Genomic DNA, 102,784 nt, shown 5'->3' on the forward strand with positions numbered 1-102,784 from the left:
CTGCAAGGCAGAGCTGAGGGAGCCTGGGAGCCTGCCAAGGCACTTCAGTGGTACTGGGCTAAAACCCTGAGCTGGAGCCAGGCAGGAAGGGCACATCAGAGCACTGTGGGGAAGCAGAAACCTTCCCCAGGCCCTGCATGAAGCCAGCAGAGGCAGGCTGCTGGCAGCAGCTCCTGCAGCATCGGCACAAAGCACTGCTCCACCTGACTGCCAGGCACCAAGGGGCAGCTGCTCACAGCCTGGGGGAGAATGTGTCCTCCAAAGCCAGGAGGGAAGCCTCAAAACCCAAGCAAAGCCTTCCCCCAGAGCCTGGCTTCTGAGCTCCCACACTGAGCAGCTGGAACTGCCAGCAAGGAGCTCCAAGGGGCTTGCATTTCACCACCTGATCAGGAGCAGAGCAGCAATGCCCTGGGTGCCAAGGGACAGCACCAGAAGAGATGGTTCCAAGCTGCCCCAGGGCTCAGGAGGGAGCTCAGGAAGTATTTCTGCCCTGGAGGGGATCTCAGCCATTGGAATGTGCTGCCCAGGGCAGTGCTGGAGTCCCCATCCCTGGGGGTGTGCAAGGTGGGCCTGGTGCTCAGGGACATGGTCTGGTGGTGAGCCTGCAGGGCTGGACTGGATGAGCCTGGAGGTCTCCAGCAGGCTGGGTTCTGTGAACCTCTCCATAACCACTGCCCTGTGCAGGAGGGCATGGAAATCCAAGCAGAGAACACAGCACATCTGCACCAGCAGGGTCAGCTCAGCTCTGGCAGCTCTTAGCTACCAGGAGATGCTTGGCCTAGGGTGGACACAGAGCTGCTGCCTCTTCCAGCATGCTTAGCACAGCAAGAGAAGGAGCTGGGAGGCACCAGGAGGCAGCTCTCATCCCTCTGCTGTCACAGTCAGTGTGATCACAGAATCACACAGCTGCTTGGGTTGGAAGAATCAGCAGAGATCATCAAATCCAACTGCTGACCTAACACCTCCATGGCCACTAAACCATGGCCCCCAAGTGCCATGGCCACAGGTTCTGGAGCCTCTGTGCAAGGAAGGATCTGGAGGTGCTGGAAGGTGTCCAGAGCAGGGCCAGGAGGAGGAGCAGAGGGCTGGAGCTGCTCTGCTGTGAGCACAGCCTGAGAGAGTTGGGGTTGTGCAGGCTGGAGAGGAGAAGGCTCCCAGGAGACCTCATTGTGGCCTTCCAGATCTGCAGGGGGCTGCAAGAAAGCTGGGGAGGGACTTTTGAGGGTGTGAGGGAGGGATAGGACTGGGAGGGATGGAGCAGAACTAGAAGTGGGGAGATGGAGATTGGCTGTGAGGAAGAAGTTGTTGCCCAGGAGGGTGGTGAGAGCCTGGCACAGGCTGCCCAGGGAGGTGGTGGAAGCCTCCTGCCTGGAGGTGTTTGCAGCCAGGCTGGAGGTGGCTGTGAGCAACCTGCTGTGGTGTGAGGTGTCCCTGCCCATGGCAGGGGGTTGGAGCTGGCTGGGCCTTGAGCTCCCTTCCAGCCCTGACAGCTCTGGGATTCTCATTCTTGAGCACCCCCAGGGATGGGAACTCCACCACCTCCCTGGGCAGCCTGTTCCAAGCCCTGACCACTTCTGCAGGACAGAAATTGTTCCTCTTGTCCAACCTAAACCTCCCCTGGTGCAGTTCCAGGCTGTCTCCTCTCACTCCCTCACCTGATACCAGGGAGAAGAAGCCAAGCCTCCTAGAAGCAAAAGGAGCCCTTCAGAGCTGCACTCCACGGGGAGAGGATGCACAGGAAGGGTTGAGTGCCCACTGAGTGCCCACCTCCAGCCTTCTGCTTCAGTAAAGCCCTGATCTGTTCAGTCTGCCCAGGGATGTGTGCCAGAGCCCAGCACTCCTAGCAGAACACAGGGTGAGGGAGCACTGGCTGGGAAAGAGGAGAGGACCATTTGGTCACCAGACTGCAGAGCTGTGAGCTCCATGGCATCACACTGCCCATGGCATCAGAGCTCTGCCCTCTCACTGAACTTCTGCCTCCCAGGGAGGGCAGAGAGGACATCACCACACTCACCACTGCCCTGGCTGTGTGCTGGAACTGGGTGTGGGGACAGAGCTCACCAGCACTGAGCAACCCCAACTCTCCTGAAGCCACCCAGAGCAGCAGCCCCCACACCTCTCCAGCTGGAGGGGGCAGCTCTGTCCCAGGCAGATGTTTTGCCTCTCTCTTGGCAGCCTGGTGCTGATCTCACTCCCCTGCAGACAATGCCAAAGCTGCCACTGGTCTCTTGAGGTGTGGGTGAAGTACCTGACCAGGGCAGACCTGTCATAGAGAGCCTCATGGAATGGGTTGGGTTGGAAGGGACCTTGAGGACCACCCAGATCCAAGCCCCTGCCATGGGCAGGGACACCTCCCACCAGCCCAGGCTGCTCAAGGCCTCATCCAGCCTGGCCTGGAACACCTCCAGGGAGGGGGCAGCCACAGCCTCCCTGGGCAGCCTGTGCCAGAGTCTCCCCAGCCTCACTCTCAACAATTTCTTCCTCATCTCCAGTCTCAACTTCCCCTCTTCCACCCCAAAGCCATTGCCCTGAAGGTCTCCCTGGAGCCTTCTCTTCTCCAAGCTGCACAACCCCAAAGCTCCCAGCCTGGCCTCCCAGCAGAGGCTTTCCAGCCCTGCCAGCACTGCTGTGGCCTCCTCTGGCCCTGCTCCATCAGGTCCCTGTCTGTGCTGAGGGCTCCAGAGCTGCCCCAGCCCTGCAGGGGAGGTCTCAGCAGAGCACAGCAGAGGGCAGAATCCCCTCCCTGCCCCTGCTGCCCACACTGCTGGGGCTCAGCCCAGGCCATGGCTGGGGCTTATGTCCACCTTTTCACCCCTCCTCCAGCACCCTCAAGTCCTTGTCCTCAGAACATCCAAAGCCTCAAACCTTTAACAGCACAAGTAAGGAGCAAGCAAGCTACACAGCCAGGAAGGTTTTGAAATCAGAGGTGAGATGCTTGGAAAACTCCTCCACACCCCATGACACAACCCCAGCAACAAGGAGGCAGCCAAGCCAGAGCCTGAGGTGGGGAGAGGAGGAGGAACAGGAGCAGGGTTTCCCAGCAGGCAGCTGGGGTGTGGGAGGGCTGCACCTGCTCCCCTAACCTACTGCCTTCCTCCTCCCACGAGCACAGGCTGAAAGAGAAGTCTGAGGGGCTTGGGGGCTGGAGCTAGGGAAGTGTGGGCAAGAAGCAGCTGAAGGGGAGTGATGGCCCTGAGGAAGGAGAACTGAACCCAGGGAGGGGGAAAGCAGAGGTGTGCCAGGGCTGGGCTTTCACCCTGGGCTTGGCTTCACTGGGCTGGGTCCAGCAGGCTGAAGCCTCAGACAGGATCCTACCCTGAGCTGCAGGAGAAAGCAAGAGAAACAGGGCTGCAAAGGCCCCAAATCCCTCTTCACTGCTGGGCCAAGAGAGGAGCTGGGGCAGGGCAGGGCAGAGGTGTGCTGGCAGAGCCTGGGGCAGGGCAGAGGTGTGCTGGCAGAGCTGCAGCTGAGGAGTCCTGCTGGAGCAGGGGAACAAAACCACCAGCAGGCTGGCTCCAGAGCATCTCCAAGAGGGATCCTCCAAGGACTTCCTGAAGGCAAACAAATGACATCCAACCAATCCCACCTGGGAAGTCCTAGATCCTTATACTCGTGGGGAAGCTGAGGCAGCAGTGCAGCAGTGTTGTAGCAGAGCTGGGAGCAGGTGGAACCTCTGCTGATTGCCAGGCAGATAAAAGGTAATCCTTCCTTTTCTCTCACAGACAGGTGGGAGGCCAGAGCACAGTGATCCAGGGGAGAGGAGAGGCTGGGAGAGGTTTGCACATCCATCCTACACCCCAGAGGCATTGTCAGGCCATTCCTTCCTTCACAGTGCTGGGAACTCACTTGTGATGGTCCTCACAAGGCAGGTTTCCATGGCTGAATCTGTGTCAGGGCACACTGCAGACCACAGGGAAACTTCCACTCCACAAGGCAGCAGAAATCCAACTGGGGCAAGATCAGAGTCCAGAAAGCTTCTTTCTCCCCAAAGCTCGGGGTGAAAGCTGGAAGCAGAGCCCCTGCAGCTCCTCCAGCAGCGCTGCTGTGCTCTTCCTGAAGCATGGCTGGAGCAGGACCTCCTTACAGCTCACTCCTGCAACCACCCCCAACAGGCTCCAGCATCCTGGTGCCCTTGGTGCCAGCATGCAGATGCTCCCCACCAGAGAAGCACCTCACCAGCAGCTGAAGCTGAGGGGCAAGCAGAGGGACCAGGTGAGAGATGAGCTGTGAAGCAAAGCACCTTCAGAGCCCTCGTTTTGAGGGCTCAGAGCAGGGCACAGAGGGAAGACCTCTGGAAAGAGGGTTTCACACTGGACTCCTCCAGATCCACTCATGGCACAGTCCTAGGAAAAAGAATCCACCCCAGGACCCCTCCCAGGTCCTGACCATAGGAGACAGAAACCCTTCCAAAATGAGGAAGCTCAGGGGGAACCACACTTGAGCAGCAGAGATGGAGGCTCCTGGGGGTGACCCTGGCAGCGTCCCCTCGGCAGGCTGGGGCAGAGGGTGACTCCACACACCCCCGGGGGTGCCTCTGGGGTGGCCCAAGGCACAAAGGACGTCTCAAAGAAACCAAAAAAAAAGACTAATGATGCCTCCGACCTCACAGCCCCAGCACGGGGGGGGCCCAAGGGACATCCTCACACCCACGCAGAACACCCAAAGATGTCCTCTGCCTCTGCCACACAGCATGGCAGAGTGCCCTTCACCCCTACACTCCTGGCCCAACGAGTCCCCAGTGCCCCTGGGGTGTCCCCAGTGCCCCTGGGGTGTCCCCAGCCCTCTGCCTTGCGTGTGGAGGGCTCCCTAGGGACCCTTCCCACCCTCACATCTCTGCTGATGCTGTGTGTCTGGGGGGGGTCCCCCGGCCACAGGCAGTCCCCAGGCCCACAGCCCTTGCAGAAGGGGCTGTCCCAAGAGCTGTCCCCAGGCCCACAGCCCCGGCACGGGGGTGCCCAGGGCCGTCCCAGCGCCGTGCCCAGCCCCCGGCCCCGGCCGCTCGGGGGAGGGCAGCAGCCCCGCGGCGCCGGCAGGGGCAGTCCCGCGGGGGCAGTCCCGCGGGGGCAGTCCCGCGGGGGCAGTCCCGCGGGGGCAGTCCCGCGGGGGCAGTCCCGCGGGGGCAGTCCCGCGGGGGCAGTCCCGCGGGGGCAGTCCCGCGGGGGCAGTCCCGCAGGGGCTACGCGGTGCCAGTCCCGCAGGGGCAGTCCCGCAGGGGCAGCCCCGCAGCGCAGCCCAGCCCTCGCCTCCCACCTTCTTGACGGAGAGGGAGATGTTCTCCAGGATGCGATCCTTCACCTCCGCCGGCTCCATGGCGCCGCCGCCCGCCGCCGCCGCTCTCCGCTTCGCCCGCCCGGCGCAGGCCGAGCGCCTGCCGCTCCGCCGGGCCCGCTCGCCGCCCCGCCGCCCCCCGCCGGCCGGCTCCGTCCTGCCGGCTGCCCCGGCCCGGCCCCGGCCCGGCCCCGGCCCCGGCGGCTGCGGGGGTGGCGGCTCCGGCCGCGGCTCAGCGCTCCATGGCCGCGCCGGGGACCCCGCGGCGGGCGCGGAGGGGAAGGACGCCCCGCGGGGAGACGGCAGCGGAGCGGGGACCGCACTCGTGACCGGCACCCAGCGCCGCCAGGAACTGAGGTCAGGCGGCAGGGAGGGAGGGGAACGGCGCTGCCCGCCCCCGGCACCCGCAGCCGGGACCGCCCCGCCGGGGAGCCGCCGCCTCCCGCACGAATGGCGACCGAGGGGACGGCGGCGGAGGAGCCCCCGGCGGCTCCCGGGGGCACAATGAGCGGAGAAGGCAGTGGGGACAGTGAGCGGATAGTGAGGGGAGGTGGCAATGGGGACAGTGAGCGGAGATGGCAGTGGGGACAGTGAGAGGGCAGTGAGGGGAGGTGGCACTGGGGACAGTGAGCGGAGATGGCAGTGGGGACAGTGAGCGGATAGTGAGGGGAGGTGGCACTGGGGACAGTGAGCAGAGATGGCAATGGGGACAGTGAGAGGGCAGTGAGGGGAGATGGCACTGGGGAGAGTGAGCGGAGATGGCAGGGGGGACAGTGAGCAGAGATGGCAATGGGAACAGTGAGAGGACAGTGAGGGGAGGTGGAAATGGGGACAGTGAGCGGAGATGGCAATGGGGACAGTGAGGGGAGATGGCAATGGGGACAGTGAGGGGAGATGGCACTGGGGGCAGTGAGGGGAGGTGGAAATGGGGACAGTGAGCGGAGATGACACTGGGGACAGTGAGGGGAGATGGCACTGGGGACAGTGAGCAGAGATGGCAATGGGGACAGTGAGCAGAGATGGCACTGGGGACAGTGAGCAGAGATGGCAATGGGGACAGTGAGAGGACAGTGAGGGGAGGTGGAAATGGGGACAGTGAGCGGAGATGGCAATGGGGACAGTGAGGGGAGATGGCACTGGTGACAGTGAGGGGAGATGGCACTGGGGGCAGTGAGGGGAGGTGGAAATGGGGACAGTGAGCGGAGATGACACTGGGGACAGTGAGGGGAGATGGCAATGAGGACAGTGAGCGGAGATGGCAATGGGGACAGTGAGGGGAGATGGCACTGGGGACAGTGAGGGGAGATGGCACTGGGGGCAGTGAGAGGAGGTGGCACTGGGGACAATGAAGAGAGATGGCATGAGGACAGTGAGGGAAGATTGCATCAGGTCTCTCATGAGCCAGCTGGGAGCCAAGAGGGAGATGCTTTTGGGAGCCAGGAGGGAGATGCTGTTGGGAGCCAGGAGGGAGATGCTGTTGGGAGCCAGGAGGGAGATGCTATTGGGAGCCAGGAGGGAGATGCTGTTGGGAGCCAAGAGGGAGATGCTGTTGGGAGCCAGGAGGAAGATGCTGTTGGGAGCCAGGAGGGAGATGCTGTTGGGTACTTTACAATCTTGGGCTCTGCCTGGGATGTAAGGGGAGGAGGGGAGATGGCACCGGCACAGTGTGAAGTCATAAGGAGAGATGTGACTGGGGAGAGTGGAGGGACATGAGGGAGGATGTGAGGGGAGATGGTTGGTGCTGGGTCTTCCACAGCCCTGGGTTCAGTGAGGGGATGTGGGGGAAGATGGGTGGGAGATAAAGGGAGATGGCTTTGGGTCCATCGTGGCCCTGGCCTCAGTGAGTGGCTGAGAGTTGACATTTGGGATCCTCATGACCCAGCGAGGGCATGTGAGGGGGAGAAGGCATTGAGTACAGGGAGAGGGCACAAGGGGAGATGGCAGTGGGCCCTTCACAGCCCCCTGAGGGGATGACAGTGTTGGTGCCCACGGAGCAGTCCTGTGGTGGGGCACCAGGGTTCCTAGCCAAGGGCCAGAGTGTGGCTTTGATGTGCCTGGGGGGGGCTGGCAGGAGCCAGCCTCAAAGGGATATTCATCAGTGTGAAGGAAAAAGGGGGGGAGGGGGATCCACATGGCACCCCACCACTGAGGGCTTCAGGACCCCCTGAGATGAGTCCAGCTCTCTGCTAAGCTTCATCTGCTTGGTGATGTGACAACGTGGAGCCCAAAACTGGTCCAGGGAAGTGTTGCTGAAGCCCAAACCCAAGCCCCACCTGGCAGCACAGGCCAGAGCCAGGAGCTGCTGCAGAGGCTTAGTGGAGGTGGGAAATAAGAGCTGAAATGAACAATGAAGTCTCTTCCTGAGAGTCACCAGGGGAAAGGCCCCAGTTTGGGGGCTGTCCCTCACCACTTTCTACCCTGAGAACTGAAAATGGAAGCGAAAGTCAAAAGCGATTAAACCAGGAAAAGCCAACAGCCCTCAGGAGCACTTTCCCTGCACCACTCCCACCCCTTCCTCCAGAAGCAAGCTGCTGGCAGGGCAGGGCAGGGAAGAGCTGAGCAAGGAGTGGGGTGGAGAAGACACATCAGGCCAAGCCTGCAGTGGCAGGAATGGCTCAGCCAGTTTAGCAGCTTTGGAAGCGATGGGAGAAGCTCCCAGGGAAGGGAACAGAGCACAGCTTGGGCTTGGGCTTGGGCTAAATCATGAAGCTCCTTCCAGTTTCTCAGTTCCACACCAGCCAGCTGGAGAAGCAGAACTGCTGCACTGAGAGAGATCCCAGCAGGGAGGGGAAGCTGTCTCAGCACCCAGGGCTGAACTGGGGGGGGGAGATGGGAGGGAAATGACCTCAGTGAAACACAGAGAGAGCTGCTGAGCGGCCTGAAATGTGCAAACCTGCTCCCCAACGACCTACAGCCAGCCCCTTTGAGGAAGCCCAGCAGCTCCAGTGCTGTTTCCTTCCCTCCTGGTCAGTGTCAGTCTCTGAAGCATGCTCAGGGTGCAAAGCAAAGCAGCTGCACAGCTGGGGCACATCTGCTTGCATCCTGCACTGCTCTGCAGGCACTAGCTGCAGCCTGGACAATCCCACAGCACAGCAGACTTCCTGCTCTCCTGCAGCTTCCCTGGGTGCGTTCAGTGCCCCAAGCCTCTCTTTAAGTACAGCAAGTTGGTTGTGTAATCCCTTAAAGCACCCTCCCCACGCACACAATCATGGGTTTGCATGGGGAAATTCCCTGCTCCCAGCGCTCAGCCAGCTCCCATTCTCCCTGCACAAGCTCAGGAGGAGCCATCCCACCCCCAGCACACCATCACCTGCTCCCTACCCTCTTCCTGAGAGGTTTTTAACTCCTTGCTCAGCGTCCCCAGCCCGCAGTTGGCAGGAGGAGCATTGCCCACAGAGCCATCAGGCGCTTGACGCTGATGGGAGGGCAGCAGGAGTGAGTCACTGAGGTGTGTCTCATCTCCTGCAGCTCAGTGTGCCCAGTGCAAGACCTCATCATGCAGCCCAGTCCTAGGGCACTTCAGGCATCCAGAAGGAGATTAAAGAGACACAAGAATGGAGAGTGGCACTGAGTGCACCCTCAGCAGGTTTGCTGATGGCACCAAGCTGTGTGGTGCAGCAGACAGCTGGAGGGAAGGGATCCATCCAGAGGGAGCTGGGCAGGCTGGAGAGGTGGGCACAAGCCAACCTCAGGAGGTTCAACAAGAGCAAGGGCAGGGTCCTGCAGCTGGCTGGAGGCAATCCCAGGCACAAATGCAGGCTGGGCAGGGACTGGCTGGAAAGCAGCCCTGAGGAGAGAGCCTTGGGGGTGCTGGGGGAGGAGAAGCTCACCAGGAGCTCTCAGTGTGCACTTGCAGCCCAGAAAGCCAAGCAGAGCCTGGGCTGCAGCAGGAGAAGTGTGGCCAGCAGGGCAGGGGAGGTGATTCTCCCCCTCTGCTCAGCTCTGGGGAGACCCCACCTGGAGTCCTGCCTCCAGTTCTGGAGCCCCTATGACAAGAGGGATCTGGAGGTGCTGGAAGGTGTCCAGAGCAGGGCCAGGAGGAGGAGCAGAGGGCTGGAGCTGCTCTGCTGTGAGCACAGACTGAAGGAGTTGGGGCTGTTCAGTCTGCAGAAGAGAAGGCTCTGAGGTGACCTCATTGTGGCCTTCCAGGATCTGATGGGGGCTCCAGGAAGGCTGGGGAGGGACTGCTCAGGATCTCAGGGAGTGCTAGGACTAGGGGGAATGGAATGAAGCTGGAGGTGGGGAGATTCAGGCTTGAGGTGAGGAGGAAGTTCTTCCCCATGAGAGTGGTGAAGCCCTGGACTGGGTTGTGCAGGGAGGTGGTTGGGGCCCCAGCCCTGGGGGTGTTTGCAGCCAGGCTGGCTGAGGCTGTGGCCAGGCTGCTCTAGTGTGGGGTGTCCCTGCCCATGGCAGGGGGGTTGGAACTGGCTGAGCCTTGTGGTCCCTTCCAACCCTGACTGATTCTATGCTACTATGATAAGAAACAGTTCAGGAGCCAGCAGCTTAAACACAGGCAGGACAAAGTAAAACTCCCAGAAGGAAGCAGAGGTTTATTGGGGTCAGTAAGGAGCAGGCCCTCCTCTGAGCAGCACACAGCCCTGGGAGCACAGCTCCATGGCCACAGCCAGGCACAAGGGGGTTGGGTTTGAATCACTTCCCATTTGCTAGCAAAGGGGCTCCAGAAGAGACACCTCTGTGGCAGCTGCTGCTGAGGGCTTCCAGGCACCCAGCACCACTCACATCCTGTCTGTGACTCAGTGTTTGTGCTGCCAATCACCAGCACCTTGTCATTAGAGACCAGGTCCCAGGGGGGTGATTATGCTTCCCAGGGGATCCTTCACCCCTAAGGAGAGGTTGAGCAGAGAGCTGGGGCCAGGCCAGGCTGGCCACCTGGGATTTCCCCAAGCCCATCCTGGAGCTGCCCCCAGTGTGGTTCCCTTGGCAAAGCAACCCCAGAGCCGTGCTGGAGCCACCAGACTGCAGAGACAGGAGGCTGAAGCGAGTGGCCCTGTGCAAGCCAGGAGTGACAGCTCAGTCACCTTCCTGCTGCTGACCCTTCCCTGAGCTACGCTGCTGCGGGAAGCAGGATGATGCAATGCTCACCTCTGCTCTTCCTGCAGCCTCTGCACCCAGCTGGCAGGAGACAGGAGGTGCACCTCCTCCGTGCTTTGCTGCAGCCAGCTGCTAAGCTTTGTGCTGTGCTCTCTCTGCTGTTCTTCTACCTCTGAGGCTTGCCTGAAGAATTCCATAGCCCCCCAGGAGCTCTCTTCCCATGAACTTCTCAGGCTTGTTCTCTTGGCAACTGGGATTCAGAGGTTTCATAGATTCACAGAAGGGGTTGGGTTGGAAGGGATCTTCAAGATCATCCTGTTCCAAGCCCCTGCCATGGGCAGGGACACCTCCCACCAGCCCAGGCTGCTCAGTATTCAGTATTCCTATGAGGTTGGAAGGGACCTCAAAGATCATCGAGTCCAACCTGTCACCACAGACCTCACAACTAGAGTAGGCAGGACACTACTGCCCACTGCAGGCTTGAACTCATGACCTTCCCATTAAAGGTCTTAAGTGCTACCACTCAGGGCCTCATCCAGCCTGGCCTTGAACACCTCCAGGCAGGGGACAGCCACAGCCTCCCTGGGCAGCCTGTGCCAGAGTCTCCCCACCTTCACTGGACAGAATTTCTTCCTCCTCTCCACTCTCAATCTCCCCTCTCCCAGCTCAAAACCATTGTTCCTCATCCTGTCACTCCCAGCCCTTGTCCAAAGTCCCTCTCCAGCTCTCCTGTAGCCCTCTTCAGGTACTGGATGGTTTCTCTAAGGTCTCCCTGAAGCCTTCTTGTCCATTTATTCTGTTCCAGCTGGCCACACTTAGGTTAAGGCAACTCTGTGATCTCTGGGGACAAAAGGCAGAGGCAGCTCTGGGTGCAGAGATGGTGCCCTCAGAATTGCAGACAGACCAAGCAAGCAGCGTTCTGGTAAAGTGTTTATTCTTCTTGTTGTTAAATATCAAATGTCTTGGTTTTTTTTTTACACATCAATTCTGTTGATAAACAGTCCCCCAAGAGTAAAAAAAAAAAAAGAGAGAGAGAAAAGAAAGGAAAGGAAAGGAAAGCAAAGAATTAAATCAGGAAAAGAATCAAGTGTGCATCCCTAAGGGCAGAACCACCTTCCCTCCCCTGCGGCCACAGCCACTCCTCCCTTCAGGACCAGCACAGCAGGGTCAGCCCAGGAGAGGAAAGGACACAAATGCAACCAGCTGCAGGGTTCCTGAGTAGTGATTCCCTCGAGGGGCCTCACAGGAGTCTGTAAAACTCTTTGAAGCTGCAGAGCATCAGCCGAGGAGCGAACCCAGGCGCCGAGGAGTGAGCCCGGGCCCGAGGAGTGAGCCCAGGCACCGAGCAGTGAGCCCAAGCGCCACGGGCTGAGCCTCCTCTGCGCAGTGCAGGGAGGGAGCTCTTGGCTGCTGCAGCCGCTTCCCAGGCTGACTTCTGGGAGAGGCAGGCAAAAAAAACCAACCCCAAACCCTTGCTGTCTCCCCTCTGAATTCACCTCAGAATTCTGGGGAGGTGTTTGGCAAGAAGTCCCAAGCCTGGTGAAGAAACCTCTGGGACCTGCTGTAGATGGCAGAGTGTTTAAAGAAACCTTATCTGCAAACCCACTTCAATATTGCTGCTTTAGAGGAGCCAGCAAGGGGGAGAGACAGAAGGGAAGGTCTCTAGGAGGGCCATGGTTACCAGTCCTGGAGGCCAAGGGTCTCCTCAGAAGCTGAACACAGGTAGCAGCAGCAAGGCAGCGGCTGTCAGGGTAACGCAGCACAGCTCAGCTCTGTCCCAGGTGAAGGTGCCAGGGACAGCCACCAGGTCACATTTCCCCCTCTTCTCACAACTACCTGCACCCAGAACCTTTCAGATGTTGGTATTGCACTAAGCAAACTCCCTCAGAGCCTCCTGTACAGAAACAGCCACAGTCCAAGTGAATCCCTGCAGTATCCTTAAGGCCAAGAGCCCAGCTCAGCAGCAGCAGCCAGGGAACAGGCCCACGGTGGCTGCAGGGAACACCTGGAACAAGCTCTGCAGACCAGCAGGGTCCCCTTCAGGCACTGCCATGTTTAGGAAGCACCTTCCCAGAGCTGCTTCATTCTCTCTAGGACTTTGCACACTGAAGGAGTTTTGCTAAGCTGCTGTGCCAATGCTACCTTGGAGCAGTGATGAATGGGAAGGGGGGAAGAGAGTGAAGAGCCTTGGTCTAGAGCAGGGCACACAGCTCCCTGGGAGCCTGACCAGCTTTTGGTGTTCACTGCAGCCCCTGCTCTAGCCCAGGAGCTGTCCCAGCTGCCATCCCTGCTTTAACACAACTCCTGGTGGGGCAGCTGAGTGCAGAGACCACGAAGGGATGGCTAAAGGCTGGGGGGGGGGGGAGGGGGGATGTGTGCACACGGCAGAGGACACACGGACAGCTGACAACAGAAGACAACATTCAGACAAGGTTCACTAAATGCATCTTCTACCACATTTTATTTCAACCTTGAACACTCACCACTGCCCCCAGTTGCTCCAACAGAAAGAGGAAAGAAATCATTCTCTAATTCAGCAGCAAAGGAAGGCTCTGAAATGAAGAGGTTGACAGCCCCAGGCTGGGAGTGCTGATCACAGCCAAGGGTTTCTCAGCTGGCTTGGGGGCACCAGGCTTGGTGTCCAGTGGTACAGAGATACCCAGCAGGATCCAGCACTAGTGATAAATGCTTCAGTACAGCTCTGGCAGGAGGGCAAAGGTTCCAAACTTCTGTTTGGCAAGGAATAAATCTGAGTGCTGAAGCAAACTGGCTGAGGCTCTGAAGCTTCTCTAGCATAAGTTCTGTATCTGCAGGCTAAGTAAATGTGGCCCAAGCAGAGCCTTCCCCAGCTGGAGCAAAGCAGCAGTGCTGCATCTGGCTACGAGCAACCACCCCCAAGAACAGAGAATCTATGGCCAAGAAGGGGAGGGACAGCCTGGGGTGGCTACCACCTGCTGCTTCAAGAGGCTGGCAGCAGAGGAACCCACAGGCTACAGCGGACAGATTCAGCTCTTGTGCACCCCTGAGGGCCAGCCCACAGCTGCTCCCAGCACCACCTCGCTGTGCATCCAGAGTAGATTCAGCTGTTCAGGCTGAGGATGCTCTGGACCCAAGAGCTGGGAGCCCTCTTGTTGCTGCTTTTGAGTGGACCAGACAGGGATGGGAATGGCTCTAAAGCCAGACCTGGATGGGAATGGCTCTAAAGCTAGACCTGGAGGGGATGGCTCTAAAGCCAGGCAGGGATGGGAATGGCTCTAAAGCCAGATCTGGATGGGACTGGCTCTAAAGCCAGGCAGGGATGGGAATGGCTCTGAAGCCAGACCTGGATGGGACTGGCTCTAAAGCCAGACCTGGAGGGGAATGGCTCTAAAGCCAGGCAGGGATGGGAATGGCTCTAAAGCCAGGCAGGGATGGGACTGGCTCTAAAGCCAGACCTGGAGGGGAATGGCTCTAAAGCCAGGCAGGGATGGGACTGGCTCTAAAGCCAGACAGGGATGGGACTGGCTCTAAAGCCAGACCTGGATGGGAATGGCTCTAAAGCCAGGCAGGGATGGGAATGGCTCTAAAGCCAGACCTGGATGGGACTGGCTCTAAAGCCAGACCTGGAGGGGAATGGCTCTAAAGCCAGGCAGGGATGGGACTGGCTCTAAAGCCAGGCAGGGATGGGACTGGGTCTGATATCTCCTGTTTCCTAAGGCTTCTAGAGATCTGACTCCTCCTGTACCAGCCCAAGCACCACCCTCTACAGAGGAGGCTTCTGCTGCTTTGAGGTGCTCACTGCAGGGACAATGTTAAACCCACCTTCAGCAGGGGCAGCTCTGAGCACCTGGATCATGAAGCTGTAGTCTTGCCTCAGTAGCTCCTTTTGCCTGGAGCCTCAAGTGAATCACTCACTGCTGCTGTAACAAGGCACTTCCCAAGCTGCTCCCTACTCGTGCATGGAGCAATGCCTCACATGCCAACACCTCACCAGAGTCAGAGATGACCCTGCCCATGTGTGCTGGGTTTCCTTTCTACACCCAGTGCTGATTTTTCACTACTTTTACTACTTTCTGTTCAAGATCTGTGAACAATTTTTAAAGGCATAGCCTAAAACTGCCCCCCCCCATGGCAGGTGGATTGGACCTGGAAGGTCTTTAAGGTCCTCCCAACCCAAGCTGGTCTATGATCCCATGAGCTCAGTGTGTCTGGGGGCCCCAGGCCTAGCTGGTTGTGATGGGTTTGACAGTCAGAAGGATGCCTTAAAGCTCTGTTCTTCTGAAGGATCTCCTGGCTACCCAAGGGAGTCTGACAACCTCTACTCACTGCCCTCAGCAGCTCCTGCAGGCTCTCAGACGAAACCAACTGTGTGCTGGTTTTAAAGGCTGCCCTGCCTGGGACAAAGCCCACTCCACACACACAGGCAAATCTGCTACACAGGAGGGAGGACACCAGGGACACAGGCCTGAGACAGTGACAACCACCAATGAAAGCCACAAACAAGGACATGTTTCCAGCTGCTGCTGCCCCAGCACTTCAGGTTCAGCTCAGAGCAGAGAGCCCAAGGTGAACACCTGACACAAACTCGCTTCTGAGGCTGGCAGCTGGCAGGAACTGCAAGCTCCTACTTAACATTTGCTATCATTTCAGCCACACTTCCCCTTCCCAGCCCCAACAGCCTTTGGGGGCTCTGCAGAGCATCACAGAGTAGTTCATCCCTCTACATAAAGCAGCTGGAAAAGGCTTCCTGCAGCACAGGCTGAGGCTCCTCAGCAGGGAGCTCCTGAAGGCCGCGATGGTTACAACGCAGGAGCCACCTCAGTGCATTTATTTGATGAGCCCTACTGGGGAGCCCCCTCTGTCTCAGAGCTCTTCCCTCAGCACCCCAGCAGCCAGCACAGGCTGGCAGCAGGTTGCTTTTCCCCAGCTGAGAGGCTGATCACCCCCAGACACCTGCAGACAGCGGTGCAGAGCAGATGTCCTCGCTCTGCTGCTCACTCCCTCCCTGGCTCGATGCAGAGAGTGTGGATGAGTGGAACAATTCCTTCTTCCCTGGGCAGAGGAAGGAGGGCAGGGTTGGGTTAAGAGCAGTAACACAAGGTGGGCTCTGTTAAACAATTCCATCACTAAGGCTTTGCCTTCAAGTGGTTGAGTTTGTTCTTTGTGTGGGGGAAATGCCATGTGGGCAAGACTAGAGAAAACAAAGAGCAGAATGCTGCTTCCCACCCCCACCCCCCCCAGTTAACACCAGCACAGGTTCAAATAAGTTAAAATGTTTCTTAAGGTTTGGTAGCACCAAATGCTATTCCCTTCCCTCCTCCTATCCCCACGTTGTAAACTTGCACACACTGGCCCAAGGGCACGGAAGGGTTTGGCAGAGAGAGCCTTCCCTGCGCACGCACCAAACCCACACCTTCCCGACCCCCATCCCCCGCCCCTCACACGGCTGTGGCCATCTCCACACCTGCAGAAGCTGCCCTGAGAGTCTCCTCAGCGGCCCAGCTGGATGTTGGGTGACAGGAGAGAGCTCAGACAAAGCCACAAAGTCCTTTAGGAGGAGGGAACCCGGCCTGCCCCTCCCCCGTGGTCGGTTCAGGACCTGCGTGCCGCCGGGCAGGGCGGTGACCTGCAATGGCTTCTGATTCAGTTTTAATTCAGGAGATTGGAGCTCACTCTTTCAATGTACAGCTGGACAGAAGCAGGACTCTCAGTCCAGAATGCATAAATGACATCTGCCCACACAGTGCCAGGAACTCTCTCTTTCTTTCTTTCTTTCTTTCTTTTCAAAGGGCCAAATCGAAGGGAGCGAAACAGGAGAGACAAAGTTACTTTGGCTGCAACTCATGGGAAACCACAAGGAAGTCTGTCCTGACATTCTGCTTGGAGGAGGATTCAGACAGGTCCTTCAAAAGACACCCCAGGCAGCTACCTCCTGCCCAGCTGGCTAGGAACAACGATGCCCTTGGCCAGCAGAATGAGCAGAGCCAGGTCTGCGTTTCCATCCGCTCGCTCCAGAGCCTCCAGAGCTTCTCGCGTGCCGAAACCGGCGCCCAGCAGCCGGCCGACAGCGGCCGCAGGGAAAGCAGCAGGTGGGGCAGCACCTGAGCCAGGTCCAGCAGAGCCACCCACTGGGCTCAGCAGTGGTTCCTCACACCCAGCCAACGGCTGTGGGCCTTCAGGAGCAGGATTGCTGCTTCTCCCGGGTGCTGCTGCGAAGGGGCTCGGAGCGGCTGCAGCTGCACCTTCATCCGGGGCAGGTGTAGGGGAAGCAGAGGCCTTCTGCTCACACATTGGATTAGTTGGGCTCTGAGAACCTTCTGCTGAAACCTCTGACTGCTCAGAGCTCTGCTGCTGCTCAGATGTTGCTGCAGAATTCACCAGGACCGAATCACTCTTACCTGAACACCTCAGAACCTCTGCAGCACCTCCTCCAGGAGCGGGCTGCACGTGGCTGACAGACTCACTGCTGGCGTTTCCTGTGCCGGCGTCACAAAGCTGCTTCCCCTCTGCTCTTCCACCTTCAGACCTCACCTCACAGAGGGAACAACTCTGTTCCTGGCTGGCTGGATCTGAGCCTTTCTGCTCACCCTCAGAAAGTCCCTTCTGCTGGGCTGCTGGCTGGCTGTGAACCACTTCCAGCTGAGAGACTTCCTCAGAGGCGAGGATTTTGCATTCTCCTTTCCGACTGACCACCAAGAGCTTGTGAAGCTCTTTCAGGGCTGATGCTAGAGAGGAACAGGACTCTTCTGCAGGTCTGCCTGGGTCTGGGTCCAGCTGATGGATGCTGGAGGGGCAGGAGCTGTCTGCAGCTGCCAAAGCAGACAACTCCTTGGACTTTGCAGGAGTTGCCCTCGAGGAGGACGCAGACTTCAGCGGTTCCACCTCCATGGAAATGGGATCCAAGCCCAGCTCAGCTCCGCTCCTGCTCTCCGCCTGCTCGCTGCCTGGGAGGTGCTCTTCAGCCACAGACTGCTCAGCCACATCTATTTCCATGAAGGCTTCTGCCTGCACACAGCTACAGGAGGCTGACACCTGCACACTCCCTTTTGCACCAGACAGACCTGCTTCCTCCTGCCCCTCTCCTCTGGTTTCCACAGGAGGATTTTCTGCCTGCCTGGCTTCTCCCACGCCAGGCTTCTCGACAGGGCAGCGGGGCTCCGGGTGCGTTGTCTCAGTTTGCTCCTCCAGATGTTCCTTCTTCTCTGGTTCTTTGGGAAGCTCCTTCTTTTGCTCCAAAGACAGGCATCCATCTTTATTGTGCCTGTGCTTCACAGCAGCATCAGCCAAGCTGTTTTCTGTTGTCACTTCCAAAGGATGTTCCTGCCCAGGGCCTTGTTCTTCAGCACCGTGTTCCCATTGGCTGTCAGCAATACCTGCTGCTGTGAGTGGCTTCTGTGGAGGGCGAGCTGGACTGCCACAGGTCACCTCCCCTGCCTGGGGAGAAGGATCATTATCTGCCAAGGAAGCATTAGTGGCAAGATGCTGTAATAAGAGAGGAGGATGTTGCTCGTCTGGGGTTGTCTGGCATCGAGCTGCAGAGGCAGAAGACTCTCTGGCTCTGGGATCAATGGGCTCGGCGAGGCTAGGCTGGGATGAGCAGATCGAAGCAGGGGCAGAGACAGAACGATCAAGTAACTGATTGGTGGGATTACAGATCTTGGAATTCAATCCTGGAGACTGGACTGGATTTTGAAACCCATCAGGAGCTGGCAATAAGGGCAGTTCCAGTGAGGTAGTTTCTTTGTCACTATTCTCTGCCGGGAGACAGAAAGCAAGCAGCGGTTAGGGGCCAGGGCGCCGCCTGCGGCGCAGTCGGGAGAAGCGATGAAGCAAGGGTGATAAATACCTGGTCTGTGGCCCACTCCAGCTGCAGCAAACACACACTACATGCATCAAGGCTTCTGACGCTCTGTTTGGATTAGGAAACAAACACAGCAAACTCCTGTTAGCACCCAGAGCAGGCTGCATGCATGGCTGCACTCCTGCCACCGCGCCGCTCCCCGCCCCGAGCGGCAGCTCCTCACCTGCGCTGCCTCCCGCCGGGCCGGCCCGCCAAGCTGGCACCTGGGCAGAGGCCGAGGGCAGGAGACTGAATACATCCAAGTGCCAGGTGCTGCACACTGGCCACAGCAACCCCAGGCAGTGCTACAGGCTGGGGGCAGAGTGGCAACCAGGCAGAAAGGGACCTGGGGGTAGTGGTTGATAGTAGGCTGAACATGAGGCAGGAGTGTGCCCAGGGGGCCAAGAAGGCCAAGGGCATCCTGGCCTGCAGCAGGAAGAGTGTGGCCAGCAGGAGCAGGGAAGTCCTTGTGCCCTGTGCTCAGCACTGCTCAGGCCACACCTTGAGTCCTGTGTCCAGTTCTGGGCTCCTCAGGTTAGGAAAGAGGTTGAGCTGCTGGAAGGTGTCCAGAGAAGGGCAAGAAAGCTGGGGAGGGGTCTGGAGCACAGCCCTGGGAGGAGAGGCTGAGGGAGCTGGGATTGTTTAGCCTGGAGAAGAGGAGGCTCAGGGGGGACCTCATTGACCTCTACAGCTCCCTGCAGGGAGGTTGTAGACAGGCAGAGGTTGGTCTCTTCCCCCAGGCAACCAGCCCCAGAACAAGAGTACACAGCCTCAAGCTGTGCCAGGGGAGGTTTAGACTCGAGGTGAGGAGGAAGTTCTTCACTGAGAGAGTCATTCATCATTGGGATGTGCTGCCCAGGGAGGTGGTGGAGTCCCCATCCCTGGAGGTGTTCAAAGGGGATTGGATGTGGCACTTGGTGCCATGGTTCAGTCATGAGGTCTGTGGTGACAGCTTGGACCTGATGATCCTCGAGGTCTCTTCCAGCCCTGGTGACACTGTGCTGTACTGTACAAGCAAACAGCAGCCTGCTGCAAAAGGGAACTGGGAAGCTCCCAGGGTGAAAGGCAGAAGTGCCCAGAAGGGAAGGCTGCTGGAGGCTGGGGAGGGCAAAGCAAAGCAGAGCCAGAGGAGAAACCCAGCTCCCTGCTTCCTTCTGCACACAGGGAACAGAGGAGCTGCAGATCTCTATCAGGAACACCAAACACTGGCTCCAGTTATCAGGAGAGACTAAATAAGTGACCTTATCATGCTAACAGCCTAATCTCACTGATGTATCAGCTCTCAGGCTCTTGTTCAGGCACTAACAGAACCTTTGCTGTGCTCCTCCACAAAGCCCTGCTCTGCCTGCTGGCAGCCAGCCACACCTGCTGCTCTCTCAGCTCCCTTTCCCTTCCCACTCCAAACTCACTGCTCTTAAGGCTTTACCTTAAGCCTTCTTCCTTCTACAGCTGCCCAGCTGTGCTGGGGGACACCAGCCATGTGGAGGTAGGGCTTGGAAGGGACCTCTGGAGATCATTTGAGTCCAACCCCTTTGCCAAGGCAGAGTCACCTAGAGAAGGTCACACAGGAATGTGCCAGGTGGGGTTTGAATGGGAGACTCCACAACCTCTCTGGGCAGCCTGCTCCAGTGTCCTGGCAGCCCTCAACAAGCTCCTACTCATGTTTAGGGGGAACTTACAGAGCAGGGCCATGAGGAGGAGCAGAGGGCTGGAGGAGCTCTCCCTGTGAGGACAGACTGAGAGAGCTGGGGGGGTTCAGCCTGGAAAAGAGAAGGCTCCCAGGAGCCTTCCAGTATCTCAAGTGGCCCTACAGGAAAGCTGGGGAGGGACTTTTGAGGGTGTCAGGGAGGGATAGGACTGGGGCCTTGGCACTTGGGGACATAGTTTGGTGGCATTGGTGATGTTGGGTTGATGGTTGGACTGGATGGCCTTGGAGAGCTTTTCCAACCCAAACAATTCTCTAGCTCTAAGCTAGAGTCTTAAAAGAAAGCCTGGCAGGGGGGTTGGAACTAGATGATCCTTGAGGTCCCCTCCAAGCCTAACAACTCTGTGATTCACTTTTTAGGTGCCAGCTAATGATAGGACTGGGGGGGATGGAGCAAAACTAGAAGTGGGGAGATGGAGATTGGCTGTGAGGAAGAAATTGTTGCCCAGGAGGGAGGTGAGAGCCTGGCACAGGTTGCCCAGGGAGTGGTGGAAGCCTCCTGCCTGGAGGTGTTTGCAGCCAGGCTGGAGGTGGCTGTGAGCAACCTGCTGTGGTGTGAGGTGTCCCTGCCCATGGCAGGGGGTTGGAGCTGGCTGAGCCTTGAGCTCCCTTCCAGCCCTGACAATTCTATGATTCTACTGTTCAAATCTGTGCCCAGGTTGGAAGGGAACCTCCAAGGGCATCTTGTCCAACCCCCTGCAGGCAGCTGGGACACCTCCAACCACAGCAGGCTGCCCAGGGACACATCAAGTCTGACCTTGAATGCCTCCAGGAACAGAGCCTCAACCACCTCCCTGGGCAGCCTGTGCCAGGCTCCCCCCAGCCTCCCTGTGCAGAGCTTCCTCCTCATGTCCAACCTAACTCTGCCCTGCTGCAGTTTCCAACCACTGCTCCAGGTCCTATCCCCACAGCCCCTCCCCAGCCTGTGGGAATGTTTCTCACAGTATGAATCCATTCTTGTTTGGAGGGGGTTTGGTAATCACTGAAATCATTTCAGCTCTGAGCTCTCCCTGGAGCCTTCTCCTCTGCAGGCTGAACAGCCCGCAGTGGTGGTGGGAAACTGCACACTGGCTCTTGGACAGGACAGCAGCAGATGTGGAGGATCTGGAGCACAGTGCATCACACCAGGGCTGTGCTACCAGCTCAGCTGGCAAGGGCCTTGCTGCACACCAGCAAATGCAGCTGAGGTTTGCTGCAGTGGCCTTCAGGGGATCAAAAAGAGCTCTGAACAATCCTGAGGCCTTCAGAAGGAGAACTTTAATGGTCTACAGATCCCCACAGAGACTTCTGTCCTACCCTCTCCCAGAAGGCAGCAAAAGTCCCAGCTGTTAGGAAAGAACCCAGGCCCTGTGTGGAGCTGAGCTTCCTTGGCCCTGCATTGTGTTCCCTGCCTCTCCCCCTGCCTGTTCTTTCACTTCCTTTGCCTGGTACCACCCAGCAGCACCTAAATCATTTTGGAAGGGAATAACATTGCTTGCACCTCAACTCCTGGGCTCAGTTTTGGGCCCTTCACTGCAAGAAGGACTTTGAGGGGATGGAGCAGGTCCAGAGAAGGGCTGAATGGTCTGGAGAACAGGGCTGGGGAGGAGCAGCTGAAGGAGCTGGGGGTGTTGAGCCTGCTTTGCTTTGCCCTCCCTTTACTAGGCATGTCCTAGTAATCCTTTCTCCTGGAGAAAAGGAGGCTGAAGGGAGACCTCATTGCTCTCCACAGCTCCCTGAAAGGAGGCTGGAACCAGGTGGGGGTTGGTCTCTTCTCCCAAGGACAAATGGAAGTGGCCTCAAGTTGACCCAGGGGAGGTTTAGGTTGGATATGAGGAACGATTTCTTCCCCTTGAAAACTGCCAAGGCCTGGCCCAGGGCAGTGGTGGAGTCCCCATGCCTGGAGTGGTTTTGAAGCCCTGGAGGTGTGGTGCTGGGGGTTAGTGGTGCCCTGGCAGTGCTGGGTCAAGGGTTGGATTTGATGATCTGAGAGGTCTCTTCCAAACCAAACCATTCTGAGGCTCTCATCTCCTGGCACCTCAGGCTACAGGCTGTGAGCCAGAGGCTGGCAGTTAGTCCCAGACTTGCACAGAGTCCACCTGAGCTAGAGCTGCCCCAGCTCTATGCATGAAGTGAAAGCACCACATGGATTTCCCAGGCCCAGGACTCTCCCACATCCCTCCAGGGCTCAGCACCAGGGGAGAGCAGCAGGCTGCTGCTCAGCCTCAAGAGAGCCATGTGCTCTTCACAACTCTCTCAGCACATAAGCAGCTTTGATTTTAGGCTCTTTGCATTTTGAAGCACTCAGCTAAATGCCTTCCTTTTAAAGACTCAGATGGCTGGGGCTGAAGTTTGCTCTTCATTTGAGTCTTTCAGCACAGAACTAAGTCCAACCAACCTTTGATGCCTGCAAAGACTCATCTGAAATGGGGAGAGATTGAGGCACCCTCTGCAAGCTTGCAGGTGGCACCCAGCTGGGTGGCTGTGTCCCCCCTGCCAGAGGGTAGGGAATCCATAGAATAAACCAGGTTGGAAGAGACCTTCAAGAGCATCCAGTCCAACCCATCAACCAATCCAACACCACCTAACCAACTAACCCATGGCACCAAGCACCCCAGCAAGTCTCCTCCTCAACAGCTCCAGGGATGGGGACTCCACCACCTCCCCAGGCAGCACATTCCCATGGCCAATCGCTCTCTCTGTATAGAATTTCTTCCTGACATCCAGCCTAAACCTCCCCTGGCACAGCTTGAGACTGGGTCCTCTTGTTCTGGTGCTGGCTGCCTGGGAGAAGAGCCCAACCCCCACCTGGCTACAACCTCCCTTCAGGGAGTTGCAGAGAGCAAGAAGGTCTCCCCTGAGCCTCCTCTTCTCCAGGCTAAGCAACCCCAGCTCCCTCAGCCTCTCCTCCCAGGGCTGTGCTCCAGACCCCTCCCCAGCTTTCTTGCCCTTCTCTGGACACCTTCCAGCAGCTCAACCTCCTTCCTAACCTGAGGAGCCCAGAACTGGACACAGGACTCAAGGTGTGGCCTAAGCAGTGCTGAGCACAGGGGCAGGATGACCTCCCTGCTCCTGCTGGCCACACTCTTCCTGATGCAGGCCAGGATGCCCTTGGCCTCTTGGCACACTGCAGGCTCATGTTCAGCCTACCATCAACCAGCACCCCCAGGTCCCTCTCTGCCTGGCTGCTCTCAGCCACTCTGCCCCCAGCCTGTAGCTCTGCCTGGGGTTGCTGTGGCCAATGTGCAGCACCTGGCACTTGGATGTGTTCAATCTCCTCCCTTGGCCTCTGCCCATCTGCCCAGCCTGTCCAGGTCCCTCTGCAGAGCCTCTCTACCCTCCAGCAGATCAACTCCTGCCCCCAGCTTGGTGTCATCAGCAAATTTACTGCTGATGGACTCAATGCCCTCATCCAGATCATCAATGAAGATGTTAAAGAGCACAGGGCCCAGCACTGCTCCCTGGGGCACACCACTGGTGCCTGGCTGCCAGCTGGCTGTGGCACCATTCACCACCACTCTCTGGGCTCAGCCTCCAGCCAGTTCCTAACCCAGCTCAGAGAGCTGCTGTCCCAGCCAGGGGCTGACAGCTTGGCCAGGAGTTTGCTGTGGGGGATGGTGGCAAAGGCCTTGCTGAGGTCCAGGCAGACCACATCCACAGCCTGCCCCACAGCCACCAGGCAGTCACCTGGGCATGGAAGGAGATCAGGTTGGAGAGGCAGGACCTGCCCTTCCTAAATCTATGCTGGCAAGGCCTGAGCCCTTGGCCATCCTGTAAGTGCTGTGTTATTGCACTCAGGATGACTGTTCCATGATCTTGCCTGGCACTGAGGTCAGGCTGACAGGCCTGTAATTCCCTGGCTCATCCAACCGGCCCTGCTTGTGGATGGGCACCATGCTGGCAGCTTCCAGTCCTCTGGGACCTCTCCAGTGAGCCAGGACTGCTGGAAAATGATGGAGAGTGGCTTGGAGCTCATCTGCCAGCTCTCTCAGCACCCTAGGATGGATCCTATCTGGTCCCATGGACTTGTGGGGGTCCAAGCAGCTGAGGAGAGCTCCAACCACCTGCTCATGGAAGCTTTACAGCAGGGTCTGGGCAGGAGAGACCCATGGGCCAAGGCTCATTGTGTGAAGCTCAACAAGTGCCAGGTCCTGCACCTGGGTCACAACAACCCCATGGGGAGCTCCAGCCCTGGGGAGGTGTGGTTGGAAAGCTGCAGCTGGGAGAGGGCCCTGGGGGTGTTGGTTGGCAGCCACTGAGCAGGAGCCAGCAGTGCCCAGGGGCCAAGCAGGGCAATGGCCTCCTGGCTTGGGGCAGAAGCAGGGTGGGCAGCAGGGCCAGGAGGTGACCATCCCCCTGTGCTCAGCACTGGGGAGGCCACAGCTGGAGGCTGTGCTCAGCTCTGGGCCCTCCCTGCAGGAAGGACACTGAGGGGCTGGGGGTGTCCAGAGCAGGGCAGCCAGGCTGGAGAAGGGCCTGGAGCCCCTGGGCTAGAGGAGGGCTGAGGGAGCTGGGGGGGTGAGGCTGGGGAAGAGGAGGCTGAGGGAGACCTCCCTGCTCTCTGTAGCTCCCTGCAGGGAGGTTGGGGTGAGGAGGGAGCAGCCTCTGCTCCTTGGTGCCCAGGGACAGGAGCAGAGGCAATGGTTCCAAGCTGCCCCAGGGGAGGCTCAGGCTGGAGCTCAGGAAAGATTTCTGCCCTGGAAGGGTTCTCCAGCTTTGGAATGGGCTGCCCAGGGCAGTGCTGGAGTCCCCATCCCTGGGGGTGTTCAAGGTGGGCCTGGTGCTTAGGGCCATGGTTTGGTGTTGATCCTTCAGTGCTGGGTGGAGAGTTGGGCTGGAGGAGCTTGGAGCTCTGATCTGTGATTCTGTGATATTGCAAAACCCAACCCAGGCTCCACCAGGCTCCACCTCCCACCAGGGCAAGAACCAAGATTCACATCTGCTCATTCTCTCTGCCAGCTCCTGTGAAGAGCTCAAGCTGCTGAGCCTGACCTTCAATGATGTGCAAGCCTGGCAGGGGCGAGGCCAAAGCTGTGTTTGTGTTTCTCTTGCCTGGCTGCAATTTCAGTTAATAAGCCTCCAAAGCTGGCCTTAAAAGCCAGCCAGGGAAACCACTTCTGGGTGATTCATTCCAGCCAGCCCTTCCCCTCCAGGCTCTGACATCACTGGAAAACTTGAATGGATGAAAACTGGGCCAAGGGACCAATCAGTGCAGCCCTGTGCCCCCCCTAAACAACTCTGCTGTCTGCAAGGGAAGTCACTGCTCACCCTGCAGGCTCTCCAGCAGCAGCAGGGGAGTGGCAAAGGAGAATTCATTGCCTCCCAAGTGGGCATCTTTTAGGGTTACATAAAAACCTGCCTCTCACACTTGAGCTTTACACAGGAGCAGATGACACTGACCTGGGTGGGAAGTGAATGTGCTGGAGGGTAAGGAAGGCTCTGCAAAGAGATCTGGCCAGGCTGGCTGGCTGGGCTGAGGTCAACTGTGTGAGGTTTAACAAAGCCACAGGCTGGGCCCTGCTCTTGGGTCACAGCAACCCCAGGAAGGCTCCAAGCTTGAGGCAGAGGGGCTGGAAACTGCCCAGCAGAGAAAGCCCTGGGGGTGCTGGGTGACAGCAGCTGAAGAGGAGCCCAGGCTGTGCCCAGGGGGGCAAGAAGGCCACCAGGAGCCTGGCCTGGATCAGAAAGAGTGTGGGCAGCAGGAGCAGGACAGGGATTGTCACCCAGGACTGGGCACTGCTGAGGCCACAACTTGAATCCTGGGTTCCGTTTTGGGTCCAAGAGGGACACTGAGGGCTGGAGCAGGGCCAGAGAAGGGCAGGGAGGCTGGGGAAGGGTCTGGAGAACAGGGCTGGGGAGGAGCAGCTGAGGGAGCTGGGGGTGTTCAGTCTGGGGAAGAGGAGGCTGAGGGGAGAGCTTCTGACTCTCTACATCGCCCTGAGAGGAGGCTGGAGCTAGGTGGGGGTTGGGCTCTTCTCCCTAGTATCAGCTGACAGAACAGGAGGAAGTGGCCTGAAATCCTACCAGGGGAGCTTTAGCTTGGAGAGTAGGAACAATTCCTTTGCTGCAGGAGTGGTCAGGCACAGGAAGAGGCTGCCCAGGGGGGTGGTGGAGTCCCCACCCCTGGAGGTGTTCGAGGAAAGTGTGGCCTTGGCACTTGGGGACATAGTTTGGTGGCATTGGTGGTGTTGGGTTGATGGTTGGACTGGATGGCCTTGGAGAGATTTTCCATCCCAAACAATTCTCTAGCTCTCAGCTAGGGTCTTAAAAGAAAGCCTGGCAGGGGGGTTGGAGCTAGGTGATCCTTGAGGTCCCTTCCAAGCCTAACAACTCTGTGATTCAATTTTTAGGTGCCAGCTAATGATAGGACTGGGGGGGATGGAGCAAAACTAGAAGTGGGGAGATTGAGATTGGCTGTGAGGAAGAAGTTGTTGCCCAGGAGGGTGGTGAGAGCCTGGCACAGGTTGCCCAGGGAGGTGGTGGAAGCCTCCTGCCTGGAGGTGTTTGCAGCCAGGCTGGAGGTGGCTGTGAGCAACCTGCTGTGGTGTGAGGTGTCCCTGCCCATGGCAGGGGGTTGGAGCTGGCTGAGCCTTGAGCTCCCTTCCAGCCCTGGCAGTTCTGTGGTTCTATATTGAAGCAAGCAACTTCATCAGCTCAGGCAGGGCCCAGCAAGGAGCTCTGCAGCTGTGGGGGAAGCAGAAGCTTTGGGTGCTTTCAAAGTAAAAAGCAGAGGTCTCTATAAAACACAAGGAGAGAGTTTTATAGCCACCAGGATGTGAATCCAGCTGCTTGGCATTCAGAGCAGCAGTGACCTTCAGGCAGAGAAGCAATTCCCCATCTGAGGGCACCAGCAGCACTCTGAGATGGAAATGCTGAAGCAGCACTGCTTCTAAAAACTGTCCTGGGCTTTTGTCCACAGCTTTGGACCCACTGCCACAGCTCCTCTATTTCTGCATGCTGCAGCTATTAAGAGGAGGATTTGCAGAAGCCTCCTGACCTGAGGCTGCTGAAACACCACCCAGCAGGGCCATGGCCCTCACTAGGCACCAGGGCTGCCAGACACAGCCTTTGTCTCCACACCCTCAAAAGCCAAGAAACCAGACTGAGAGGTTCATGGAATGAGTTGGGTTGGAAAGGACCTTCAAAGACCACCCAGCTCCAACCCCCTCCCACGGGCAGGGACACCTCCCACCAGCCCAGGCTGCTCAAGGCCTCATCCAGCCTGGCCTTCAACACCTCCAGGCAGGGCACAGCCACAGCCTCCCTGGGCAACCTGTGCCAGAGTCTCCCCAGCCTCACTCTCAACAATTTCTTCCTCATCTCCACTCTCAGTCTCCCCTCTCCCAGCTCAAAGCCATTGTCCTCAGCCTGGCACTCCCAGCCCTTGTCCAGAGTCCCTCCCCAGCTCTCCTGGAGCCCCCTCTGGGTACTGGAAGGCTGCTCTGAGGTCTCCCCAGAGCCTTCTCTTTTCCAGAGCACGTAGGAAGCTGCAAAGAGAGCACAAATCACACAGCAAGCACCCTGAGTGATCTCATGCAGGCAGCCCTTGCTGCACAGGAGGAGTGCAGCTAGAGGCCAGGAGCAAGAACAAAGCCTTTTGCTCTCCACCGCTCCCTCGCCCATGCTGCGTCGCTCCATCTCCTCAGAGCTGAGATGGGGGAGTGCTGGCAGACCACCACAAGAACACAACACAGGTGAATGCTTCAACAGGGCTCCTCCTGGTACCTGCTTCCTCTACAGACTTCTGTATTGCTTCTGCTAGCTCCTGGTCTGCGATCTCCTCCGGCCGCACGTCTTCCCGCCCGGCCCCGTAAGCCAGCCGGGCGCACTCCGGCAGCTCGCCCTCGGGGAGGAAGGAGGTCTGGGAGCCAGTCGTGCCAATCACTAGCACATTCTTCTTGAGATCAATTGAACACTGTGAAAGAGCAGGGAGACATCAGGGCCCTGCTAAGAGCCAGGCAATCCCCCCCCCAAGAGGAGAAAGGAGAAGCAAGGTGAAGCAATCCACAGCCAGCGGCTGCGCGTGGGCCGAGAGCGGCAGCCACACGGCTTGGGCTGTGTCAAATCACTCAGCTGGAAAGCTCTGAGCAGCTCTCAGCAGAGCCAGCCACCCTCCAGCTGTCTGTGACAGTGCTGTGCATCTCTCCTCTCCTAACTGGCTGGGAGCTAATCCACCACCAGCCCTCCTCAGAATATCCCTAGAAGTCCACGGGCGAGGTGTTTACGCTTGGCAGTTAGCTAGGAGAAGCGCTCAGCTCTCCCAAGAGTCAGCAACCAGCTCAAGATACCTGATGCCTCTTCAGCATATCCAGTCCTAGAAGCATGTCCATGGGCTGCTCTTCAAGGATGGAGAAGGAGCAGGCAAGGAAATCCCCTTCAATCTGGACCTGAGCTGAAACCCAAGGGAGAGAAGTCAGCATCTGGCAACGCATCCAATTCCTACTCTTCCATCTGCTGGGAGCGGGCTGAACAAACCTGCTGGGCAGATCTGACACCAGTGCTTTGCTCACACAAAGCACAGCCCTGTGTAAGCCCCAGGGACCACCAGGCCTGCATTGATCTCAAGCAGTTCATTATCTTCAAAGCTGACCTGCTGGGGAGCCTCAGGTCCTGCTTACCTAACCCTCCAAGCTGGAGGAGCTGTGCACAGCTCATTAGGGCACAAACCCAGGCAGCAACAACAGGGGAGAGAATTGACTCTCCAGGCTGTGAGAACAATCTCCTCTCACCCAGAAAGGCTGCACAAGAGTGGAGCCAGCCTCCTCTTCCCAGGGGAACAGGGAACACTCCACTGGCTCTGGAAACCTTCTTGAGCATCTGCCTGGCAGTCCCACCCCAAGCAGGAAGGATCCTGTCGCTGCTCATCAGCCTGTCTGCATGCAGGGGGAACAAGGCCTCTGCACCTGCAGGACCTGAGGGCTTCTCAGCTGCAAGGATTAGGGAGGAGGATTCACAAAGGGCATTTAAAATACATGAAATGAGTCAGCAGGCAGCATCCTGTGCCCACCACAGACAGGCACACGGCAGAAGTGCTTTTGCTGGACCCTGCAGGAGCTTCCAACAACCAACCTTCACCAGACACCCCCAGTGCCATGCCTGCAGGGAGTCATAGGATCAGTCAGGGTTGGAAGGGAGCTCAAGGCTCAGCCAGCTCCAACCCCCCTGCCATGGGCAGGGACACCCCACACTAGAGCAGCCTGGCCAGAGCCTCAGCCAGCCTGGCTGCAAACACCTCCGGGGCTGGGGCCTCAACCACCTCCCTGCACAACCCAGTCCAGGGCTTCACCACTCTCATGGGGAAGAACTTCCTCCTCACCTCCAGCCTAAGTCTCCCCACCTCCAGCTTCATTCCATTCCCCCTAGGCCTAGCACTCCCTGAGATCCTGAGCAGTCCCTCCCCAGCCTTCTTGGAGCCCCCTGCAGATCCTGGAAGGCCACAATGAGGTCACCTCAGAGCCTTCTCTTCTCCAGACTGAACAGCCCCAACTCCTTCAGTCTGTCCTCACAGGAGAGGTGCTCCAGCCCTCTGATCAACCTCGTGGCCCTGCTCTGGACACCTTCCAGCACCTCCACATCCCTCTTGCCATAGGGGCTCCAGAACTGGAGGCAGGACTCCAGGTGGGCTCTCCCCAGAGCTGAGCAGAGGGGGAGAATCACCTCCCTTGCCCTGCTGGCCACACTTCTCCTGCTGCAGCCCAGGCTCTGCTTGGCTTTCTGGGCTGCAAGTGCACACTGAGAGCTCCTGGGGAGCTTCTCCTCCCCCAGCACTCCCAAGGCTCTCTCCTCAGGGCTGCTTTCCAGCCTGGATTTGTGCCTGGGATTGCCTCCACCCAGCTGCAGGACCCTGCCCTTGGTCTTGTTGAACCTCCTGAGGTTGGCTTGTGCCCACCTCTCCAGCCTGTCAAGGCTGGAATGCAGAGAGATTGCTGCCAAAGCCCCCCCAGCAGCATGCCAGCCCTTACCTAAGTGCACTCTGCCAATGATTTTCTGTGTGCCAACACCCTTGGCGATGCCAGCCCACCGCCGGTCCACCAGCCTCATGATGTTGCACCTTTCAGCACAGGCCTGGCTCATGATGGTCATCTGGGCACCTGCCAGCCACAAGAGTTCAAGTTAAATGCTGACAGCTCAGCACAAGTCATAGAGTCAGAGAACTGTTTGGGGTTGGAGAAGCTCTCCAAGGTCATCCAGTCCAACCACTGACCCAACCCCACCGTGGCCACCAAACCATGTCCCAGCTGCCATGGCCACAAGCGTCTGGAGCACCTCCAGGGATGGGGCCTCCACCACCCCCTGGGCAGCCTGTGCCAATCCCTGACCACTCTTGCAGCAAAGAAATAGTTCCTAATCTCCAAGCTAAAGCTCCCCTGGTAGGATTTCAGGCCATTTCCTCTCATTCTGTCACCTGATACTAGGGAGCAGAGCCCAACCCCAACCTGGCTCCAGCCTCCTTGCAGGGAGCTGTAGAGATCAATGAAGTCTCCTCTCAGCCTCCACACTGAACACTCCCAGTTCCCTCAGCTGCTCCTCCCCAGCCCTGTTCTCCAGACCCTTCAGCAGCTTCCATGCCCTTCTCTGGACCTGCTCCAACCCTTCATTGTACTTCTTGGGAGTGAGAGGCCCAAAACTGAACCCAGGTCTCAAAGATGTGGCCTCAGCAGTGCTCAGTCCAGGTGGACAATCCCTGCCCTGCTCCTCCTATCACTTGACACTAGGAAGAAGAGACCAACCCCCACCTCATGGCAAACTCCTTTCAGGGGGCTGCAGAGGGAGCAGTGAGCCTCCTCCTCTCCACACTGAACACTCCCAGTTCCCTCAGCTGCTCCTAACCAGAACTGTTCTCCAGACCCTTCACCCAGGAAAGGCAGGGGGCAAGAGGGGAGTGAAGCAGGGGCAGCCTGAAAGGAGGTGTTAAAGAAGGGACTGGATGTGGCACTTAGAACCATGGTTTAGTTGTCAGGAGGTGTTAGGTATTAGGTCCTAGGTTGGACTTGATGATCTCTGAGGTCTTTTTCAACCTGGCTGATTCTATGGCTCAGCAGCCAGGAAACAAAGCAGCCTGCAGCAGGCAGCTGTGTCAGGGCAGGAGGGCTCCCTGTGTCTGGCTGTGCACAGGCAGAGCAGCACTGACAGCACAGGACCCAGCTCTGCAGGGCTCTGCCCCTTTAAGGCTGTGCTGGGAAGCTCTGCACTGAAGGCATGTGAGATCCCCCCAGCTGTAAAGTGAGCTGTGTGCCTGTGCCCTTTCTGGCAGCACAGCAAATTCTTGCAGGGGCCTTGACCTGGGGTGCTCAGCACCTCATGTGTGCTGCTTCTCATGGAACAGGGTCATGGATTCGTGGAACTGTTTGGGTTGGAAGAGACCTTGAAGATCCCTGAGTGACCTGCCAGGCACCTCCTGGGCACTGCTTACAGCACACAGGCAAGAAGCAGCCCTGGGCCTCCCACACTGCTGGACTTGAGCTGTCCAGCACAGCACCAGGCAGCCCTCTGCTCTTCACCCCAAGATCAACTTTCAGAGCATCATGGAATTGTTTTGGTTGGAAGAGACCTTGAAGATCACTGAGTCCAACCTTGAACCCAGCCCTGCTCAGGGCACCACCAAACCATGGCCCTCAGCACCACCTCTCTATGACTTCTAAAAGCCCTCCAGGGATGAGGACTGCACCACTGCCTTGGGCAGCCTGAGCCAGGCCTGGACAACCCTCAAGGGGAAGAAATTGCTCCTCATGGCCAACCTAAACCTTCCCTGATGCAACTAGAGGCCATTGCCATTTGTCCTGTCACTCCTTGCTTGAGAGAAGAGCCCAACCCCCACCTGGCTCCAGCCTCCTTTCAGGGAGCTGTGGAGAGCAATGAGGTCTCCCCTCAGCCTCCAGGCTCAACACCCCCAGCTCCCTCAGCTGCCCCTCCCCAGCCCTGTTTTCCAGACCCTTCAGCAGCTTCCTTGCCCTTCTCTGCACCTGCTCCAACCCTTCATTGTCCTTCTGGGAGTGAGGGGCCCAAAACTGAAGGCAGGACTCTCACCAGGGTTCGCTCTGCTCACCTGCAGCAACGCTCAGGCTCCGCTCAGGTTTCAAAGTGCTGTTTTACACAGTGCTTCATGAAGGAATTTTGGGGGCAAGAACCTCTGGAGCTTTAGGTCCTCCTCAGAGAGGGAAGGGAGGGAGCAGAGGAAAAGCTGAGATGGGAGGCAGCTCACCTGAGTCCACGAAGGCTTTGACTGGATGTCCGTTGACTTTGCAGTTGATGTAGAGCATCACCACCTGCCCGAAGCTCTCGGGGGCCTCCTCCATGGCTATGGTCATGTTTTCCTCAATGTTTTGTTGCCTGAATTGGAGCAGGGAAGAGAGAAAGGGGGAAAACCTCACATCTTCCAGCAGCTGAACCTCAGAGCAACCCCTTCCAAACAAACCCAGCCCAGCAAACATCTCCCTTAAGCCTGCGAGAGTTGGGGCTGTTGAGGCAGCCTGAGGGGGAGCTCATCAGTGCTGAGCACTGCTTCAAGGGTGGGGGGCAGCAGGATGGGGCCAGGCTCTTGTCAGTGGTGCCCAGGCACCAGTGGTGTGCCCCAGGGATCAGTGCTGGGCCCTGTGCTCTTTAACATCTTCACTGATCATCTGGATGAGGGCATTGAGTCCATCAGCAGTGAATGTGCAGCTGACACCAAGCTAGGGGCAGGAGTTGATCTGCTGGAGGGTAGAGAGGCTCTGCAGAGGGACCTGGACAGGCTGGACAGAGGCCAAGGGGAGGAGATTGAACACATCCAAGGGCCAGGTGCTGCACATTGGCCACAGCAACCCCAGGCAGTGCTACAGGCTGGGGGCAGAGTGGGACCTGGGGGTGCTGGTTGATGGTAGGCTGAACATGAGCCAGCAGTGTGCCCAGGCAGCCAGGAGGGCCAAGGGCATCCTGGCCTGCATCAGGAAGAGTGTGGCCAGCAGGAGCAGGGAGGTCATTCTGCCCCTGTACACTGCACTGGTTAGGCCACACCTCAAGTCCTGTGCCCAGTTCTGGGCTCCTCAGGTTAGGAAGGAGGTTGAGCTGCTGGAAGGTGTCCAGAGAAGGGCAAGGAGGCTGGGGAGGGGTCTGGAGCACAGCCCTGGGAGGAGAGGCTGAGGGAGCTGGGGTTGCTTAGCCTGCAGAAGAGGAGGCTCAGGGGAGACCTTCTTGCTCTCTCCAGCTCCCTGCAGGGAGGTTGGAGCCAGGTGGGGGTTGGGCTCTTCTCCCAGGCAGGCACCCAGCCCCAGAACAAGAGGACACAGTCTCAAGCTGTGCCAGGGGAGGTTTAGGCTGGAGGTTAGGAGGAAGTTCTACACAGAGAGAGTGATTGCCCTTGGAATGTGCTGCCTGGGGAGGTGGTGGAGTCACCATCCCTGGAGGTGTTGAGGAGGAGACTTGACAGAGTGCTTGGTGCCATTGGTTAGTTGATTAGGTGGTGTTGGATTATAGGTTGGACACGAGGATCTTGAAGGTCTCTTCCAACCTGGCCTGGTCTGGTCTGGTCTATTCTATTCTATTCTATTCTTCTAATCCAGGGACAGGACAAGGGGTAATTGGCACAGACTTGACCATAAGAAGCTCCATCTAAACATGAGGAGGAACTTCTTGGCTTCAAGGGTGGCAGAGCCCTGGAGCAGACTGCCCAGATTGGTGGTGGAGTCTCCACCTCTGGACACATCCCAAACCCACCTGGATGTGTTCCTGTGTGACCTGCCTTGGCAGGGGGGTTGGACTGGATGCTCTCTGGAGATCCCTTCCCTCTCCTGCCATTCTGTGATCCCACCTGCTGCAGATTCCCCTGCAAGCAGCACCTTTCAACCACAACAAACACTGCTTCATCAGCTGGTCATCAGCTCCCCAGCAGGAGGACTGCTGCTCAGGGCTTAATCCACAAGACACTGAGCAGCCATGAAGCCTTCCAACACTCTGCCTACCTCACCCTACAGCTCCTGCTGACCTCCTGGTAGCAACAGGACCCTGCCACCAGAGCTAACCAGGGGAACCTGTGGCTGCACCCAGCCTGTCTATTAGTCACTCTAAAAGAAGGTGCTGAGGGCACAGGAGGAGGATGCTGCCAGCAGCGACAATGCTGGGATCCCACACAGCAACTGAGCATTCCAATCCTCTTTGGAAAAAGCAGCATGGCTGGAGGCCCCCTGTGGAAAACAAAGCATGCTGAAGGCCTCCTAAGCCTGCAGACAGCTTTGGTTTGCTACCTTATGTCTTCTTCTATCTTGGCCTGTGCCTCCAGGTCGAAGGGGTCGGCTGAGTAGAGTCGGATCCGCTCCTGCTCGCGCCGGGCCCGGTCCTGCTGCTGCTCCAGCAGCACCCTGCTGAACTTCTCTGCAGGAAGGAGGAGACAGAGAAATGCTTTTAGTGCAAATGGCTCTTGCAAGTATGTTCTGGCACAGCAAACCCCTCCTTTTATGCCAGCTTGCACTCAGGGCCAGGCTCAAAGGGCTTCCTCTGAAGGCAGTGTGGATGGACCTCAGGAGGGCCGGCGGCGACCCTGGGCACCCACCGAGAGGAAAGGCAAAGGCACAAAGCTTCCCCCCTGTGCCTGCTGCTCAGACTCTGCCCAGCTTCTGTGCACATGGGGGGGGAAAGAAACAACCCACAGAGACAGCAACATTTCAAGCAAGGATTCATTCTCCTGATTAAATAAGCAAAGCAGCTGCAAAAATCAGCAGACAAATGAGAGCTGAAGCAGCAATCAGGGCTCTGGGACTGGCACAGCCCAAAGGAGGCTCCTGAGTGCAGGTGTGGCCTCAAACAGCTCCAGAGAGAAGCAAGGCTTGGTGGCTCTCAGCCACAAGAACAGCACCTGCAGTACTGTGCACCCTGCTGGGCCCCCCCGGTTCAAGAGGGACAGGGAACTGCTGGAGAGGATTCAACAGAGAGCTCTGAGGATGATGAGGGGCCTGGAGCAGCTCTGGGAGGGGCAGAGGCTGAGAGCCCTGGGGCTGAGAGTCTGCAGAAGAGCAGCCCCAAAGGGCAGCTGAGCAATGCTCAGCAAGAGCTAAAGGAGCTGTGGGGGGCAAGAGGCTGGGGCCAGGCTCTGCTCAGTGGTGCCCAGGGCCAGGCCAAGGGGCAGAGGGCACAAACTGGAAGCCAGGAGGAGAAAGTTGTTTGGTGTGAGGGTGCTGAGCCCTGGAGCAGGCTGCCCAGAGAGGTTGTGGAGTCTCCTGGTGTGGAGGGTGGCTGTCAGGAGGATGGAGCCAGGCTCCTGGCAGTGATACTCAGTGATAGGACAAGAAGCAATGGATGGAAACTCCAACACAGGAAAATTCCACCTCAGGAGGAGTAGGATCTCTTTACTGTGAGGGTTCTGGAGCCCCAGAGCAGGCTGCCCAGAGAGGCTGTGGAGCCTCCTTCTCTGGAGACATTCAAGACCCATCTGAATGCATTCCTGTGTGACCTGCCCTAGGTGGTGCTGCTCTGCAGGGGGGGTTGGACTCAATCTCTGGAGGTCCCTTCCAACCACTGCCTTGCTGTGATTCTATGAACAGCTTCACCCTCAGCACCCCCAGGTAAAACAACCTCCCGCAGCTGCAGCACAGAGCAAACCCAAACTGCTGAGACACCAAAAGGCTAAACAGAACTCAGAAGAATAGTGAAGAGGTGATTGGGAGCAGTCAGCATGGCTTCCCCAAGGGCAAATCCTGCCTGACCAACCTGGTGGCCTTCCCTGAGCAGGTGACAACATCAACAGCTGAGGGGAGAGCAGCTGATGTCGTTTGGCTGGAGCTGAGCACAGCCTTCAGCACTGTCCCACACCACAGCCTGGGCTCCAGGCTGGTGACACATGGGTGTGAGGGGTGACCACTGGATGGGTACAGAGCTGGCTTGATGGCTGCACCCAGAGAGGCTGTCCATGGCTCCATGGCCCAGGGGAGGCCAGGGACAAGCAGAGTCCCTCAGGGATCAGTCCTGGGCCCAGGCTTGTTCAACATCCCTGGGGGGTGCCATGGACAGTGGCACTGAGTGCAGCCTCAGCAGGGTTGCTGCTGACACCAAGCTGTGTGGGGCAGCAGACAGCTGGAGGGAAGGGATCCATCCAGAGGGAGCTGGGCAGGCTGGAGAGCTGGGCACAAGCCAACCTCAGGAGGTTCAACAAGACCAAGGGCAGGGTCCTGCAGCTGGCTGGAGGCAACCCCAGGCACAAATGCAGGCTGGGCAGGGACTGGCTGGAAAGCAGCCCTGAGGAGAGAGCCTTGGGGGTGCTGGGGGAGGAGAAGCTCCCCAGGAGCTCTCAGTGTGCACTTGCAGCCCAGAAAGCCAAGCAGAGCCTGGGCTGCAGCAGGAGAAGTGTGGCCAGCAGGGCAAGGGAGGTGATTCTCCCCCTCTGCTCAGCTCTGGGGAGACCCCACCTGGAGTCCTGCCTCCAGTTCTGGAGCCCCTATGGCAAGAGGGATCTGGAGGTGCTGGAAGGTGTCCAGAGCAGGGCCAGAAGGATGAGCAGAGGGCTGGAGCTGCTCTGCTGTGAGGACAGACTGAAGGAGTTGGGGCTGTTCAGTCTGGAGAAGAGAAGGCTCTGAGGTGACCTCATTGTGGCCTTCCAGGATCTGAAGGGGGCTCCAGGAAGGCTGGGGAGGGACTGCTCAGGATCTCAGGGAGTGCTAGGACTAGGGGGAATGGAATGAAGCTGGAGGTGGGGAGATTGAGGCTGGAGGGGAGGAGGAAGTTCTTCCCCAGGAGAGTGGTGAAGCCCTGGACTGGGTTGTGCAGGGAGGTGGTTGAGGCCCCAGCCCTGGAGGTGTTTAAGGCCAGGCTGGATGAGGCTCTGGGCAGCCTGATCTAGTGTGGGCTGTCCCTGCCCATGGCAGGGGGGTTGGAACTGGCTGAGCCTTGTGGTCCCTTCCAACCCTGACTGATACTGTGATACTATGAACCCACCTTAACCCCAAGCCACACAGACACTGCAGCCCCTGCAGCTGAGTGCCTACCACTGCAGTCAAGAGGCCTGAGGTGGAACATCTGCTTGACAACATCTGGCTGCACATTTGAAGGACACAGCTTTTAGATCCCCCACTTGCTGGATGCTTTCTCATCCTTCCAGCCTGGATGTGATGCCACACATTCCCCAAAGGACTTGGCAGCAAAGGAAGCTCTGTAGGCACAGGAGGTGTTGGGGTTTGCTTCCAGAAATGCAGCTGCCATGAAGCAGCTCCCTAGCTGCAAGGCTGCACATGCTCAGGTCAGCACTGGGTGTGTTTGGCTCTTTAAGCTAGCTGTCTGCACAGCAGGTGCCCTCTGAAGAGCTTGTGGTGTATCCAGCAGTCATGTGGCACAGCTCTGTGTGTGGAGCTGGGCATCAGAGCCAGGGCTGAACTGGACCTGTGCCCAGGCAGCACAGAATGATGAGAGCATAACCAAATCTAACTTCTTCCTTCTGACAGCCCACTGCAGCCTTTGGGGACTGCAAATGTGCAGCTGGTTCCAAGCTCAGTGTGCACAAGGCAGGGCAGGGCACAGCAGCAGGGGAGCCAGTCCTGGGTGTCTTGGGTTTAACCTCTTGCTTCCTGTGCCAGGAGCAGCACATCTCCTCAGGGTGACAGAGCAAACTGCTGCACTACAGACACAGCACTGGGGAGCAGCTTGAGAGCACAAAGGACACATCTGGAGCTCTGGAGGTGAACTGAAGGCAGAACTGAAAACAAAAGAGGCTGACAAGGCCCAGCCAAGCTCCTTCCCAGCTTCCCTTGAGAGACAGAAATCACCAGGATGGGAAAATCATAGAATCACAGAATTGTTAGGGCTGGAAGGGAGCTCAAGGCTCAGCCAGCTCCAACCCCCCTGCCATGGGCAGGGACACCTCACACCACAGCAGGTTGCTCACAGCCACCTCCAGCCTGGCTGCAAACACCTCCAGGCAGGAGGCTTCCACCACCTCCCTGGGCAGCCTGTGCCAGGCTCTCACCACCCTCCTGGGGAAGTGTGAGAGACTCAATCTTGATGTGACTCAACAAAGATAAAATCACCTTTGCTGCTTGCCCAGACAGTAGCTGATGTGTACTGGGCAGCTGCCACTGGATAAGGACTCTCTGGAAGGTGCTCAGATGGGGATTGCTCAGCAGGCTGCAGCTGCCCTGGAAACAACAGGCAGAGGCCACTGCTCTCCAGACTCTCTGGAATACACAGACCTAAAAACTGTGTAAAAGATCTGAGCAACTGCTGGCTGGGGAGAAGGAAAAGCCCTGGCCAATGCTGCTGGGAAGGGAAACAGGAGAGAAGGAAAAGACCTAGGCAAGGCTGCTCTGAAGAAAACCAGAGAGAATACCAGGAGAGAAGACTGACAGAGACCCTGGAAGATGCAGAGCAGGAGGAAGCCTCTCTCTGTGTCCTAAGTTCTGCCTGCTACAACTCATGGAATCATAGAAGCAATGAGGTTGGAAAAGACCTGAGAGATCATCAAGTCCAACCTAACACCCAACACCTCCTGACAAGTAGCTGAAGAGGCTGCTCAGAGGCTGCACAGCCAACAAGGACAACATCTCCTCCACACCAGAGCTGCAGCAGCCTTCCTCCCCAGACCCAAACTCTCTTGGGGGCTGAGGGGTGTGGTAATGTAATTCCTTTCCTCTTATCTCTCCTTCTTCTCTCTCCCCCTCTCTATTTTCCCTCTCCTTCTGATCCAGCCACTTTATTCTGTTAATAAACAGTCTCAAAGGCTGTTGATATTTTGGCCTTGTTTGTGCCTCTGATTCCATAACACAGAACCGAGGCTCTCTCCCTCTCTGGACTGAGACAGGAACAACTTCTTCCTCACAGCCAATCTCAATCTCCCCACTTCTAGTTCTGCTCCATCCCCCCCAGTCCTATCACTCCCTGACACCCTCAAAAGTCCCTCCCCAGCTTTCTTGGAGCCCCCTGCAGATCCTGGAAGGCCACAATGAGGTCTCCTGGGAGCCTTCTCCTCTCCAGCCTGCACAACCCCAACTCTCTCAGGCTGTGCTCACAGCAGAGCAGCTCCAGCCCTCTGCTCCTCCTCCTGGACACCTTCCAGCACCTCCAGATCCTTCCTGGCACAGAGGCTCCAGAACTGGACCCAGAGCTCCAGGTGGGGAAAAAGCCAAAAGCCCTGCTTGAAACTCTCTCTCTCTCTTCATTCCTTTGTCCAAACTCAGAGGATTTCCACCCAAACATCTGGCAGAGCGTTAGCAGGACAGCTGCTGATGCCCAAACACCAACCTGGCTTCACACTGACAGGACACTGGAGCCCCAAAGCTTTCACCACAGGAAGAATGAGAGCCTGAGACCAGCTCCTCACCTGTGTCAGGTGAAGGGCACTGTGCCCTCAGCACATGAACACCTTCCAAACCTGACACCATTGATGACTGCTCCTAGGAGAAAGCTCCCTGAGGACACTACTTGCTTGCTCCCCTTCCTCTCCCTTCCTGACAGCAACTTCCACAGCACCTAACCATCATGGGCAGAGCAGGCTTTCATGGAACCATAGAGTGCATCAGGTTGGAAGGAACCTCCAAAGGCCATCTTGTCCAACCCCCCAGCAGTGAGCAGGGATATCCCCAACCAGATGAGGTTGCTCAGAGCCTCATCAAGTTTGACCTTGAATGCCTCTAAGGATGGAGCCTCCACCATCTCCCTGGGCAACCTGTTCCAGTGTCCTACCACCTGTGAAGCTCTGTGAAGAGCTTCTTCCCAATGTCCAACCCAAATCCACCCTGCTCCAGTTTCAAACTGGATTGTCCTCATCCTGGCACTCTCAGTCTTTGTCCAAAGTCCCTCCCCAGCTCTCCTGGAGCCCCTTCAGGTACTGCAAGGCTGCTCTGAGGTCTCCCTGGAGCCTTCTCTTCTGCAGGTTGAACAGCCCCAACCACCTCAGCCCATCTTCAGAGGGGAGGTTCTCCAGCCCTCTGACCATCTTTGGGGCCTCCTCTGAATCCACTCCAGCAGCTCCAGGTCCTTCTTGTGTTGGGGGCCCTGCAGCTGGTCACAGCACTGCAGGTGAGGTCACAGCAGAGCACAGCAGAGGGGCAGAATCCCTTCTCTCCAGTTGCTGGTCACCACAGCATCACACAGTACAACTAAGGTTGGAAAGGACCTCGAGGATCATCGAGTCCAGCCTATCAACACAGAGCCCATGACCAGACCATGGCACCCAGTGCCACATCCAATCCCCTCTGGAACACCTCCAGGGATGGGGACTCCACCACCTCCCTGGGCAGCACATCCCAATGACGAACGACTCGCTCGGTGAAGAACTTTCTCCTCACCTCGAGTCTAAACCTCCCCTGGCACAGCTTGAGACTGTGTCCCCCCCAGCTGGCAGCCAACACCCCAGCCACTTCCTGACCTGTGGCTGCCTTTTACCAGAAGTGAGCTCCAGCAGACCCCAGACCCCCTCCCCCTGAGCCAAAGCCCCGGACTCACCCAGGTCCCCGCTGAGCAGGGCCTCTGCCAAGGGGGGGTTGCGCTCCTTGAGCAGGGAGAGCTCGTGGGGGTTGGCCAGCAGCATCTCCCGCAGCAGCACAGGGTTGCTCAGGCCCTGGGGCAGCCCTGGCGCCTCGGGGGGCGAGGGGCGCGGGCGCGGCGCCGCCGCCGGCTGCTGCTGCTGCTGCTGCTGCGAGGAGGTGCCCGGAACGGCGATGCTGCTGAAGTCTATCCTCGGCAGGCCTGCAGGGAGACATCAGCACAGGGTCAGCCTGCCTGCCAGGGACCTCCAAGGTCACCAAGTCCAACCCCTCACCCAGCCCTAACTGATCAACCAGACCCTGGCACCAAGGGCCTCATCCAGGCTCTGCCCAGTTCTGGGCCACTCAGTTCAAGAAGGACATTGAGAGACTTGAAGGTGTCCAGAGAAGGGCAACAGAGCTGGGGAGGGGTCTGGAGCACAGCCCTGGGAGGAGAGGCTGAGGGAGCTGGGGTTGCTTAGCCTGGAGAAGAGGAGGCTCAGGGGAGACCTCATTGCCCTCTACAACTCCCTGCAGGGAGGTTGTAGCCAGGTGGGGGTTGGTCTCTTCTCCCAGGCAACCAGCACCAGAACAAGAGGACACAGTTTCAAGCTGTGCCAGGGGAGGTTTAGACTGGAGGTGAGGAGGAAGTTCTACACAGAGAGAGTGATTGCCCATTGGGATGTGCTGCCCAGGGGGGTGGTGGAGTCCCCATCCCTGGAGGTGTTCCAGAGGGGATTGGATGTGGCACTTGGTGCCATGGTCTGGTCATGAGGTCTGTGGTGACAGCTTGGACTTGATGATCCTCAAGGTCTCTCCCAACCTTGACGATACTGTGAGACTGGGATACCTCCAGGGACACCAACCCCAGCACCTCCCTGGGCAGCACAGCCCAAAGGGAATCTCTCTGTCTGGGAAGAACTTCTTGCTGAGCTCAAGCCCAAACCTCCCCTGGCACAGCTTGAGATTGTGTCCTCTTGTTCTGATGCTGGGTGCCTGGGAGAAGAGCCCAATCCCCTGCTGGCTCCAACCTTCCTTCAGGGAGTTAGAGCAAGAAGGTCTCCCCTGAGCCTCCTCTTCTCCAGGCTAAGCAACCCCAGCTCCCTCAGCCTCTCCTCACAGGGCTGTGCTCCAGAGGAGCTGTGGTGCTGTGTGTGTGCAGCTCTGCTTGCAGGGAGCAGGCAGGGGGAGGGCAGGGGGAGGGCAGGGGCTGCTCTCCTTGCTGCAGTGCCAGGCACAGCCTGGGTCACTGGGTCAGCAGTGCCAGGGCCTGTTTATGTAACTGGCCTGGCCTCCTCCCTGGCCCAGCTCTTGATCCCCTGAAATGCACTTAATGAATCAGAGAGTATTTGCAGCTTCACAAATGCTAATACCACAGGGAGGGATGGGAAGGCTAAGCCCAGTGTGTCTGAGGCACTCCTGAACCTCTCTGATGAAAAGGAAGCAGAGGGGGGAGGCAAGGGGAGCACTGCTGCAGAGCTGCACTGCAGGTACCCAAGCTCCAGCTGAGGCAGGAGGATGCACACTGCAAGCAATGCCCCCACTCCCTCCTCAGACAGCAGCACCTCCTCTTGAAGAGCCCAACTCAAACCCTGCCTCCAGCTCTGCTGTCCCCAGCAGAAGGAAAACACAGAGCTGATGGAGAGAGTCCAGAGGAGGCCACAGAGATGATCCCAGGGCTGGAGCAGCTCTGCTGGGAGCACAGGCTGAGGGAGCTGGGGCTGTGCAGCCTGGAGAAGAGAAGACTCTGGAGGGATCTCAGAGCTGCTGCCAGGAGCTGAAGGGATCCTGCAGGAAGGCTGCAGAGAGACTTTTCCTCAGGGTGTCTGAGCCAGGCCAAGGGGCAATGGTTTGAAGCTGAGGGAGAGCAGGGTTAGAGTGGAGCTGAGGATCAAGTCTTGAGAGTGAGGGTGGTGAGACTCTGGCACAGGCTGCCCAGGGAGGCTGTGGATGTCCCCTGCCTGGAGGTGTTCAAGGCCAGGCTGGATAAGGCCTTGAGCAAACAAGTCCAGCTGAGAGGTGTCCCTGGCCATTCAGGGAGGTTGGAATAGATGATCTCTGAGGTCCCTTCCAAGCTGAGCCCCTCCAGGCTTCTGTGATTCCTGCAGTGGTATTTTATGGCAGAGAATTGCCAGGAAGAGCTGCAGAAGGCAGGACAGAGGAGCAGGGCTCTGTCCAGACACTGAAGAGCCCGCCACATGTACACATGGCTGTGCAAGTCAGCTTGCTCAGAGGCAGCTCCTCTGGGTGCTGGTCACAGGCCTGGTTGGGAGTGCACAGCCAAAGGCCTTTAAAGGTGCCTGAGCTGCACAGCTGTGGATCTATGAATGGTTCACAGAATGGATTCACAGAATGGTTTAGGTTAGAAGGGACCTCAAAGGTCATCCAGTTCCAATCCCCTGCTGTGGGCAAAGAGGCCTCCAGCCAGTGCAGGCTGCAACCAGTGCAGACCTCAGAGGTCATCTATTCCAACCTCCTGCCATGGCCAGGGACACCTCTCAGCTGGACTTGTTTGCTCAAGGCCTTATCCAGCCTGGCCTTGAACACCTCCAGGCAGGGTACAGCCACAGCAGCCTGTGCCAGAGTCTCTCCACCCTCACTCTCAAGAATTTCTTCCTCATCTCCAGCCTCAATCTCCCCTCTTCTCAACTCAAAGCCATTGTCTCCTGTCACTCCCAGCCCTTGTCAAAAGTCCCTCCCCAGCCTTCCTGTAGCCCCCTCAGGTACTGAAAGGCTGCTCTGAGGTCTCCCTGAAGTCTTCTCCAGGCTGAACAGCCCCAGCTCTCTCTGCCTGTCCTCACAGGGGAGGTTCTCCAGCCCTCTGAACAGCTTTGTGGCCCTCCTTTGGACTTGTCCCAACAGCTCCATGTCCCTCCTATGCTGGCAGCACCAGCAGCAGACTCAGTGCTTCAGGTGGGGTCTCAGAAGAGCAGAGCAGAGATGCAGAATCCCCTCCCTCATCACTTGTTCAGCGAGCAGGAGGGGAGGCGGAGTGTGAAAACCCACCCAGAGCAGCCCTGCTCTCCACCCATTGCCTTCCTCACTGTCTCTGCTTGGCCCCCAAACCCAGATTAAACCACTATTTGCTTCCTGAGGATCAAACCCCCACCTTCAACATGCAGCCAATTCTGCCAGGCCTCCCCCTCCCTTCCCAAGCCTTTTGCCTGGCGAGGCAGCGAAGGCCGCGGCAGGAGGCGCAGCTGGCGCCTGAGCCACGCAGAGACCTTTGCCCTGGCAGAGCAGAAGGCAGCACAGAGCCTCTCTCACCTGGGAATCGGATGGCAGGCCGTGGCTCCACAGCCTCCTTCTGCCTCAGGATCACCACATCCCCATCCTTCAGGCCATAGGAGGCCAGGGATCTGTTGTTGTCGGTCAGGGGCCGCTCGGCATAGACGATCTGCGGGCGGAGAGAGCGCGGTGAGGACACCTCCAGCAGGGCACATCCTCTGGGAAACGCTCCAGGAGATGCTCTGCATCCATCCCAAGTGTCAGGGGAGAAGCTGTGCAACGGCCCACAGGCACCTCTGCCTGAGGCACAGACAGACCTCAGCACAGCAGGGGCTGGGCAGTGCCACAGAGCTGCTCCTGCTGACGCCCAGCACTGGTTTCTCGTCACCCGGCGTCTCAGAGGAGGGTTGGCCTCTCTGGATTAGAGGTCAGGGTGATTAAAGGGAAGCAGGCTTTGCCACACACTGCTCTTTGCCACACACGGCCCAGACCCAGGCTCTGTGATTGCACAAGTCATGGATACCTTCTCCAGCATCATCTGCCTGCAGGCAGCACCCACTGGCCATGGGCTGACTGCACACACGTGGGCAGCGCTGAGCAGGGCAGGGCCACAGACTGAGAGATCCATGGAATGGGTTGGGCTGGAAGGGACCTTCAAGATCACCCAGCTCCAACCCCCAGCCATGGGCAGGGACACCTCCCACCAGCCCAGCTTGCTCAAGGACTCACCCAACATGGCCTTGAACACCTCCAGGGAGGGGGCAGCCACAGCCTCCCTGGGCAGCCTCTGAGCAAACCGAGTTACACAACCTTGTGTGCGTGTGGCAGGCTCCTCTCACAGTGTCTGGGCAGAGCCCTGCTCCTCTCTCCTCCCTTCTGCTGCCATTCCTGGCAAATCCCTGCCACAAAATGCCACTGGAAGAGTCACAGAATCCTAGAATGGCTCAGCTTGGAAGGGACCTCAGAGATCATCTACTGCAACCTCCTTGCCACGGGCAGGGATGCTTCTCAACTGGACTTGGTTGCTCAAGGCCTCATCCAGCCTGGCCTTGAACACCTCCAGGCAGGGGACAGCCACAGCCTCCCTGGGCAGCCTGTGCCAGTGTCCCCAGCCACACTGTACAGAATGATCCAGGGCAGCACCTCTGCCTTCTCCCACAGCATGGTGCTCCAGACTAATCAGCTTGACAGGGGCCTCAGCGACTCCTGCTGCACTTCAGTGAGGTAACTCTGCCCAGACTGGAAGGCCTAACACCCCTGAGGCTGCCATCAGCCCATGCTGGGGACTGCCCTTCTGTTGACTATAAAACACAAGGCCAGGTCATCCTCCATGATGATAACCTGACTTGATAACCTAACCAGAGACTCAACACAAAACCACCCTGGGATGAAGACTGCTAATGACCAGGGGCTCAGGTCCATCACCATCAGACCTCTGACCTCCAGGTGTCCTAACTCACAGGAAAAATGAGATCAGGATTGAGCTTTCCAGGAGCAACAGTTCCCAGGAGCAACAGTTCCCAGGAGTGGTGTCTGCTGAACACCAAGGTCCCTGTGCCTTCATCAGGGCATGATGAGACAGGGCAGATCAGTTCCCCAGCCTCCTGCCCCTGGCAGGAGCCCAAACCAAGAGAACTTGGCCTAAGCTCCTCAGCCCTGTGATTGAATTTCACACCTACCACCTGGCTGAGCAGGACCTGAGCCTCTCTGGTGCTGGTTCAGCCACAACAGGTTTGCTGCAGGTTGGGACTGGCAGAGCTGCGTGGGAGAAGCTCTTGCAGCCCTTGTGTGGATGGGCTACAGCTCTGCCTGATGCTATCACAGGTTGGCAGGCCTGGGAAGGAGATCCAAAACCCACCCCAAGCACTACACACCTGAATCACAGAACCCTTGCAGTTGGAGCAGACCTAGAAGATCATGGAGGCCAACCCACCTCTAACTCTACCAAGTCTGGTGCTAAAGCACATCCCTCAACACCACAGCTTTTAAACCCCTTCAGGGATGAGGATTCAACCACCTCCCAAGGCAACCTGTTCCAGCCTTTGAAAACCCTTTCAGTGAAGAACTTTCTCCTCATGTCCAACCTAAACCTCCCCTGGTGCAACCTGAGGCCAGTTAAGGTGGGGAAGACCCTACAGAACTTCCACTGCCTTGCTCCAGCAGCTCAGAAATGCTCCACAGCCTCTCACTCACACATTTTAACAGCAGAGATCCAGCAGCAGCAAAGTCAGAGAAATGAAACCCAGCAAGATCCACACCCAGCAGCAGCCAGAGCCATCAGAACCAGGGCAGCTCACAGGACCAGAACCAAGCAGCAGCTTCCTACCTCCTCCTTAACAACGCCCTTCCCAGCCTCGGCAGTGTTGCACCAGCCTGGGGCCCTTCCAAAGCAAACACAAGCTATATTAAGGCAGGCAGGCTCTGCTCTGAGGCTTTGCAAGACATCAGTGGAGTAATTAAGGGTAGCTTGTGATGGGAAGAGTCCCTGTGCATCCTCTCACGTTACCAGGCAGGGCCTGGCTGGGGAGCACCGCTGCCCGCAGCGGGATCACGCTGCTGCTAAACCCGAGCGGCACAGACACCTCTCACCTGGCAGTGGCCCTGCACAGCCACTCTGCAGCAGACAACTTCATCAGCTTAAGGGAGGCTTTACCTCTGTCATCTTGCTGGGATTGGATTCATGAGCCTTGGGCCTCAAGACCCAGACACCAGCTCTGTGGCCCCAGCGTCCGGCTGCGTGCTCCTGAGCCAGGCAGCTCTGCTGAGCCAGGCAGCTCAGCTGGGCAGGCAGCTCTGCTGAGCCAGGCAGCTCTGCTGAGCCAGGCAGCTCAGCTGGGCAGGCAGCTCAGCTGAGCCAGGCAGCTCTGCTGAGCCAGGCAGCTCTGCTGGGCAGGCAGCTCAGCTGGGCAGGCAGCTCAGCTGGGCAGGCAGCTCTGCTGAGCCAGGCAGCTCTGCTGGGCAGGCAGCTCAGCTGGGCCAGGCAGCTCTGCTGGGCAGGCAGCTCAGCTGGGCCAGGCAGCTCTGCTGGGCAGGCAGCTCAGCTGGGGCAGGCAGCTCTGCTGGGCCAGGCAGCTCTGCTGGGCAGGCAGCTCTGCTGGGCCAGGCAGCTCTGCTGGGCCAGGCAGCTCAGCTGGGCAGGCAGCTCAGCTGGGCAGGCAGCTCTGCTGGGCAGGCAGCTCAGCTGAGCCAGGCAGCTCTGCTGGGCAGGCAGCTCTGCTGAGCCAGGCAGCTCTGCTGGGCAGGCAGCTCAGCTGGGCAGGCAGCTCTGCTGAGCCAGGCAGCTCTGCTGGGCAGGCAGCTCTGCTGGGCCAGGCAGCTCAGCTGGGCAGGCAGCTCTGCTGAGCCAGGCAGCTCTGCTGGGCAGGCAGCTCAGCTGGGCAGGCAGCTCTGCTGAGCCAGGCAGCTCTGCTGAGCCAGGCAGCTCTGCTGGGCAGGCAGCTCAGCTGGGCCAGGCAGCTCTGCTGGGCAGGCAGCTCTGCTGGGCCAGGCAGCTCTGCTGGGCCAGGCAGCTCTGCTGGGCAGGCAGCTCAGCTGGGCAGGCAGCTCAGCTGGGCCAGGCAGCTCTGCTGGGCAGGCAGCTCAGCTGGGCCAGGCAGCTCTGCTGGGCAGGCAGCTCTGCTGGGCCAGGCAGCTCTGCTGAGCCAGGCAGCTCTGCTGGGCAGGCAGCTCAGCTGGGCCAGGCAGCTCTGCTGGGCAGGCAGCTCAGCTGGGCCAGGCAGCTCTGCTGGGCCAGGCAGCTCTGCTGGGCAGGCAGCTCTGCTGGGCCAGGCAGCTCAGCTGGGCAGGCAGCTCAGCTGGGCAGGCAGCTCTGCTGGGCAGGCAGCTCAGCTGAGCCAGGCAGCTCTGCTGGGCAGGCAGCTCTGCTGAGCCAGGCAGCTCTGCTGGGCAGGCAGCTCAGCTGGGCAGGCAGCTCTGCTGAGCCAGGCAGCTCTGCTGGGCAGGCAGCTCTGCTGGGCCAGGCAGCTCAGCTGGGCAGGCAGCTCTGCTGAGCCAGGCAGCTCTGCTGGGCAGGCAGCTCTGCTGGGCCAGGCAGCTCAGCTGGGCAGGCAGCTCTGCTGAGCCAGGCAGCTCAGCTGGGCAGGCAGCTATGCTGGGCCAGGCAGCTATGCTGGGCAGGCAGCTATGCTGGGCAGGCAGCTCTGCTGAGCCAGGCAGCTCTGCTGGGCCAGGCAGCTCTGCTGGGCCAGGCAGCTCTGCTGGGCAGGCAGCTATGCTGGACAGGCAGCTCAGCTGGGCCAGGCAGCTCTGCTGGGCAGGCAGCTCTGCTGGGCAGGCAGCTCAGCTGGGCCAGGCAGCTCTGCTGGGCAGGCAGCTCAGCTGAGCCAGGCAGCTCTGCTGGGCAGGCAGCTCTGCTGGGCAGGCAGATCAGCTGGGCAGGCAGCTCAGCTGAGCCAGGCAGCTCTGCTGGGCAGGCAGCTCAGCTGAGCCAGGCAGCTCTGCTGGGCCAGGCAGCTCTGCTGGGCAGGCAGCTCTGCTGGGCAGGCAGCTCAGCTGAGCCAGGCAGCTCTGCTGGGCAGGCAGCTCTGCTGGGCAGGCAGCTATGCTGGACAGGCAGCTCTGCTGGGCCAGGCAGCTCTGCTGGGCAGGCAGCTCTGCTGAGCCAGGCAGCTCAGCTGGGCAGGCAGCTCAGCTGGGCCAGGCAGCTCTGCTGGGCAGGCAGCTCTGCTGGGCCAGGCAGCTCTGCTGGGCCAGGCAGCTCTGCTGGGCAGGCAGCTATGCTGGGCAGGCAGCTCAGCTGGGCCAGGCAGCTCAGCTGGGCAGGCAGCTCTGCTGGGCCAGGCAGCTCTGCTGGGCCAGGCAGCTCTGCTGGGCAGGCAGCTCAGCTGGGCAGGCAGCTATGCTGGGCAGGCAGCTCTGCTGGGCCAGGCAGCTCTGCTGGGCCAGGCAGCTCAGCTGGGCAGGCAGCTCTGCTGGGCCAGGCAGCTCAGCTGGGCAGGCAGCTGGGGGCATCCTGCTGCCTCCTGCTGCTCTGCTTTGGAGCATGTTCTTTTTGGCTGGGCAGGTACTGGGCACAGACTCTCCTGGAGGTGACCTGAGGCTGAGAGTCTGCAGAAGAGCAGCCCCAGAGGGGAGCTGAGCAATGCTCAGCAAGAGCCAAAGGGCCTGTGGGGAGCAAGAGGCTGGGGCCAGGCTCTGCTCAGTGGTGCCCAGGGACAGGACAAGAGACAATGGGCACCAAGTGGAACCCAGGAGGTTCCATCTGAACAGAACGAGAAAGTTGTTTGGTGTAAGGGTGCTGGGCCCTGGAGCAGGCTGCCCAGAGAGGTTGGGGAGTCTCCTTCTCTGAAGAGATTCCAGTTCCTCCTGGCCACTGTGCTCCTGGCCAAGCTGCTGTGGGTGCCCTGCTAGAGCAGGGGGTTTGGACTGGATGACTTCCAGAGGTCCCTTCCAACCTCCATCATGCTGGGGTTATGCTGATACCGGTGCTGACAGCACACAGCAGCTGGATTGTGCACAGTGTCATAAGGCACAACCACCTTAGAGAGCAGGGAGCCTCAAGTAGGAGCCTCAAATACCACAGAGCAGTCCCAGAACCCAGAGCCTGTGAAGCCTTCCTGTGCATGGACAAGGACAGGAGACACATGACACACAGAGAAAGAGAAACAAAGGCAATAACAGCACTGCCAGAGAGTGGCTCTGCCCAGGGCCTGCCAAGGGCCTGCCCAGCCCCTCTCCAGAACAGCCACAGAGAGCCCAACGACTTCCACCCTCCTCACCCAGCTCCTCTTATCTCCACAGCCTGCCAGGCCCTCTTATCTCACACCACCCACCCCACCTCGTGACTGCAGACAACCCCTCAGCAACCTGCACTCCCCTGCTCAGCCTGACCCCAAACTGCAGCACCTGGGGAGAGCTTCACTGGACAGCAGAGAAGCCACCAGGGATGGAGCCTCCTGCACACAGAGCTGTGGCTCACTCTGCCCTGCACACACAGCTGTGGCTCACTCTCTGCCCTGCACACAAAGCTGTGCCTCACTCTCTGCCCTGCACACACAGCTGTGCCTCACTCTGCCCTGCACACACAGCTGTGCCTCACTCTGCCCTGCACACACAGCTGTGGCTCACTCTCTGCCCTGCACACACAGCTGTGGTTCACTCTGCCCTGCACACACAGCTGTGCCTCACTCTCTGCCCTGCACACACAGCTGTGCCTCACTCTGCCCTGCACACACAGCTGTGCCTCACTCTGCCCTGCACACACAGCTGTGGCTCACTCTCTGCCCTGCACACACAGCTGTGGCTCACTCTGCCCTGCACACACAGCTGTGCCTCACTCTCTGCCCTGCACACACAGCTGTGCCTCACTCTCTGCCCTGCACACACAGCTGTGCCTCACTCTGCCCTGCACACACAGCTGTGCCTCACTCTGCCCTGCACACACAGCTGTGCCTCACTCTCTGCCCTGCACACACAGCTGTGCCTCACTCTGCCCTGCACACACAGCTGTGCCTCACTCTCTGCCCTGCACACACAGCTGTGCCTCACTCTCTGCCCTGCACACACAGCTGTGCCTCACTCTCTGCCCTGCACACACAGCTGTGCCTCACTCTCTGCCCTGCACACACAGCTGTGCCTCACTCTGCCCTGCACACACAGCTGTGCCTCACTCTGCCCTGCACACACAGCTGTGCCTCACTCTGCCCTGCACACACAGCTGTGCCTCACTCTCTGCCCTGCACACACAGCTGTGCCTCACTCTCTGCCCTGCACACACAGCTGTGCCTCACTCTGCCCTGCACACACAGCTGTGCCTCACTCTGCCCTGCACACACAGCTGTGCCTCACTCTCTGCCCTGCACACACAGCTGTGCCTCACTCTGCCCTGCACACACAGCTGTGCCTCACTCTCTGCCCTGCACACACAGCTGTGCCTCACTCTCTGCCCTGCACACACAGCTGGGGCTCACTCTGCCCTGCACACACAGCTGTGCCTCACTCTGCCCTGCACACACAGCTGTGCCTCACTCTCTGCCCTGCACACACAGCTGTGCCTCACTCTCTGCCCTGCACACACAGCTGTGCCTCACTCTGCCCTGCACACACAGCTGTGCCTCACTCTCTGCCCTGCACACACAGCTGTGCCTCACTCTCTGCCCTGCACACACAGCTGTGCCTCACTCTGCCCTGCACACACAGCTGTGCCTCACTCTGCCCTGCACACACAGCTGTGCCTCACTCTCTGCCCTGCACACACAGCTGTGCCTCACTCTGCCCTGCACACACAGCTGTGCCTCACTCTCTGCCCTGCACACACAGCTGTGCCTCACTCTGCCCTGCACACACAGCTGTGCCTCACTCTCTGCCCTGCACACACAGCTGGGGCTCACTCTCTGCCCTGCACACACAGCTGGGGCTCACTCTCTGCCCTGCACACACAGCTGTGGTTCACTCTCTGCCCTGCACACACAGCTGTGGCTCACTCTCTGCCCTGCACACACAGCTGTGCCTCACTCTCTGCCCTGCACACACAGCTGTGCCTCACTCTCTGCCCTGCACACACAGCTGTGCCTCACTCTGCCCTGCACACACAGCTGTGCCTCACTCTGCCCTGCACACACAGCTGTGGCTCACTCTGCCCTGCACACACAGCTGTGCCTCACTCTGCCCTGCACACACAGCTGTGCCTCACTCTGCCCTGCACACACAGCTGTGCCTCACTCTCTGCCCTGCACACACAGCTGTGCCTCACTCTGCCCTGCACACACAGCTGTGCCTCACTCTCTGCCCTGCACACACAGCTGTGGCTCACTCTCTGCCCTGCACACACAGCTGTGCCTCACTCTCTGCCCTGCACACACAGCTGTGCCTCACTCTCTGCCCTGCACACACAGTTGTGGCTCACTCTGCCCTGCACACACAGCTGTGCCTCACTCTGCCCTGCACACACAGCTGTGGCTCTCTCTGCCCTGCACACACAGCTGTGGCTCTCTCTGCCCTGCACACACAGCTGTGCCTCACTCTGCCCTGCACACACAGCTGTGCCTCACTCTCTGCCCTGCACACACAGCTGTGCCTCACTCTGCCCTGCACACACAGCTGTGCCTCACTCTCTGCCCTGCACACAGAGCTGTGCCTCACTCTCTGCCCTGCACACACAGCTGTGCCTCACTCTGCCCTGCACACACAGCTGTGCCTCACTCTGCCCTGCACACACAGCTGTGCCTCACTCTCTGCCCTGCACACACAGCTGTGCCTCACTCTGCCCTGCACACACAGCTGTGCCTCACTCTCTGCCCTGCACACACAGCTGTGCCTCACTCTCTGCCCTGCACACACAGCTGTGCCTCACTCTCTGCCCTGCACACACAGCTGTGGTTCACTCTGCCCTGCACACACAGCTGTGGCTCACTCTCTGCCCTGCACACACAGCTGTGCCTCACTCTCTGCCCTGCACACACAGCTGTGCCTCACTCTGCCCTGCACACACAGCTGTGCCTCACTCTCTGCCCTGCACACACAGCTGTGCCTCACTCTCTGCCCTGCACACACAGCTGTGGTTCACTCTGCCCTGCACACACAGCTGTGGCTCACTCTGCCCTGCACACACAGCTGTGCCTCACTCTCTGCCCTGCACACACAGCTGTGCCTCACTCTCTGCCCTGCACACACAGCTGTGGCTCTCTCTGCCCTGCACACACAGCTGTGCCTCACTCTGCCCTGCACACACAGCTGTGCCTCACTCTCTGCCCTGCACACACAGCTGTGCCTCACTCTGCCCTGCACACACAGCTGTGCCTCACTCTCTGCCCTGCACACACAGCTGTGGCTCACTCTGCCCTGCACACACAGCTGTGCCTCACTCTGCCCTGCACACACAGCTGTGCCTCACTCTGCCCTGCACACACAGCTGTGCCTCACTCTCTGCCCTGCACACACAGCTGTGCCTCACTCTCTGCCCTGCACACACAGCTGTGGCTCTCTCTGCCCTGCACACACAGCTGTGGTTCACTCTGCCCTGCACACACAGCTGTGCCTCACTCTGCCCTGCACACACAGCTGTGCCTCACTCTCTGCCCTGCACACACAGCTGTGCCTCACTCTCTGCCCTGCACACACAGCTGTGGCTCTCTCTGCCCTGCACACACAGCTGTGCCTCACTCTCTGCCCTGCACACACAGCTGTGCCTCACTCTCTGCCCTGCACACACAGCTGTGGCTCACTCTGCCCTGCACACACAGCTGTGCCTCACTCTGCCCTGCACACACAGCTGTGCCTCACTCTGCCCTGCACACACAGCTGTGCCTCACTCTCTGCCCTGCACACACAGCTGTGCCTCACTCTGCCCTGCACACACAGCTGTGCCTCACTCTCTGCCCTGCACACACAGCTGTGCCTCACTCTCTGCCCTGCACACACAGCTGTGCCTCACTCTGCCCTGCACACACAGCTGTGGTTCACTCTGCCCTGCACACACAGCTGTGGCTCACTCTCTGCCCTGCACACACAGCTGTGCCTCACTCTGCCCTGCAAAACCCTTCCCAGGATATTCAGCTTCTTTTTTTGTGCCATTATTGACTCCTTTTATGCAGTGCACACCTTGGGTATGGAAAACTAGCTGCAAACCACCAAGCATGGGGAATGTGACACTGTCTCTTTAAGGAAGGTGGTCCAGGGAGCCAGGATTCTTCTCCACAACAAACTGCTTCCCTGAGAACTTGGAGGTTTAGGACTTTCTGCCCATTCTCCACCCCTGGAGATGTTCATTGTGAGGCTTGATAGGTCTCTGGGCAACCTGATCTAGTTGAAGATGCCCCTGCTGATTATAGAGGGGGTTGGACTGGATGAGCTTTGGAGGTCCCTTCCAACCCAAACCATTCTGTGATTGAAGGTCCTCAAAATGCTTCACAAACACTGGGTGGAAACAGCAAAAAAAAACAGTAAACATAGAGCTAGAAAACATCAAAAGAGCTTCACAGATTCATAGAATGGGTTGGGTTGGAAGGGGTCTTAAAGATCTTCCAGTTCCAAGCCCCCTGCCATGGGCATGGACACCTCCCACCAGCCCAGCTTGCTCAGGGCCTCATCCAACCTGGCCTTGAACACCTCCAAGGAGGTGACATCCACAGCCCCCCCGAGCAACCTATTCCAGTGTCTCCCCACTCTCAATCTAAAGCACTTCTTCCTCATCTCCAGTTTCACTCTCCCCTCCCCAGGCTTAAAGACGAAGCAAAATGCTGCACAAATGGCAGATGGCTGAGTAGAAGGGAAGCAGAGGCGGCGACAAGCGGCACAGCGCCGATCCCTGCTACCTGCTGCTGATGCAACCACAAAACTCTGCAGAGTTAACTGCAAAGGAAAGGAACTCCCAGAAAATGTAGAGCTGGGAAGCCTGTGACCCCTCACCATCCTAAAATAGACCCCGAGCTGGCAGGTTAGGTGACACAAAAGGGACAAGGCTGGTGAGGAGGTGGTTGTGCTCCACACGCCTGGAGGCATGGAAGCCGCCACACAGAGTCCCAAGCGTTGAGGCTGTCCCCATTACCAGCCACACACCAGGGGGGGTTGCTGGAGGGCACCAGATGGCAATCTCATCCCTGCACGGTTTTTAAGGCCAGGCTGGATGTGGCTCTGGGCAGCCACATGGCAGAGGGGCCGGAACTGGATGACCCTTGAGGTCCCTCCCGACGCTGACAATACGGCGAGGCGGTTCCTCTCTTTCTGCCAGCCAAACACGAAGGGATTTCCCCCAGAAGGAAAACCCACCTCACCTTGATGATCTATCCCTTCTCTGGAGACTGCTTCCTGCTCAAAACCCAACCTCTCAGCCCCCAAAATAAAAGGAAAAAGCCCGGGGTGAAGCGTGGGGAACCGGCTCAGTGAGGGATCGCGCTCAAGGGCTGCTGGTTCAGCTCTTCTCCCAGCGCTGACTAAGATCTGCTTGACTGGAAAAATACTTCGGTAATTTAGGCTGAGGAAATGGGGAGGGGGGGGGGAAAAAAACAAGCCCCACAAATCACCCCAAAACTCCACCACAAACTCTGCCAGGTGTGGCCAGCCAAAGGAGCTGGCGTTGCCCTGCCCAGCACCGCGGGGCCACGGGTGGGAAACGCCGAGAGGAAAACAACAGCAAAGCAGGACCGGACCCACAACAGTGAGTAAAGCCCGGACGGACGGACGGACAGACGGACGAGAGCCACCCCCGCAGCACAGCCTGCCTCGTGTGCTGGCACGCTGGGGAGGAGGGAGCCCCGAAGCGGGGCTGGAGAGGGCTTTCGCTGGGGGAACGAGGTGGTTGTGCCACATCTGGTCCTCACACCTGGATAAGGGGGGGGAGGAAAAGGGGGGAGAAAAAAAAGCCTCATTCTGCCTCTTCTGCCCCAGGCACGGGCAGGGATGTGACAGGATCGATAAGAGCCTTCCCCCAGCGTTTCAGCCTCGTTCCCCGGGGTCTGAGGAGAGCACGGGGCGCGACCCCCCCAGCCCCCTGACCCCGCGCTCCTCTGGCTCCAAACCCCGACTCGTTTCGACACCGAATGGCTCTGGAGAGTCAATAAACGCCGCTTCCCCCCTTCCGTTCAGCTCCACCGCGGAAGGAAACTGCCCTTCCCCAGGGGGCTCCGGGAAGACCTCGAGTCCCCGGGGAGCCGGAGCTCCCTGCCGAGGGACAGAGGGATTGGGAGGGGAACAGGACGCGCTTCCCCCCAGCACCGAGAGGTCGGCAGGGCAAGGCAAATCCCCACCCAGAGGAACCCCCGAACTCCGGGCTCCGGCGGGGCGCAGGCCCCGGGGGCTGGAGGAGAGAAGCAGCCGTTCCCAGCCCTTGAGGACCCCGACCCCGGGTGGGCGGGGGGGAAGGAGTGGGCCCTCCCCCGGACTTCACGGGGAGTCCGTAGGCGGGCAGGGCCTGACCTGGCTCTCGGCCGCCGGGATACCGGACTCCAGCTCGCAGAGAGCGCGGAAGTTTTGCAGTTCAAAGTCCGCGTCCACCTGAAGGGAGAAGGTGAGCTCGCTACTGTCGCGGCGCAGACAGAACACGGTGAGCAGCATGGCCGCCCCGCCGCCGCCACCGGCCCCGCCAACCGCCGCCGCCAAGTGCCGCCGCCGCCGCCGTCAAGCGCCGCCGTCGCAAAGCGCCCGCCCCGCCGGCCAGGGGCCGGCCGTCAATCAGAGGCGCCCGGCCAATCAGCGGGCGCCGAGAGGAAAGGGGGTGTTCCCCTCCCCGCGCAGCGACGCGCGGGCGGGGTCCACCATCCGGGGGCGGGGCCTGAGCCCGCGTTCGGAATGCGGGGCGGCCGTGTCCTTAAGGGGGGCCCCGCACCCCGAATGCAGTCCCTCTCAAGTCCTCATCCCCTCTGTATTCACCAGCGCCTCTGGCCCCGCAGTGCTCCAGGAGGCACAGAGGAGACCCCTGTGCCATTTCCCCATCCCCTGCCCTAAAACGAGCCCTGTGCACCCCAAAACAGCCTCAGCGTGACCCAAAAGCCACTCGCTCTGTCCCCCACCTCTGTGTCCCCTTCAGCTCCTCCACTTTGTCCTGGTATGCTTGAGGTCGTATCTCACAGCTTTTTTCCCCTCCCCAGACCTTTCTTGCACAGTTTGGGGTGCCCCACTGCACCCCTAAATATTTAGGGGTACCCCTGAGCCCACTTGTCTGCTTTCTGGGGCACAGCATGGCTTTTGGGGCGCCACATCTTCCTCAGCGTGCTTCTGGGGACACCTCAGACCCCTCTGTGTTTCTTGGGGTGCCCTAAGCCCCTCTGCATGCCCCAGAATCCTGTTTGCCCCTCCGTGTGCTCCAGCTTGGCACCCTCCAGCTGCTCCCTCACAGCCCACCCACGGGACACCTGGAGCTGCTGAGGGCGACATGGGAACGCGTCCCTCGCGCGCCACCCACGCCTCTGGGGAGGTGGCAGAAACCCCCCCACGGTGAATCCACTTATTCCAACCCATGGGGAGAGGAACCAGACTTTATTTTGGGAAGGGAGGTAGACCTCCAATCAAAACCATTCCAACAGCAGGGAGAGACCAGCACGGTGAGCTCCAGGAACGCCACCCGAGGTGTCACGGCTCCGGGTTTGAAGATGCTTCAGGAACACATTTAACCCCCCCCCAGAATTTCCTTTTCTTTCCTGTTAATGCCTCTGTGTGTGTAAAAACAAAGCCCAAAGGCAAACCCCACTGCCTGGCTGGCACCTGCCAGTCCTCACCCGAGGGGCCCGAGCACTGCCCGGGGCCAGGGAAAAGGCTCTTCCTCCCACAGGGAGCTCAGTCGGACTTCTCCTTCTCCTTCATGTGCAGGAAGACAATGCTGAACATGAAGAGCCCAACCATCATGGAGAAGGCACCGGCGTAGTAGGGGTAGGCCGAGGGGATGAAGCGTTCGTACTGCGTGTGCTGGAGGGGACGCACCGACACCTGCCAGGGGACAGAGCGCCCCCGTGGGTCCTGCAGCCCGGGCTGCCGGCCCCTCGGGGCAGGGGGGGTCTGAGCCCCACCACCCTTTTTGCAGCTTTGAATAAACTTCACAAACACCTGCAAGATTCTTTGCTGTGTGTGGTGCTTACACAGACTCAACCTCAGCATTTAGCAGGATTCTTTAGAATAGAATAAACCAGACCAGGTTGGAAGAGACCTTCAGGATCATCGCATCCAGCCCATCAACCAATCCAACCCACCCAAACAGCTAACCCATGGCACCAACAGCTAACCCGTGGCACCAACAGCTAACCCGTGGCACCAACAGCTAACCCATGGCACCAGACAGCTAACCCGTGGCACCAGACAGCTAACCCGTGGCACCAACAGCTAACCCGTGGCACCAACCAGCTAACCCGTGGCACCAGACAGCTAACCCATGGCACCAGACAGCTAACCCGTGGCACCAGACAGCTAACCCGTGGCACCACTTACCTGGGTGGAGGAGTAGAGGTGGGTGTAACCCAGGCGGTTGTAGTCCACTTTGAACTGGAACACGCCGTAGACGTCAGGCAGCTTGAACCGGACGCTGTATTTGCCGCCTGAGGAGGGGACAGCCAGGTGTGGTGATGAGTGCTGGGAGCCTCTGTGAGGTCTCACCATGACAACGGCACTGGGGTCCCAGCTGGGGGAGGTGGGCACCATGGGGAAGAAGGATGGGGTCCCACTCGGGGGAGGTGGGCACCATGAGGAAAAAGGATGGGGTCCCAGCTGGGAGACATGGGCACCATGGGGTGGAGAATGGGGTCCCAGCTGGGGGAGGTGGGCACCATGGGGAAGAAGGATAGGGTCCCATCTGGGGGAGGTGGGCAGCATTGGGTGGAGGATGGGGTCCCAGTTGGGAGAGGTGGGCACCATGGGGAAGAAGGATGGGGTCCCATCTGGGGGAGGTGGGCAGCATTGGGTGGAGAATGGGGTCCCAGCTGGGGGAAGTGGGCAACATTGCGTGGAGGATGGGGTCCCACTTGGGAGAAGGTGGGCACCATGAGGAAAAAGGATGGGGTCCCAGCTGGGAGAGGTGGGCACCATGGGGTGGAGGATGGGGTCCCACGTGGGGGAGGTGGGCACCATGGGGAAGAAGGATGGGGTCCCACTTGGGGGGGGTGGCCTGGAGGATGGGGTGCCACTTGTGGGGGGGGTTTGGGGTGCCCAAGGAGAGGCTCCCTACCGTTCCTCTTCAGGAAGGTGCGCACGAAGGGGTCGATGCGGACGAACTCCAGCTGGATGTCGTCTCCGTCGAAGGGAACCCACCTGCCCTCAGACAGCTTCTCGATGACGATGCTGTACTCCTGCAACCAGCCCCCACACGGGCAGTCAACTGGAGATGCCCAAGAGGCAACCTCACCCCCTTCCGGGATCAGATTCTCCCCAATTTCACAAGGGTGTCGAGTGACAAGCCAAGGGGGGATGGTCTGAAGCTGAGGGAGAGCAGGGTTAGACTGGAGCTGAGGAAGTTCTCCAGTCTGAGGGTGGTGAGACTCTGGCACAGGCTGCCCAGGGAGGCTGTGGCTGCCTCCCCCTTAGGGGTGTTCAAAGCCAGGTTGGATGAGGCCTTGAGCAACCAAGTCCAGTTGAGAGCTGTCCCTGCCCATGCAGGGGGGGTGGAATAGATGCTCTCTGAGGTCCCTTCCAACCTGAGCCACCCCAGGACTCTCTGGCTCAAATTCCATCCCCAAAGCAGCTCCCCCCTGCCCAGCTGGGGCCTTACCACGAGGTCGGTGACGGTGTAGGCGTTGGGGGGCGTGAGCTCCCCCACGCGGTGGTGGGACACGGCGCCCACGCGCAGCACTCCCTCCTCCTTGAACACCCAGCGGGACAGGGCCACCGCCAGCTCGTAGTTACCTGTCTGCGAGTACCTGAGGGCAAAGGGAGGCTGAGGCAGGCTGGCAACCAAAGCACACCACAGGACCAACCCCTCACGGACGTGACAGCAGCACAACCCCAGCCGGCCCTGCGCCCCAGAGCCCTTCTACAAGGCCAGGGGACCGCGTCGCCCTCAAAGAGAGCTTCCCACAGGGTGAACCTCGGCTGCCTGCTTTACAGGGCTCTCCTCGTCCCACACAGGGCTCCCCAGGCCCTCCCCAGGCAGGCAGCCAACGCACCTCTTGGAGCCGGGGGTGGCCTTCTGCACGGCGGAGTTGAAGAAGGCGTCGCTGAAGAAGTCCAGGGAGCCGCTGAAGACCACGCGGGCGTTGTTGCGGGCCTGCAGCCCCGCGATCAGCAGCGTGTTCCTGCCCACTGCGTGCGGGTACTGCGCGGAGAGAGGCGCAGCGCTCAGGGGACGCTGCCCCCCCGGCACTGCCCCTGCCACTGACCCCCAACACTGACCCTGACACTGACCCCTGCCACTGCCGCCCCGCCACTGCCCACCGCGTACGGGTACTGCGCGGAGAGAGGCACAGCGCTCAGGGGACGCTGCCCCCCCGGCACTGCCCCTGACACTGCCCCCTGCCACTGCCCCCCCTGCCACTGCCCACCGCGTGCGGGTACTGCGCGGAGAGAGCCACAGCGCTCAGGGGATGCTGCCCCCAACACTGACCCCCAGCACTGACCCTGACACTGACCCCCTGCCACTGACCCCTGCCACTGCCCCCCGACACTGCCCACCGCGTGCGGGTACTGCGTGGAGAGAGGCGCAGCGCTCAGGGGACGCTGCCCCCCAGCACTGCCCCTGCCACTGACCCCTGCCACTGCCCACTGCGTGCAGGTACTGCGCGGAGAGAGGGACAGCGCTCAGGGGACGCTGCCCCCGGCACTGCCCCCCAGCACTGCCCCCCTGACACTGACCCCCTGACACTGACCCCTGCCACTGCCCCCCGACACTGCCCACCACATGCGGGTACTGCGCGGAGAGAGGGACAGCGCTCAGGGGACGCTGCCCCCCGGCACTGACCCCTGCCACTGCCCCCCGACACTGCCCCATCGCGTGCGGGTACTGCGCGGAGAGAGGCGCAGCGCTCAGGGGATGCTGCCCCCCGGCACTGACCCCCTGACACTGACCCCCAACACTGACCCTGACACTGACCCCCGGCACTGCCCCCCAGCACTGCCCCCCGCCACTGCCCACCGCGTGCGGGTACTGCGCGGAGAGAGGCGCAGCGCTCAGGGGATGCTGCCCCTGACACTGACCCCTGCCACTGCCCACCACGTGCGGGTACTGTGCGGAGAGAGGGACAGCACTCAGGGGATGCTGCCCCTGACGCTGCCCCCCTGACACTGCCCCCCTGACACTCACCCCTGACACTGCCTCCCCAACACTGCCCACCGTGTGCGGGTACTGTGCGGAGAGCGGGACAGTGCTCAGGGGATGCTTGCCCCCCGGCACTGCCCCCCCTACACTGACCCCCTGACACTGCCCACCGCATGTGGGTACTGTGTGGAGAGAGGCACAGCGCTCAGGGGACGCTGCCCCCCGGCACTGCCCCCCTGCCACTGCCCCCCGACACTGACCCCCTGACACTGCCCACCATGTGCAGGTACTGCGCGGAGAGCGGGACAGCGCTCAGGGGACACTGACCCCCTGACACTGACCCCCTACATGTGGGTACTACACAGAGAGCAGGACAGCACTCAGGAGACGCTCCCCCTGACGCTGCCCCCCTGCCACTGCCCCACCACATGAGGGTACTGCCTGGGGAAAGGGACAGCAGTCAGGAGACACTAACCCCCTAATCAGTCCCCCCCTGCCAATCCCCTGCTGCCAGTCCCCCACCACTTGGGGGTACTGCCCAGGGAGGGGGACAGCAGTCAGGAGCTATTCACCCCCTGCCATTCACCCACTGCATGAGGGTGCTGCCCAGGGAGGGATTACAGCAGTCAGGAACCAGTCACCCCTTGCCATTCACCCCCTGCCATTCACCCACCACGGGAAGGTACTGCCTGGGGAGGGGGACAGCAGTCAGGAGCCAGTCACCCCCTCCAAGTCACTCCCTGTCATTCACCCACTGCCATTTTCCCCCTGCCATTCACCCACCACATTACAGTACTGCCCAGGGAGGGGGTACAGCAGTCAGGAGTCAGCCTCCCATTGCAATTCCCCCACCACATGAGGGTACTGCCCAAGGAGGGGTTACAATAGTCATGAGCCATTCCCCCACTGCAATTCCCCCACCACATGAAGGTACTGCCCAGGGAGGGGTTACAGCAGTCAGGAAGTCAGGAGCCAGTCAGCCACTGCAATTCAGTTCCCCCCCTGCATGTCACAGCTGCAGTCAGTAGCTGAAGGGGACCCACAGGCAGGCTGGGGAGGGGCTGTGCAGGAGGGCCTGTGGGGATAGGCTGAGGGGCAATGGTTTGAAATTGGAGCAGGGCAGAGTTAGGTTGGACATCAGGAGGAGGTTCTGCACAGGGAGGCTGGGGAAACACTGGCACAGGCTGCCCAGGGAGTGGTTGAGGTCCCATCCCTGGAGTCAGCCTGGCTGTGGCCCTGGGCAGCCTGCTCCAGCTGGAGGTGTCCCTGCTGACCTGGACAAGGTGAGCTTTGAGGCTCCCTTCCAACCCAATGCAATCTGTAAGTGTGACCAAAGAGTTAACCTGCAGGGTGGAACAGCCTGACTGCAGCAGGTCTGCAACGGAGGAGAAGCCAAAAGGTTCCAAACAACCAACAAAGGGATTCACAGCTCCTGCCCTTTATGACTGGAACTCCACCAGGAGATGTGCTCTGATCTGCCAAAGCTTCCCTCACACTGCACATTTCCCCCCAACAAAAAGCAAAGAGGAAGATTCCCAAGGCAGTGTTGGCAAGCAGGTGACAGCCTGACACTTTCAAATCAACCAGGCGATGAAGCACTGGAGGATCTCCCCAGCCTGCTGAAATCTGGAAGCCTTAACCACAGCAGTATGGCCTAAAAGGGGAGCTAAAGGCATGGAGCATACCTGAGTAATAGGCTTGTCTGGGAAGAAGGAGTAGGAGGTGGAAGAGCCAGTCAGGATATCCAGCACCAGTGGGTTGTCAGGATCAGCCACCATGCTGGTGGGGAGAGGCACTGTGAGCAGCACAAACACCCCAGGGACCCCCACAGCCAGAGCAGCTCACAGCTCTACCAACCTCCTCACACTCTGGATGTGGCAAGACAAGCACAGAGCTCACACACACCCCAAGACACAAAACATTTCCTCAGGACACTCTGGGAAGCTTCACCAATTTACACTTCCTGAGCCACCAACCAAGCTCCTTTGGGGATGCTGTTATCTGAGCTCAGTTCTGGGCCCCTCACTCCAAAGGCAACATTGAGGGCTGGAGCAGGGCCAGAGAAGGGCAAGGAAGCTGGGGAAGGGTCTGGAGAACAGGGCTGGGGAGGAGCAGCTGAGGGAGCTGGGGGGGTTTGGTGTGGAGAGGAGGAGGCTGAGAGGAGACCTCATCGCCCTCTACAGCTCCCTGAGAGGAGGCTGCAGTGAGGAGGGGGTTGGACTTTCCTCCCTAGTATCAGATAACAGAATGAGAGGAAATTGTGCCAGGGGAGGTTTAGGTTGGCTATGAAGAACAATTTCTTTGCTGCAAGAGTGGTCAGGCACTGGCACAGGCTGCCCAGGGAGGTGGTGGAGTCCCCAGCCCTGGAGGTGTGCAAGAAACCTGTGGCCATGGCACTGGGGCCATGGTGCAGTGGCCATGGTGGGGTTGGGTCAATGGCTGGATTTGATCTCAGAGGTCTTTTCCAACCCAAACAATTCCATGTGCTGTGTAACCCCACACTCACCTCACAGCAGCACCTGTGCTGTGCTCACCCAGCAGCAACCACCTCCCCTCCCCACCCAGGCCAGGCCTGGGCTGCTTACCCGACCCCGCGGAAGAGGATGGGGTTCAGCACTGCCTTCCCCACGATGGTTGGAGCCTTCAGGAGGTTCTCAGCATCTGCCACGATCAGAGTGTGCTGGGAGCAAGGGGAGAGAGCATGGGATGGGCTTCCTCAGGGCCCAGCACAAGCAACAGCTTCTTGGGTCACATCAAAGCTCTGGGCCCCTCCGTTCAGGAAGGAGCTCAGGGAACTGCTTGAGAGAGTCCATCCCAGAGGCACAGAGCTGCTGCAGGCAGTGGAACATCTCCTGGGAGGCCAGGCTGAGGCAGCTGGGGCTGGGAGCTGGGAGCAGAGGAGCCTGAGGGCTGCCCTCATGGCTGGGGATGAAGATGTGCAGGGCTGGAGCCAGGCTCTGCCCAGGGCTGTCCAAGGACAGCACAAGGGGCACTGGGGGCAAGCTGGGGCAGGAGGTGCATCCAGTTTCAAGAGCCTCACTCAAACACAAATTGTCATGTGACAGACACAGAGCTGCTGGAGGGAGTCCAAGAGAGGCCACAGAGATGATCCCAGGGCTGGAGCAGCTCTGCTGTGAGCACAGGCTGAGGGAGCTGGGGCTGTGCAGCCTGCAGAGGAGAAGGCTCCAGGGGGAGCTCAGAGCTGCTGCCAGGAGCTGAAGGGATCCTGCAGGAAGGCTGCAGAGAGACTTTTGCTGAGGGGGTCTGAGCCAGGCCAAGGGGGAAGGGTTTGGAGCTGAGGCAGAGCAGGGTTAGAGTGGAGCTGAGGAAGTTCTTCAGTGTGAGGCTGCTGAGCCTCTGGCACAGGCTGCCCAGGGAGGCTGTGGCTGCCTCCTGCCTGGGGGTGTTGAAGGCCAGGCTGGGTGAGGGCTCAAGCAGCTGAGCCTGGTTGAGAGCTGTCCCTGGGATGGCAGGGAGGTTGCAGTAGATGATCTCTGAGGTCCCTTCCAACCTGAACCATTCTGTGACTCCCTGACTCTACAACAGCTCAGACCTCATTTCAAGTACTGGATGACACCAGGAGGGAAACCATTGCACCAACAGGCAGCTTGCTGTCCTTCTGGGACTGGCCTGCATCCAAAGCACTGCACCCAGTGCTTGCCCAAGCAAGGCTCATCCCCAAGCCTTTACAGCTGAGTTCTCATTACCAGCCCCCTTTTACCTGGCCAGGGTCAGAGATGTCATAGTTGTGGTGGTCAATGACTGCTGTCCTCTCCTCATCAAACTCAATGCCACACTCACTGCCCAGCTCCCGCAGAGGGTCACCTGGAAGCACACAGCAGGTCCCCTGTCACCTTCAGGGTGTGACAGCAATCTCAGCACTCAAAGCAGAAGTGAATTCAGCCCAGAGTCACATCCTTGACACTCTACAAACCCAACCCTGAGGAGCAACACAACCTCCCCCAGCTACAACATCCCCAAAGGCTAAGAGTCACCCATCTCCTGCAGCACAAACCTCAAGGCTCACAACAGGAAGCTGTGTTTTCTGCCCAGCTTTGTTGCAGACCCTCAAGAGGAAGAGGACTATAAACTATTTACTCCCTGCAGAGCAGAAGCAGCATAGCTCCCTGGTACAAGGAGTGGCTTGAAGGTGCTGACTTGCCCTGACAACCCCAGGCAGAGCTACAGGCTGGAGGCAGAGTGGCTGAGAGCAGCCAGGCAGAAAGGGACCTGGGGGTAGTGGTGGAGAGCAGCTGAACAGGAGCCAGCAGTGTGCCCAGGGAACCAAGAAGGCCAAGGGCATCCTGGCCTGCATCAGGAACAGTGTGGCCAGCAGGAGCAGGGGGCTCATTGTGCCCCTGTACACTGCACTGGTTAGGCCACACCTGGAGTCCTGTGTCCAGTTCTGGGCCCCTCAGTTCAAGAAGGACATTGAGAGACTTGAAGGTGTCCAGAGAAGGGCAAGAAAGCTGGGGAGGGGTCTGGAGCACAGCCCTGGGAGGAGAGGCTGAGGGAGCTGGGGTTGCTTAGCCTGGAGAAGAGGAGGCTCAGGAGAGACCTTCTTGCTCTCTCCAACTCCCTGAAGGGAGGTTGGAGCCAGGTGGGGGTTGGGCTCTTCTGCCAGGCAAGCACTCAGCACCAGAACAAGAGGACACAGTCTCAAGCTGTGCCAGGGGAGGTTTAGGCTGGAGGTGAGGAGAAAGTTCTTCCCAGCAAGAGAGATTGGCCCTTGGGATGTGCTGCCCAGGGAGGTGGTGGAGTCCCCATCCCTGGAGGTGTTCAAGAGGGGATTGGATGTGGCACTTGGAGCCATGGTTTAGTTAGTCAGGAGGTGTTGGGTGACAGCTTGGCCTTGCTGAGCTCTGAGGTCTTTCCCAACCTTACTGATTCCATGACCAGGGTCTGGACTCACCGATGTCTGAGCTGGCAGCGACCAGGACGCTGCCACCACCGTCAATGAAAGCAGTGATGGTCTCCACGTTGATGTTTCCACCAAAATCTGCAAGCAGAAGCTCATGATCAGCTCTCAGGCAATAACACCATGGCAGCAGGACATCACTGGAAGGCAACAAACCACTCTGAGCGGTCTGGAAGCCTCTGCAGCTTGCTCCCAGGTGCCGCAGAGGGAGGGCAACATCCGCGCCACAAGATCGAGCTCAAGGTCACAAAGCAGGTGGAAATCTCCTGCCCAAAACATGCCAGCAAGCTCCAAGGGCCCTGCAGCTTTCCCCTCCTGCATTTACCTTCGATGGATGGTGAGAAGATGATCAGGTTGTCATAGAGGAACTCTCCATACTTGATCAGGGACAGCCCTGCGTCGTCCGCGGTCCGGAAGGTGAGGTCGAAGCCTCTGTCTGCAGCCACAAGACAAAAAGGACAACTCCTGCACTCCACCAATGCCTGCAGCAGCACCAAGAGCCTCACTTTTGTCTCCCCCTCAAGCAGCATGCAGATTGTGCAAAGAAGTGGCTTCTGAGGGGCTTCCTGGGAGCACCCCTGGGCTGTGCTCACACGAAGGATCAATCCCCTGAGGAGCCTCATCCTGCCCCACCGATAGCCACCAGTGCTGCAGGGGGCCCAAAACAAAGGCACAGCTGGGGAAACAATCGCTATCTCCTTCCTCGGCCCAGCCAGGGGACCCCAAGCACTCCCCTCATCCCCAGGCTCCTCCCTCAGCCTCCCCACCGGCCCACAAGCACCTCCCCCAACCTACCCAGGTGAGCACAAGCACCTCCCAGCCCCCTGCTCAGGGACCCCAGCCTCCTCCTCACCCAGAGGACCCCCAACATGCCTCCCTCAGCCAGGCCAGGAGATGCCAAACAGCCCCTCACCCCTCCAACCCCCTCCCTCGGCTCGGTCAGGGGATCCCAAACACTGCTCTCACCCCAAGTTCTTCCCTCTCCTCCACCAGGGCTCCCTCAGCCACCTCCCCTCTGCCCCGGGGCGCCTCCATCTCCTCCCTCCGCCCGGCCAGACGTCCCCAGCAGCCTCCCCGAGCCCTACCCGCCAGACTGCGGAAGAAGAGCGAGTGCGTGTCGCGCAGGTTGCCATTCTCCAGCAGCACCAGGGTGCGGGGCCCCCCCTCCGCCCCGGCCAACACCGCGGCCAGCAGCCACCACAGACGGAGCGCGGCCGCCGCCATCTTGCTCACCCGGCGCCAAGCTCCCCCGGAAGCGGGCGGGCGCGGACGCCCAATCAGCGCCAAGCTCCAGGCAGAGGCTCTCCAATCACGGACAGACAGCTCCTCGCCGTCAACCAATCAGCGGGACGCATCGCGACCTCCGTGCGGCCACCGTAGCGCCAGCGGAGGGAGGGCAGATGGTGGCGGGGCCGGGGCGGGAGCGGGCACGGGGCGGGGGCGGCACAGCTCACGGGGTCGGGGTGGCGCCGGGCACGGGGCGGTGGAGCTGCCGGTGCCAGGATGTTCCCCCTGAGCGGGAGGAGGCGAGTTCCCAGCGAGAGACCTTGGAGACGTGATGGGGTGCTTGGTGCCATAGTATCATAGTATCACAGTATCATTCAGGGTTGGAAGGGACCACAAGGATCAGCCAGTTCCAACCCCCCTGCCATGGGCAGGGACACCCCACACTAGAGCAGCCTGGCCACAGCCTCAGCCAGCCTGGCTGCAAACACCTCCAGAGCTGGGGCCTCAACCACCTCCCTGCACAACCCACTCCAGGGCTTCACCACTCTCATGGGGAAGAACTTCCTCCTCACCTCCAGCCTCAATCTCCCCACCTCCAGCTTCATTCCATTCCCCCTAGGCCTATCACTCCCTGAGATCCTGAGCAGTCCCTCCCCAGCCTTCTTGGAGCCCCCTTCAGATCCTGGAAGGCCACAATGAGGTCACCTCAGAGCCTTCTCTTCTCCAGACTGAACAGCCCCAACTCCTTCAGTCTGTGCTCACAGCAGAGCAGCTCCAGCCCTCTGCTCATCCTCCTGGCCCTGCTCTGGACACCTTCCAGCACCTCCACATCCCTCTTGCCATAGGGGCTCCAGAACTGGAGGCAGGACTCCAGGTGGGGTCTCCCCAGAGCTGAGCAGAGGGGGAGAATCACCTCCCTTGCCCTGCTGGCCACACTTCTCCTGCTGCAGCCCAGGCTCTGCTTGGCTTTCTGGGCTGCAAGTGCACACTGAGAGCTCCTGGTGAGCTTCTCCTCCCCCAGCACCCCCAAGGCTCTCTCCTCAGGGCTGCTTTCCAGCCAGTCCCTGCCCAGCCTGCATTTGTGCCTGGGATTGCCATGATTTATTTGATTCAATAATGTTGGATGATAGGTTGGACACGATGATCTCAAAGGTCTCTTTCAACCTGGTATTCTATTCTATTCTATTCTATTCTATTCTATTCTATTCTATTCTATTCTATTCTATTCTATTCTATTCTATTCTATTCTATTCTACTCTACTCTACTCTACTCTACTCTACTCTACTCTACTCTACTCTATTCTATTCTCTAACATTTGAATGGTGGTGCCAGGCTGGCTGAGACTGCTGGGGGGCACAGGGCACCAGAGAGCAGCGACATCGATGTTCTGCCCCCGAGCCAGAGCGAGGGTTGGGTGGAAACCCACAGAGATTCGGCGTCTGCCACCTCCGAGGGGCGGCCGCCACGCTTAGCCTCGGTGGTGCTCGGCGGGGTGAAGGCGAGGGGTGGAGCAGGGGTGCGGCGGAGGGAAGCCAATCGTAACCTGGGCTGCAGCAAGAGAAGTGTGGCCAGCAGGGCGGGGAGGGGATTTTTCCCCTCTGCTCCACTCTGCTGAGACCACAGCTGGAGTTCTGGGGCCAGTTCTGGAGCCTCTGTGCCAGGAAGGATCTGGAGGGGCTGGAAGGTGTCCAGAGAAGGGCCAGGAGGAGGAGCAGAGGGCTGGAGCTGCTCTGCTGTGAGCACAGCCTGAGAGAGTTGGGGTTGTGCAGGCTGGAGAGGAGAAGGCTCCCAGGAGACCTCATTGTGGCCTTCCAGGATCTGCAGGGGGCTGCAAGAAAGCTGGGGAGGGACTTGTGAGGGTGTCAGGGAGGGATAGGACTGGGGGGGATGGAGCAGAACTGGAAGTGGGGAGATTGAGATTGGCTGTGAGGAAGAAGTTGTTCCCCAGGAGGGTGGTGAGAGCCTGGCCCAGGCTGCCCAGGGAGGTGGTGGAAGCCTCCTGCCTGGAGGTGTTTGCAGCCAGGCTGGATGTGGCTGTGAGCAACCTGCTGTGGTGTGAGGTGTCCCTGCCCATGGCAGGGGGGTTGGAGCTGGCTGAGCCTTGAGCTCCCTTCCAGCCCTGACCATTCTGTGATTCTATGAGAAGAGGAAGGGGGGGGGGGGGGGGGATGGGCAGCTGCCCTCATAGGATGCCCCAAACTGGCCTTGTTGTGCTGAAAATCCTTGCAGAGGCCAAGAGTGTTCCCTCAAAAAGAAGCAAGCAGAAAGATGAAAGGGGAGACCAACAGTCAGTGGGAAAAGTAGGTTTGACCTTGGTTCTCATCTCAGTTGGGGAGGAGGGTCTGGCTGGCTTGCCTGGGGTCGAAGGAGGTGTTGGGTTTTGTCTTCCCTGTCCCTTCTGTTCAACACCAGCCTGTAGAGGACTTCCTTAGGCTGTGGGCAGTGCTGGATTCTGCACAAGCTGCAGCTTAGAAATATGGCAACAATCAAGGAAAATAGCTGGGGAAGAGGAGGAAGAGCTCAGAGTGCTGCCAGCTCTGGGCTGGAGGGGTCCCCTCAGGCAGCCCTGGGCTGTGGCAGGACTGGAACCTGGAGTGAGAAGAGATGGCATCAAGGGATGGCTGTCTCTGGAACAGTCAGTGCCCTCCTGGCTGCTCTCCCTGATGACCAAAATCCCAATTCCCTGAGCCACAGCATGGTTGGGTTGGAAGTGACCCCTGGAGCTCAGCCAGCCCAACCCACAGCACCCTGCCCAGCAGCACAAGGCCCAGGGGGGGTTGGAAGCTCTCCACACCAGGAGACTCCACAACCTCTCTGGGCAGCCTGCTCCAGGGCTCAGCACCCTCACACCAAACAACTTTCTCCTCCTGGCTTCCAGTCTGTGCCCTCTGCCCCTTGGCCTGGCCCTGGGCACCACTGAGCAGAGCCTGGCCCCAGCCTCTTGCCCCCCACAGCTCCTTTAGCTCTTGCTGAGCATTGCTCAGCTGCCCTCTGGGGCTGCTCTTCTGCAGGCTCTCAGCCCCAGGGCTCTCAGCCTTTGCTGCTCCCAGAGCAGCTTCCCAGCCTCTCCCTGAACTGGGGAGCCCAGAACTGGACCCAGGACTCCAGATGTGGCTTCAGCCAGGCAGAGCAGATGAGAGAGGAGACCATCCCTTGGCTTCCTGTCCCCACTGCACCCCAGGACACATTGCTGGCTCAAGAGCAACTTTTTTGTCCCCCAGCACTCCCAGCTCCTCCTCCAGGGAGCTGCTTCCCTGCACCTCAGCCTTTTACCCCTGCAGGAGCTTCTTCCATCTCCACAGGCAGGACCCAGGCTGCGCTTCCTGAGGCTCCTCTCCACCCAGCCCTCTCTTCCTGCAGGAGCTGCACCACACTTCCCAGGCAGTGTCAGAGAAGCTTTCCACCCCCAGGAGCCTGGCAGCCCTCTCTCCCACCTCTGGCAATGGGCACTGGCAGCCCAGAAGGCCAATGGCAGCTCAGCTGCCATTGGCCTTCTGGGCTGCCAGTGCCCATTGCTGAGCTCCTGTCCCAAGCTTCTCCCCCAAGTCCCTCCCTGCAGGGCTGCTCTCACCCTCACCCTCCTCCCCCAAGCCTGGGCACAGGACCTGCCGCACACATTGTGTTTCTTACTCCTCTGTTTTTTGCCCAGAGCCTTCCCTTTTCCCCCCGGGGATGCCGGCAGGGCAGGAGGTTGCCGTGCAGTGGATGGCGAGGGGCAGCAGAGGGAGCCGCGTCCCTGCCCGGCGCAGACATCGCCCAGGAGGAGCCGGTTGGAGCTTCCCCGACTTTAATTCGCCAGCCCCGAGGGCTGCAGCAGCTGAGGTTTAATGGTGATGAAGGGAAACAGGCTCGCAGGTAGCCCTCTCTGTGTGTGTGAAACGTTCCAGGCAGCCAGGAGCCCTCTCTTAGCCCTGAGCCGCTGATAACAATGGAAGGAAAGGGACTGAGAATCAACCAGGCTGGGAAAAGACCTCTGAGATCATAGAATCATTGAATCAATAAGGTTGGAAAAGAGCTCAGAGCTCAGCAAGGCCAAGCTGTCACCCAACACCTCCTGACTAACTAAACCATGGCTCCAAGTGCCACATCCAATCCCCTCTTGAACACCTCCAGGGATGGGGACTCCACCACCTCCCTGGGCAGCACATCCCAAAGGGAATCTCTCTCTCTCTGTAGAATTTCTTCCTCAACTCCAGCCTAAATCTCCCCTGGCACAGCTTGAGACTGTGTCCTCTTGTTCTGGTGCTGGGTGCCTGCCTGGCAGAAGAGCCCAACCCCCACCTGGCTCCAACCTCCCTGCAGGGAGTTGCAGAGAGCAAGAAGGTCTCCCCTGAGCCTCCTCTTCTCCAGGCTGAACACCCCCAGCTCCCTCAGCCTCTCCTCATGGAGCCTGTGGGCTTTGAAAGGCTCCAGAGCAGGAGACTCCACAGCCTCTCTGGGCAGCCTGTATCGAGTCCAACCCTGCTGCCAGAGCAGGATCACCTAAAGCAGATCCCACAGGAACACATCCAGGTGGGGCTGGGAAGGCTCCAGAGAAGGAGACTCCACAACCTCTCTGGGCAGCCTGCTCCAGGCCTCTGCCACCCTCAAAGTCCAGAAGTTCCTCCTCATGCTCAGAAGGAGCTTCCTGGGTTCAGGTTTGTGCTCATTACCTCTTGCCCTGTCCCTGGGGACCACTGAGGAGAGTCTGGCCCCATCCTGCTGCCCCCCCTGAGATACTTCACAGAATCACAGAATTAAGCAGGTTGGAAAAGACCTCAGAGACCATCAAGCCCAACCCAGCACCCAGCACCATCTGATAACTAAACCAAGGGCCTCATCCAGCTCCTTTGTAAACACCTCCAGGGATGGGGACTCCACCACCTCCCTGGGCAGCATATTCCAAGGGCCAATCTCTCTTGCTGGGAAGAACTTTCTCCTCATCTCCAGCCTAAACCTCCCCTGGCACAGCTTGAGACTGTGTCCTCTTGTTCTGCTGCTGGGTGCCTGGGAGAAGAGCCCAACCCCCACCTGGCTCCAACCTCCCTGCAGGGAGTTGGAGAGAGCAAGAAGGTCTCCCCTGAGCCTCCTCTTCTCCAGGCTAAGCAACCCCAGCTCCCTCAGCCTCTCCTCCCAGGGCTGTGCTCCAGACCCCTCCCCAGCTTTCTTGCCCTTCTCTGGACACCTTCAAGTCTCTCAATATCCTTCTTAACCTGAGGAGCCCAGAACTGGACACAGGACTCCAGGTGTGGCCTAAGCAGTGCTGAGCACAGGGCAGGATGAGCTCCCTGCTCCTGCTGGCCACACTCTTCCTGATGCAGGCCTGGATGCCCTTGGCCTTCTTGGCCCCCTGGGCACACTGCTGCCTCATGTCCAGCCCAACAGAAGGTGACCATCCTGCAGTCAGTGAGTTTAAGTTGGTTTAATTTGGCACAGTGCCCACAGATGGTGACTGATTCGCCCTGGGAACTGCTGCCTTGGGTAGATGTGGTGCTCTGGAAGGAGCTTTGTGAAGAGCAAGGAGAGCATTTGATGTCTTTTTGGTCCCCATCTCCTCCTTCTGTCTCCTGGATCCCCCCCCCTCCCTCCTTCATCTTCATCCTTGCACTCTTCTTAACACCTCTGCCTACTGCTTTCCTCCCACCTACCTCTCCCTCCTCTGACAGGAGGAATCCAAGTTTCACATGCAGTCACTTCAGCAATTCTTGGGAAGCCAGGGGGGTGGTGGAGTCACCATCCCTGGAGGTGTTTAGGAAGAGCCTGGATGAGGCCCTTGGTGCCATGGTTGAGTTGATCAGATGGTGCTCGGTGAGAGCTTGGACTTGGTGATCTCAAAGGTCTCTTCCAACCTGGTTAATTCTATTCTATTCTATTCTATTCTATTCTATTCTATTCTATTCTATTCTATTCTATTCTATTCTATTCTATTCTATTCTATTCTATTCTATTCCATTCCATTCCATTCCATTCCACTCCATTCCATTCCATTCCACTCCACTCCATTCCATTCCATCCCACCCCATCCCCTCCCATCTCCAGGGAGAAGAATGCAGAGCAAGTGGCCCTGTAGAGAAGGTCTCCAGCACCACATCTTCTGGCCATGGGGGAAGCCCAAGCACCCAAAGGGAAATATACTGAGGCAGAGTGCTTTAAGTTGGACCTTTTAAGCTCATCCAGTCCAACCCCCCAGCCAGAGCAGGTTGCTCAAGAGCCCTGTCCAGCCTCAGCTGGGATGGTGCCAGCCATGGGACAGCTCCCACCCCTCTGGGCAGCCTGGGCCAGGCTCTCACCACCCTCAGGGGCAAACATTTCTCCCTTCTCTCCACTCTGAATCTCCCTCTTTTAAGTTCCAAACCATCCCCCCTTGGCCTGGCACAAAAGGCTCTGCTCAAAAGCCTCTCCCCAGCTTTCTTCTCAGCCCCTTGAAGCACTGCAAGGCCACCAGAAGGTCTCCCTGGAGCCTTCTCTTCTCCAGGCTGCACAGCCCCAGCTCTCCCAGCCTGGCTTCCCAGCTGGAGAGGCTGAACCACGCAGCCCTACACCACACCTGCAGTGAGTGCTGTAAGTGATGGAGCAGATTATCCTGGGGGCAGTAACTGCACCTGAAGGATGGCCAAGGGCTCAGCCCAGCCAACATGGATTTAGGAGGGGCAGGTCCTGCCTGACCAACCTGATCTCCTTCCATGCCCAGGGCACTGCCTGGTGGCTGTGGGGCAGGCTGTGGATGTGGTCTGCCTGGACTGCAGCAAGGCCTTTGCCACCATCCCCCACAGCCAACCCCTGGCCAAGCTGTCAGCCCCTGGCTGGGACAGCAGCTCTCTGAGCTGGGTTAGGAACTGGCTGGAGGCTGAGCCCAGAGAGTGGTGGTGAATGGTGCCACAGCCAGCTGGCAGCCAGGCACCAGTGGTGTGCCCCAGGGAGCAGTGCTGGGCCCTGTGCTCTTTAACATCTTCATTGATGATCTGGATGAGGGCATTGAGACAGCAGCAAATTTGCAGCTGACACCAAGCTAGGAGCAGATGTTGGTCAGTTAGAGGACAGAAGGGCTCTGCAGAGGGACCTTGCCAGGCTGGACAGCTGGGCAGAGGCCAACAGGATGGCATTGAACACATCCAAGTGCCAGGGGCTGCACTTTGGCCACAACAACCCCAGGCAGAGCTACAGGCTGGGGGCAGAGTGGCTGAGAGCAGCCAGGCAGAGAGGGACCTGGGGGTGCTGATTGACAGCTGCCTGAACAGGAGCCAGCAGTGTGCCCAGAAGGCCAAGAAGGCCAAGGGCATCCTGGCCTGCAGCAGGAAGAGTGTGGCCAGCAGGAGCAGGGAAGTCCTTGTGCCCTGTGCTCAGCACTGCTGAGGCCACACCTGGAGTCCTGTGTCCAGTTCTGGGCTCCTCAGGTTAGGAAAGAGGTTGAGCTGCTGGAAGGTGTCCAGAGAAGGGCAAGAAAGCTGGGGAGGGGTCTGGAGCACAGCCCTGTGAGGAGAGGCTGAGGGAGCTGGGGTTGCTTAGCCTGGAGAAGAGGAGGCTCAGGGGAGACCTTCTTGTTCTTCCCAGCAAGAGAGATTGGCCATGGGAATGTGCTGCCCAGGGAGGTGGTGGAGTCCCCATCCCTGGAGGTGTTTAGGAAGAGCCTGGCTGAGGCACTTGGTGCCATGGTTTAGTTGATCAGATGGTGCTGGGTGATAGGTTGGACTGGATGATCTCTGAGGTCTCTTCCAACCTGGTTAATTCTATTCTAGTCTAGTCTATTCTTATTCTTATTCTTATTCTTATTCTTATTCTTATTCTTATTCTTATTCTATTCTTATTCTATTCCATTCCATTCCATTCTATTCTTAAGACAAGTCTAACCCAGGGCTGTTTTCCTGCAGAAGAGTGAGGGCAGGATCACCTGAGGGCCACAAAGCTCCCTGTAGTGATCTTGAGGAAGCAAGACACTGTCCAAAAATGGTGCCGGGGGGATCAGCTCAAAGAGAAACCAAATCATAGCATTGTCAGGGCTGGAAGGGAGCTCAAGGCTCAGCCAGCTCCAACCCCCCTGCCATGGGCAGGGACACCTCACACCACAGCAGGTTGCTCACAGCCACCTCCAGCCTGGCTGCAAACACCTCCAGGCAGGAGGCTTCCACCACCTCCCTGGGCAACCTGTGCCAGGCTCTCACCACCCTCATGGGCAACAACTTCTTCCTAACATCCAATCTCCATCTCCCCACTTCTAGTTCTGCTCCATCCCCCCCAATCCTATCCCTCCCTCACACCCTCAAAAGTCCCTCCCCAGCTTTCTTGCAGCCCCCTGCAGACCCTGGAAGGCCACAATGAGGTCTCCTGGGAGCCTTCTCCTCTCCAGCCTGCACAACCCCAACTCTCTCAGGCTGTGCTCACAGCAGAGCAGCTCCAGCCCTCTGCTCCTCCTCCTGGCCCTTCTCTGGACACCTTCCAGCCCCTCCAGATCCTTCCTGGCACAGAGGCTCCAGAACTGGCCCCAGAGCTCCAGCTGTGGTCTCAGCAGAGTGGAGCAGAGGGGCAGAATCCCCTCCCTGGACCTGCTGGCCACACTTCTCTTGCTGCAGCCCAGGCTCTGCTTGGCTCTCTGGGCTGAAAGTGCTCCCTGCTGGCTCCTGCTGAGCTTCTCCTCCCCCAGCACCCTCAAAGCCTTTTCCTCAGGTCTGTTCTCAGCCAGCCTCTCTCTCTTGTGTCTGGGCAGCGTCACCTCAGCCCTGCTCCATGGCAGGCACAAGCACATGCCCTGCTGAGACTCAGAGCTGGCCAGGCTGCTGCCAGGCTCCCTCAGAGGGAACCCCAAGAGCCTGGTGGGAGCTTGCTGATCTCTGACAGCAGCTACAACAGCAACCTCCACTCTCTGTGCTGCACCAGTTGGGCAAAAGCCATCAGGAGCAAACCCTGTATCCAGCAGCACCCTGAGGATGCTCTGCTGCAGGAGGGTCAGCCCTCTTCTTGTCCCCTCACAAATCCACAGTGGAGGGGAGCAGGGGCTGGATGCTGACCTTGGCAACACCTCTGCAGGTATTTCATGCAGAATTGTCCATCATTCTGTCCCTAGCAGCTGATTCTTGCTCTGCCTGCTGAAACCTCTCTGCTGTGACTGACCACATTCTAGCCAGCAGCAGCAGCTGAGGAGCTGAGTCACAGCAGTGTTCTCCAGCAGGGTTGGTCATGATTGGAAGCCCTGGGTAATTGAGAAGAGCCTTAGGAGGGGAGTGAGGGAAGTTTGGGAAGGCAAAGCTCACTGCCAGGATGCAGAACTCCTCCTCCTTTCATAGAATAGAATCAATAAGGTTGGAAAAGACCTCAGAGATCAGCAAGGCCAAGCTGTCACCCAGCACCTCCTGACTAACTAAACCATGGCTCCAAGTGCCTCATCCAGGCTCTTCCTAAACATCTCCAGGGATGGGGACTCCACCATCTCCCTGGGCAGCACATTCCCATGGCCAATCTCTCTTTCTGTGAAGAACTTCTTCCTCACATCCAGTCTAAACCTCCCCTGGCACAGCTTGAGACTGTGTCCTCTTGTTCTGGTGCTGGCTGCCTGGGAGAAGAGCCCAACCCCCACCTGGCTCCAACCTCCCTGCAGGGAGTTGGAGAGAGCAAGAAGGTCTCCCCTGAGCCTCCTCTTCTCCAGGCTAAGCAACCCCAGCTCCCTCAGCCTCTCCTCCCAGGGCTGTGCTCCAGACCCCTCCCCAGCTTTCTTGCCCTTCTCTGGACACCTTCCAGCAGCTCAACCTCTTTCCTAACCTGAGGAGCCCAGAACTGGACACAGGACTCAAGGTGTGGCCTCAGCAGTGCTGAGCACAGGGCACAAGGACTTCCCTGCTCCTGCTGGCCACACTCTTCCTGATGTAGGCCAGGATGCCCTTGGCCTTCTTGGCCCCCTGGGCACACTGCTGGCTCGTGTTCAGCTGCTCTCCACCAGCACCCCCAGGTCCCTCTCTGCCTGGCTGCTCTCAGCCACTCTGCCCCCAGCCTGTAGCACTGCCTGGGGTTGCTGTGGCCAAAGTGCAGCCCCTGGCACTTGGATGTGTTCAATCTCCTGCCCCTGGCCTCTGCCCTTCTGTCCAGCCTGCCCAGGTCCCTCTGCAGATCTCTCCTCACAACCCAGGCTCCTCCTGGCATTCCACTGCAGCTCAGCCCTGTTCTCTGCCTGCATTTGGGCTCTGACTCCCCTGAGCACATAAATAGTTGGTGAATCTTGGCTCCACACCTCTGAGTGCTTTCCTCAACAGGATCCTGCCTGGTGAGAATCCCTCCCCGCTCTCCCCCTTGCCAGTGAGCTCTGCAAACACCCCCTCCTCACACCCCCTCCACACATTTCCACGGGGTTGGAACTTCACACGAAGCCTCTGCAAGTAGCAAGGTCAGACCACGACTTGCTGCTGCTGCTGCTGCTTTTTTTTCCCCCCTCCTCAGATCGTTCGATGAAGTTAAACAATGGAGAGAAAGAAAGGAGGAAGGGAAGCCTGAGGAGGCAACAGGCAGCAGCTGCAGCAGGGCTGGGTGGAAAACACGGCGAAGGAGAAGGCTCCCTCGGCTCCTGCATCACCTGGGGCCAGGCAGGAAGGTTGCTGCTGCAGACTGGATGAGGACACCTCACTGGGAAAGGTTTTTCCATGAGCCCCAGCGTTTCTCAGGGCTGGAATCCATCCTGCCAGCACCAACTAGATGGGATGGGATGGGATGGGATGGGATGGGATGGAATAGAATGGAAAGAAATGGAATGGGATGGGATGGAATGGAATGGAATGGAATAGAATGGAAAGAAATGGAATGGAAAGAAATGGAATGGGATGGAATGGAATAGAATAGAATAGAATAGAATAGAATAGAATAGAATAGAATAGAATAGAATAGAATAGAATAGAATAGAATAGAATAGAATAGAATAGAATCAACCAGGTTGGAAAAGACCTCAGAGATCATCAAGTCCAACCTCTCACCCAGCACCATCTGATCAACTCAACCATGGCACCAAGGGCCTCATCCAGGCTCTTCCTAACACCTCCAGGGATGGGGACTCCACCACCTCCCTGGGCAGCACATCCCAATGATGAATGACTCTCTCTCTGCGAAGAACTTTCTCCTCTCCTCCTGCCTAAACTTCCCCTGGCACAGCTTGAGACTGTGTCCTCTTGTTCTGCTGCTGGGTGCCTGGGAGGAGAGACCAACCCCCACCTGTCTCCAACCTCCCTGTAGGGAGTTGGAGAGAGCAAGAAGGTCTCCCTGAGCCTCCTCTTCTCCAGGCTAAGCAACCCCAGCTCCCTCAGCCTCTCCTCACAGGGCTGTGCTCCAGACCCCTCCCCAGCTTTCTTGCCCTTCTCTGGACAGAGTTCAAGAGGCTTCATGGTCTGCTTCAAAGGAAAAAGCACAGAGGAGGCCACAGCAGTGCTGGCAGGGCTGGAAGCCCTCTGCTGGGAGGCCAGGCTGGGAGAGTTGGGGTTGTTCATCCTGGAGAAGAGAAGGCTCCAGGGAGACCTTCTGGTGGCCTTTCAGGGCTTCAAGGCCTGATCAGAGAGCTGGGGGTCAGGTCCTGTTGTGCCAGGGGTGATGGTTTGGAACTGGAAGAAGCTTAACTGAGACATGAGGAAAACATTCTTTGCCATGAGGGTGGTGAGGCACTGGGCCAGGCTGCCCCTGGAGGCTCCAAAAGTGAGCCCAGGACTCAAGCTGTGGCCCCAGCAGTGCCCAGGCCAGGGGGACAATCCCTGCCCTGCTCCTGCTGCCCACACCACTGCTGACCCAGGCCTGGATGCTGGTGGCCTTCCTGGCCACACACTGGCTCATGTTCAGCTGCTGCCAATCAACATTAGGCTGGCCATTGGAAGAGACTTCTCCCCTGAAAGGGCTCTCAAGCCCTGGCCCAGGCTGCCCAGGGAGGAGGTTGAATGCCCACCCCTGGAGGTGTTTAAAAGCCTCAGAGCTGTGGTGCTGAGGGTTTAGCCCCAGGCTTGGTAGAGTTAGAGGATGGTTGGACTGGCTGAGCTTGAAGGTCTCCTCCAACCAAAGCAGTTCTGTGATTCTGTGCTGGGGCAAAGGCTCTGAAGTCCCTTCAGCTGCAGGCAGCATTCTACAATCGAAGCCCAGGCTCAGGACTCACAGCTCTTAACCAGGGCTTTGCTGAACCCCTCAGCTGGGAGAGGCCATCTTGACCTCCCTGTCAGCACTCCCAGAGTCCTACCCCTCACACTCAGATGGGCTCAGCAAGTTTTTCTCCAGCTGCTCTAAAATCCTGGCTGGGCAGGGGCAGGCTGGTAAATACCTGACAGCATCTGCTGAGCCAGGCAGGATCAGAAGCCTCCAGCTTGGAGAAGACCCTTTAAGAAGCAGCTACAATTTGAAATGGAAATGTTCAAAACCTTGATGGAACCTACATAAAAAGTGCAAAACAATGGAGAGAGCTTCCCTGCCCTCCTACAGCAGCCCCCTCCAGGCTGGCAGCTCTGAGCCAGCTGCCTGCAGCTCCCACGGCGCTGCCACGGCCCACGGCTGCCAGCCTCAGCTCCGCAGCTCCTCTCTTCCCCTGGCAGCTGGGCTGGGGAGGGATGGGACCCTGGGCTGGTGTCACACTGGCACACACTGCAGCCTGGCTTCCACAGCTCAGGCTGTGGCTGAGAGCCCTTCCATCCATGGCTCAGGTGTTCAGGAGGGGATTGGATGTGGCACTTGGAGCCATGGTTTAGTAGTCAGGAGGTGCTGGGTGACAGCTTGGACTTGATGATCCTTGAGGTCTCTTCCAACCTTGTTGATTCTATGGTTCCATGGATCTCAGGGATCACCTGCTCCAACCTCCCCACCATGGGCAGGGACAGCTCTCAACCAGACTCAGCTGCTCAAGGCCTCATCCAGCCTGGCCTTGGACACCTCCAGGGAAGAGGCAGCCACAGACTCCCTGGGCAACCTATTCCAGAGTCCATCCAACATCATCACAGGCTCACAGGATGTTAAGGATTGGAAGGCACCTCTGGAGATCTTCCAGACCAACCTTCCTGCTAGAGCAGGACCACAGAACCCAGCACAGGTCACACAGGAACACATCCAGGTGGGGCTGGAAAGGCTCCAAAGCAGGAGACTCCACAGCCTCTCTGGGCAGCCTGCTCCAGGCCTCTGCCACCCTCAAAGTCCAGAAGTTCCTCCTCATGCTCAGAAGGAGCTTCCTGGGTTCAGGTTTGTGCTCATTACCTCTTGCCCTGTCCCTGGTGACCACTGAGGAGAGTCTGGCCCCATCCTGCTGCCCCCCCTGAGATACTTCACTGAATCACAGAATTAAGCAGGTTGGAAAAGACCTCAGAGACCATCAAGCCCAACCCAGCACCCAGCACCATCTGATAACTAAACCAAGGGCCTCATCCAGCTCCTTTGTAAGCACCTCCAGGGATGGGGACTCCACCACCTCCCTGGGCAGCACATCCCAATGACAAATGACTCTCTCTGGGAAGAACTTTCTCCTCACCTCCAGCCTAAACTTCCCCTGGCACAGCTTGAGACTGTGTCCTCTTGTTCTGCTGCTGGGTGCCTGGGTGAAGAGCCCAATCCCCACCTGGATCCAACCTCCCTGGAGGGAGTTGGAGAGAGCAATGAGGTCTCCCCTGAGCCTCCTCTTCCCCAGGCTAAGCAACCCCAGCTCCCTCAGCCTCTCCTCACAGGGCTGTGCTCCAGACCCCTCCCCAGCTCTGTTGCCCTTCTCTGGACACCTTCCAGCAGCTCAACCTCTTTCCTGACCTGAGGAGCCCAGAACTGGACACAGCACTCAGGGTGTGAGCACTGGTAGGATCCTCCCTGAGCCTCCTCTCCTCCAGGCTGCCCAGCCCCAGCCCTCTCAGCCTCTCCCACATGAGAGCTGTTGCAGTCCCCAGCTCAACCCAGCTGAGGACTGAGGCTGTTTGCCTCCACTGCAGCCTGGTGGGAGCCACATCCTGGTTGGGCTCCATGAAACCTGCTCCTCAGAGGCAGTGGTGTGTGGCCTCAGTCTCACCAAAGTCATCTTGTAAGGCACAGAACTGGGATTTTGGGGGAGAACTGGGGGGGCACAGAAGAAAGCAGTAGGGCAGCCTCAGCTTTTGGCCTCCATGGGACAGGCCTCCCTGAGTCCCTCAGTGGAGGCAGCTCCAGGCAGTCCCTGCTGGGATGGTGTTGCCCTGGCAACTGTTCTGCCCAACTCCAGCCCTCCCAGTGCCAACTGCAGTCGTCATGGAAACCTGTGGCACTGCTGCTGTGGAACAAAGGCTGGGAACCTGCAGCAACAGCCAGTCCTCTTCTCCCACCCTCCCTCTGCCTGCACACTGGGAAGATGGAGCAGAGAGGGGGTTTGTCCCCCTGAAAGCCAGGAGCATCTGAAATCCAACCTGCCCTGCAAGGCAGCCAGGTCTGGCACCACCTCAGCACCTCTGTGTGCCACAGGCTGCCTCTGCCTTGGCTTTCTGCAGCAGGGCAGTCCTGTGGGGAAGGGCAGGAGGACAGGAGACCTGCAGCTCCCTCCAGGACATGTGAAAGGCATCTGCAAAGCCTGCAGGAGGTTAGGAGGTTACTTTTGCAAGGATCAGCCTCTTGACTGGGAGCTGAGGGAAGTTCACCCTCCTGCATTCCTGGCAAGTGGCCACCTTCTCCTTGTGTTCCCATGGGGATTGATAGCTGCTGCCTGCTCTCAGAACAGGATCAGCCTCTCTGTTTTGGACAGATCATGAGATCAGGCACTGCTGCATGGGAGCAGATCAAACGTTAGAATCACAGAATCACAGAGCTGTCAGGGCTGGAAGGGAGCTCAAGGCTCAGCCAGCTCCAGCCCCCTGCCATGGGCAGGGACACCTCACACCACAGCAGGTTGCTCACAGCCACATCCAGCCTGGCTGCAAACACCTCCAGGCAGGAGGCTTCCACCACCTCCCTGGGCAACCTGTGCCAGGCTCTCACCACCCTCCTGGGGAACAACTTCTTCCTCACAGCCAATCTCAATCTCCCCACTTCTAGTTCTGCTCCATCCCCCCCAGTCCTATCCCTCCCTGACACCCTCAAAAGTCCCTCCCCAGCTTTCCTGCAGCCCCCTGCAGATCCTGGGAGGCCACAATGAGGTCTCCTGGGAGCCTTCTCCTCTCCAGCCTGCACAACCCCAACTCTCTCAGGCTGTGCTCACAGCAGAGCAGCTCCAGCCCTCTGCTCCTCCTCCTGGCCCTGCTCTGGACACCTTCCAGCACCTCCAGATCCTTCCTGGCACAGAGGCTCCAGAACTGGACCCAGAGCTCCAGGTGGGGTCTCAGCAGAGCACAGTAGAGGGGCAGAATCCCCTCCCTCACCCACTGGTACAGCACAGAATCCCCCAGCTTTGGAGGCAGCTGGGAGGTTGACTTGATGACCTTAAAGGTCTTTTCCAACCTAAATGATTCTCTGGAGAGGATCAGGAGGAAATTGCCCCATGAGCACTTCACTCCCTCCTTGCAGGGGGGATCTCAGCACAGCAGAGGGGCAGAATCCCCTCCCTGCCCCTGCTGCCAGGGATCAGCCCAGCACATGGCTGGGGCTGGCTCCTGTCCAGCTTTGCACCCCCAAGTCCTTCTCCTCAGGGCTGCTCTCCAGCCCTTCATCCCCAGCATGGATTGGCACCAGGTGTTGCCCCAACCCTGATGCAGAACTTTGCACTTGGCCTTCTCTTCACTCAGCTGTTCTAAGCTGCTGACATCTACCAGGCAGGGCACAGAGACCACATCTCTGACTGGATCCTGTTCCTTCTGCCACTAAGCTTTCACTGAAGCTGGTCTACCTGGACTGCAGCAAGGCCTTTGCCACCATCCCCCACAGCAAACTGCTGGCCAGGCTGTCAGCCCATGGCTTGGGCCACTACACTCTGTGCTGGGTTAGGAACTGGCTGGAGGCTGAGCCCAGAGAGTGGTGGTGAATGGTGCCACAGCCAGCTGGCAGCCAGGCACCAGTGGTGTGCCCCAAGGATCAGTGCTGGGCCCCATCCTCTTCAATATCTTCATCGATGATCTGGATGAGGGCATTGAGTCAGGCATCAGCAAGTTTGCAGCTGACACCAAGCTGGGAGCAGATGTTGGTCAGTGAGAGGGCAGAAGGGCTCTGCAGAGGGACCTCGACCCACTGGACAGATGGGCAGAGGCCAACAGGATGGCATTCAACAAGTCCAAGTGCCAGGGGCTGCACTTTGGCCACAGCAACCCCAGGCAGAGCTACAGGCTGGGGGCAGAGTGGCTGAGAGCTGCCAAACAGAGAGGGACCTGGGGGTGCTGCTTGACAGCTGCCTGAACATGAGCCTGCAGTGTGCCCAGGGGGCCAAGAAGGCCAATGGCATCCTGGCCTGCAGCAGGAAGAGTGTGGCCAGCAGGAGCAGGGAAGTCCTTGTGCCCCTGTACTCTGCTTTGGTTAGGCTGCACCTTGAGTCCTGTGTCCAGCTCTGGGCTCCTCAGTTCAAGAAGGACATTGAGAGACTTGAAGGTGTCCAGGGAAGGGCAACAAGGCTGGGGAGGGGTCTGGAGCACAGCCCTGTGAGGAGAGGCTGAGGGAGCTGGGGTTGCTTAGCCTGGAGAAGAGGAGGCTCAGGGGTGACCTCATTGCCCTCTCCAACTCCCTGAAGGGAGGCTGTAGCCAGGTGGGGGTTGGGCTCTTCTCCCAGGCAAGCAGCACCAGAACAAGAGGACACAGTCTCAAGCTGTGCCAGGGGAGGTTTAGACTCGAGGTGAGGAGAAAGTTCTTCACCAAGCGAGTCGTTCGTCATTGGAACGGGTTGCCCAGGGAGGTGGTGGAGTCCCCATCCCTGGAGGTGTTCAGGAGGGGATTGGATGTGGCACTTGGAGCCATGGTTTGGTCATGAGGTCTGTGGTGACAGCTTGGACTTGATGATCTTTGAGGTCTCTTCCAACCTTGGTGACACTGTGAGACTAACTTCATGTCCTGGTGTCTACCCTCCTGGATGAGCTCCTGTGTGACCTGCCCTGGGTGCTCCTGCTCTGGCAGGGGGGGTTTGGACTGGATGAGCTCTGGAGGTCCATTCCAACCCATAATATTCTGTGATTCTCTGATGAAGAATTTGGTGTTTTCAGCACACTGCACAAAGCAGGATTAATTTGGGGGGGAGGTTCTCAGAAGGATGGTGAGGAGGCAGCCCCCAGAGACCCTCAGTGCCAGCTGGGAGCCCTCCTCCTGGCAGCGCTTCATGGAAGCTCCCCTGGCATTCCCGGGTGGAACACACAGGATGGAGTCACGGAATGCAGTCAGAGTGCTTCGGGGAGGGACATTGCAAGGCCATTAGTCCAACCCCCTGCAGTCAGCAGAGACACCTGCAACCAGAGCAGGCTGCTCAGAGCCCCAAACCACCTCACCTGGAATGCTGCCAGACCTCAAAGCTCAGCCAGTGCCAACCCCCTGCCGTGGGCAGGGACACCTCCCACCAGCAGGCAAGAGCAGGTGAGTGCATGGGTGTGCAGTGGCACAAGTGTGCAAGAGTGTGACTGTAGCAGTGCACAGGGGTGCAAGAGCAGAAGGGCTTGAGGCTGCAAACACAGGGGAGTGCAAGTGTGTGAGGATGATGGCTGAGTGTACAAGAGAGTGAGTGCACAAGACAAGTGTACAAGAGAGGGTGAGTGCAGAAGAGAGGATGAGTGCACAAGGTGAGTGTACAAGAGGATGAGTGCACAAGAGAGGATGAGTGTACAAGAGAGGATGAGTGCACAAGACAAGGTAAGTGTACAAGAGAGGGTGAGTGCAGAAGAGAGGATGAGTGCACAAGAGCATGAGTGGACAAGGTGAGTGTACAAGAGGATGAGTGCACAAGAGAGTGAGTGCACAAGAGAGTGAGTGCACAAGACAAGGTAAGTGTACAAGAGAGGGTGAGTGCACAAGAGCATGAGTGCACAAGGTGAGTGTACAAGAGGATGAGTGCACAAGAGAGGATGAGTGTACAAGAGAGGGTGAGTGCACAAGAGAGGATGAGTGTACAAGAGAGGGTGAGTGCACAAGAGCATGAGTGCACAAGACAGAGTGAGTGCACAAGACAAGGTAAGTGTACAAGAGAGGGTGAGTGCACAAGAGGGTGAGTGCACAAGGTGAGTGTACAAGGGGGTGAGTGTATGAGAGAGTGTACAAGAGAGGATGAGTGCACAAGACAGGGTGAGTGCACAAGAGCAAGAGTGCACAAGAGCAAGAGTGCACAAGGTGAGTGTACAAGAGGATGAGTGTATGAGAGAGTGCACAAGAGAGGATGAGTGCACAGGTGTGCAGAAGTGTGACTGTACAGCTGCAAGAGCTTGAGAGCGGGCTTGAGCCTGTGCCTGCACGGGAGCTCAGGAGTGCAGCCCTGCAGCCCAGCAGCGCTGCAGGCCTGGGGGTGCGGCGGCAGCGCAGGAGCGCCCTGCAGAGTGCCACACGCGTGTGTGGCAGCAGGAGGGCACAGGGGCAGGGCACGGCGGGAGGGCACGCTCAGGGGGGTGCCCGGCACACGGGGGCGTGCAGGGGAGCGCCGAGTGAAGAGGAGGCCTCTGCTCGGGGGCACAGAGCCGTTTATTGCGGCGGCGCCCTGCAGCCCGCCCAGCGCACGCAGCCCGCGGGAGAGGGAATAAATAAGGCAGACGGCAGCGGTTTAAAGCTCGAGGGGAGTGCGGGGGGCGGCCCCCAGGTCTAGCCCCGCTCATGCTGCACCCCAATGGGGCTGGCGGGGGCCCAGGCGGCCTCTCCCCAGGCGCTGGGGTCCTGCTCCTCACAGCCGGGGTCCTGCTCCTCGTAGGCGGGGTTGCGGCGGCCGGGGGCCAGGCGGCAGAAGCAGCCTCCCGGTGCCCCGGAGTAGTGCGTCAGGAGCGCGGCCACGCTGGAGAACTCGGCGCTGGAGTGCTGCCGGCGGGGCCAGCGCCGCGGGGGGGAGAGGCAGAGGTGAGGGCACCGCTCGGGCAGAGGCCTCAGCCCCCAAGGGTCCTTGCTGGGATGTATGGGTGCCGGGCACCCAGGCACCGGTGCACCCAGGCACCCCTGAGCTGAATGCAGCCGTGCATCAAACACCTATGCACCAAACGTGCACACATGCACCAAACACATATGGAGCCATGCACACATGCACCAAACAAACCCCTAAGGAGCCATGCATATGCACCAAACCCCTATGGAGCCATGCACCAAACAAACACCCAGGGAGCCATGCACACATGCACCAAACCCCTATGGAGCCATGCACCAAACAAACACCCAGGGAGCCATGCACACATGCACCAAACCCCTATGGAGCCATGCACCAAACAAACACCCAGGGAGCCATGCACACATGCACCAAACACCCAGGGAGCCATGCACACATGTACCAAACAAACACCCAGGGAGCCATGCACACATGCACCAAACAAACCCCTAAGGAGCCATGCACATGCACCAAACACCCAGGGAGCCATGCACACATGCACCAAACACCTATGCAACCATCCACACATGCACCCATGCATCAGTCAACCAAATACCTATGGACCCACTCACAGGGGCACCCATGCACCACTCAGCCAAGCACCTATGGAGCCATGCACTGGTGCACCCATGCACCAGAGGCACCCATGTGTTTGTGCACCATGCACCCATGTGTTTGTGCATCCAAGCACGTGAATCAAAGACACTCCTGCAATACAATCCTGCACCCACTGCAGCTCTGCATGCTTGTGCTGATGTGCCCCCTGTCCCTGTGCATGCACAGACAGCTGCATCCTGCAGGCCATGAATCACCTGCACAGGTGCCCCCCCAATGCAGATGCACCTGTGCAAGCAAACAGGATCACCTCAACACTCCCATGCACCATGTACACTTGCATGGATGCACTCCTGTATGCAGGAACCAACTGGTACTGCAGAGAAAGCATGGAGACAGCCAGGCACCCACCCCCCTGCAGCATGAACAGATGCACCCCTGCACCAATGCAGCCACCAATTGAAGTGCCCATGCACCAACACCCCTGGGCACCCCTGCAGAGATGCACCTGGGTAAGCATGAAGCAAACACCTGTGTGCACCATGCACTGACAAAGCAAAGGCACTTCTCCACCAGTGCACCCACACACCTCTGCACTGGTGCAACACTGGAAGCATGCAGCCCTGCACCAAGTGCATGGGCACACCAGTGCATTCCTGCACCCATGCATCCCTGCATGTAAACACCAAATGAACTTTCTGAGTGCATCAAATCCACAGGTGCAGCAAATGCACATGCAACAAGGCACAGAAAGCACATCCAGAGATCTCAGTGCATCCAAGCACCCATGCAGCAAATGCACACACACACAGGGGTGCAAACTGTGCACTGTTGCAACCAGGGAACAACTGTCCCCATGTCCCAAATGCACCCATGTACCATGCACTGATGCACTGGAGGAGCTTACAGTGTGTTAAATGCATGGGTGCACCCATGCACCAAAGGCACCTGCACAGCAGTGCACCCATGCACCGATGCACCAAGTGAGCTTACAGTATGTGGAAGGCATGGGTGCACCCATGCACCAAGTGCACCCACAGAGCAGTGCATCCATGCACTGAATGAGCTTACAGAGTGTTAAATGCATGGGTGCACCCATGCACCAAAGGCACCTGCACAGTAGTGCATCCATGCACCAGTTGAGCTTACAGAGTGTTAAATGCATGGGTGCACCCATGCACCAAAGGCACCTGCACAGCAGTGCACCCATGCACCAGTTGAGCTTACAGAGTGTTAAATGCATGGGTGCACCCATGCACCAAAGGCACCTGCACAGCAGTGCACCCATGCACCGATGCACCAAGTGAGCTTACAGTATGTGGAATGCATGGGTGCACCCATGCACCAAAGGCACCCACAGAGCAGTGCATCCATGCACTGAATGAGCTTACAGAGTGTTAAATGCATGGGTGCACCCATGCACCACATGCACCCACAGAACAGTGCATCCATGCAGTGAATGAGCTTACAGGGTGTTAAATGCATGGGTGCACCCATGCACCAAATGCACCCACAGATCAGTGCATCCATGCACTGAATGAGCTTACAGAGTGTTAAATGCATGGGTGCACCCATGCACCAAAGGCACCCACAGAGCAGTGCATCCATGCAGTGAATGAGCTTACAGTGTTAAATACACATGTGCACCCATGCACCAAAGGCACCTGCACAGCAGTGCACCCATGCACCGATGCACCAAGTGAGCTTACAGTATGTGGAAGGCATGGGTGCACCCATGCACCATGCACCCACAAAGCAGTGCACCCATGCACCAGTTGAGCTTACAGAGTGTTAAATGCATGGGTGCACCCATGCACCAAAGGCACCTGCAGAGCAGTGCACCCATGCACCGATGCACCAAAGTGAGCTTACAGTATGTGGAAGGCATGGGTGCACCCATGCACCCACACCGAATGCACACACCCAGCTGCAGCTACCCACCACTGCAGCCACACAGAACCCCCCCCTGCACCAAATGCCCCCACTCAGCCCCCTCACCTCCACGCAGAACCTGCCCTGGTGGGTCCTGAAGAGGCAGTAGGGCACAACGCCGCAGGGTGTCCGCACCCACAGGCACCAGCGCTTGGCCAGCCCCGGCTCGGGGCGCAGCAGGAAGGCGCCAGGGACGTCCTGCCGCAGCAGCGCGATGCCAGCATCCCTGGGCACAAGGCAGTGGGTGGGCACAGGGCAGGGCACCAAGGTGAGGAGTGGGGAGATGTGAGGGAGTGAGGGACGTGGCAGGCAGCGGGGTGCTCGGGCACTCACCTGGCGATGCCGGCGAAGGCCCAGACGCTCTCGGCGAGGACGCTCTCGTTCTCGGGGAGGAAGGCCAAGCTCCTCGCCCCTTTGCTCTCACATCCTGCTGCTGCAGTGGGAGCCTCTTAATGCCCTCTTTGCCCCCCAAGAAACCCCAGGAAATCGGGGTGCCCCGTGCCCTCCAGGCCCCTCCGGCACTCACCGGCGTCGCGGGGGTGCAGCTGGCCGTCGGCGCCGCAGTCGCGGTAGGCCCCGGAGCGCAGCGTCTTGCTGCGGATGGCCTTCTTGCGCACCAGCACCGGGGAGCAGTAGGGGTTCCCCGGGCGCCAGGCGCTGCCTCTGCCCTCTGCCTCCAGCCGCCGCTCCTGGGGTGTGGGACAGGGCTGTGAGCCGGATCCTGGGGGGCTCCAGCTGTGTGAACCGGCACACGGAACACCACACCAAACCCGCCACAGCCAAAGCGCCACAGCGCACACGGTGCAAAACCAGCTCTCACTGGGCAAAAGATGCTGTGCCAAACACCATGCAAAGGGCTGGAGGGGCTGGAAGGTGTCCAGAGAAGGGCCAGGAGGAGGAGCAGAGGGCTGGAGCTGCTCTGCTGTGAGCACAGCCTGAGGGAGTTGGGGTTGTGCAGGCTGGAGAGGAGAAGGCTCCCAGGAGACCTCATTGTGGCCTTCCAGGATCTGCAGGGGGCTCCAAGAAAGCTGGGGAGGGACTTTTGAGGGTGTCAAGGAGTGATAGGACTTGGGGGGATGGAGCAAAACTAGAAATGGGGAGATTGAGATTGGCTGTGAGGAAGAAGTTGTTCCCCAGGAGGGTGGTGAGAGCCTGGCACAGGTTGCCCAGGGAGGTGGTGGAAGCCTCCTGCCTGGAAGTTTTGCCTCTGATTCCTGGATGTCTGATTGCTTATAAAGCCTTTGTCTCTCTACAACTGCCTGAAAGGAGACTGAAGGTGGAGGTTGGTCTCTTCTCCCAAGGAAGAAGCCATAGGACAAGAGGAAATGGCCTCAAGTTGCTCCAGGGGAGGTTTAGGTTGGACATGAGGAACAATTTCTTCCCCTTGAGGGTTGTCAAGGCCTGGCCCAGGCTGCCCAGGGCAGTGGTGCAGTCCCCATCTCTGGAGGGGTTTGAAAGCCCTGGATGTGTGGTGCTGAGGGCCGTGGTTCAGTGGTGTCCTGGCAGTGCTGGGTGAAGGATTTTTAAGGCCAGGCTGGATGTGGCTGTGAGCCACCTGCTCTAGTGTGAGAGGTCCCTGCCCATGGCAGAGGGGTTGGAGCTGGCTGATCCTTGAGGTCCTTTCCAACCCTGACAATTCTGTGATTATTCACACCATCATGCAGAAATGCTTTGCAAGAAAGGCCATGCCAAGAAGAGCCACCAGGCAATCCAAATCCTGTCCAAAATGTTATTTATAAGCATGGCCTGCAAGAAATGCTGGGCAAAAGACACTGCCAAACATCCTGTGGAGGAAATGCTGCAGAAAAACTCTGTGCAAAACTGCTGTGCAAACAAAAGCTGCCATGCAAACAGCCTCAACACAAAATGCTGTGCAAGAGAAGGCCATGCAGGAAGAGGTCTTGCAAGAAAAGGCCATGCAAGAAAAGGCCTTGCAGGAAAAGGCCATGCAGGAAAAGGCCTTGCAAGAAAAGGCCATGCAAGAAAAGGCCTTGCAGGAAAAGGCCATGCAGGAAAAGGCCTTGCAAGAAAAGGCCATGCAAGAAAAGGCCTTGCAGGAAAAGGCCATGCAGGAAAAGGCCATGCAAGAATTACCAAGTAAATAGTCAGGGGGGTGAAAAAAGCCTTCCATGAAGCCTTCCATGTGCTGCTGTGCAAGAAAAGCCATGCTAGAAGCCATGCAAGAATCTGCTGTGCAAAAGGAAAGGTCATGTGAAGTGGTCTGCATCTCCCACTGTGCAAGGAAATGGTACAACGAGGATGTGCAAGAAAGTGATGTGCAGAAATCAGTGTGCAAGAAAGTGATGTGCAAGAAATTGATGTGCAAGAAATTGATGTGCAACAGAGATGTGCAAGAAATCAGTGGGCAAGAAAATGCTGTGCAAGAAGCTGCTGTGCAAGAAAGTGATGTGCAAGAAACCACTGTGCAAGAAAGCGATGTGCAAGAAAATGATGTGCAAGAAATCACTGTGCATAAAAATGATGTGCAAGAAAGTGATGTGCAAGAAATTGCTGTGCAACACAGAGATGTGCAAGAAATCAGTGGGCAAGAAAATTATGTGCAAGAAATCACTGTGCAAGAAAGAGATGTGGAAGAAATCACTGTGCATAAAAATGATGTGCAAGAAACCACCGTGCAAGAAAGTGATGTGCAAGAAATCACTGTGCATAAAAATGATGTGTAAGAAAGTGATGAGCAAGAAATTGATGTGCAAGAAACCACTGTGCAAGGAATTGCTGTGCATAAAAATGATGTGCAAATCAATGTGCAAGAAATTATGTGCAAGAAATCACTGTGCAAGAAATCACTGTGCATGAAAGAGATGTGCCAGAAAATGATGTGCAAGAAATCACTGTGCATAAAAATGATGTGCAAGAAAGTGATGTGCAAGAAATTGATGTGCAAGAAACCACTGTGCAAGGAATTGCTGTGCATAAAAATGATGTGCAAGAAATCACTGTGCAAGAAATTATGTGCAAGAAATCACTGTGCAAGAAATCACTGTGCATGAAAGAGATGTGCCAGAAAATGATGTGCAAGAAATCACAGTGCAAGAAATGATGTGCAAGAAATCACTGTGCAAGAAATTATGTGGAAGAAATCACTGTGCAAGAAATCACTGTGCATAAAAATGATGTGCAAGAAATCACTGTGCAAGAAATTATGTGCAAGAAATCACTGTGCAAGAAATCACTGTGCATGAAAGAGATGTGCCAGAAAATGATGTGCAAGAAATCACTGTGCAAGAAATTATGTGCAAGAAATCACTGTGCAAGAAATCACTGTGCATGAAAGAGATGTGCCAGAAAATGATGTACAAGAAATCACAGTGCAAGAAATGCTGTGCAAGAAATCACTGTGCAAGAAATGATGTGGAAGAAATCACTGTGCAAGAAATCACTGTGCATAAAAATGATGTGCAAGAAATCACTGTGCAAGAAATCACTGTGCATGAAAGAGATGTGCCAGAAAATGATGTGCAAGAAATCACAGTGCAAGAAATGATGTGCAAGAAAGAGATGTGCAAGGAATTACTGTGCAAGAACTCACTGTGCAAGAAAGTAATGTGCAAGAAACCACTGAGCAAGAACTCACTGTGCAAGAAAGTGATGTGCAAGAAAATGATGTGCAAGAAAGTGATGTGCAAGAAATGATGTGGAAGAAAGTGATGTGCAAGAAATGATGTAGAAGAAATCACTGTGCAAGAAAGTGATGTGCAAGAAAACACTGTGCAAGGAATTACTGTGCATATAAATGATGTGCAAGAAATCACTGTGCAAGAAAATGATGTGCAAGAAGCTGCTGTGCAAGAAAATGATGTGCAAGGAATTACTGTGCAAGAACTCACTGTACAAGAAAGTGATGTGCAAGAAATCACTGTGTATAGAAATGATGTGCAAGAAATCACTGTGCAAGAAAGTGATGTGCAAGAAATCACTGTGCAAGAAAATGATGTGCAAATCACTGTGCAAGAAAGAGATGTGAAAGAAATCACTGTGCATAAAAATGATGTGCAAGAAAGTGATGTGCAAGAAAATGATGTGCAAGGAATCACTGTGCAAGAAATTACTGTGCACGAAAGAGATGTGCAAGACACCAGGCAAAAAAAAAGGTGCTGTCCAACACCACACCGTGCAAAAGGTTGTGCAAGAAGATGCTGTGCAGCAACTGCCAGGTAAAAAGTCGTGCAACAAAACACTGTGCAACATAAGCCATGCAGATAACCACTGTGCAAAAGAATGCCCTGCAGAGAAAGCGCCCTGCACATGCTGCTGGGCAAGAAAAGCCGTGCAAGACACCACACAAAAGTGCACTGTGCAGGGAAGGGACATGCAACGAGCTGTGCATCTGCCCATGTGCAGGGGAATGCTGTACAAACATCTGCAAGGAAATGGCTGTGCAAAAATGTGCTGTGGGAGAAAGCACTGTGCTAAAAATGCCATGCAGGTGCTGCTGTGTCATCAAAGGGCTGTGCAAGATAAAGCCATGCAAGGCACCATGCAAAACGTCATGCAAGGCTGTGCTGGGCAATATAACACATTGTGCAAAGGGCTGTGCAAGACAAGGCTGTGCAAGACAAGGCTGTGCAAGAAAAAGCTGTGCAAGAGAAGGCTGTGCAAGCTAAGGCTGTGCAAGACAAGGCTGTGCAAGACAAAGGCTGTGCAAGACCAAGCTGTGCCAGAAAAGGCTGTGCAAGCTAAGGCTGTGCCAGAAGAGGCTGTGCAAGACAAAGCTGTGCAAGAAAGATATGCAAGAAAAGGCTGTGCAAGACAAAGCTGTGCAAGACAAGGCTGTGCAAGACAAAGCTGTGCAAGACAAGGCTGTGCCAGAAGAGGCTGTGCAAGACAAGGCTGTGCAAGAAAGATGTGCAAGAAAAGGCTGTGCAAGACAAAGCTGTGCAAGACAAAGCTGTGCCAGACAAGACTGCAAGAAAAGCCTGTGCAAGACAAGGCTGTGCCAGACAAAGGCTGTGCAAGACAAAGGCTGTGCAAGACAAAGCTGTGCAAGCTAAGGCTGTGCAAGACAAAGCTGTGCAAGACAAGGCTGTGCCAGACAAGACTGTGCAAGACAAGACTGTGCAAGACAAAGCTGTGCAAGACAAAGCTGTGCAAGAGAAGGCTGTGCAAGACAAGACTGTGCAAGACAAGGCTGTGCAAGACAAAGCTGTGCAAGCTACGGCTGTGCAAGACAAAGCTGTGCAAGACAAAGCTGTGCAAGACAAGGCTGTGCAAGACAAAGCTGTGCAAGAGAAGGCTGTGCCAGACAAGGCTGTGCAAGACAAAGCTGTGCAAGAGAAGGCTGTGCAAGACAAGGCTGTGCAAGACAAAGCTGTGCAAGACAAAGCTGTGCCAGACAAGGCTGTGCCAGACAAAGCTGTGCAAGACAAGGCTGTGCAAGAGAAGGCTGTGCAAGACAAAGCTGTGCAAGCTAAGGCTGTGCAAGACAAAGCTGTGCAAGACAAAGGCTGTGCAAGACAAAGGCTGTGCAAGACAAGGCTGTGCAAGACAAAGCTGTGCAAGAGAAGGCTGTGCAAGACAAGGCTGTGCAAGACAAAGCTGTGCAAGACAAAGCTGTGCAAGACAAGGCTGTGCCAGACAAAGCTGTGCAAGAGAAGGCTGTGTAAGACAAAGCTGTGCAAGACAAGGCTGTGCCAGACAAGACTGCAAGAAAAGCCTGTGCAAGAGAAGGCTGTGCCAGACAAAGCTGTGCAAGACAAGGCTGTGCAAGAGAAGGCTGTGCCAAACAAAGCTGCACAAGACAAGGCTGTGCAAGGGAAGGCTGTGCAAGAAAAGGCTGTGCAAGGGGCACCAGGCAAAACACTGTGCAAATACCACCGTGCATAAAGAAAAGCCCTGCAGAAAGTGCCCTGTGGCACTGTGTGATAAAAAGGTTGTGTGAGAAAGCCATGCAAGGCACCGTGCAAAGCTGCACCGTGCAAAGCTGCATCAAGCAAAGCTGCACCATGAAAGCTGCACCGTGCAAAATGCCACACAGAAGTCCCATGTGTGAACTCATCACGCAGGGAGAGGCTGTGCCAAGGCTGGTGGAGCAGCCCCCAGCCCCCTGGCAGGGTGCACTTACCCCTGTACCCAAGGAGCCGAGGGCAGCGGGCAGGCGGCGGAAGGAGACGAGGGCGTTGACGTTGCGCGACACCTCCTCAGGGTTGAGGGGTTCCCGCAGCACCCCCAGCCCCGGGGAGTCCCCCTCAGCTGCTTGCTCCTCAGGGTGGGCCTGGAGGTAGCTGAGCTGGAAGGAGCGGCAGAGCAGGTGGTGCAGGGTCTGCACCTGGGCGAGGCAAAAGAAGCGAAGTGCAAACTTCAGAAGTAGTAAGGGGAGTCGGTTGGGGGGCGAGGGAGGGGGGAGGTGGTCTGGGCCATGCACCTCGCCTGGAAGCCCCACGAAGAGGTGGCAGAACAGGCTGCTGGGGGCGCTGCGGGGGTTGCGGGCCACGAAGGCGAACTGGCGGTCGGCGTGGCGCCAGGTGCTGTACAGGATGCGGCGCAGGGCGTGAGCCATCAGCAGCGTCTGTGCGGACGAGATTGGGGGGGGGGTCACTGGCACCGAGCACCGCTGGACCCCCACGCGTGCTGCAAGCGGTGCTGGGCTCAGCCCTCTTTGCATGGCAAGCTGCAACCCTGCAAATACAGAGCAGGTTCCCAAGCGAGAAGCAACGCTCAAGAGAGCACCCCCCCAGCATCCACGACCCTCCCCGAGCCCCCCAGCACCCTTACCTCCCCATCCGCACCGTAGACCTTCAGCCCCTGCAAGCTGAACCTCAGCACCACCAACCTCCTCCTGGGGCAGTCCTGGCCAGGAGAGAAGCAGTGTTGGCCTTGTTACCTGTGGGTCCCCCCCAGCTTCTGAGGTCCCCCAGTTTCCCAGCGAGGGGGAGCAGCGTGGGTGCCTGACCTTCAGTGCCCGCAGCTGCTCCTCCAGCCGTCCTGCTTGCTGCTGCAGGTCCAAGTTCTCCACCACGAAGGAACCCACGTACTAGGGGGGGTGGGGGGGGTGGGGGGGTGGGGGGTGGGGTAAAATCCCACCCGTGTCAGCAACAACCCCCAGGGCAACTGGGGGTTGCAGCTGCAGCTGCGCCCCCCAGGGCAACTAGAGCACCCTGAGGTGATGGTTCAGGGGGGTCACAGGGATGTACCCACACCCAAACCTCATTCTCAGGGTGCCCCCCCATGTGTAAATCACCTCTGATGGCTTGGTGATGCCCCGGGACCGCTGCTGGGGGAGTGCAGGATCCAGCCCCCTCCCATTGGCTGGCTTCTTCTTCATGGCAGCAGGGTTTGGGGGGACACTGGATCAGGATGGGCTTAAAAGACTCCGGTACCGCATGGGAACTATCCGGAGCCAGCCAGGGTGTTAAGCAGCCTGGTCACGGTCCCTGCGAGGAGGGAGGGGACAGACACAACCTGCCCTCACTGACCGCTGTTTCCAGCCTGCTGAGCCCAGGGAGGTGCTGCAGACCTGTGCAGTGGTCTGCAGGTCCTGACCCCAGTGCCGATGTTCCCCAGTGCTGGCCCTGGAGGTCCCTCCTACCAACCCAAATAAAAGGGTCCCCAAGTCCTGGCCCCAGTGCAAGGATCCCTATGGCCAGCTCCCACGCAAGGGTCCTCCTCATCCTAACTCCAGCATGAGCCTCTCCTTGTGACCTCAAATACCATGCAAGGGCCCCCACAGTCTGCCCCCAGTCCTGCTGTGAAGGTCCTCGTGCCCCAATCCCCATCAAGGGTCCCAGCAGCCTGACCCAGAGCATGTCCCCCCCCCGCTCTGCCCCTGAGCACCATGCGAAGGTGCAGGGAGCCCGGAGCGGGATGCAGGTAGTCTCCACCTCCTGAACCCAAAAGCAATGTCAGGGGCTTCAGATCCCAACCCCAACCATGATGCGTGAAGCCCACTGTGCTGACCCCGAGCAAGATAAAAGTGCTCCCCACACCCTGAGCATGCAGTCCGGTCCCCAAGCGAGGCAGTCCCACATCCCAAATCCCACTGAGGTTTCGGGATCTCCCCCATCCCACCCTCCACAGTGCTCTGTCCCACTCCCCACCGGCCACGCAGCACCGAGATCCCCTCGGCTGTCCTTTGGGATGATCCCCAACCCCCCAGCGACGGTAGCAGCAGGTCTGGGGGTGCTTTTTCAGCCCGAGCAGCCACCAAGAGATGCAGCCGGCCCCCCTCCGCCACCAGAAGGGCTTCGGCCGCCGCAGCCCCGGCCGGGCTGGGACCGGCACCGCTCCTGTCACCGAGGCTACGCCGCAACCCCTGGCTGCAAGCACCGGGAAAGGGGGGCGGGGGGGCGGGCTGGCTGCCCCACGCTCATCCTAACGGCGTGGAGGGGGTCCCTACGGTGCCCCCATCCCGTCGGTGAGCTCAGGGTTGCCCCTCTCCAACGCCGGGGGTCTCTCCCCCCTCAGCCAATCCGCAGGCAGGCAGCCCCCAAGCCCCACCCCCTTTTTCCCACGCTCCATTTCTCAATGGAGCCCCCCCCCCCCCCCCCCCCCAGCCCCCGGCCACCCTGGAGGTCCCCGAGGGAGGGGAGCACGCCCCCCGGAATTGGGGAGCGGAGCGCGGCACCCCGAGGGCCCCCCCCTGCCGCTGTGCTCCTGCCGGCTCACGGGCAGCTGGCTCCGAAGGCTCCGGGAGAAACGCAGGCGAAAAATCCGCGGCTCCAGCGCTCGGCCTCCGCCAGCGGTTGGCCTTCCCCCGCGGGGCTCCCCCGGCTGCTCCCCGCCGCGGCGCAGGGGCGCTCGGCCCGGGGGCGTCAGGGCCTCGGCGGCAGCCAGGCCTGGGCGAGACCGAGCCCACGCCGGGCACGGGGCAGGCGGCAAACTCCCGCTTCCTGCCTCCGATCTGCCCGCGATGAATCACCGCAATTTGCCTCCCCGGCTTGCTCCGTTACTTGGAAGCGACGGCGAGCAGCGAGGCTCCGGCGTTTTGGAAAACGCGGCTGAGGAGGATTGGTTTTTTTTTTCCTCCCCCCCCTCTGGTGCCTTCCCCTCCCCTCCACCCCTCCAGCAATGCCCAGCAGAGAAGCGATTGCCAACCCGGACACGCAGAGAGAGTCATTGATTGATAGAACGGTTTGGGTTGGAAGGGACCTTAGAGCTCATCCAGTTCCAGCCCTCCCGCCGTGGGCAGGGACACCTCCCACCAGCACAGCTTGCTCAAGGTCCCATCCAGCCACCTCCGGGGAGGGGACAGCCACAGCCTCCCTGGGCACCCTGGTCCAGTGTCTCCCCCCACTCACTGGAAAGAATTTCTTCCTCATCTCAAGTCTCTCTCCTGCTCTCCCAGCTCAAAGCCATTGTCCCTTGTCCTGGCACTCCCAGCCCTTGTCCCAAGTCCCTCCCCAGCTCTCCTGGAGCCCCTTCAGGTACTGGAAGGCTGCTCTGAGGTCTCCCTGGAGCCTTCTCCAGGCTGAACAACTCCCAACTCCCCCAGCTTGTCCCCACGGGGGAGGTTCTCCAGCCTTGTAATCATCTTCCTGGCCTCCTCCTGACCCTCTCCAGCAGCTCCATGCCCTTCTTATGCTGGGGGCTGCAGAACTGGATGCAGTGCTCCACATGGAATACTGGCTCAGAGCCTTTAAACCCCCATTTCTGAGTCCCCAGGGTTATGTCCACTGCTGTCTACCCACAAAAAGAGAAGGATGGAAACCCAGAGCCATGGGTCCCCAAAACCCTCCAGCCAGCCAAGGTGAAGACTGCCCCCAGCCCCACAACCACTGGAAAGGCAAAGCAACAGTTTAGGGAGGAGAGAGGGGATCTAACCCTTGGGGTGCACCCAAAAATCCCTGTCTTGCACCCCAAGGGGGGAGGAAAAGGCTCCCTAGTGCAGTGCTCACCCTCTGGGTCCCTGCCAGCACCAGCTGCCTGGCGGCGCCGTGAGCTGTCCCGGCAGAGCCCGGGAGGAGAGCGCAGAAAGAGCGGAAAGCCGACACAAAGCAGGCCAGATGGGGCTGAAGGAAGAACAGAATGGAGCCCAGTCTGGCCAGGAAGCAGAGACTGGAGCAGAGGGAGCGGCAGAGCAGGGATGAACCTCCCTGAGCACGCAGCAGAGCAGCCACAGGATGAGGATTTATCCTGTTCCAGCCCAGCTGCTGCTCCCAGGAAGCAAAGAGCGGTCCCTTGGGTGAAACACAGCCAGAGCCAGGGCTCTGTAGGGTTCCCTTGGGTGAAACACAGCCAGAGCCAGGGCTCTGTAGGGTTCCCTTGGGTGAAACACAGCCAGAGCCAGGGCTCTGTAGGGTTCCCTTGGGTGAAACACAGCCAGAGCCAGGGCTCTGTAGGGTTCCCTTGGGTGAAACACAGCCAGAGCCAGGGCTCTGTAGGGTTCCCTTGGGTGAAACACAGCCAGAGCCAGGGCTCTGTAGGGTTCCCTTGGGTGAAACACAGCCAGAGCCAGGGCTCTGTAGGGTTCCCTTGGGTGAAACACAGCCAGACCCAGGGCTCTGTAGGGTTCCCTTGGGTGAATACAACCAGAGCCAGGGCTCTGTAGGGTTCCCTTGGGTGAATACAACCAGACCCAGGGCTCTGTAGGGTTCCCTTGGGTGAAACACAGCCAGAGCCAGGGCTCTGTAGGGTTCCCTTGGGTGAATACAACCAGAGCCAGGGCTCTTTAGGGTTCCCTTGGGTGAAACACAGCCAGAGCCAGGGCTCTGTAGGGTTCCCTTGGGTGAATACAACCAGAGCCAGGGCTCTTTAGGGTTCCCTTGGGTGAATACAGCCAGAGCCAGGGCTCTGTAGGGTTCCCTTGGGTGAAACACAACCAGAGCCAGGGCTCTGTAGGGTTCCCTTGGGTGAATACAACCAGACCCAGGGCTCTTCAGGATTCCCTTGGGTGAATACAACCAGACCCAGGGCTCTTCAGGATTCCCTTGGGTGAATAGAACCAGAGCCAGGGCTCTGTAGGGTTCCCTTGGGTGAATACAACCAGAGCCAGGGCTCTGTAGGGTTCCCTTGGGTGAATACAACCAGACCCAGGGCTCTTCAGGATTCCCTTGGGTGAATACAACCAGACCCAGGGCTCTTCAGGATTCCCTTGGGTGAATAGAACCAGAGCCAGGGCTCTTTAGGGTTCCCTTGGGTGAATACAACCAGAGCCAGGGCTCTGTAGGGTTCCCTTGGGTGAAACACAGCCAGAGCCAGGGCTCTGTAGGGTTCCCTTGGGTGAAACACAGCCAGAGGCAGGGCTCTGTAGGGTTCCCTTGGGTGGAATACAACCAGACCCACGGCTCTTTAGGACTCCCTTGGGTGAATACAACCAGACCCAGGGCTCTTTCTGTTGGCTCAGTGAGCAGAAACCACCTAAGCAGCCTTACAACCACAACCAAAGAGTCTCCCAGAATGCCAGGGGCTGGAAGGGACCTTCAAAGCTCATCCAGTCCAACCCCCTGCCAGAGCAGGTCACACAGGAACACATCCAGGTGGGTCTTGAATATCTGCAGAGAAGGAGACACCACAACCCCCCCTGGGCAGCCTGCTCCAGGGTTCTGCCACCCTCACAGGGGAAAAAATTCTTCCTCATGCTCACATGGCACTTCCTGTGCCTCAACTTCCACCCACTGGCCCTTGTGCTGTCAAGGAGCTTTGGTGATGAGCAGTTTGCAGCATCCCCCCTTGAGTGCAAAGTGCCCCACAGCAAAACTCAACCCTGAGCACGTGTGGAAAACCAGCAGCATCCAGAGCAGTGATTTACCACATCCCTGTGGGGTGGGAATGTCACTGGGAAAAGGGAGGTCACAAAATGCCCTGGAGCTGGCTGAGTCCTCATCATCCCCAGAAATAACCTATTGAGCCTCTCCTCTCCAGAAATAACCTATTGAGCTTCTTGTCCCCAGGAGGGTCCCACGGAGCTCCTCACCCCCTAGAAATGGGGCTGGAACCAGATGGTCCTTGAGGTCCCTTCCCACCCTGGCAGTTCTGTGGTTCTGCCAAGAATGCTGGGGAGGGACTTCTCAGGCTGTCAGGTAGGGCTGGGGGGATGGATCCAAGCTAGAGGAGGGGAGATTGAGATTGGATGTTAGGAAGGGCTCTGGGTCCAGTTCTGGAGCCTCTGTGCCAGGAAGGCTCTGGAGGGGCTGGAAGGTGTCCAGAGCAGGGCCAGGAGGAGGAGCAGAGGGCTGGAGCTGCTCTGCTGTGAGCACAGCCTGAGAGGGTTGGGGTTGTGCAGGCTGGAGAGGAGAAGGCTCCCAGGAGACCTCATTGTAGCCTTCCAGGATCTGCAGGGGGCTCCAGGAAAGCTGGGGAGGGACTTTTGAGGGTGTGAGGGAGGGATAGGACTGGGGGGGATGGAGCAAAACTAGAAGTGGGGAGGCTCAGATTGGATGCTAGGAAGAAGTTGTTGCCCATGAGGGTGGTGAGAGCCTGGCACAGGTTGCCCAGGGAGGTGGTGGAAGCCTCCTGCCTGGAGGTGTTTGCAGCCAGGCTGGATGTGGCTGTGGTGTGAGGTGTCCCTGCCCATGGCAGGGGGTTGGAACCGGATGATTCTTGAGGTCTCTTCCAAGCCTGACAATTCTGTCAGGGAATACCCCACTGAGCTCCCTGTCCCCCAGAACTACCCCACTGAGCTCCCCCAGAAGACCCCAATGACCTAACAGCCCTCCCTGTAGCCCTGCCCGTACCCCAGACCCCCCCAGTTTGGGTACAAGTAGCCCCAGGAAAGAGCCATAAAGGTTTCTACTTGTTTTCCATCCCTGTGGATTGCTCTTTGAGCAGGGCTTTCACTCTCCCAGCTCCCCAGCAGCTGTGATTTTCTTCAAGCTGCTGGCTGCCCTCCCTCACAGGGCTGGGAACAATTCAGGGTCTTTCTGTCAGGACTTTGTCGCTCCCAGTTGCTGGGGGCAGCAGGGGCAGCACACTGGGATGGCAGCTGAAAAGAATCCATTCACTGAGGCTGTTTTCTCCTCCTTTTCCAGGGTGTTTCCAGAGGTACCTGCACTGCTCTCAGCAGGGGAGGTGCAAAGCTCTCTCCTGAAGGCTGCCAGGTCACACCCCAGTCACCGGCGCTGCCCTGCCCCAGGGAGAAGCGGGGATGTGGCAGAGCAGGATCCAAACACAGGCTGAGCAAGGCAAGAGGGGGGATGATTTCAGCCAGTCTTTTTTTGTGTGTGTGTGCCCACTGACAGGGGGGCAGAGGGAGAAGAGGAGCAGCATGAGGTTCAAACAGAGCTTTCTTCTGGCTCACCTTTGTCTCCAGAGAAAGCAGGGAAGGAAAAGCTCAGGGGTCGGTCCAGCTACAGAGCTTGGCAGGGGCTCAGGCCAGACTAGCCCAAGTTTTTATTAGAATAAACCTTTAGAATAAACCAAACCAGGTTGGAAGAGACCTTCAAGATCATCGTGTCCAACCCATCAACCAATCCAACCCACCCAAACAGCTAACCCATGGCACCAAGCACCCCAGCAAGTCTCCTCCTGAACACCTCCAATGACGGCGACTCCACCACCTCCCTGGGCAGCCCATTCCCATGGGCAATCACTCTCTCTGTGTAGAACTTCTTCCTAACATCCAACCTGAACCTCCCCTGGTGCAGCCTGAGACTGTGTCCTCTTGTTCTGGTACTGGGTGCCTGGGAGAAGAGACCAACCTCTGCCTGTCTACAACCTCCCTTCAGGTAGTTGTATCACAGTATCACAGTATCACTTAGGTTGGAAAGGACCTCGAGGATCATCGAGTCCAACCTCTCAACACAGACCCCATGACCAGACCATGGCACCAAGTGCCACATCCAATCTCCCCTTGAACGCCTCCAGGGTCGATGACTCAACCACCTCCCTGGGCAACCCGTTCCAATGACGAATGACTTGCTCGGTGAAGAACTTCCTCCTCACCTCGAGTCTAAACCTCCCCTGGCACAGCTTGAGACTGTGTCCTCTTGTTCTGGTGCTGCCTGCCTGGGAGAAGAGGCCAACCCCTTCCTGGCTACAACCTCCCTTCAGGTAGTTGTAGAGAGCAATAAGGTCACCCTGAGTCTCCTCCAGGCTGAGCAACCCCAGCTCCCTCAGCCTCTCCTCACAGGGCTGTGTTCCAAGCCCCTCACCAACTTTCTTGCCCTTCTCTGGACTCCTTCCAGCAGCTCAACCTCCTTCCTAAACTGAGGAGCCCAGAGCTGGACACAGGACTCAAGGTGTGGCCTAACCAGTGCAGTGTACAGGGGCAGAATGACCTCCCTGCTCCTGCTGGCCACACTCTTCCTGATGCAGGCCAGGATGCCATTGGCCCTCTTGGCTGCCTGGGCACACTGCTGGCTCCTGTTCATTCTACCATCAACCAGCACCCCCAGGTCCCTCTCTGCCTGGCTGCTCTCAGCCACTCTGCCCCCAGCCTGTAGCACTGCCTGGGGTTGTTGTGGCCAATGTGCAGCACCTGGCACTTGGATGTGTTCAGTCTCCTGCCCTTGGCCTCTGCCCATCTGCCCAGCCTGTCCAGGTCCCCCTGCAGAGCCTCTCTACCCTCCAGCAGATCAACTCCTGCCCCCAGCTTGGTGTCATCAGCAAATTTTCATGCTGGCAAGGTACTTTTGAGCAAGATTTGCCTTTCATGCTGACTGTCATTCCCTCCTCTCTACACCTCCAGGAGAAGAAAGCTGGCAAGGAGAAGAAAGGACACAGAGGAGCAGGCCTGGAATCTAGTTTCAGTTTATTTTAGCAAACTGCAATGTTCTTCACTTATCAACATCTCTACAGTAGCAACTGTGTAGCTCTCCAACTTCTCTTTAAAAAAAGGGTAAACAAACTCAGGCCCTTCCCCTCTCGAAAACAAGTCAAGCTTGGACTGGAGAAGGCTTCTGGGATAGATTTTGGTTTTTCACAGGTAGCAGATGTGGCCTTGGGAACACGAATTGGAAAGCGCCCACCCAACCCAGCACCGCCCCCTCCGGGGGTCAGCCCCTCGCTGGAAGGGCCCGAGGGGGTCTTGCCTTGCTGTCACACCGACCTGGCTGGCCTGGAGGAGCAGAAGGTGCCATCCCCTCAGCCCAGCAGGAGCACCTCCAGGGCTCAGTGCAAGTGCTGTATTTACACTGCTTCTTCACAGAAGCGTTAAGGACCTCGTCATGCAGGGGATCTGGGGAGGAACTCTCCTGCTGCTGCACCTCCTCCTTAAGAACCACATTCCCCCAATCATCCTGTTCCTGGTGGCTGAAGATAAAAAGATCCTCTTTCAAGAAGTTTTGAAAGCCCCTCCCTCCCTCCCC

General features: G+C 58.4%; 4 protein-coding genes and 1 long non-coding RNA gene across 7 annotated transcripts; 1 reads left to right on the plus strand and 4 right to left on the minus strand.

The window, feature by feature from the left end:
- Window positions 1–11,232: 11,232 nt before the first annotated feature.
- RSC1A1 (regulator of solute carriers 1) lies at window positions 11,233–18,192 on the minus strand. Its single transcript, XM_068162846.1, has 2 exons — window positions 18,162–18,192; window positions 11,233–18,053 (listed from the first exon to the last, which is right to left on the minus strand). The coding sequence occupies exons 1-2, from the start codon at window positions 18,190–18,192 to the stop codon at window positions 16,225–16,227; spliced, it is 1,860 nt and encodes a 619-aa protein (XP_068018947.1). The 3' UTR covers window positions 11,233–16,224.
- On the minus strand, window positions 17,967–55,523 carry DDI2 (DNA damage inducible 1 homolog 2). The gene is made up of 10 exons (XM_068162802.1): window positions 55,319–55,523; window positions 43,508–43,637; window positions 40,221–40,463; window positions 34,043–34,169; window positions 32,026–32,153; window positions 29,786–29,914; window positions 28,112–28,215; window positions 27,549–27,738; window positions 18,146–18,208; window positions 17,967–18,053 (listed from the first exon to the last, which is right to left on the minus strand). Exons 1-9 carry the CDS (start codon window positions 55,454–55,456, stop codon window positions 18,192–18,194), a joined length of 1,206 nt encoding a protein of 401 aa, XP_068018903.1. The 5' UTR covers window positions 55,457–55,523; the 3' UTR covers window positions 17,967–18,053; window positions 18,146–18,191.
- Window positions 54,265–54,964, plus strand: LOC137453507 (uncharacterized). Its single transcript, XR_010990385.1, has 3 exons — window positions 54,265–54,367; window positions 54,455–54,560; window positions 54,791–54,964. It is a non-coding gene; the product is annotated as an uncharacterized lncRNA (long non-coding RNA).
- An 835-nt stretch (window positions 55,524–56,358) lies between the features above and the next one.
- On the minus strand, window positions 56,359–66,235 carry DDOST (dolichyl-diphosphooligosaccharide--protein glycosyltransferase non-catalytic subunit). Its single transcript, XM_068162798.1, has 11 exons — window positions 66,078–66,235; window positions 65,318–65,428; window positions 64,987–65,073; window positions 63,796–63,899; window positions 62,660–62,754; window positions 61,760–61,853; window positions 58,987–59,135; window positions 58,593–58,740; window positions 58,053–58,173; window positions 57,320–57,426; window positions 56,359–56,824 (listed from the first exon to the last, which is right to left on the minus strand). Exons 1-11 carry the CDS (start codon window positions 66,214–66,216, stop codon window positions 56,675–56,677), a joined length of 1,305 nt encoding a protein of 434 aa, XP_068018899.1. The 5' UTR covers window positions 66,217–66,235; the 3' UTR covers window positions 56,359–56,674.
- Window positions 66,236–84,694: 18,459 nt separating this feature from the next.
- SH2D5 (SH2 domain containing 5) lies at window positions 84,695–96,491 on the minus strand. 3 transcript variants are annotated; one of them, XM_068162799.1, is made up of 10 exons: window positions 96,207–96,491; window positions 94,783–94,975; window positions 94,495–94,575; window positions 94,317–94,391; window positions 93,967–94,110; window positions 93,667–93,870; window positions 88,111–88,273; window positions 87,918–88,017; window positions 87,651–87,810; window positions 84,695–85,039 (listed from the first exon to the last, which is right to left on the minus strand). In XM_068162799.1, the coding sequence occupies exons 2-10, from the start codon at window positions 94,864–94,866 to the stop codon at window positions 84,830–84,832; spliced, it is 1,221 nt and encodes a 406-aa protein (XP_068018900.1). In that variant the 5' UTR covers window positions 94,867–94,975; window positions 96,207–96,491; the 3' UTR covers window positions 84,695–84,829. The 3 variants fall into 3 exon arrangements, with proteins under 3 accessions (XP_068018900.1, XP_068018902.1, XP_068018901.1); XM_068162801.1 differs by lacking the exon at window positions 96,207–96,491 and adding an exon at window positions 95,639–95,663; XM_068162800.1 differs by lacking the exon at window positions 96,207–96,491 and having other exon boundaries at window positions 94,783–95,594.
- Window positions 96,492–102,784: the final 6,293 nt, after the last annotated feature.

The sequence above is a fragment of the Melanerpes formicivorus genome, unplaced genomic scaffold (genome assembly GCF_026170545.1).
Source record: "Melanerpes formicivorus ecotype bairdi unplaced genomic scaffold, bMelFor1.0.p_v2 SCAF_67, whole genome shotgun sequence".
Lineage (NCBI taxonomy): Eukaryota > Metazoa > Chordata > Aves > Piciformes > Picidae > Melanerpes > Melanerpes formicivorus.

Excerpts from the sequence above, each read along its gene's own strand:
- DDOST (XM_068162798.1), bottom strand. The coding sequence starts at position 66,216 with ATGGCGGCGGCCGCGCTCCGTCTGTGGTGGCTGCTGGCCGCGGTGTTG. Across the intron at positions 61,854-62,659 it reads ATCCTCTTCCGCGGGGTCGG|CATGGTGGCTGATCCTGACA; the intron begins GTAAGCAGCCCA and ends TCTCCCCACCAG. Across the intron at positions 58,174-58,592 it reads ACACCGTCACCGACCTCGTG|GAGTACAGCATCGTCATCGA; the intron begins GTAAGGCCCCAG and ends GGCTGGTTGCAG.
- DDI2 (XM_068162802.1), bottom strand. The coding sequence starts at position 55,456 with ATGCTGCTCACCGTGTTCTGTCTGCGCCGCGACAGTAGCGAGCTCACC. Across the intron at positions 29,915-32,025 it reads CAAAGCCTTCGTGGACTCAG|GTGCCCAGATGACCATCATG; the intron begins GTGAGCTGCCTC and ends TGTGGCTGGCAG. Across the intron at positions 28,216-29,785 it reads CATTGGCAGAGTGCACTTAG|CTCAGGTCCAGATTGAAGGG; the intron begins GTAAGGGCTGGC and ends CTTGGGTTTCAG.
- RSC1A1 (XM_068162846.1), bottom strand. The coding sequence starts at position 18,192 with ATGCATGTAGTGTGTGTTTGCTGCAGCTGGA. Across the intron at positions 18,054-18,161 it reads GTGTGTTTGCTGCAGCTGGA|AGAATAGTGACAAAGAAACT; the intron begins GTGGGCCACAGA and ends GTCTCCCGGCAG.
- SH2D5 (XM_068162799.1), bottom strand. The coding sequence starts at position 94,866 with ATGAAGAAGAAGCCAGCCAATGGGAGGGGGCTGGATCCTGCACTCCCC. Across the intron at positions 88,274-93,666 it reads TCGGCTCCTTGGGTACAGGG|GAGCGGCGGCTGGAGGCAGA; the intron begins GTAAGTGCACCC and ends CCCACACCCCAG. Across the intron at positions 85,040-87,650 it reads AGGGCAGGTTCTGCGTGGAG|CACTCCAGCGCCGAGTTCTC; the intron begins GTGAGGGGGCTG and ends CCCCGCCGGCAG.